At 41.8% G+C, this 144,179-nt stretch overlaps 2 protein-coding genes, 1 non-coding gene and 3 pseudogenes across 8 annotated transcripts; 2 read left to right on the forward strand and 4 right to left on the reverse strand.

Annotated features, from left to right (window-relative positions):
* Positions 1 to 384: 384 nt before the first annotated feature.
* On the forward strand, positions 385 to 491 carry LOC132212960 (U6 spliceosomal RNA). Its single transcript, XR_009447872.1, has one exon. It is a non-coding gene; the product is annotated as a U6 spliceosomal RNA (small nuclear RNA).
* Positions 492 to 9,913: 9,422 nt separating this feature from the next.
* Positions 9,914 to 63,610, reverse strand: SLC28A3 (solute carrier family 28 member 3). 6 transcript variants are annotated; one of them, XM_059657050.1, is made up of 19 exons: positions 63,405 to 63,610; positions 53,298 to 53,454; positions 38,353 to 38,448; positions 36,331 to 36,410; positions 33,008 to 33,099; positions 30,950 to 31,139; positions 29,562 to 29,706; positions 28,207 to 28,320; positions 27,244 to 27,321; positions 25,110 to 25,190; positions 23,411 to 23,491; positions 21,353 to 21,478; positions 19,672 to 19,802; positions 18,132 to 18,300; positions 17,523 to 17,720; positions 12,128 to 12,209; positions 11,310 to 11,408; positions 10,953 to 11,073; positions 9,914 to 10,099 (listed from the first exon to the last, which is right to left on the reverse strand). In XM_059657050.1, exons 4-19 carry the CDS (start codon positions 36,342 to 36,344, stop codon positions 9,973 to 9,975), a joined length of 1,848 nt encoding a protein of 615 aa, XP_059513033.1. In that variant the 5' UTR covers positions 36,345 to 36,410; positions 38,353 to 38,448; positions 53,298 to 53,454; positions 63,405 to 63,610; the 3' UTR covers positions 9,914 to 9,972. The 6 variants fall into 6 exon arrangements, 4 of the variants coding, with proteins under 4 accessions (XP_059513033.1, XP_059513030.1, XP_059513032.1 ...); XM_059657047.1 differs by lacking the exon at positions 53,298 to 53,454; XM_059657049.1 differs by lacking the exons at positions 28,207 to 28,320; positions 53,298 to 53,454.
* Positions 63,611 to 69,749: 6,139 nt separating this feature from the next.
* Positions 69,750 to 70,942, reverse strand: LOC132211693 (dual specificity protein phosphatase 5-like; annotated as a pseudogene).
* A 10,389-nt stretch (positions 70,943 to 81,331) lies between these two features.
* On the forward strand, positions 81,332 to 81,920 carry LOC132212779 (NADH dehydrogenase [ubiquinone] 1 alpha subcomplex subunit 12-like). The gene has a single exon (XM_059658764.1). The coding sequence runs from the start codon at positions 81,383 to 81,385 to the stop codon at positions 81,818 to 81,820; it is 438 nt and encodes a 145-aa protein (XP_059514747.1). The 5' UTR covers positions 81,332 to 81,382; the 3' UTR covers positions 81,821 to 81,920.
* A 12,219-nt stretch (positions 81,921 to 94,139) lies between these two features.
* Positions 94,140 to 95,185, reverse strand: LOC132212780 (pre-mRNA-splicing factor 38A-like; annotated as a pseudogene).
* A 14,776-nt stretch (positions 95,186 to 109,961) lies between these two features.
* Positions 109,962 to 112,236, reverse strand: LOC132212037 (oxysterol-binding protein-related protein 9-like; annotated as a pseudogene).
* Between the last annotated feature and the right edge of the window lie 31,943 nt (positions 112,237 to 144,179).

Raw genomic sequence — 144,179 nt, forward strand, 5'->3', positions numbered from 1 at the left:
GGTAGTTCCACTCCAGAACCGAAATCTTAGCTGCTGAAGTAGCAACCAGCTGGTTGTTTTCCATTCCTTGAAAGAGCTTTTCCAAATGTGATAGCAGGACAATGGCTCAGATAAGCAGAAGGAATCTGGTTACGGGTAAATACTCGTATTCATGCTGGGTGTTGGGATGTTTTTAATGATTCCATTTAGCTTCAACAAAGACAACACTACTAAATTGCAGGCTGGCCTTGCAGATAGATGATCAGGAAGGCCAGTCTCCTGAACTTCGTTTGCTAATTACTGTACAGCACAGTTCATGTAGGACAAGCCAAACCCTGTGCCTGGCATTACCAAGAGTTGGAAGATGAAGTGCTTCAGGCTTTGAGCTTGAAAGAAGACTCACCTGTGCTCTCTTCGGCAGCACACATACTAAAATTGGAACTATACAGAGAAGATTAGCAAGGCCCCTGTGCAAGGATGAGATGCAAATTTGTGAAATGTTCCATATTTAAAAATAAAGATGGGGAGAACCAAGATGGCGGCATAGGTTAACGCCGGAGTTTGCTGCTTTGAACAACTACTTCAAAAGTGAAACCAAAAAACGGAAGGGACATCACCCAGAACCACAGGAACGCTGGCTGAGTGGAAGTCCTACAACTAGGAGGAAAGAGAAACGCACACGGACACTCAGAGGAGGCGCAGTGCTGAAGTCAAATTCTGAGGTGCGGAGTGCGAGGAGCGGGCTGGCGGCGGAGGGCGCGGTTGGTGTTTTCAATTGGGAGGGAGTCGCAGACTCTGAGCTCCAGATCCGGGCGAGTCTTTAGGGACCCAGACTCAAACGGGAGAAGTGGGACTGTCTGGCTTCGGTCAGAGCGAGTGCAGCTTTCTCTCCAAGCTTTGCAGCGGGTGCTGGGACTCAGAGAGGCAGAGCCCCTGGGGACAGGACTGAGAGCCGCCATAACTGCTCTCTCCGGCCCACCCTGTTGATCCTGTACTACCCGCCCCGCCCAAGCCCTGCACAGAGGCATTTGCCGGATAGCCTCAGGCAAAGGCTAGATTAGCACCTCCCCAGAGGACAGAAGTTCTCTCACTGCTGACACAGCTGATTCTCATAGCCACTTGGCCTGGAGGTCAAACCCTCCCTGGAATTAGCTACAACAATCAAGATTTAACTATAAGACTGCGAACAAAGACCACTAGGGGGTGCACCAAGGAAGCATAACAAAATGCGGAGACAAAGAAACAGGACAAAATTGTCAATGGAAGATATAGAGTTCAGAACCACACTTTTAAGGTCTCTCAAGAACTGTTTAGAAGCTGCCGATAAACTTAATGAGATCTACACGAAAACTAATGAGACCCTCGATGTTATATTGGGGAACCAACTAGAAATTAAGCATACACGGACTGAAATAACGAATATTATACAGACGCCCGACAGCAGACCAGAGGAGCACAAGAATCAAGTCAATGATTTGAAATGCGAGGAAGCAAAAAACATCCAACTGGAAAAGCAAAATGAAAAAAGAATCCAAAAATGCGAGGATAGTGTAAGGAGCCTCTGGGACAGCTTCAAGCGTACCAACATCAGAATTATAGGGGTGCCAGAAGATGAGAGAGAGCAAGATATTGAAAACCTATTTGAAGAAATAATGACAGAAAACTTCCCCCACCTGGTGAAAGATATGGACTTACAGGTCCAAGAAGCGCGGAGAACCCCAAACAAAAGGAATCCAAAGAGGACCACACCAAGACACATCATAATTAAAATGCCAAGAGCAAAAGATAAAGAGAGAATCTTAAAAACAGCAAGAGAAAGAAACTCAGTTACCTACAAGGGAATACCCATACGACGGTCAGCTGATTTCTCAACAGAAACTTTGCAGGCCAGAAGGGAGTGGCAAGAAATATTCAAAGTGATGAATACCAAGAACCTACAACCAAGATTATTTTATCCAGCAAAGCTATCATTCAGAATTGAAGGTCAGATAAAGAGCTTCACAGATAAGGAAAAGCTAAAGGAGTTCATCACCACCAAACCAGGATTATATGAAATGCTGAAAGGTATCCTTTAAGAAGAGGAAGAGGAAGAAAAAGGTAAAGATACAAATTATGAACAACAAATATGCATCTATCAACAAGTGAATCTAAGAATCAAGTGAATAAATAATCTGATGAACAGAATGAACTCTTGATTATAATAGAATCAGGGACTTAGAAAGGGAATGGACTGACTATTCTTGGGGGGAAAGGGGTATGGGAGATGTGGGAAGAGACTGGACAAAAATCGTGCACCTATGGATGAGGACAGTGGGTGGGGAGTGAGGGCGGAGGGTGGGGCGGGAACTGGGAGGAGGGGAGTTATGGGGGGGAAAAAAAGAGGAACAAATGTAATAATCTGAACAATAAAGATTTAATTAAAAATAAAAATAAAAATAAAGACGACTCACCACTCCAGTTTGCTAGTTACCACTTATTGTATTGTTTATTATACAGAGAAAAATTAGCGGCGACACCAAAGTATTAACTGTGGCTGACTTATGGTAGGAATGAGATTGAAGTGGGAGGCAATTTCCAACTTCTCATTTGCATAGCCTTTGCAATTTTTATGTGTGTAATTTTGATGATATTTTTAAGAGTTTTCAACAGTTATCTAATCAACTGTCTGCTTATGTGAAGGTTAGCCATTTTGCAATCTTCACTTATTCATTGAATAAACGTTTACCAAATGTCTACTAGATGCCAGATCCTAGGTACTAGATATATATAGGAATTAGCAGTCTCGTGGTCAGACAGACATGTGCATAAACAATCAAACGAGGTGGTTACTCTGCAGTTGAAGGGATTTAGATTAGACCAGGGATACTGCCCAACTCTGCTGTTAGCCATGGGTTTGGTGGCTCTACATGTCTGGGGGCAGGGAGTAGGGTGGCTGAGGGGAGTTGAAACATTTCTGAATGATGTAGGGTTCTACAATTCTCTTATCTAATCTATTAAAAGAGAAACATGCAAATTGACTGCACCTCTGTTATGCCCCAAGCCACGCCCACCAGACATTCAGAGCGACTATATGCAAATTAACCCAACAAAGATGGCGGCTGGCAGCCATAGAGCTGGAGCAAGCAGGAGGCTTGGTTGCCCTGGTGATGGAGGAAGCCAAGCTCTGAATGGCTGGTGGGCGTGGCTTGGGGCATAGCAGAGGTGCAGTCAATTTGCATGTTTCTCTTTTATTTTATTTTTTTTATGTTTTTTTTATTAAATCTTTATTGTTCAGATTATTACATTTGTTCCTCTTTTTTTCCCCCCATAACTCCCCTCCTCCCAGTTCCCGCCCCACCCTCCGCCCTCACTCCCCACCCACTGTCCTCATCCATAGGTGCAAGATTTTTGTCCAGTCTCTTCCCGCATCTCCCACACCCCTTTCCCCCCCAAGAATAGTCAGTCCATTCCCTTTCTATGTCCCTGATTCTATTATGATCACCAGATTATTTGTTCACTAGATTCTTAGATTCACTTGTTGATAGATGCATGTTTGTTGTTCATAATTTGTATCTTTACCTTTTTCTTCCTCTTCCTCTTCTTAAAGGATACCTTTCAGCATTTCATATAATCCTGGTTTGGTGGTGATGAACTCCTTTAGCTTTTCCTTATCTGTGAAGCTCTTTATCTGACCTTCAATTCTGAATGATTGCTTTGCAGGATAAAGTAATCTTGGTTGTAGGTTCTTGGTATTCATCACTTTGAATATTTCTTGCCATTCCCTTCTGGCCTGCAAAGTTTCTATTGAGAAATCAGCTGACAGTTGTATGGGTATTCCCTTGTAGGTAACTGAGTTTCTTTCTCTTGCTGCTTTTAGGATTTTCTCTTTGTCTTTTGCTCTTGGCATTTTAATTATGATGTGTCTTGGTGTGGTCCTCTTTGGATTCCTTTTGTTTGGGGTTCTCTGTGCTTCCTGGACCTGTAAGTCTATTTCTTTCACCAGGTGGGGGAAGTTTTCTGTCATTATTTCTTCAAATAGGTTTTCAATATCTTGCTCTCTCTCATCTTCTGGCACCCCTATAATTCTGATGTTGGTATGCTTGAAGCTGTCCCAGAGGCTCCTTACACTATCTTCGTATTTTCGGATTCTTTTTTCATTTTGCTTTTCCAGTTGGGTGTTTTTTTGCTTCTTCGCATTTCAAATTTTTGACTTGATTCTTGCGCTCCTCTGGTCTGCTGTTGGGAGTCTGTATAGTATTCTTTATTTCAGTCAGTGTATGCTTAATTTCTAGTTGGTTCTTTATCATAACATCGAGGGTCTCATTAGATTTCTTGTAGATCTCATTAAGTTTATCGGCAGCTTCTAAACAGTTCTTGAGAGACCTTAAAAGTGTGGTTCTGAACTCTATATCTCCCATTGACAATTTTGTCCTGTTTCTTTGTCTCTGCATTTTTTTTATGCTTTCTTCGTGCACCCCCTAGTGGTCTTTGTGTGCAGTCTTGTTGTAGTTAAGCCTTGATTGTTGTAGTTAATACTGGGGGGATTTGACCTCCAGGCCAACTGGCTGTGAGAGTCAGCTTTGTCTGCAGTGGGAAAACTTCTGTCCTCTGGGGAGGTGCTAATCTAGCCTTTGCCTGAGGCTATCTGGCAAATGGCTCTGTGCAGGGCTTGGGCGGGGTGGGTTGCACGGGATCAAACACAGGATCAAACAGGGCGGGCTGAGCGAGCAGTTATGGCTGCTCTCAGTTCCGTCCCTAGGGGCTCTGCCTCACAGAGTCCCAGCAACTGCTGCAAACCTCAGAGAGAAAGCTGCCTTCGAGTTCCGACCGAAGCCAGACAGCCCCGCTTCTCCCGTTTGAGTCTGGGTCCTCAGAGTCTGAAACTCCCTCCCGATTGAAAACAACAACCGCCAGCCCTCTCGGTGTGTGCACTCCGCACCTGAGTATTTCACTTCAGCACTGCGCCTCCTCTGAGTCTGGGTATGATATTCTCTTTCCTCCTAGTTGTAGAATTTCCACTCAGCCAGCCTTCCTGTGGTTCTGGATGATGTCCGTTCCGTCTTTTAGGTGTACCCTTGAATTGGTTGTTCGAGGCAGCAATCTCCGGCGTTAACCTATGCCGCCATCTTTTAATAGATTAGATAAGAGAATTGTAGAACCCTACATCATTCAGAAATGTTTCAACTCCCCTCAGCCTGCCCTGCCTGGCTGTGGCCTCCGCTCAAGGCAACAAAGTTTCAATTATAGAAGAAAAATAAATCCAAGATACTTGCTTCCAGCCAGCCTCCACTGGGAGCTTGGGTGGCTGGGGGCGGTGGCCAGCCTGTAGACAGCCATCAGCCCCATCACCCAGGCTGGCCACACCCTCATGGGGTGAGGGTCCCCGCTGGGGGGCTTGACCAGCCTGCAAACAGCCATCAGCCCCTCATCCAGACTGGCCAGGCCCCCCAGTGGGGACCCCTACCCTGAAGGGGATGTGGCTAGCCTGCAAACAGCCATCAGCCCCTCACCCAGGCTGGCCAGGCACCCCAGTGCGGACCCCCACTCTGATCTGGGACACCCTTCGGGAAAAACCAGCCGGCCCCCACCCATGCACCAGGCCTCTATCCTATATAATAAAAGGGTAATATTCAAACTGACCCTAACAGCAGGGAATGACTGGTCACTATGACACACACTGACCACCAGGGGGCAGATGATCAATGCAGGAGCTGCCCCCTGGTGGTCAGTGTGCTCCCACAGGGGGAGCTCTGCTCAGCCACAAGCCAGGCTGAGGCTGCGAGTACAGCGGTGGTGGTGGGAGCCTCTCCTGCCTCCTCAGCAGCGCTAAGGATGTCCGACTGCAGCTTAGGCCTGCTCCCCGCTGGCAAGTGGACATCCCCCGAGGGCTCCTGGGCTGCCAGAGGGATGTCTGACTGCCAGCTTAGGCCCAATTCCCCAGGGGTCCCAGACTGCGAGAGGGAACAGGCTGGGCTGAAGTCCCCCCCCCCCCCCCCCCCCCCCGCCGAGTGCACAAATCTTTGTGCACTGGGCCTCTAGTTTTATGAATATTACCAGAAGCATGTTTGTACATGGAAGATGTAGGGCTGATTTTACATGTTAACATGGCTTGTAAGACATACATTTTATTCCAATCCTGGTTTCTCATGGTCAAGTAGTTGCTGTCAGTTCTAAGAGGACTAAATCTTAAGGTTGTAATTTGAATGCTTTCCTCCATTGCATGGCTACTGGCTATATCCTTCTCAACATCAGTCACTGTTTTCCCATTTTGCAAAAGATATAATGGGTAAGAGGGGCTGGCTTGGTGCAGATTTATTGTTTATTTTTTAGAGTCTTTTGAAATGAAAATGCCAAGGAAACCCACTAATGACCACAGTTGAAAATATTCACTGTACATCCAGGAGACAGTCATATTGCTTTGTGATATAAAGGCAAACAACTGTTACAAGCTTGTGCTGTCCTTAGACCCAGAAAAAGAACTGGTAAATGTACACTTTCCTTCCTGCTTGAGCTTACAACAAAAATTTTTTTTTTATAAATAAGTAACGGGTTGTAGAAAGTAGCTATTCTCAGGGCCAGGTGGTTCATTAGCACCATATGGCGTGCCTGTACCAGACATCTCTTTCTTAAATCCTGTGTTCCTGCCTGTTTAAAATGTGAATGATTGCCTCCCCTTTTCCACTCCAGGACATTCAGGGGAGTTTAATCCTTCCTGGCACACTGTGTCCTTCAGTACCTTCTTTAAAAGCATGCCTATTTGTAATTGTTCTGTAATTGGAAGTCAGCTTCACTGGACAAGTGCACGTCTTAAGCCCTTCACAGTAGCCTATCAGCCTAAATAAATCACAGAAATATAAAAACAATTAGTTGGGAGTTTTTGCAAAATGAATGCATGTTAGTAATCAGTGTGGTTGCAGAGACTTTGCCACTCAGGTCTAACTGCTTGGATATGCTGACTCTACCAATGGGGGTTAGGGAGAATCAAAGAAAATTCTCCATGGTCCATGATTCCAGTTTATTTTTGGCTGAGGCCCTAAGGCTTCTATAGGGTCAGAAAATTTGTTTATAACCATAGTTTCTGCATTGGGGAAAGAAATGCCATTTCTCCCCCCTTCTCCTTTTGCAAACCAATGGAAAAACAATTAGGAGAATAATAGGCAGTAGAGAAAACTTCCATCTTTATTGAAATTAGGAGACATTCATATCTGGACTTCTAATACTGTGTTTGAAAATGGCTTTCTGATTAGTGAAAACTATCAGTGTAAACACAGACTCAGAGATAAGGCCAGGGGCTTCAAATTTCCTGGGCCGACAAGACAGAGTGCAGAGGTTTTCAAAATATAGGGTGCCCCCAAAAGTGTATACACGGACTTTGAATAATTATAAAGCAGTGTCTATTAAAACACATTTTGTTTTCAAAATTGAGCTGTCAGGTGTTAAAGTATGTATATATTTTTGGGGACACCCTATAGATATCACAGCTTTGGCTTAAAAAAGGTCCAGGTACCTAGGCTGACAGCCACAAGTTGTCAGCTCTGAGTGACCTCAGAGAACAACTGAGCAAGCACATAGGAAACACATGGACATACCATCTTAGGACACTGGGGGGCGGGGTGAAGGATAAACTGGGGTGTGTGCAAACATCCCTTTAGCTTCTATGTCTGCTAAAGAAGAGTGAAGATGCCCTGGCTGCTTTAGCTTAATGGCTAGAGCATTGGCCTGCGGACTGGAGTGTCCTGGGTTTGATTCCAGTCAAGGACACATGCCTGGGTTGTGGGCTCGGTCCCTAGTAGGGGGTGGGCAGGAGGCAGCCAATCAATGATTCTCTCTCATCATTGATGTTTCTATCTCTCTGTTTCTCCCTTCCTCTCTGAAATCAATAAAATGTATTTAAGAAGAAAGAGTAGAGACTTTACCATGCACCAAAAACCTCCATTAAGAGGTTTCACTGGGAACATGTAGTTTGCTATCTCATTTATATAGAATTGTACACACACACACACACACACACACACACACACACACACACACACACAAACAGTGGTGGGAAGGGAAGGATAGAGCTAGAACTATACATAATGACTTATAGGAATTTGCAAGGTTATATTACCAAGTGAAAAGAAGTTGAAGGTGTTATGTAAATTGACTCATTCTATTTGTGTAGGACCAACGTTCTTATATGTTTGGAGAAAGATGAATATGGCAGTCAATTAACAATATTAGTCTCAGGGGTATGGTACTGGAAAGAGCTGGAGTCAACGGGGTGAGGAGAAAGGTGTGTGTGTATTCAGATAGTCCCAAACTTATGATTTTTAAACTTTGTAATGGTGTGAAAGCAAATTACATTCAGTAGAAACTATCCTGCAAATTTTGAATTTTGACCTTTTCCTGAGCTAGTAATATATGTTAAGATACTCTCTCTTGATGCTGGGCAGTGATAGTGACCACAGCTCCTGGTCAGTCACACAATCTCAAGGGTAAACAACTGATACTCTACAGTGTACTGTGTTGCTAGCATTTTTAGATACTGTGTTTTGTATTTTTCCATCCTATCATGTCTACAAAATAACCGTGTGTGTCTTCTAGTTCTGGCGAGAAGGGGAAGGAAATTACTCTTGAGATGAAACTCAAGATGATTGTCCAACTGTAGGCTAATGTAGGTGTTCTAAGCACATTTAAGGTAGGCTAAGCTAAGCTATGATGTTTAGGTTAGGTGTATTAAATGGATTTTTGACTTACATTTTCAACTTCTAATGAGTTCATTGGGATGTAACACCATTGTAACATCATCATTTAAAAATTATATAATTTTAAAATTGGTATTATTTTTTATAATTTGAAAAAGAAAAAATGCTTAATAAAAAACAGGGCAGTAATTGTTTTCCTTGAAATAATAATTTTATTTTATTTATTTTTAAAATATATTTTATTGATTTTTTACAGAGAGGAAAGGATAGGGATAGAGAGTTAGAAACATCAATGAGAGAGAAACATCGATCAGCTGCCTCTTGCACACCCCCTACTGGGGATGTGCCCACAACCGAGGTACATGCCCTTGACTGGAATCGAACCTGGGACCCTTGAGTCCGCAGGCTGATGCTCTATCCACTGAGCCAAACCGGTTAGGGCGAAATAATAATTTTAAAAAAGAGCTCAGAGAAGAGCTAAGAGCTACAAACATCCAAGGAATAGTAATGGTAACAGACATAATTTGAAAAGTAGTTGGTCAGTGAGAGACACTAGAAACATCAAAGAGATTCTTTAAAATAAAGCAGAATATAAAAAAAATGCAGAGTTAAAAAGGGAGAGAAAAATAATAGCCATAGCAGACAAAGGAGAACCAATATATGAATAATTGACCTCCATGATACACTAAACCAAAGGCTTTTATGAAGGCTGACACCAGAACATAAGAACAGAGGGAAAAAACATATAAATATGTTTCCATAAAATAAAGTCTATATACCAAAAGGGCACATTGAGTTCCAAAAAAATTTTGATACAAATGATTAATAACTAGAAATATCCTGGTATATTATGCTTCTGACATAAAGAGTTCTTTGGGTATTTAGCTTGCTTCTTCACCACCACCACCAACACCAGCACAAAAGAAAATCAACTATTTACACATAGATTTAAAAAAATTACTCTTGTACATTAACAAAAAGGAAAATATAAATAAATTACTTAAGGTATTTCAAAACCTTTTTTACATTCATTTTCTGTGAGTCCAGACCTTAGTGTTTGTGTTTTCTCATTCAAAATGGTCTTTACGGTATGAAGAGCACTCTTGATGGCCCGGCTGGTGTGGTTCAGTGGTTGAGCATTGACCCAGGAACCAAGAGGTCACAGTTTGATTCCCAGCCAGGACATATGCTGGGGTTCACTCCTGTTCTTCTTTCGAATTAAAGCTGATTCCATGATGGAATCTGTGGAGAATAGCTTTTTTTCTCTCTCTCCAAAGTAGAAAATTCAGCACCTGTACTTAGTGTTCTGTTGGAGAAGTAACTGAACTCAGAATGCATCAGGGATCCAACTGCAGTTCAGTGATGATGGATTCAACAATTGGCAGCAGTTCTTCAGAGAATACAGGCTGTGGTTTCCTCCTGGGATGACCTTGCCGGGACCGTTGACAACAGTGCTAGTGGAAAGTGGAATGAAACAGTTAGTTGAGCCTTAGAAAACAGAAACAGTAGATGAGCAAAAGATGATACATCAGAAAAAAGCATAGGGGAGGAAGCTGATTTCCTCCCTCACATTCTGTTTAGGGTTAGTTTAAAGGCAGAGTCCCCGGAGAATTAGTTTTGACTCTCAAATCCTATTTGGCCTCAAGGATTTTCCCTATTTCCTCCAGAATAAACAAAGGGAGAATAAAATCAATCCTTATAGAACACTTACATATTAAGAAGGGCAGATGGGTGGGGATATTGGTTTTGTAAACAGAAACTGTACAGGACGGGGGTGGCTGGCATGGGCCACTGGTGGCCCCTCATTCACTGTAGTTCATCACCACGTTGTCAGGATAACCTGTGCTGCATGACCTCCTTCAAAGGGAGGCAGTACCTAGTAATGAAACTAGGATACTAGTTAAGGGCGTGGGTTCTGTGGCAGAAAGACCCAATTTTTCTTAGGTCTTTCTGTCTTGATTGTGCATGAACTCATTTTTCTTAGGCAAGTGACATAGCCTCTCCAAGACTGATTTCATCCAATGCTTACCCAAGCAAGGGTGGCTTAACTTAAACAGTGGTTTCGAAGTTCAAGTGAACTAATTCAGACACAGGGCCTAATACACAGCTGGGGGCGTATAAAATGCTTGAGCAGCACTGTTTAATATTATGATTCCTAGCCTTAGCTGAGAAAAGTCATAGTGAAAGGGGGTTAGAATTGTCACACACATTCTTATATTTAAATAAAGTTAAGAGTTATGAAGATATAAAAATAAGTGAATGGGGTCCATAACGGATATAAAGTAGTAATAATCAAGAATACAATACCTGTTCAATAGAGTCTGGCAACAAGATACTACATAGGTTGTGTTTCTAGGTAAACTGTAGTTGAAGACTTTCTCTAAAATGTAGTGACAGTTGACATCTACAGGAGTGCCAGAGAGAATGCCTGGAAGTGGAACAGATGCCATTCAGTGTATTAACAAAGCCTCTGAACTCTCCTTCAGTTCTTAGCTTCTCCATCGTGCCCCACACATTTCACTTTACAACATGCTTACAGGCAGCTCTGCCTCTCAACTTTCTGCAGCAGCATATGCTGCATATGCAGGTTGGAAGCTCTGTCCCCCTGAAAGCTGCCATCTTATGGGCACAGGGAGACAGGACACAGAGGACAGGATGTGGTACCTGCGACACAGGCTGTCATGAAGCAGGCTGTGGTCCCTGAAATCAGAGCTCTCATTGCCCCTGAGATGATGTCATCCTTTCTGGAAGGAGCCATGGATGCTGGGAAACAGAAGCAAGAATTAGAGATTATTGTCGAGACTATTGAGTAGAATTCCAAATTCCCAGCCTTTGACAATTGTTCTGGGGTGGGGTCTCAGGTCAGCTAACTTAAAAAACAAAAAACAAAACAAAACAGAAAGCTAAGCTGGAAAATTCAAGATTCAAGAACTTAGTGATGAGCTCCACAACCAAAGTCCTCTGGTGTGTGAGGAAGAGACTAAGTTTGTCCACAAAGAAACAAGTCCTCAGTTTCATCCAGAAGGCTCCTGGTATGTTGGGAGCATGGCAAGGCAATTGCATTGCAATGATGCATTCCAAATATTTGCAATCCATTCATCATTATCATCTACTTCTATGCCCATGAGAGAAATCACAATTCAATCATAGCATTTTCCTTCTGAACTTCCACTGAACCCTTGCATCCTTCTCCAGGTGGCCATTATAAATCTCTGGGAACTGGCATGCAAAGTGAAACCTATGTGTCATCCTCAGGTGGAAAATAACCTGTCCATTGGAGCAAATTCTTGCTCAAGTTAGCTTGGGTATACACAGCAAAACTGCACTGCAGAGCAGGGATAAAATATAGACTCCACAAGATTTATTGCTTTACAGGGCTTTTTTTTTTTTTTTTCCTAACACGAATCATGTCACAGAGCAAAATGGAAAGCTGAAGCATGTTTACATCACATCTATTGTTGAATAATATTCTTTCCACTTACTGAGTGCGCCAATTGCTATTCCTAGGGAACTGATATTGGCAAAGCCACAGAGAGCATAAGTGGCAATGGTCTCCGAACGAATCTGTAAATAAGCATAAACACACAAGTGTATATAAGGTGCGACCCAGCTTATAAATATGACATCCTAACCAGGTTTCCTAGTGTGACTATGGAAACAGTATTGACAACTAAATGTGCAATGCATGGTGTCCAACACTTGTTGCTTCCTAGACACTCTTTTTCCATCTCCCCTTGAATTTTGAGGAAGGGAAAAGAGACTATGTGGATTCAGAGACTCTATAAAAGACTTGAGGTTTTCCCAGGCTGGTGTGGCTCCATTGGTTGAGCATCATCCCATGCACTGAAAGGTAGCCAGTTCGATTCCAGGTCAGGGCACATACCCAGGTTGTGGGTTTGATTCCTGGTCGGGGTGTGTATGGGAGGCGACTGATCAATGTTTCTCTCTCACATCAATATTTTCTCTCTTTAAACATCAATAAAAAAGAGATTTTAAAAAGTTGTTTAAGAAAAAAAAAATTGAGGTTGGTGGTCTTGGCCTCTACAAATTGCTACTTTCTGCTTACAATGATAGCTTCTAACATCAATATGACTAGGCCGCCTATTATAATGTGCCAGGCACAGTACTAACTACTAAAGATACAAAATGGGTCCCAGAAAATATCCACATTACATTTATTTGACAAAGGACTTATTCAGAATGTATAAAGAACTGTGATAGCTCATTAGTAAGAAGACAAGCACCCAATTAAAAAAAACAGATAGATTTCACAGAAGACATATGAATGGCCAATAAGCACATGAGAAGATGCTCATCCTTACTCACCAGGAAATGCAAATTAAAACAATGAGATATCACCGAGTCTACTCAAATGGCTAAAAAGGTGGACAATAGCAAATGTTGGCAAAGATGTGGAGCAATTGGAGCTCTTGTACATCATTGGTGGGAGCGTAAGCTGACATAGCCTGTTTGTAAAACACAAATGTACTCGGCAGTTTCTTATCAAGTTAACGTAACATTGCTGTGTCACCAGAAATCCCACTCCTAGGAATTACCCCAGGATATGTAAATATGTATGTCCACAAGAAAACTGTATATGAATACCTGTAGTAGCTTTATTCATAACAGCCCCAAGCTGGAAATAACTCAAATGTCCTTCAACAGGCAGATGGACAAACAAATTGTGGCTATCCATAGAATAGAATACTACTCTGCAATAAAAGGGAAAATAACTAATATATGCAACAACATGAATGCTAAGTGAATCCATTTATATGAAATTCTAAAATAAGCAAAAGTAATCAATAGTGAAAGAAAGGTCCTTGCTGCCCGGGACTGGGGAAGAGGGTTGTTGACTACAGTGGGACGTGGGACACTTTCTAGGTGTGATGGAAATGTTCTATATCTTGCTTGTGGTCATGGTTACACAGGGGACACATTTGTCAAAACTCATGTACACCCAAAACGGGCCTTTTGGTATGTAAACTATATTTCAGTAAAAAGAATGAGTTAAAATGAATTCTACGAGGCAAGAGGAAGCTCAGAGATACCTCAGGAGTTCCTCTCAGTATGGGCGTGGTGTGTGCTTGCTTTCCTTTCTTTGTTCCTCAGCTCTGAACATCCCATGGGAATATTAGGTGCCTGCTTAGAAGGGGGAGAGTGAACAGTCCTTCTCACAGGGCAGTGAGATGATGGAAGGTGAATTTGTAAAACCATGAACATGGCCCTCCGCCTCTATTCTGATAGTCAGGAGGTGGTGCTCTGGCCAGATAATTCTTTCTCAGACTGAGGGTCCTACTGTAGGAAGGAGGCCCAGAGATTCAGTGGACTTTGTTGTTCACCAGAGGTGTACCCCATCTGGTAAAGGCACCCCCAACAAGGAGGCAATAATTTTCTTTTCCAAAATCCTGAAAAATCTATGATTTGGTTCAAAGAACAAACAAGGCCAATGCTACATTCAAAGTGGTGGTGCCTTTTCCCCCCTTTTCACTCACTAGATTTTTAAAAATATGTATGTTTTCATTGATTTGAGAGAGAGAGAGAGAGAGAGAGAGAGAGAGAGAGAGAGAGAGAGAGACAGACAGACATCAATCAGTTGTCTCCTGCATGCACCCCAACTGCAGGATTGAGCCTGCAACTCGGGCTTGTGCTCTGACTGGGAATTGAACCAGCGACCTTTTGGTGCATGGGATGATGCTCAAACAACTGAGCAACACTGGCCAGGGCACTAACTGGAATTTTAAAAAATATATATTTATTGATTTTTTACAGAGAGGAAGGGAGAGGGATAGAGTTAGAAACATCGATGAGAGAGACACATCGATCAGCTGTCTCCTGCACACCCCCTATAGGGGATGTGCCCGCAACCAAGGTACCTGCCCTTGACTGGAATCAAACCCGGGACCCTTCAGTCCACAGGCTGATGCTCTATCCACTGAGTCAAAATGGTCAGGGCAACTGGAATTTTTAAAAGCTCACATTTAAGACTCAAGTGGTCATGGCAATTTTTGTTGATTATAAGGCCCCTCTTCTTATTCCTGGTTTCTGAGAACTCCTTTGTTGGTTGTCAATCAGTGTGCTTATAGCAGGCAGGAAAAAATATTTCAAGTATTCGAGCAGTCCAATGTTTCTGGACAAGCTCATTCTCATCCCCTGCTTTCTCTAGTGCTTTTCATTTAGTTCAGTCGTCTTAAAAAACAGGCCAGCCTATTAAGAGACCATAGGGAGGGAAATGGCATAAAGGACTGAGACTCCTCTTTCCCCTTTCTGGGGAGTTATGGGAAGGGGGTACACAGATGTGGCCATGGAGGGTTGTATAATAAGAGGAAAAGGAGGCTGGGATGATTGCATTTTGCCTTTTCCCATAAATGTGCGAGATTACATGATGGAATGGGCTGCATGTACTAGGAAATTCATAATAGATCCTACGGCTCTCCTTGCAAAGATGCCATATGTACAAGGACATTCATTGCAGCACTACCTCCAACAGCAAAAAATTGGTAATATTGTTCATCAGCAAGAGACTGGTTACAATAAATTGCAATGTGCCTGTACAATAGAATACCATGTCACAGACAATGATATGGAAAGGCATCTGAAATATGTCATTACGTGCAATGAGCAAGGCTAAGAACAGACAGCCTAATATGGTACAGGGAGAGGGGCTGGGGGCAGAGAATAGGGAGAATGACTTACTTTTCCCTCTACATCATTTTGTACCCTTTGAATTCTGTACCACAGTTTGTATCACATGTAAGCAAACATGCAAGACATTATGGTTAAGAAAGAGAACATGACTGAGAAATAAAGAGCTCATTCTGTTTATGTGGGTGCTGCATACATGTTCTGATCTCTTACACGGAGATCAGCAGTGGCCATAATTCGAAGGATTACATTGGGTTTTTGCCTCTTGCATCCAGATCTCACACTCCAGCTACAGTTACAGGGTACCTTTCCTAGTAGATTGTTGTCCCTCCCCCAAAACACACACTTCTTGGTTAGTAAACAAGAACTTGCAGGGACTCATCCCCATTTTGTTGATTGGAAATAAGATCTGGAAAATAAAAAAGTGCTTTTCCCATCACGACTCAACATTAGTAGAAGACAGTGAGCTCATATTTCCAAATGTCCTTTGTGTGCCTGCCTCTGGTTGGACCAGCCGTGGGCAAACTACGGCCCGTGGGCTGGATCCGGCCCCTTTGAAATGAATAAAACTATTGAAAAAAAAGACCGTACCCTTTTTTGTAATGATATTTACTTTGAATTTATATTAGTTCACACAAACACTCCATCCATGCTTTTGTTCCGGCCCTCCGGTCCAGTTTAAGAACCCATTGTGGCCCTCGAGTCAAAAAGTTTGCCCACCCCTGGGTTGGACTCACCCCCAACCCAAATCAGCTCTATTGTTCTTTCCTCGATCCCCTTAATAACCTGTTGGCAAACGTGCTCAGCATTGCCAGAACTGTGAGCTTGCTGTGCTCATTAACAGAACTACTTTCTCCTGGCAGCTGGCAGCTGGGGATGGAAAACATTTCATTTCATCTAGACCAGTGGTTCTCAACCTTGGCTGCACATTAGAATCACCTGGGAATCTTTTTAAAATCCTGATTTCTGGGCCTCATCCTCCGGAAATTCTATTTCTTTGTTATGGGATGAGGCCACAATATTAGTAACTAAGAAACAGAATTCTAATGTGCAGCCAAGGTTGAGAACCACTGATCTAGACTATTGTTTACTTTTGGCAGGGGAGCAACCTGGTTAGTGGTGGCATCTAAACAGTGAGGTCACTGGGCCAAGCACCACTGTGCTGCCAGTTGAAGAATGAACATTTGAGAAACAGGAGACTTACAGAGCCACTGCTCATATCAGATATGTGGGTCAAAATGCTCCCAACCATAAAATAGAAATTAGTACTCTCCTGGAGTATGCTGTTACATGTGTGTAATATGTGGGAGTAACTCTGCATGTTTGGTCTTTGGGGGGCTGGGAGAGATGATGGTATTGTTCAGAGGTGGGTTGTCTGTCTCCATTAGAACCTTGGGCAGCATGCTTTTCCTCCCCTTTCCTTTGAAAGCCTAGGACATTAATTCCAAATGGATTGTGTCAATGAGTAATGGTCAGAAATGTTCATCATTTCCCTAAGAGCTTCCTTGTGTGACAATTCTGTCCTTCTAGAAAGTAAAAGTTGGAGACTCAACTGCAAAAATGGCCTGAATAATGGCCTCTCCTGAGTTCTCTTATCCCATCCAGGGCCAAGCAGACATCAGCATCTCCTTGCAGCCTATTGACTTCGTTCTGACATAGTTATGGGATACTTGTCTCAGAGGTTCTGATCACAGACCCTGACCTTCTCTTCTCTCATCCACTTGGAGGGTGGCACCTGTGCCTAGGATGTCTAGGCACTATGTTGCGGTTTCTCAGAGTTCAGAGAATTGCTTAAGCTGGAAGGAAGGGACCTTCAAGATTATTAGACTATGAGCCCCAATAGGGGTTAGGCCTCATCACTTGTTCAGTGCTGTGGCCTCAGTACCTAAGTATGTTGTACATAGAAGGCATTCAATAAGTATTTGCTGATTAATTTCAGTCCCAGCTCCATAGTGCTCAAAAGTAAATGATCACAGTGATAAGGATTAGTTGTGTTTCTCTGTACACACACACACACACACACACACACAGTGATTAACTCAACATAACTGAAAATTATGAGGTGCTAAGTACACAATGAGTTCCATGAGACCAGGGATTTTGGTATGTTTTGTTTTCTTGATGCATCCCAAGTGCCTGCCATGCTGTCTGACACACAGAGGCACCAGTAACTATCTGATGAATGTATGTACGTGATGAAAAGGTGCACTGAACATCAAAAGATTTACTCACCGACATGTATTGCTGCACACCATTCACAAATTTGGGTCCAGCCTCTTTCCTTAAATTGATCAATTTTGAGAGATGCTCATAAGCCACAAATTCATTGAAGAATGTCTTATAACCCAAGAGTTTGGCAACCATAAAGCTGTCCTGCCAGTCCACTCCCATTATGAAGGAGAAGGGCATGAAGATGTAGGAGCATATTAGCTACAGAAACCAAAATAAGGTACTTTATTAGAATGGTGATTAGCTTCTGCCTCAGCCTCCGTACAAGATTGTTCCTGCCCCTTCTGTGTTTCCTTGAGGCATAAAAATCCCTTCACACACCCTTGCCCATCTATATCCATTAGGAATCAGGGTTGGAATTGGTCATTTGAAGCAATCTGGATTCTTGGGATGGGGTCAGGAGAGAATGACTGTATGTTGGGGCGGGGTGGGGGGGAGGAGGAGGATGTTAAGAGAGGGAAGTGAGGGTGAGAAGATGGGGGTTACACGGTAAGTGCGTACATTAGGTAAGAGTGTGCTATAGGCATTAGGGAAAACTGTTCAGAAACCTTTTCTTAGTTTTAAGAAAGCTAGGCAGAAATAAAATGGAGGAGAAACATAGTAGAATTATACCTCGAAACTTAGTTGTGGGTAGTCGAACATGTTTCCGAACCAGGACAGCGCTGAGTTCATAAAAGACAACAAGGCTATGAAGGCAATCAGATTCACAGCGATGTTTGCCACCAGGGAGATGGATGCGGAGGCTCCCTGTGTTGCGGCTTCTAGGAGATTCCTTGAATCACTTTATCAAAAAATAGTAATCCCAGAATTAACGATGAGTTTTCTGCAGATGGATATCACATGTATGGGAATGGACTAATCAAAGCTCATTTGGGTGGAGAGACCAGCTCTCAGGCCCATGTCTGAGTCAAAATACTCACCTGAATTCTATGAAATCATGGTGGCAGAGTGTAGGTGATGGGTATGTGTTATATTACTCTTTTCATATGGAGTCATTATAATATAAAATTAGGAAAAGATAAAACTTTAGGTTTTAAAAATTACCTCTAATTAAAAATAGCTATCAGAGAATATTTAGAAAATATTCATTATGTAAGAACTAACAGTTCGAGGAAGGTTTGAATATCCATAACCTCACTTAAGAAATGAAACATGACTATCACCTTTGAGTCTCACCTTCCTGTCCCCCAGGGCTCTTTCTTAGTCTCATCTTCTTCTCTCTAATCTCAGAAGTACCTGGCTCCCTTAAAATTTGCTTATCATTCTCTTTCTTTTCAATTTTTCTACTTGTCTGTATCCCTAAATAATATGCTGTGTAGGTTTACACATTTGCTAACTTAATAAGTGGAATCACACATATTTCATATATACATTCAACAACTTGCTTTTCACTCATGGTTAGGACTTTCCCTATAATACAAACAAAGGATGAATCTCAAAAACATGTTGGTTAATTCTGTGATTTCATGAAACACTCTTGAACATCCTAAATCTCTTAGTCTCTTCCACCTTTTTTTTCTTTTCCACAGAGCCAAAGAAAATGAACCAATGAGGGGCTAAGGATTATTATATCACACTGTCTCTTCCCTATCTATATACATAAAAGCCTAAGTGACCGAAAAACTGAACAACCGGTTGCTATGACACGCACTGTCCACCAAGGGGCAGATGCTTAATGCAGGTGCTGCCCCCTGGTGGTCAGTGTGCTCCCACAGCCAAGCTCCTGCAGCCAGCCAACCTCCCACGGTTCCTCCCCCTGGCCTGCCGCCCCGATGGGCCCCGATTGCCAGCCAGGCCTAGGGACCCCACCCGTGCATGAATTCGTGCACCAGGCCTCTAGTTATATAATAAACTTCTAGAAGTGATTATCCCATGGCTTCCCAATGGTCTTAAGCTCAATGAATACCATACTATATTTAAAGTGAAATATCTACATTTAACAGTCAAGGAATTGTACTGACATTCAGGTATTTAGAAAGATTTCCTCCAGTGTGAAAACAAGATTTTTTTGGGTGAAGTCTAAATAGCCACTGGGAAATTAAATTTGTTTTACTACCGTAATTCACTGTGCTCTCTGATGATCACCTTGAATTTGGACCTCCCTCCCTCTCTGGTTGTGTAGTGATGAACTAGGTGAACGTGTTCCACTTACCCAGTTTCCATTTTTATGGCATTCTTGAGGGTTATTTTAGGTGTTTCTGTCTCAGGCCAAAAGAGTTTAGCAACAGCCAGTGATGCGGGTGCTGACATAACTGAAGCTGTCAACAAATGGGTGGGTGAAACCTGTGATTTCAGGAGAAAAAAGGCCAACTTAGGTATAGCTCTTCTGTTGTGTTCAGAATAAAGGTCCCAAAAGTCTTCCAAGGGAAAAGATGGGCAGGAATTGATTCTATGTCAGAAAACAATACTTCTTTGGAGGCTTGGGAGAGCTTACTTAGCCAAATTGGCATTACCTTGAGAGTCGGAGGGAGAAGAGATGAAATTGTGTGAATTAATCACATCCTTGAGGAGAAGTACAAACAACTCAGATCATTTCAGAAGAGGATTAATCTTGCACTGTAGGAACTTTCAAAGAAGCTCCTCCACCTCTCTGTTGTCCTTTTGAATGTTCAAATAGCCCCTAAAGCCCATACTTCATTATGTCATCAATTTAGATAGGGGCTACCTGGGGGGTACAGGCATGGATGTACCCCTCTCCATCTATCTTCTGCTATCCTGAAATCCTTTGAGTCTTTACATAATATTAATTTACCCAGACTCCCTTAATCTGTCAACTATTTCTGTTTTCCTCACTGCTGGTCTACTTAAACTCTTTCCCCTTTCCTCCCTGTCACCCTAATTGTTTCTGCATTCTCGCTTATAGTTTCAGAATTCTAGAATCAGCACCTCTCTCCCTACTCCCATCTGGAGATCTGGTCAAACTGCTATTCCTAAGGTTTCCTTGCTCCTTTTCTTCTTCCCTCTTTTTATTGACTGGCTTTCCAAGGCCCAGACGTAGTCCTGGAATGAAACACATCTGTCTTGTGAGAATTCCTAATCACTGGTTCACACAGCTGGTGTATTATTCCATTTCTCCAATACGGGTTCCATCTATGTGCAGCTCTGTGCACCAGTTACCATAACATTCTCCAGCCCCATACCATAGGCCACCAGCTCTAAACTGGGCTATACATTGGAATCTGGGGAGTTTTAAAAAAATATTGATTCCTGGGTCTCATCCCAAGAGATTCAGGTTTAATTACTCTGGGTTATGGGTTTGGGCATGAGGGCTTCTAAAAGCTCCTTGGTGATTCTAATGTATGGTAAGAGGTCAGAGGTCAGACAGCATTTTCTGTAAAGGGCGATGGAGTAAACAATTTTGGCCTTGGGGGCCACAACTATTCAATGCTATAGCATGAAAGCTGCTGTACAGAAATGAATGGGAGTAGCTAGTTTCTAATAAAACTTCACTTTTATTAGAAAAAAAGGAAGTGATCTAGATTTGGCTCATGAGCCCTCGTTTGCTGACCCTTGTCTAGATTACCTCTGCTAATGTCAGAATAGTTTAATTTTTAATCTAATTTAAATTTTCAGCAAAAGTAACCTCATAATATGATTTCATTCTTTTATGGGTGGATATAATTCACATTTAGGTGACAGGGATATGAAAGTGAAACCCCCAAAAGGTCACTCCATTCAAATGCCAAAGGAATTGTGACCAACTATACAGCAAAAAGGATACTCTTTTGGTCTCCTTATCCAGCAGCAATGGGAAAAAAAGAAAAGAAAAGAAATAATAATAGCAAAGAAAGACGAGGTTGTATTTCCATAAGTCAACCCCCAAATATTCTTACCCCGAAAGAAATGTATGCGCCCAAGACACTTCCGGCAATGGTAGCGTACCCAGCGGTCATAATTGCGTGGAGTTCGGACTTGGTGACGTATGGTAAGTACGGTCGGACCAGCAGTGGGGACTCTGACTGGAAAGAAAGTGTGGACAGATTAAACATTCCCTTTGAAACTTTGGGACTTTATGACAACCTACTGACACTTCTATTCTCTAAATGCAGTATTTCTAAGAGCAGACCTCAGACCAGCTCTATCAGCAGCACGTGGGAACTTTGTAGACATGCTGAATCAGAGGCTCTGGGGGTGGGGCCAGCACCCCGTTTTAATAAGGCTTCCAGGTGCTCCGGTGCATGCTGAGTTTGAGGACCCCCACCATAAGTGTCTGGCTTATTTGGACTCCAGGGCAGTGCACTTACAGGATAGAGTCATGTGTTGTTTGCAAAGCTTGCAAGGCCAATTCACCTAAGGCCGCCACCTAGCCTAGGACTGAATTCTGCTGGCTGTGTACACTTTTCAAAGGTGGGAACATCACTGGCCAAATAACTCTACTCAGTGGCCTGGCCTTGTGATTCCCAAGCTTCTGTAACTTCCCATCTTCCAGCTTCATGCGACAGACCCTAAGTCACTTTGCTAATACCACAGGGAAATGGAAACACAAGTGTAAAAAAAAATGCCAGCAATAACAAGGACAGGGGCCCATAGGCCCTTTTCTCATTGAGAATCAGAGACACCCCTCTTCCTCTTGGGAGGAAAGGAATTGGAGAGGGTGTAGTTGTAAAGGCTTGAGTCCCATTAAGGAGAGCCGGTGCCTGCAGCGTGGGGCTCTCCATAAATAATAGCTGTACTTTTAGCATATTAAGTACCAAATTGAGCACCACAGAAGCATGTGTGCAATTTTACAATTTTCCCCTCATTATTTCTAATTGTTTGAAAAGATTGAATGTGTTGAGCTCCAATTTATGGACTAAATTGAAACTCAGTCCATGAGTCCTCTTACCCTGCAGGTAGGAGTAATCAACTCAAGATGGTGCCCTAATTAGTCCTGAGAGAGTTTATGACTATAATTATAATAATTTCAATTCCTACGGAAGGAATATGGGCCCCGCTCTAAAGACTCTGCTCCCAGCTAGCAAGCTGGGCTTACCAATAAGGCCCAGTCTGCCTGGAGCAGTTGTAAGCCTAGGATTGGGCCGTGTGCTTTCCTGGCTGACTTGATTTTTACTTCAAATCCAGTTTCCTGGGGCAGCCCTGATAGCAAGCATTCATGCTGGGTTTCTGTGGTGTGTGATGCCATTCTGCCTGGAGCTACGTATCTGAATGATGAGATGATCATTACCATTTATTATGTGTCCACCCCTCAGGAATGCTGCTGTTTTTGAGGGATATCTGTTGGCACTTTTTTTTTTCTTTCTTAAAGGGACGTCAAGCAAAGAGACACTTTGCCTGATGGGTGAGAGATAAAAATGCTTTTGTTCATCAACAGTTTTCTTCAGGCTCAGCAAAGATAGTGTTGGCCAGTTCAGAAAAGGGAGAATGAGCTCAAGTATTCATACAGCTGCCTGGTTGTTGGTTGAAAGCCTTTCTACGTCTCCTTCATTACCACAAGCACTATACTAGGGATGCCTGGGCACGTTAGCAGCTTCGAGGTACATGATGAGTTCCCTTCGAGGGGATGAGCTGCTAGCCTCAGAAGGGTGAGCCAGAGACCTCACCAGTTCAAAAACTCAGAAAAGATGTACTGAGAAGCTGTACACAAGAAGCCTGATGTTTTTGGTAAATGAGTCAGTCTTTCTTCCTGTCCATGAACATTCAAGAACCGAAATACTATATTAGTGCACCCAGACTCTTGGAATGGATTTCAACTCCTCCTCCCCTTCTTGCTCTCATTTTTTCCCCCCCTCTTTCTCTGGAATCCTGGACATTGTCAATACTGACTGTTTTCTATTTTGACACCCTTCCCCTTGCACTGAAAGGAATAACATAGTTCTTTTAAAATCCTACTTTCTGGGAAGAGTATCCATTTGAGCAGATGTTTTGTCTTATTTTATAACATTACAACTTACCTGTCCGACAAAGATATTGCCAGCAGCAACTACAGATTCAATAGGAGATGATCCCATAGTAACTAGCATTATCCATCCAACCTAAATGGGAAAAATCAATGAAGAACTATTTGTATATACACAAAATGTGAAAGTAGGGATAAGAATCTTTAAGCTGGAGCAAAATGCTGTGACCTTCAATTATGGGCACGCTGTGATGGAGCTGCGTGTGAGTATATCATATCTAGTCCAGAGCAGGCTGATCAAATCCTCCTGTATGACTCATAAGTCTGAGTCACTGTATATACTTTGAACATTATACAAATGAATTTCTGTTGAAATAGTGTAAACAGTCATGCTGGCTTTACTGTGTTCCAAGCACTGTGTTAAACTCTTTGTCCGAATAATGCATTTAATCCTCATAATAACCCTTTGAGGGAGGTCCCATAATTATACCCATTTTATTTATTTTTATTTATTTATTTGTTAATCCTCACCTAAGGATATTTTTTCCTTTATTTCCTTAGAGAGCAGAATGGACAGAGAGAGGGGGGGGGGCGGGCAGAGAGACAGAAGAAATCGATGTGAGAGAGACACACCGGTTGCTTCCTCCACGTGCCCAGACTCCAGACCTGGGGATCAAACCTCCAACCCAGGTACATGCCCTTGACTTGGAATTGAACCTGCGCCACACCAGCCAGGGCAATGCCCGTTTTATAGAAGGGGAAACCAAGGCACAGTCAGTTTAGTTGTTTTGTGAAAGATCACCCAGCTACTAAGTAGTGGCATGTAGTTGAGTTTTGGCCTTTCCTACTTAACTGAAATGAACGTAGCTTATGGTCCAGTTTTTGCACTGGTCCTTCCAACCAGAGCCTGTGGGGCCACCTCAGGACTTCCAATTGCATTTTCTCTCCTTTCTGTTCAGACACAGTAATTCTGAATGTTTAAATTGACAAGCAGATAATTATGGGCCCTGGATCTCTTGTTGAAATTCTGAATCTGCTGGTATTCATCTGGTTCATTCTCTCTCTCTCTCTCTCTCTCTCTCTCTCTCTCTCTCTCTCTCTCCCTCCCTCCCTCCCTCCCTCCCTCTCTCTCTCCCTCCCTTGATCCATTTTATTTATTTACAGAAATAAAAGGAGGGCCTGACTGTGCCAAGGCCTTGTATGTACTGCTTCACTCTCATGTGCATTCAAACTCTGTTAAAAATTTCCTACTTTTTAAAATCAAACATATGAGTGTAGGACTGACAGTTGCTGAGGCAGCAGGAAGGAGATAAACTTTTCATATTTAAAGCAAATATTGTGTGCTTACAAAACTCCCCTAGAAGCGAAAAGCAGCTATGCCTTCCTCCTTCTTGAGTTGATTCTCTAGCAGCCCCTAGACTTTTGTGACCTCCTTACATAGACCTACTCTGTGTAAGGTGCCGGGTGGGCAGCCAGGATGAAGGAACAATGCTGCTTTCCCCGGCAGGTGTCTGACCTGTTGGCGTCAAGTCTTTGACTTAAAGAAGTAATGGCTAATAGAAGTCCCTGAGATAACATTCCCTCCATGGAAACATGTGGGATTTGGGGCATTTCAATCAAATAATATGGGTGGTGGTGGATCTTGGTACAAAGAGAAAAATACTTAGAAAAACCTGGATAAAAGGCCGATAAGACTTTGTCCCTGAAATAATCCAGTTCTACACCTGTCACCCAACCCCTTCCAGTCCAGGTACCTTTCTAACGATCCACTGCATCAGTCCGAGGTAGTAGAGCATGGACATGACAGTGCTGAAGAAGATCACAATGGGCAGGATCTGGGTGGGTGGAGGTGAAAGTGATCACGGGTTAATGTTGGCCCTCCTGGTGTTAGTAGGTTTCAGATCCGGCTCCTTTCTGCCTCCCTCTGAGGCATCATAACAATACTAGGAACTCCTCTCGAACAAAACAACACTTGTATTGGGCAGCTTCCCCATGGACTGTCTCATATTCTAATTTGTTCTGGGTAAGCTTGAGTATATTTCATAGGAAAATTGACATTTTTTTCCCTCTGCTACAATGAGCTCTTCTTACTTTAGTTTCTCTGAGAAGGAATGAAGTTTGAGAGGAATTTGTAATAACTAGATCAACAAACTGAAGGTGCTACTGGGAGATATACTTGTTCTGATCTTTAGCAGGCATGGGTGCCACCACTCACCAGTGGTGGAGATTAAGTGTGAGCAACCTTAGATCCTTATTCATAGTGGCTGCACAGATCAGCTACAGCGTGGTAAGTGCTTACACACTGTGCCTCCTATAGAGTAAGCACTCATTCATTTAGCTTTGAAGGTAATAATTATTTTACTTCTAGATTTTTGAATCGCTGAAATGATTAAACTTGGGAAACTAGGTAACATCTGTGCTAACAAAATATTGTCTTTTTTCTGGATCCTATTTTCCTGATGCTCTTTGGGTGCCTTCAGTGCAGCCTGTGTGTCTACAGGGAGCAGCTTGTACCCCGCGGAGATCACGCAGAGCTGTGGTCTACGACCTCTGCACCCCTACCCCACCGGACCCCTTCAAGCCCTCTGCTCCCCAGCTAAATGGCTGGAGATAAGCCTCCACCAGAGGCACAGGATGGCTGAAGACAGTTTGTACAAGATCTAATTTAGAAAAATCTATTAATAATATATATTAAAAGACATTCTGTGCCATTCTTGAGAGCTCACTCATGTTCTTTCATTGGCTTTAATGGGAAGGCAGAGCCCTTCTGAAAGCCTCGGGGAGCTGGAGGGGCTCATCTCTCCAGCGTTCCCACAGGGATTCTGCTTCGGTGGACAGGATAGATGTTGCTGCCCCCGGACAACAAGATCTGAAGACACTCAGACAGTCTGGACAGCAAATTTCATCTTCCCTGTGGCTTTATTTTTCCCAGTTCTGAATTAAATTCATGATATGAGCACACTTCCATCTCAATTTATAAACACTTGACCTTTCCAAGATGGCTTAGTTATCTCAGCACCAAAGCATCAAATCAACGGTTTAAAAAATCAGCAGTTTGTAAAGGTTCACCATTAATAGTTGGCCTAACCGATGTTGGGGTTCTTTGGAGGTAAATTGGGAGTCACGAAGTGAGCAAACAATTTAGAAGTGTAGGAACAATAACATACCACAAAAGAATAAAGTGGAATGAAAAGCCACATGCATCTTTCCGGCTCATCAACAAGGATGTATAGGGATCCCCCCAAGGAAGGTGAGCTTCCTGGGCTTGTGGGAGCCTTGGGAGGGAACCTATTAGGCCTGGCCATGGGGCCAGCTGGGCTTTCTCTTGTAGAATAAAATCTCTCTTTTGGTTGGGAGAAGGCCCTGCCTCCAGGCCTGCATAGGCAAAGGCTGTGCTCAAGGAAAGATGGGAGAGATTTAGCATGGGGATGGTTCCGGACGATGAGGTTGATGTGGGGAACCAGCTGTTCTGGTTTGCTTGGGACTGAAAGGTTTCCCGAGCACAGAGCTGTCACCGATCCTGAACCTGGAACCAATAGTGGCCTTTTCACTGCCAGGTACCTAATGTCCTTTTCCCTGAAATCCCAGGTACTTTTACCCCATATGATTTTCATAAGTATCTCAGGCATTCTACAAGCCCACTCCCAAAAGGATTCTTTTAATATTTCCAACTTCCTCTAGATGTTCCCCTTAATGCTATGGTTACAAAGTAAAATGTTTGCAGTCCACTGACTTCAGATATCATTGTAAATGAAAAAGGGCAACAATATGCTGTACACCTACAACTTATACCTGGTTTATGGTGGGTTAGGTTCTATCGGAACGACTACACAGACTGAGAAGTTATTGAAAAGAAAGTGGCTACATAGAAAAGGAGCTTGGCTTTACCTTGAATGCAAATAAGTGGTCTGTGTATTTCTCACCAAAGACAAATGAAGCACCGGCATTTGTGAACTCCAAGAACGTCTGAGTGAAGAAAGGAAAAGAGAAGGTCATTACAACCAATGAAGTGGCGGTTACAATGCGCAGGACCTATCAGGCTCTGCAGAGGCGGGGGCCCAGCACGCTTGTTGGATTTGGTGGATAGACTTGGAAAGTTAATTTCCCAGCTTCCCCCACTTCTCCAGTGGATGGCATGGAAGTGTATTTTGTTGTTGTTAATCCTCACCTGAGGATATTTTTCCATTGATTTTTAGGGAAGTTGGAAGAGAGAGGGAAAGACAGAGAGAAACACATCGATTGGTTGCCTCCTGCACAAGCCCCGACCAGGGCCTGGGCCAAGGAGGAGCCTGCAACCAAGGTACGTGCCCTTGACCAGAATTGAACCCAGGACCCTTTGGTCCACAGGCCAGTGCTCTATCCACTGAGCCAAACCAGCTAGGGATGGAAGTGTATTTTTGAACTCTACATGCATACAGATTTCCCATCATTTCTGACATTCAATCTGACTCCAGAATGCTCAAGAATGAGTCAGGTGTGGTAAATTGTTCCAGCAAGTCACAAATGGCACATAGGTGGCACTAGTTACCACTAGATGCAAAGAAAGCCTGTTTCTTCTCTATCTGTGGAACTATTTTAAAAATGTGAAACCCGTTGGGCAGAATAAAGGGAGCAATCAGGGTAGGGTGTGATGTAGTAGATGATATGGATAAGGGACACCCATACTATTAATAAACTAGACAGATGTTAATATTCTACATAAGCCAAATTATTTGTCTAACTCATGCTACAGAATTAAAATTTGGGTCAACTAATGCAGACAAATAAACCTATTTTTGACATGTCTTGAAAATTATATCCAAATGTTAAAAAGCATTCTAAAAGCAAGGTGTTCATTTGAACCCAACTTACCTGAACTTGTTTGCCCAACCAATCAAAGGCTATATATCCAGGCTTAGTCCTTAGTATTAAGAGCCCAAGAAGAAACTGTAACCCAAGTCCCCAAATGACAGGCCTCCAGTAAACCTATGCAGAAAGATGAAGAGATATTACTCATTAGAAAATGAATACTGAACTCAGCATCAATGCCCATAGGATCACTATTTCCTTGGAAGCTTCTCTCACGAGAGCAGCCTATGACTGGCTTTCTGTGGGAGGCCAAAGTGGTCCTGAGCAGAGAATCCCTTGATAGAATCAGACCTAAACATCTCAGGATTGCATCCTCTCTTCCTAATCCTCAGTTTGAAGGCTTCCGTCCTGGGAGAGTATGTAACTATTATGTCATGCTAAATTAACTTAGTCACAAGAGTAGGCTTAGAAGGGTCATTAAAGGAGGAAGGACCTGGCCTTCCTACCATGCTGTTCATATCAGATATGTGCCATTACTTCCACTGCCTGGAAAATGGAAAGGCAGAACATGACTTCTCTGTGTGCCCCAGGTTTGTTGATCTGACAATTTGTAAGTGAATTAAGTGAAATTCCACCCTGTTGAGGGGCTCTCATTTCACTGTAAAAGGCACCAATTAACTCTAATGCAGACCCAGAGAGTACAGCGGTAATGGACAATCATCTGCTTTCATTTTTGGTGCAGAGATGAGTGGCTTGCAAAGAACTATGGGATTGGAGGCATAGAACACAGTGGAGACGTTCACCAGAACATGGCAAAGAAGTGGAATCATATTAGATGACTTTTTTTATTCCTTTGGTCAATCTTTCAGCCAGTAAAATCTTCCAGAGTTGGCCCATATGAATCATATGCAAAGCTTCAATGTCTCAGAATTCTTGCCCATTTAATGCGTTACAGGCAAGGAGGAGAATTGAATTCCATAAGAACAAAACTGTTCAAGGACAAAGTTTTGGGGTAAAACAGCCTACATTTCAAATGGAAATTTGATAAAATGCGGAATTCAATGATAGACTATTAGATTATTTGCTGGTCTGGGGAAATCTGGATAAAAATGGATGAGTTTTCTTTGTATGTGTGTTTCACAGGGGAAGGTGGGGTACATGAGTAGCGATTGGACTTGACAGGAGAGAACATCTCACTGGTTGTGTAACTGAAAAATCTCTGGAAGTGAAAAATGAGAGAGCAACTGTACAATGAAAGTTCGGGAAGAAGGGTGCCCTAGCCATTTAAAATATAAGAGTAAGGTGAGATAAATATTGAATAACAGTTCAATTTGCTCACACTCGTGAACCTGAGCAATTTACTCATGAGGGGGAAAAAGGGAAAAGAAACAAACAAAAAAGATCGCTTTTGTACTTACTTTGGTTGGGTATTTGGAAAATAGAAATAGCAGGATAATGTATATGATGAGGCCCCCGAAGGACATCAGCTGCTGCTGGCCCAGCTTGGCAGTGTCAAAGATCAGCCAGAAAATAACCCCCAGGATCAGCAAGCTCCAAATCACCCTAAGAGACCAGCACAGAGGCATGGGCGTCATGTTCTGTGCTGACTTGAAAATCTCAATCAGCTAAAACCACCAAACAAAAACAAGAGCAACACATCCTGGCACCAGAAGTAGTGCTTCTAGACATTGCACCAGATCCTTTCTGGTTGTGGCCATAAAGGCAAATAGCCAAAATATTAAGCAACATGTCTCCCTCACTCCACAAGTCTTATGGCTCTTTGCCGGTCCAAGGATCTATAAAGGGGTCAGAGAGGAGAAAGCATGTTTGGAGTGAGAAGTCTGGTGATTTCTTTGAGAGATCTCCTGGGAGTCCTCACCTCTGTTTTGGGAGATGGGTGAGGTGATACCTTTTAAGGGAGACCTTGAAATGTGTTCTCTGCAGTGGAGGGAACTTACCCAAGCCTTAGAGAGCTAGGTTTAGCCTGGGTTATGACTCTCTGGGGAATCTAGCAGGTATGACAAGTCTGACTCATGACTTGGGTGGCAGAGTCAGAAAGGGTACTGTGTTGGTATTGCACAATCCTGGTTTATTAGGCCAAGGATATGTGACATTTCCTAGTAGATCCTACATGGGCCATGCCGCAGAAAATTGGTTTTGGATCCTACCCAGTAGGGTCACTTGGAGGGAGAGGAGGTCCCATAGACAGAGACTGGGGGAAGAGCCCCGAGTGGTCACCGGCAGGACACAGGGTCCTATAGGAAAAAGTTGGCTTTAGGAATTTACAGGATTTTTCTCCCAAGGAGGCCAGAGCAGGAAGCCACCTTCCCAAGTAGAATCATCCCATATACTGGACACCATTTTTTCATTTAGTAGCACTTGAAATTAAGGTAGTTTATAGGGACATTTGAATACATCTCAAATGAGTCATTGTCGTATCTAAGCTTTGATTTACTATTTGTAAAATGAAGGCATTTTATTTATTTATTTATTTATTTATTTATTTATTTTTAAAATTGTTTTATTGCTTAAAGTATTACAAAGAGTATTACGTATGTCTCCTTTTTTCCCCCCGCCCTTGACAATCCCCTGGCCTCCCCTACCCGCCAGTGTCTTATGTCCATTGGTTATGCTTATATGCATGCATACAAGTCCTTTGGTTGGAAGGCATTTTAACAGATACCCCCTAGGTTATTTCTAGCTGCAATATCCCATAAATGAGGAAGCAATTTCAGAACAAACTTTTGAAACAGTTGGAAAAACTAACACCCCTCTCAACTGTAATAAGAGAACCAACTGCATTTACCACTTCAGCCAGAACCAATGGCTGTCCAGAAGTCTTCTGCCAGGAGATAGGAACTCATCAATTTGATGTTCATATTTGGCCATAAAGTGATCCCAGATCACAAAGAAGATGGCAACCACGGTGATCACGAAAAGAGGAAGGGCTCTGTGAAAATTCAGCACACAGGCTGCAATCACCATTGCCAGGTAGCCTGTCCAGGAAGCAAAGGCAGACAGTGAACATCATCAACACTGGCTGGAGATCAGCCTCCAGCGCTGATTTGGCTCAGCCAAGGGCAGGTTCAGTGAACAAACCACTGAACACAAGAGTGCTCCTCATATTCTTGATATGGCTATTGTCTCATCTGATGATAAGTCCCTAACAATCTCACCATGAATGCCACGAGACCAGGGTCCTAGATCTTTTTTCCTTATGTAACCTTCTGAGTTCTTAAATCTTGATGCTTGGTCATCGGGTCTCCCACTTAGTACTAACCACCTTTTTCTGGTATCCATCCAGACTCAGCAGGTGAACTTCTACCAGAGAAAATCCAGGTGTCGAGGCAACCACTGGCAAAAAGACATTGATTCACCTAGTTTGCAGCTCAGATTTTGCCTAAGCTTGAGTAGGAAAATTGCTAAGTGCCACAGAATCTCTAAAGGAAAGGGGTGGAGGTAGTAATCAAGGTGGCTGGGGTTTTTTTTTTTTTTTTTTTTTTTGAAAGGAGATTCTAGAATAAGAACAACAAGGTTTCCCATTAACGGTCAGCAAACAGTTTTGTTTGCAAGGTAAATTTGGCCTGCCACTTGTTTTTGCAGGTAGCAAGGACAGTTGTATTTGTATATTTGTATTTGTATTCTATAAATAAAGTCACCTGGGAACACAGCCATGCATGCCTGTTTGCTTCTGTACTATGAAGGCAGAGATGTGTGGTTTTGATGTATGGCCTGTAAAATACTTCCTGGCCCCGTTCAGAGGACACTTACAACCCTGCTCTTCCCTGTGCAGGCCGTGTGAGCACCAGCAAAACCACTGCCCTTGAGGGTGCAGCATTCTTGGATTAATATCTATAGACTTGGGCAGTAGAGTTCACGTTTTCTAGCTAGGGGTATTCTTTAAATGGGTGGAGCCCGAAGCAGTAGGTCTGTAAGTTGCTTGGTGTAAAAAAGAAAGAAAATTGTCTTAAAAAAAATAAATAAATGGGTGGAGCCCTCTGCTTTGGAGGGAGTGAAAACAAAAAACCTGCTCTTCTGTGTACATTGACCCTTGAACAACACAGGTTTGAACTGTGTGGGTCCACTTATCTACGGATTTTTAAAAATAAATTGTCAATGTAGTTTAAGTTCTTAATAACATTTTCTTTTCTCTAGCTTACAGTATGTAATACATATAACACACAAATATGTTAATCGACTGTTTATGTTATTGGTAAGGCCTGGGTTCCTCAGTAGGCTATTAGTACAGTTTCTGAGGAGTCAAAAGTTAGATGTGGATTTTTTGACTGTGTGGTGGAGGATGAGGAGTGTTCGTGCCCTGAACCCCTGCATTGCTCAAGGGTCAACTGTAAAAGGTAGAAAAAATGCACACAAAAATAAAAGAAAAACAAAAACAAAACAAAACATTTTTTTTTTTTTTAAAAAAGAAGAGTCAACTGTAGACAGTTACGGCTCTGCCTTCTGGCAAGAGGAGTGGGCTGCGTGGCCCTAGGCAGCTCCCAGCATTGTATCCTCGTAAAGCATCCGCTGCTTGCTTTCCCTCCTGCAAGTAGAGTCCTACCTGTGATTACCTTATTTTCCAGTTACTTGGATTTGGGTTGACCAGCTTTCAAATCCACATCACAATAACAGAGGCCACAGAGTAGGGGACATACATGAACTAAGTTATCCAGATGGGGAGCTATCTGGATAGTACCCCAGGCTGAGGCCGGCAATTCAGGGCCTTCTGGGTTTGCTTCTCTGGATGATTCATGAGGGTCCATGGGGAAGGAAGGATTCACTTCCTTTCCACAGAAAGCTCAGCATAATATTTGGGGGACCCTCAAAGAGAGACACTGATAGCCCATCTCCTTTTGTTATTTACCTGCTAATAAGATGCCCCAGATGATATACCGAATGGTGGTTCTGTGTTTTCTACGAAAATCACAAACTGCATCGTACTTCCTTGCCAGACACCTGCAACAACACGAAAGCAAAATGGCAGGCAGAAGTAAATGCCAAAAAATGAAGTGAACCCGTATGCTACAGCTAGACGAGCCTCTGTAAATAAAGCAAGTAAACAAACAAACTTGCAAAGCGTATGTCCTACAAAATGGAAATGGGAAACTCATTTTATGGTAGGCTAAACTCAGCCATGGCTTGGATCCACCTTTGCTGAAGGGATGTGCCAAGCACTGAGAGATCCCAGAGATACAGAAAACATGTTCCTGGAAAGAGAGCGGGGGAGATTGATAACTAACCAAAAGCTGAAAGTAATACGTCGGACGAGACTGTTTCTCCCTGAACCCTGAGGGCCTCCATTAGCTTTTAAGCCACCGTTATTAAATGTTGATTAAAAAAAAATCCAATCAACTCTCATCTCTCTATTTCCACAAAGTTTGAGCAATGTGGTGGTTCCCTGTCCTCGCTCACCACACCTGGTAGTGGGAAGCTGACAGACTTCACTGAGTGCTTGAAATGTAAAGCAGGATTCTGTGGATTTGAGAGCTTTAACCAGTAGGTTGTTAGGCAGCTTCCTCAGAAAGTTCTAGAATTGTTGGAGTGTCTTTGTTTCTGTTCAGGGCTTTGTTGCGGGGTGGTGGGTAGTGTGTGAGCACCGTGTGCATGTGATCACTTCTCGTGACCACCAGTGAGTGAGACTGGAGAGGCCACAGGGCTGGATCCACAACAACTGTCCTCTGCTTCTCCTGGGAAGCTGCTGGTCCCTCCACACCTGCTCTGAAACCTGGCTTCCCTGCAGGTGCCTCTTTCCTCAACGCCACAACGAACCCAGGCCTCTCCTCCCACCTGAGGGCGGGCAGAAGGAATTTACTCACACTTGTAACCATTGCCACTTCCAGGCCATTGGATAGCATTTCTAAAACAGGCACTTCTTGTCCATGTAGAAGATCCCAATTTCCAGGACCTCAAAGGACACAGCTTCCCCCTGGGACATCTCCCCCCTTGGTTGGTGCCTCTAGTCCCCTTCCTTCCAGCAGTAATTGTAGGAAGCACCTCACGTCAGGAACAATAGACTTAATTATAGAGGAATGGAAAATTTTAAAACTGTGTGACCCCGTTTGCAACAGCTGCCAGCTGTTTTACTAGCTTACCCGCAAACCCGCACATCCTGCTTCTCGGGCCCAGGGCAACCAGCCATATCCTGCCAGTTACCCCGAAATAAAGGTAGCTTTTGCAGATTAAAGATCAGCCAATTAGCTTTTGCAAAATAGCCCCCCAGAACCAGGGGATAAAAGCAACTTACAACTGATGCTCAGGGCTCTTGTCTGCTGCTGCGTCAGCTAAGGCTTGAGCCCGGATTCGAATTCGTGAATAAAGGCTGTAATTTGAACCCAATTGACTCTGTGGCTCTTTGTCTGGGAATTCACTCCATAACAGTAATGCCCACATATCCAAGCCTCAGCCCCCTTCAAGTTTCAGCTCAAGTTCTCGCTTCTTCAAAGCCTTCTTGTATATGCTCAGACAGAGGCATTCTCCTGCACTTTGCCCTACTGTCTTTTTTTATTTTGTTTCTTATGAAGCCTTGATCTGACTGACCTCCTGGAGAATAGAGTCCTATGGTGGCAGCATCTTGGACATTAGGCATTTGCTACCTTCCTGGATAAATGAAATGGGGGTGCATATTGCTTCTCTGGAGCAGTATTTCATAGCTGTGGGTGGGGACCCATTAGTGAGTTGTGAATGATAACCATCACTAAAACCAATAGGACATGTCAGAGTGGATCACCTTTAGTGATGACAGGTATTATTTCATGAGACTTCTGTCATTACGTATGTGTGTGAATGTGTGCACAGAATTAGAAACACTATTCTAGAAAATGTTGAGGTAATAGAAGTGCAGTAAAGACTAAGTTTTTACATCTAATTGAGGATAATACATTATCCTCAGTTGTGGATATAGTGTTAAAAAGTAGCAGTGGTGGAGGGCAACATTTCATAGGAAACATCCATCTACTTTAGGTTGGATTTATCAGATTTTTTTAATTGCAGGGAATGTGTGTAATCCATTAAAGCAATCTGACACTGCATAAAATAAAGTAGCTAGAAATAGATGCTTCTGCCGTTTGGTTATCTGGGCTGAGCCACTTCCAACCACCCCATGGTTGTTTCTGTCCCATTAACATTAGTGAAACCTGAGTTATCTGACCATCCTGGAGACTCTCAGCTCCCAGGGTCAGAGAGTCATGAAGTGCAAGGAAGGATGGACCTAAGCTCAGGTTTCTCAGGTGGTAAATATTTCTTGATGGGGTATGTGTGACAAGATCTTTCAATCCTAATTCTGAACAACTCCAGAGATATCCTCTGATTCATAAAAGCAAAGTTCCTCAGAGACTTAGGAATTTAAATTAACTTTAAATTGGAATTTAGAAAATTGACAAATATTTGAGTCTTATGATAGAGTACCAGATAATCTTGGACTAGGAATCAGAGGCTGAAATTGTAAGTTAGCTTTGTTCCTCTCTAGTTGACTAACCTTGAGTAAGTCACTTCTCTGAACTTCATTTCCTGGTCTCCCCCTCCTTTCCCCCCGCCCCCCCCCCCCAAAAAAGATAATACAATTTGCCTCTCCTATCTCACAGGGTGATAAAGACTTGGAATACCTTCAGGATACCTCAAAGTAATAACAAGTAGATTGGGTTTTGAGAAACCAATTGCTTATTGATTAACATTGAGAAGACGAATTAATTACTTTTTTGTGGACTGGAGCAATTAGTTGGTAATTTACACCTGTAATTAAAAGACCATCCTGGATATTCAGTTTCTAGGACATCAGCAACTTAAATTTTCCACATTGATTATTGTAGAACTCCTTTAATTTTTCTGAAAATGGTAGGAAATAGGATTGGTGGTGGTGATCATCTCTAATAATAAATGTTAAAAAATTAGGTGAGGATAAACAAAAGAGTGCCCTGGCCAGTGTGGCTCAGTTGGTTGTCCAATGCACCCAAAACGTTGCTGGTTCGATTCCCAGTCAGGGCACATGCTCTAGTTTTGGCCTTGATCCCAGGTAGGGGGTGTGCAGGAGGCAGCTGATTGATGTTTCTTTCTCACATAGATGTTTCTCTCTCCCTCTCTCTCAATATCAATAAAAACATATCCCCCCCCCCCAAAAAAAAAACCCCACAAAGGAGCAAAACCATTTGTTTAGGAGGTAGGTGTGGTTATTTCTATGGTTTAAGCTTGTACCCATTTGGATGCATCACTTGATCATCCTCCTCATCTTCTTCGTTTAGAGAATCCTGCTCAATGGTGATCTGCTCTTCACCCTAGAAATCAAACATTGGAACAGAGATGCTAGAAAGAAAATCTTAGGCATAATGGACCCTTTCTGGACTGTTGCCTACAGTCAATCCAAAGGCAGCAAACACTTCTTCCTTATGGACTATGCACCTATCCCACAACTTTCTTTGCTTCCCCTTCTCCTGTCCCACCCCTATCTATAGCCAATGTAAAATCTTTTAAAACAACTTACATCTTTCTTTCCAAATTCATTGTATAAAAGAGCCCCCTTGGCCTCAGGATGGTGCTAATGTTGTCTTGTCCATCTAGCTCTGCTGGTGGTGGTTTGGTCTGGGTGCCCCAGGATCTGGTCCTTTTTTGGGCTGGCACACGGCTCAATAAACCCTTTCTTTCAGAAAATCTTTTGGCCACAAAGATCTTTGTTTAACAGTTTTATATTCTACTAGAGGCCCAGTGCATGAAATTCATGCACTGGTAGGGTCCCTAGCGGCTGCTGGCCTGGTACTTCCTCCCTTTCCCTGGCAGGCCCCGCCCCCCTGGTCGAACTTCTGGAGGAACTCCTGGTTGAGGGGACAATTTGCATACTATGATTTTATTATGTAGGATGGGTTTGGACAAGTATTTAATAGCATGTATCAACCATCGTAAACAGTCATTTCACTGCCTTAAAAATCCTGTTCCTTAACTAATAAAAAAAAAAAAAAAGAAATTAAAAAAAAAAATCCTGTTCCTATTCATTCTCCCTCCCCTCTTGGCAACCACTGATCTTTTCACTGTCTGCATAGTTTTCCTTTCCAGAATGTCATAGAGTTGGAATCATACACTATGTAGCCATTTCAGATTGGCCTCTTACACTTTGTAATATGCACTTAATGTTCCCCCATGTCTTTTCAAGGCTTGACAACTCATTTATTTTTAGTGCTGAAGAATATTTTATTGTTTGGATGGACCACAATTCATTGAACCATTCACCCACTGAAAGACATGTTGGTTATTTCCAAGATTTGGTGATTATGAAGCTGCTATAAACATCCATATGCAGGTTTTATGTAGACAGAAGTCTTGTTTTCTCTTTTTTTGTTGAATAATATTTAGTGAAATGGACACTTTTTTATAATATAGTAAATAAAATAGACAGTAATAATATGTATAGCATGATCCCAATTAGGTAACATATGCATGTGGATGTATATAGTATTTGCCTTATTACAAGATTTTCCTTAAAATGGAAATGCTTTTGTTTAGGCCATGCACTGATTTTTTTTCTGAAATTACAGGTCACTTTTTTGTCTTCCAAATTTTGCTGCAGTAATTTTCCTCTTTTTTCACTAATTCAAACAAGTTATTCTTTTTATCATGAGAATAACTATCCCCCAAGAAATGGCTCCATAGTAGACAATTACTATAGAGGCAGAATTACTAAAAAGAACAACAAAAAAGGATGACTGACAGGGAGAATTTGCTCACTTTTAATAGCAGAAGGCTTTCTTCAAATGAGATCCTACCCAGATCCAACATATAAGAGAAACAGAAGTGGCATGGTGATGGAGCGCCTCGGACTGCTATGTAACTTAGGTGTCACGGAGGAGCCCCAGGGCTTGATGGACACAGTTTTACAACCATCTCTTAGAATCTTTCTTGTCTGCCTCCTTTACCTTAAAATTAAAATGCCTTTGTTTAAGCCCATGCTTTCTGCACAGGATGGAGCTTGAAACCTGTAGTAGTGACATGTCAGAGAAAGCCTGGGTACTCTCCCCATCAGAGAATTCTGAGGACAGGTATGTAAACAAGACCTTTATTTGGGCACGAATGTTTTCCTCATGACTTGGTTTTATACACTCTAATTACCTCTTAACTCATTCCTCTGAGTGCCAGCTGAGCACCATGCTTTCTGTCCCCATAGCTCTCAGGTGGCTGTCACACAGTGGTTACCATGGTAACAGACTCACTCACCAATCTCGGCCATACCTGTTTGGCATTTACATGTTTGCTGTTTTGCACAACTCTATTCCTTATGGAGTTGTTTCCTGATGTGTTCTGGTTTTTATTAATGTCCTCTTCATTCTAAAAACAAAGTACAATTTGCAAAAATAAAATTTCAGAGCCAAACAAATATATGTTCTTTCAATGAGTGGTGCCTAGAAAACTTTATTTTCTTTTTATTAAAATTGGGATGACATTGGTTAATAAGATTATATAGGTTCCAAGTGTATATTTCTATGATACATGATCTTCATATTGCATTGTGTGCCCACCACCCAAAGTCAAACCATCTCCCATCACCATATATTTGATAGCCTTTACCCTTTCCTACTCCCTCCATCCCCTACCCTCTGATAACCACTTCACTGTTGTCTGAGTGTATATGTTTTTGTTTGTTTTTCTTATTTGTTCATTTGTTGCTTTCAGTTTTACATCCCACATATAATGAAATCATATGGTTCTTAACTTTTTCTTTCCGACTTATTTTGCTTGGCATGATATTCTCAAGGTCCATCCATGTTGTCACAAATGGCAATATTTCATCTGTTCTTACAACTGAGTGTATTCCATTGTATATATGTACCACATCTTTATCCAATCATCTATCAAAGGACACTTGGGTTGTTTCTATGTCTTGGCCATTGTGAATAATGTTACAATGAATGTAGAGATACATACGTTTTGGTGAATAAATGTTTTCAAATTTTTGGGGTAGATACCCAGAAGAGGGGTTGCTGGGTCATCTGGTAACTCTATTCTTAATTTTTTGAGGAACCTCCATGCTGTTTTCCATAGTGGCTATACCAGTTTACATTCCCACCTCCTTTTTCTCTGCAGCCTCTGTAATACAGCACATACATAAAATCTAACTTCCAGCACATACATGACCTATGCATAAGTCTTGTTGCCAAAATGCTCTTTTGTGTTAGCTATTTATATCTTACTTTAGCATAATTCCTTGTGCTTAGCAGACACTAACAATTATTTGTTACATTAATAAGCCACAGTGATTTTAATATTGCACTAACTGGTACAGCAATGTGGTATCTCTTGGTATTTCCTATCAAATCTGATAGGTGTGCAGGGACAATATGTATAATAAAAAAAGATGACAAAATATTGCTAATTGCTGAAGCTGGCTGATGTGTACTTAGGGACTCATTTTACTATTCTTACTTTCATGGATGCTGAAATTTTCTTTAATAAAACATTAAAAATAAAATCCAACTGGAGTTGGTAGAAAAATGGGACACAGGTAACAGAAGGGGCTGGTCCTCAGGGTCCCTAATTACAAGTGTGACCCTGGGCAGGTCATATCTTTGTAAGCCTCAGTCCACCCATTTACACAACACAGCTTCGACTGGGTGTTCTCATGGTTCCTTCCAGAATCCTGACATTTTCCGGTTCCATGAGGAACTTCAGCTTCTCGATGCTGATTATTCCTGCCACCTGGTGGCAGAATCTGAAGCTTCCTTGTGAAACACAAGGGTGGAGCCTGCCTTTTCAGAGTTAAAAAAAAAAAAAAAAAAAAAGAGTAAGGGGTGTGTGTGTCTGTGTGTGTGTGGGGGGGGGGGGGGGGAGGGGGGTGTATGAGGTGGGGGTGCAGAGTGGCATGAATGATGACAAGGGTACCTCTGAATGTATTTTGTAACATGTAATGGGGTTGTTTTACCCCCAGGAGAGTGTGCATCTTAGCTTTTTAGCATTTTCAGGAAGAAAAATGCATCCTATTTGAGGATTTCCAACAGAAATAATGGGAGTGTTGTGTGGGTGTTGATTGGTGCCTGAAAAATAACCCTTAAAACACATGCTTCTCAGCTTCTTTTCAAATTGGAGTTGTGAGGCTGTAATAGGTGGCTCATAATTACTTCTGAGCCCATTGTTTTTCTCCCCCATCTATTTAGCAATTCAGATAACTAGCAGCTTAGTAGTCTCCTGGACTCCTACAGTCCTGACTGTGTTCTAAGTGCAAACCTGTCACTCCACAGAGTGAGTTACAACTCGGGGTGTGTGTGTGTATGAGCTTTTCTAAACAGTTTGCAGCACGACACTTTTAATTTCTCAAATCAACGTTCACTGCTGGAATCCTGAGGGTGATGATTCTGGATAGAGCCCCTCTGAAGCGCAGATCCTTGACCAAGGAGTACATGTGCCTGGGCTTTTCTCTTTTCCGTTGCATTCTCCATGCTGCTGGAGCAACTACAGGCCCACAGTGGGTGTTATGGGGAGTACAGATGGACAGAGACCTTTTTATTGATTTCTTCTTTGTATTCAGTTTCTAAACAATATTATAACTTCTAGCATATAGGAAATTATTAAAATTGTTCCCTCCCCCTAATCTATTTGTGATGCCCCCTTCTATAGAATTTTAGCTGAAAACACGGCCACCCAGAATAAAGGCTACATTTCCTAGAGTCCCATTTCACTAGATTCTGGCCAAGGAAATGTAAGTACAGTAAGTAGGTCCTCGGGTTACATCGGAGATCCATTCCTACGGCGCGGCGCGACATAACACGATTTTCACCTTTAAGTCGGAACCCACCTACATAAGCACCTACGCCACTCACATGGAGCACACACAGCAGTAATGAAGTGAAACAGTAAAAACAATTTAAAAGAAAGATAACAATTCCTGACCTTTACTTGTGGTGAATAAATAATAATAATAAAAAAGCACATATGTACACACGTCAAAATGACGGAACTTTTTTTTTAAATAAATAAATGGGAGATGGCCACATAACCGCGAAACGACCTTCGTCGAATCGGACGTAACCCGAGGACTGTCTGTAGAAGTGGCAGGTACTCTTTGTCCCCTTGATCTTTTCTCCTGTCCTGCTGCCTGGTGTGTGGATGGTTCCATCTGGACCAAGAATACAAGGGCCCATCCTAGTGATAGCAGAGTGGTGAGTTGGGGTGGGGAGGAACTTGGGTCCCCGAGAGCCTTGAGCAGTGCTCCCACCCCAGCTCTGTACTACCCACTTCCAGCCTTTAATCCGCAGGAAACAAACTTCTCCTTTTGTCTCTTTTGGGTTTTGCTTTTATTTGCACCTAGCCTGATATACTAGGTTAAACCCTTTAAAGGTTTTATTATTTGACCCTAAGAGGCCTGTGAGATGGGTTTCCTGGTCTGTAAAAAGTTTCCTCTTTTTACAGATCAAGAAACTAAAGCAAAAATAAGTAAATCACTTGACGTGGTTTGCACAACCAGAAATAGCTGAGATGGGATCTCAGGCCACATTGTGTCTGCAGAGTTTTGCGCCCTTGGGCCAAGGCCCTTTGGCTTTGGAGAGATGTAGACACAGTGGTATACCTACAAAGTAAATTCCCTTTTGATTAGGAAACTTGATTTGACCCTAGACCTAAAAGACAAGAGTAGAAATGAAAGAGGTGGTGAAAGATTCCAGAATTGCTCGCGGCCCCTTTTGAACAAATTTGGGCTCTGGAAGTCATTTCTCAAGCCAGAATTTTTCAAGCCCCACGGTACAGTCTGATTTTAAGTAGATTCTATCTTTAAACGATGTGAGTGGACACTCTTGCATTTGTGGACATGTCATGTCTCTGTGGTTAGTTTGACATTTTGTTTCCTTCCAAGATGTCTGCTCCACTCACTCAGTCTCTCCCACCACGGTGGCCCAGAATTCACAATGTGGCTTCCATTTCTCAGTTTTGTGACCAGGATTTTTCTATTGTGACAGGAGAGCCTCTGTTCCCCCTTCTCTATAGAAAGTGCTATGGCCTGGCGTTGCTCTGAATGTGTGAATGGCAGAGGGGATACAGCCGGGCTTAAGGACTGGGGCAAGAATGGCAACTGATACCCCAGGGAGACTTTCATCCTGACCCCTGGTGGGACACAGATCATGTAAGTTTATGGAATATGGGGACGGCCCAGTGGGCAAATGTAATGTGGACATGGAACCTGAGGAGTTGCTATGAAGATGTTCAACTGGTTTTAGCACTTGATACTTCACAGTGAATTCTACGAGGTGTTTGATAATATATCTTAGCTGGAAGGCATACCACCAGAACAGATTTAGATTGGTGGTTAAAGTTGTTTATTGTATTATGCATGTATGTGTATATGTATGTGTATATGAATGTATATATGTATCTGTCTAGCCATCATTTGCACGTCTCTGTATACCTTTAAAGCAATCTTCCTAGAAACAGTCAACATGGAACATACTGAGAAGGAGTGATGCCTTAAATATTGCCATGGATGTCAAAGTCTCAATCCCCAGATCAAAATGGGGATATGGTGTTAGTTGAACTTGGGACTGTTAAAGTCTATATATTTCACCCACTCGCCTGTTAATCTAAGAAGCCAGATCTTTACTTTGTCCCCTGTTCTCTGCTGAATATCATGTGCCCAGACATAGAAATGCTCGATACTGTTTTTGAATGAATAGAGAAGATATTCTCAGGGGCTGTTGAGCTGATTTTAGTAGCAGCTGAAACAGTGTCTCTACAATTAAGTAGAGACCAAATGGTATAGGACTGCTTTCTCTATTTCTCCACAAGGTTACCTTATGTTCTAATATTCTAAGCCTTAGGTATATAAATAAAAGTGTTAGAAATACTTCTCTAATTTCTGTTGTTTTTCGGAGCTTCTTCAAGTGATGTAACCTCTCTGTGTTCACTTCTCTGAATGTGGAATGAGACTAGACTAGAGCAACTGCCTCAAATAGTAACTTAATTCCAAAATGCCATGTAAAGGGATTGTAGGGAGTGGCTCAACATATGCCTTAAGATGACTGCTGTTTGGAATATTGATAACTTACCTATATTAATTAATGCTGCATTGCAATATAAAGCTTGGGTTCCATGGTCAGCCCTGGGTTCAAATCCAGCCTTAATATTTTGAGGCCCTGTGCCCTGTTATATGGGAATGTAGCACTCATTACTTGCCTGTGGGGCTGTGTAGCTGTTGCAGAGCCACTCATAGAGGTCATTGACTATTATGTTATATAATTTTATGGTTTAGTTTGGCACTTGCTTGCTTGCTCTGTGGCATGTACTAGTATAGTCATATTGTTCTCTATTAAGATTTGGCCTGTAAAAGTCAACATCTGTTTTGTGAATCTGATCTCTCCAAATTGTTTGAGATCATTCCTCCCCTATTTATTTATTTATTTATTTATTTATTTATTTATTTATTTTCCCCCAAAGCTATAAATGTCAAATATTTTAAGGCAATTTCTCTATAATGTTGTTCTCTAAATTGCATGGGCTGTCCCTTGAAGGATTGCACTTCCAAAGGCAATATAGAGAAATATTCCAGAAGCCTTTGATCTTTATCTATTGCTCCTGGCCTTCTTGGTTCATGTAACCTTCTGGCACAGGTCTTGGGTTTATGTAATCTTTACTGTGAGTTAATGGGCACTGGCTAGACCCTTCCTCCCTGCGATCCTTCTGTTCTTCTTGCCGGCCGGTAAGGTTTGAAGACTGGGTAGGGAGCAGCAGTGCTGTGGGCTGAAACCACCTGGTAAGCCTGGGATGCCCTGTTACACTTGCCTGGCCACAGTTCCCTGTCATCTCTGAATGCTCTGAAGGGAGCTTTGAATTGGGTGCAACATTCTCCCCTTGTGATCATGTGAGCTTGGGGCAAACAAAACCAAGTAAGAAAAAGGGAAAAGTGGCAGAGTTCTGTCCCGAAAGGAGAAAAATGAAAGATTTACAATCATCAGGTTAAAAAAATAAATGTAATCTATGAGTTCACTTCTGTTTAATCATTTATTTTGTTTTTTAGATTCCATATATAAGTGAAATCGTATGGTATTTGTCTTTCTCTGTCTGACTTAATTCACTTAGCAGAATTCCCTCTAGGTCAGCCGTGGGCAAACTACGGCCCGCGGGCCGGATCATCCGGCCCGTTTGAAATGAATAAAACTATTGAAAAAAAAGACCGTACCCTTTTATGTAATGACATTTACTTTGAATTTATATTGGTTCACACAAACACTCCATCCATGCTTTTGTCCCGGCCCTCCGGTCCAGTTTAAGAACCCATTGTGGCCCTCGAGTCAAAAAGTTTGCCCACCCCTGCTCTAGGTCCATCCATGTTGCTGCAAATGACAACTGTAATTGAAAAATTTTAAAATAAGTATAAAAAGTTTTAAGTATGCATATACTCATAGAATATGGTTTCTATGACCTTTCTTGAAAACACTGTTAGAGGAAGAACTTGAGCCAAACAAATGGTAGATGGAGAAATTATGGCAAAAGGAGTGATAATATATTTTGGATCTAATTAGTGAAGTAAAATAAAAAACATTTCCAGGGATCTCAGAACAAATTTTAAACATTCTCTGTCAGGGATAGATAGAAAGATGATCAGAACACTACTTGAAGGAGAAGGAAAGAAGGGGGAGAAGGTGAAGTACACAGGTAAAGTACCATTTCCTCATCTGTTAATTTCTGGGAAGCTGAAAGAGATTATAAATAGCTGTGTTTAAGATAAAAAGGTAAACACTACACGATATATATTCAGTTAAAATCAAGTGGCGGAAGAGAAAGAAAGAAATTATGGAAGGTGGAAAACATACCAATTTTGTATTACTCATAGTCTTAAGCTGGTTATGAAGGAACCATTCAGACAAAACAAACAAAAAAAACACACCAGTCGTCAGTAGAAACCAAACAAAAATAAAGGATATAAACCATAAAGTGAAAAGATTTTTTAAAAGCACAATATAAAATATGATGAGAGGAGCTAAGAGCAAACACATATACCTGAAAAATCAATCACTGGATGTGATTGAGTCATATAGCAAACACACCACAAGCATATACTGAAGATGATCCAAGAAGATGAAACATGCAGTGGTCGTGACCTTAAGCCACCAAAGCTGAATACAGAACGCCCCCTCCCCCCCAAACAATAAACATGTCCAAAAAGAAGCAATGGGGGGGGGGGGGATACAATCTCATGTTTTGAGATGTACAAATGGCATAGATTAACATAAAGGAAACACAGAAATATCTAGAAATGCATTTAGAAAGAGTTTTGTCTATGACAGATCAAGTGGGCAAAGGTGAAGATAAGGAAGACAAAATAATAATGAATAATAGGAATCTAATTAACATCTATTGAGCTCTATAACCCCGATAAGACTGCTAGTTGTCCCCAAATCTATTCTTCCTCCTTTCCTTTAAAAACACAACTCTGAGTTTTATGGAGCCTAAGATTTCCCAGAATAAAGATACATTTCTCAGGCTCCCTGTGACGTTGATAATGTTCTGCCAGTGTGGTTGATGCTGGGAGCAACTTCTGGGAAATGTTCTCATGCAGGATAGGTAGTGGAGCCTCTAGACCACTTTCTAGGTATTTTAAAATACACGAAATGAAATATATAGGATTCAAAGAAAACCAATTACATTGAAGTAGTTATTAAAATAAATTTGTGGTGGAATAGTGTATATGAATCTTTATCAACACATTTAAAAACAAGGAAAAAACCCAACAAGGTCCAGTGAGAAGTTTTAGTAACTACCTTAATTTCAATGCCTTGAGATAATTTTAAAATATTAAAATAATGAGGGATAATTTCAATATTTTGAGATATCTGCAACAGATATGAACTCTTTTTACTACTTGTATGTATTAACCCCATGGAGTGACAGTGCTTTTGCACCTTGAACGTTCATTTCAAACTAGGGGCTCTACCTTCTCGTGGTCTGTGGAATAGAATGGAATGTGTCCTTTCCCCCCCTCAGACTTATGTGGAAGTCCCACCCTTCCTTCACCCAAAGTATCTCTTAGTTATGAGGTAACTATAAATGGGTACATCTGGGAGAATATGGATCTTTTTTCTTATTTGTAATTGAATATCTTGGTTTCATTTATGGATCTGTTCATAAATATAAGTGGGGGGAATCAAGTAATACCCAGGAGTAAAGGCCTTAGCATCGTCTTCATGTAGATTTTTGAAATAGACAACAAGTGAGTAATGTTTAAGCATTCTGCTTAATTGTGTGTGAGGCTGATTTCCATTGACTTCATCAGAGTCCCGAGTTCCATTTAGAAGATGAAATATAAATTAACCAATGTAATTCAGGTGCCAGACCACGCTAGTGGTCGCTGCAAGAAATGTCCACTTGATGGCACCATTCTACTAAGGCTGTAAAATTCAGCTGCCATGAAGGCCAATGCTTGCCCAATTTCTGATTGCAGCAGTATGTTGGCTCTGGAAGCAGGTACCTGATTAAAAGTATTAATATTCATCCTGGTCGGTGTTGCCCAATGGTTAAAGCATTAGCCTGAGCAGGGAAGGGTCTTAGGTTTGATTTCTGGTCAAGGGCATGTACCTGGGTTGCAGGTTCGATCCCTACCCCTGGTTGGGAGGCAACCAATCGATGTGTCTCTCTCACATTAATGTTTCTCTCTCCTCCCTCTGAACCTCCCTCCCTTGCACTCTCTCTAAAAATCAATGGAAAAGATATCCTCTGGTGAGGATTAACAATTACAACAACAGAAAGCATTAATATGCTAAGTCATGGTCTCAATTTTATATACTATAAATGTTTACTTCATATATTGTCTAGGATGGTTATATCTAGTAAATAAATTCAATCCTTGTCAAAAAGCGTTCTGAGATTGCTGGCTAAGTTTGACACAAATTGAGAATCAAAAGTAAAAAACATGAGTAAAGTATCCGCAACTTGTGTCAAAAATAGATGGATTGATGGGTGGATAGAGGGTAGCATAGATGAGTAAATATGTGAGAAAGCAAATACAGCAAAATATTGATTGTAGAATGCAGGTAGTGGATATAGAGGTGCTCACTACGAAATTCATCTAACTTTTCTGTATGTTTGAAATTTTTCATAATAAAATGTTGAAACAAATATTATTGATAATTGATTATAAAATATTGAATAAAAGGGAATTTTAGTCTCTCATGAAACAAAAAGGGAGAGCAAGTCAAAAAAGGGAAATCTATTCTTTTCAGAAGAATGTGAAGTAAGGAATATTGAAGAAATGAAAAATCATCAATTTACAGATCCCAAGTAATAACTGGTTGCTAAAACCATCAAGTGAAGTGTGTGGGAAACTGGATATTCACAAAGCCTTGAAGTATCACCCCCTCAAATTGCTTATTAATTAGAAAGAGAGATGTATACTTTTATAATAGAGTGGTCTGCTCATCGCACCCTATCCCAGTCATCATCAATAGGGGAGTTAAGTTCCTCCAAATGCATGTATGTGTATTTATTTCTTTTTTACATTCAGAGTTTTTAGAGCTTGGAGCTAGCTAAAAGTCACATAAAAATAGAATTGTACACTCCAAAACATCACTGACCTTATCCTACTGGGTTGCCTTTCACTCTTATTATGCTTTTGGTATTTGTGTTGATAATTTGTGTTTGATAAGGTGTGATTCTTTAAGCCTTGTTCTAATTTCCTGCTATTGTCTTTCTTTGACTTAGTCTGATTTGTTTGAATAAAGAAAAATACTCCTGTAAGGATTTCTACTATATGTTTGAGAGGGAGAAGGCCAGAACTAAGTCTCAAGACACCCAATGAGAAGCTAATCACAAGAACAATATGCAAGTGCCTGGACTTTTTGCTCTGAGCCAGGCATAGGCACAGCACTCTGTGCTTCTCTACGTACTACCTTACTCAATCCCTCCTTCCCTTGTTTTCTAATATTTGCATCTTTATCAATTTTTTATTACCCTGAAGCCAAGAATTCATAGATAAGCATCCTTTCTCTTCCCATTAAAAACCAGTCTTCTTTCTACCCTTACTGCTTGCTATGGTCTAAATGTTTATGTTCCTTCAGAATTCATTATGTTGAAATTCTAACCCCCAAAGATGATGGTATTAGATGGTTGGGCCTTTGGGAGTTGCTTAAGTTATGAGGGTGGGACCCTCATAAATAGGATTAGTGCCCTTATAAAAGAGACCCTACAGAGACCCCTAGTCCCTTCTGTCATGTGAGGGCACAGTGAGAAGGTGCTGGCTGTGAAATAGGAAGAGGGCCCTAACAAGACTGCCACCATGGTGCCCTTGACCTTAGATTTCCAGCTTCCTGAACTGTGAGAAATATTTTGTTGTTGTTTATAAGCTACTGAGTCTATGATATTTTGTTATATCAGCCTAAATGGGCTGACACTAGGTCCATATTTTGCCTCAAATTCATTCTTCAACCCATTCTAGTATGGCTTTCACCCCTACCATGCTATGGAGATTACCCTTGTCAAAATCATCAATGGTTTCCATTTCCCTGAATCCAGTTTTCATTGTATTAAGTGTTCCTTAAAATACTTTTGTCCCTGACTTCTGTGATAACATGTTTTGCTAGTTTCCTCTTAGCACTCAGACTTCTCTTTCTCCCTTTCTTGTACCATATCAACCTTTCCATTCAACCTTCATTGTCACATACAGTTCCTTGAGGCTCTGTCCCAGGCATTCTCAGTCATTCCTTTAACAAATATTAGTATTTACTGTGCACCTACTGTGCTGGTTGTTGGCATTTCATATATGATTCCTGTTCTTAGAGAGTTTAGAAAAAAAGCTGTTGATCATAAATTATACAATTGATTATTTAAATAGTAGGGTAAGGACTATTAAAAGGTTCAAGGTACTGTTTCTACAGGTTAACTGGAGTAAACTTGTGTTTGAAAGTCCAAAGATGCAACCCATTTAGCCATAGGGAACTGGAAATACTCTTACTAGCAAAATATCTTCCTACAGTTGAGAGGAAAAGAAAGAAAGAAAGAAAAGAAACAAGTATATAATCACTTTGAATCTATTAATTCTCCTTAGTCTTATTTCCTTCTCTGATTTGTTTTTAAAGGCAAATCTCTAGTAATCTGAAGGGATCAAAATTTTGCTGTCCTCATGATTCGTTCAGGATGTGGCTTTTAGCCTCAGCATCTGTGCCGGCCTGTCACCCTTCCCCCTCCCCATCACACTCCTGGCCACACCCTTCCCCTCATTCTCCCACTTCCTCTTTAATGAGAGCCCCCTTGTCATTTCCACATACAGTAGAGTCAGTGCTTGGAACATTACAGGCTACCTCTTATTCCCACCTGTGCTTTCTAAATTTTTCCTCCTCTATTTCTTTGTTCCCATTCTCTGACCTAAAGATCTCATGGTCTACAGGGGAATGAGGAAGTGGACATGTGGGCCAACAGGAAGCCTAACATTTTGTTGGCTTTGTGTGCCTTTGTCTCTTTCCCCGCCTTGCTAGATCCAATATACCATGCAACTGGACCTTTGTTCTCCATCTCCTTTATCTGCATGGGTCGGGCCCTCACTCAAGCAATTCTTTATTTTTTTAAAAATTATATATATGTTGATTTCAGAGAGGAAGGGAGAGGGAGAGAGAGATAGGAGCATCCATGATGAGAGAGAATCACTGATCAGCTGCCTCCTGCATGCCTCACACTAGGGATCAAGCCCACAACCCGGGAATTGAATGGGGACCTCCTGGTTCATAGGTAAGCGCTCAATCACTGAGCTACTCTGGGCGGGCAACAATTCTTTATTTTAAATCTCCATGGCTGCACAAGTCAGACCTGTGCCCTCTAACCAACTTTCTCCTTGCCAATGTTCCTGAACCAATGGATTTGGGTGATGAGAAACTCATGATGCAATAATTTGAATTAGAAAAATAAAAATTCTTTAAATGCTAGCAAAGTTGTAAAGTAATAGAACTGAAAGGGCGGGACACTGACAGGGAAGTAGAACCCATCAGTGGACAACTGCACAACTGTACAGGCTGCTGTGAGGAACTTTGGTATGCTCCTGAAGATGAGCGTGTCAGGAGGGTCAGGCAATGGAGAGTGGGGAAGGAGAGCAGATATATCTGTGCTGGCCCCTTCTGGATTATGACCTACACTTCCTCATGGTGTAAAGAGCCTTGCCTCACATTAATGAATTACTTTCTGATCATGTTTCATGGAGGAGTTACAGCCCCTTATAAGCCGGCAGGCTAGTTTTATTTTTCCCCCTGAAATGTTCCTGAGTCCACACAGTATAGAAATTTAGTTTTAAACCTAAACCATATCATTGGTTTTGGATCCTTGGGACCAGGATTTTGAGGTAAATCAGACCTGACTGGCCTCTCTACTCCTGTGTGCCTGTCTTCACCAGCCTTTCTGTCTCCTTGCTCACGTCTCTCTTGCCTTCCCAGTCAGGCCTTGCCTTCTCCACACGATGCAATATGGAAAAAGTGGTTCTTGACATGGTAGCTTGGGGAGTTACTTCTGCTCTACTGGGTATTTCCTTCCACCTATCACAGAGTAGATGTTCAATGGACATTTGGAATAAATGAGGGAGAGAATGAAGACTTGTAAGGATTCATTTGGAATATCTGAGAAATATTCTCCAACCCTCAACCTAGGTGAGCTCACATTCACTCTGCATTGTACGACTTGGCCACTATTAACTGCTTTTAATCAAACAATAGTGCTCTATTTCCATCTCCTTGCATAATGCCTGGCACTAAGTCAGAGCTCAATACATATTTGTTGAATCAATAAATGTCATGGTTTATGTCAAAGAATTTTGGCTCTTGGAGGAAAAGAAGCAAACAGGGCCTTGACTTTGCAAACCCAGGAAACGAATGAATATTAAGAAGTCTCCCAGTGCATTTCCCTGCTTCCTGATTTAATCATTCCTAGTAATCATCTACCTTGTTCCTGACCACTCTGGGAGGCTCCTTATCCATGTGATTCATAGGGCTTTCTTAAGAAACCTCTATCTTTATTTACTGTCAGAGGACACACAGTGTGCATCTTCTTCCTCTCTCTCTCCCTTTTAAAGGAAGAACAGTTAGACACGCCAAGGCTGTAAGTGGCTCCCGAGTCAAACACATTAGCCCATGCCTGGAGTCCAGTTAGACACCTCCAGATCCAGATCCCGGCTTAGAGTGAAAACCATGTTGCACTCTGTCTGCCTAAACCTGCAATTTGAAGAAAGAATCCTATGCTCTGTGGCACAATAGGGACTTCCGGTTCATGCTCACAATAATCTGTTCTATATAAAATTCCAAATACTCCCACCTTTTATTTTATTTTTTTTAAATTTGACAAATAGCAGTTTGGCTAGCACCCAAGGCCCAGCTTCTCATCAACATCAGCAGTGTCTGGATAAGATGGGTCAGCGAGCACCACCACCCTCATTTTAAATTAAGGAACTGTGAAATGAAAGCTTTATTCCTGCCCTTTAAGGGCCTGACCACTAAGGCTAGGTCACCAAATTAAAAGTAAAGTAACACGTTCAGATTTGCCTGGTGTAAGTAATTTATCTTTTCTGTTTCTCTCTCTCTCTCTCTCTCTCTCTCTCTCTCTCTCTCTCTCTCTCTCTCTCTCTCTTTCACATTGGTCTTTTAAAAATTTTTCCTGGACTTTTCTATGTTGGAAGTGTGTGATTACTAAGCCAATCTTTTTACTTGTTATAGGTCTCCCCCCCCCCCCCCCCAGCCCCCAACTGTTATCACTGCTTCAGGTAAATGCCTTTATTAACGGTTGGCTCCAGGGAAATCATGGTGGGTGAGCTGTAAGTCAGATCAAAGACAGACAAGCCTTGTGGGATTTTCTAAAGGAACTGCAAGACAGGTCAAATAATGGCAGTTACCTGGGAATTTTGCCCCCTCCATAGGCTGTTAGGTTGCTAGTTTTCATTGTGATTTCAGAGTTGTTTTTCAAGACCATCCTGAGTCTGCGGAGAGTGGAATAGGACTAGGAAATTAAGACACCAGAATGCTTGCTGTTCTAATTGGAATTTAGTTTTGTTACACACACAAGACACTCTCCGGATTGCTATGAGGCTTTGATTATTTTCCAGAGTTTTAAAAAAATGATTTTGACAATTTCCCCCAGCATTCTTGTTGCTTTTATGAAAGAGAGCTTTGGAGGTCCTTACCCCACCATCCTGTTAATGTCACCAACAACCTCAGATTTAAATAGAAAAGTCAGATATGCCACAAGGGAGAATCTGTATGATCAAGTGATAAGTAGTATCAGATTTTTTTCTGTATCCTCCCAAACCAAAAAATATGTATATTACCTGAGTCATCAGTACATGTGGCTACTAAGTATTTGAAAAGTAACTAGTGCCACTGAGAACCTGAAAGTCAATTTTACTTAAATTTTAACTAATTTAAATTTTAAAATGAACATGAGAGATTCATTCATTGGAAAACATTTAAGTATGTTTGAAACTTGGGTATGAATCTACTTTTTCAACTATACATTTTATGAAACCTAAATACAGATTAAGTATTTCTGATAAAAATTTAGCATTAAAATTGGCGTGTACTGTTAAGTATAAAAACACACTGGATTTTAAAGACTTAGTATGAAACAAAGGATGTAATGAAAGCATCTCAATAACTTTACATTAATCGCAGGTTGAAATGATAATGTTTTTATTATTTCAGGTTAAATAATCTATATTGCTAAAATTAATTAAACCTGTTTCATTTTACTTTTTTTTAATTAAAAAAAATTTTTTTTTATCCTCACCCAAGGACATTTTTTCCATTGATTTTTAGAGAGAGTGGAAGGGAGAGGTAGAAACAGAGAGAAACACCAATGTTGGAGAGACACATCAATTGGATGCCTCCCACATGTCCCCTATGAGGGTCAGGAGCCTGCAACTCAGGTACATGCCCTTTACCAGAATTGAAACTGGGACCCTTCAGGCCACAGGCTGATGCTCTATCCACTGAGCCAAACTGGCTAGGGCTCATTTTACATGTTTAATGAATTTATAGAAAAATGTGAAATTACATATGTGGCTTATACATACATATTGGACAGATCTGTCCTAGTTAGTCTTCAGTTAATATCTACTTTTATCCACATTATTATGCCACATTCCAATGCCTTAATTACTAATGAGTAAGTGCCCTTCCTTCCCCCAACACACACACACACACACACACACACACACACACACACACACACACACACACCTTTTTTTGAAGGGAATCATTTCAGGAATGCTTGAATGAGGAAAAAACAAAATCATTAAGCACATCCCCTCTGAGATGTCATGGAAATGACATGGTTTATAGTCATGCAGGTTATTTTCCTTTAGAATTAAGTAGGTCTAGAGATGATCCTACAGAGCTGAGGAAAAAAACAGAGAATGCAATTTTTTCAATTTTTTAAATGTCCTTCACAAAAGCAAAGTACTGTATTGTCATGGGTTTTCTGTGTTTTAATTCACTGATAGGGGGGAAAAAGCATCTGATAGCTCCAGCCAAGCTTGTCCTGAACTATGTGAAAACCTACTTAATAACCTGAGTGTGATTACGTTGATCTCTCTGACTAGTGTGTTGGAGAAACAATACCCTTCCTCTTCACTTTGCATAATTTCTTCCAACCTCAGAACTATTATATTCAAAGATTCTGGGTTAGAAGTCCACGCCAATGTTCTTGCGCTTATATGACCTCTCAAATTTTAACCTCCATTGAACAAACTCTCCATACCTGGCTGGCACACCAGACAATTCACGGAGCAGGTCAGCCTTCCTCTGTGTGTGAGCAGGATGGAGGCACATTTCCCGTCTGGTCTTGCCTCCAGACTTTCCTAAGTGGTTTCCACCCAGCTGATTTCCTCATGAGCACAAGGCAACCTGAGCTGGGATCCTGAGGGCCATCTTCCATAAAGGTGTTCTTTCAAAAACTTGCCTGAATTTTCACCCTTGGAAATTCTGAACTTTATCTGACTTCTCTTGCTGTCCCTCTCTCTCTTCTCTGGATCCTTCCACCTCCATTGAGTTTGGAAAAATCTTTCAGTCACTCTATTCTAAAAAGTCATACCCCAAATATGAAGACTTGGCAAATGTGGTATTTTTCAAATGGGGAAACGATGGGTTTTTTAAAAAAGTGATGCTGGGTGTCCAGGTAGAAAAAACAAAAAACTTGACTCCCACTTACACTATACATAAAAATCAATTTCAGGGGACTAGAAGCCTTAATGTAGAAGCAAGGACAAGCTTTTAGAAAATATGGGAGGGCATCTTCATGATCTTGCGGGTTAGGAATTGATTTCTTTTTAAATTTTTCAATTACATTTCACATTGAATATTGTTTTATATTAGTTTCAGATATACAGCATAGTGGTTAGACATTTATATAATTTATGAGGTAATCCCAAGATAAGTCTAGTACCCACCTGGCACCATAGATGGTTATTACAATATTATTAACTATATTCCCTAGGCTGTCCTTGACATTCTGTGACTAGCTTGTAACTGCCAATGTGTACTTCTTCTTCCTTTTACCTTTCTCATCTAGCCCTCCAACAATCCCTCCCATCTGGCAACTATTAGTTTTTTCTCTCTAAGGAAAAAAATATTTTTAAAAAATCTATTGATTTTTAGAGAAAGAAAACATCAACTTGATGTTCCACTTACTTAGACATTCATTGGTTGATTTTCGTATGTGCCCTGACTGGGGATTAAACCTGCAGCCTTGGCATATTGGGAGATCAATTAGGCTATGCAGCCAGGGCCAAGGAAAAGATTTCTGAAACAGGATATTTAAACAGAAAAACACCTGATAAATGGGACTCAATGTAGTTCACTTTGTTCATCAGAATATTCCAGTGAAAGACAGCTTCAGTGATAGAAGACATTTGCAAACCATATAACTGAGAAAAGGTTTGTATTTGAAACATGTAAAGAACTCTCTTCAATCAATAAAAAAGGACAAAATCCAGTAAAGAAAATGGGCAAAAGACTTGAACCAGCATTTCATAAAAGAGGCATCTAATGGCCAATAACATACAGAAATTAAGTTTAATTATAATTTTGTTTAACAGTGATATACTACTATACATACACTTACCAGAATCACTGAAATTAAAAGCCAGATCAATACTGGTGAGGCTGTGGAGTAATAGGAACTCACACTCTGTGGATGGGAGTGTAACTTGGTAAAACCACTTAGGAAACCGGTTTGGCCTTATTGCTAAAGTTGAAAACATACTAGTATATATGCATTTCCAATAACCTAGCAATTCCACATCTTAGATATAACTCCAGAATAAACTTGTTACATAGGCATTGGGAGACATGTACAACAGTATTCATAGCTTTGCTGTTTATAAAAGCTCCCGAAAGCGCCAAATTTAACTGTCCACTAAACAGTAAAAATAAACAGTGTAATATTTATGGAGAATACAGTATATCAATGGAAGTGGATGAACTCCAGTTTACATGCAACACGGAAGCAGCCAGATCTTAGACATTTTAAGCTGGATCAAAGAAGCCAGTTATAAAATGATTCAGCTTGCTTACTTCCATATAAACATTTTGCAATGAGCAAAGCATTTTTCTTGTATATTTCTACTTGCAAAAAGTTAAAAATCAGGAAATGGTGGTGCTTGGGGATTCATAACTAGAAGTTAAAGTGTAAGCAAAGCAGGGAAGCAATGACTATAAAGCTGGGGTAGCTGTGACCCTGGGGGAGGGCGGCGGTTATGACAGAAGGCTGGCAGTTGGGGCCTCAGAGCGGAGGGATGGCAACATCCTATTTCTTAACCTGGGTGGCACTTTATAGTAAGCTGTCTATTTGGTTCTGTGTATTTCTGCATGTCAATTTCACAATGAAAAAGTTTTATTAAATAAAATCTCTCCCCACTTACAACCCCAGTCTTGTCTCCCCTGAGCCCGTCTCTCTCTCTCTCCTCTGTTCTCTCAGTCAAAGGAATGTTCCTTCTGCCCTCATTGTCTCCAGTCTCTTAACTCCCACTCATGACATAAACTGCCCCTACCCTCTCCCCCACATCACAAGGAATTGGCAAATCAAATGAACTGATCTCATTCTAGGTGCTCCTCTGTTCCCCAGGGGAGTTTTTGCTGTTGACCTGGTAGCTCTCTTTTCCCTTGGCTCCCCCGACCCTTCTGACCCTTCCATCTGACTTCTCCAGTTTTTCTGCTCATTCAACACACGTGCCTCCCAGCTTTCCCTCCAGGAGGCCCCCAGATGGATGATGCCTCCTTCTAGGCTCCAGTGCAGCTCTGCATCCATTTCCTGCTTCATCTCCTTCTTTATCCAGGCGTAGAAATCACCTGAATTTCAAACAACAGGCCTCACAACGAATTCACTCTCTTCCTCACTCCAACCCTATTTCCGGATTTCCTTTCTAATAAACTTCCAAGTTGACATCTGAAGCTAGAAATGTTGACTCACCACTCTCCTTACCCTGCCCCAGCACCAAAGGCTACATGCTTATGTTCATTCTGTATGCGAGGCTCTTACTATGGTCTTACATTTCCGTCCCCCACAAATCCATCTGTTGAGACTCTAATTCCCAGTGTGGTGTAGGAGGAGGACACTTTGGGAGGTGATGGCATTATGAGGGAAGAGCCCTCATGTATAGGAGCAGTGCGCTTATAAAAGAGGCCCCAGAGAGCTTTCTTGCATCCTTCTTCCATGTGAGGACACAACAAAAAGACGGCTGTCTCTGAGAAGGTAGGGTAACTCACCCCTCTATTCTTTTAACATTGTTTCTGTTAAGTGTTTTTGTTAAAGATGAATTGTGTTCATCCCACGGATGAGCAGCATATGTGTGTAGGAGTTGCTGGAACTTGCTTCAGGGAGGAGGCTGACTCCAGCAACTGGATGGTCTGGCTCTGGGAGACGTGCTGACTCTCAACCATAAAAACTGTAACTTCCCTTGACCAGTTTTGAGATAATCATCAGAATGGACTGTGCTAACTTACAGTAGAGAACTGGCAATCCCCTAACCACTTAGTTATTTGTTCTGCTTTCTCTCTCCCTCCTAATAAAAACCCCGTGTGCACTGAGATGTGCGGATGGTCTGTGGGACGGGAGTCTGCCCTCTTCTCAGGCTGCTGGCACTTGGATAAACCGTGTCTTTCCTTACATCAGCATCTGTCTCTTGAGTGTTGGCTATCGAAGCGGCAGCCGAACTTGAGTTCAGTGTCAGTGGGTCCTCACCAGACACAGAACCTGCTATTGCCTTAATCTTGACTTCAGAACTGTGAGAAATAAATTTCTGTTTATCAGTCACCCAGTCTGTGTGATATTTTATTACTCAGCTTGAATGGAAGAAGACAGAACTATGTTTTTTCTTTTTAACATATATGACGTATTTATGACATACATTTTAAAAACTTATATTAGCTCACTTAATTCTCTCAACAACTCTAACATAGGATATTATTATCCTTCCTTACAGAGGAGAAAACTGAAATCTTCAGAGCTAACAGCTCTTATTCCAGACTCTTATCAATTCCAGTGCTGATTCCTCTCCTGGGCATATACCTGAAAACCTCAAAATCATGTATTTGCAAAGATATATGCAAATGCCCTATGTTCATTGCAGCATTATTCATAGTGAGAGGAGATTTGACTTTGGGTAGTGAGCACATGGTGCAATATACAGATCTTGTAACATAGATCTGAAACCTATATATTCATGTTGACCAATGTCACCCCAATAAATTTAATTTAAAAAAATTCTAGTGCTGAAGGCCCTCTTATCAGCAATCGGACTTCCCTACCTGACATCAGTTTCCACTGCCTTGAACCTAGTTTAGATTATTATACTAATCTCCTAACTAGTGTCCCACTGCACACACATATACACACATCTCTTTCCGTTTCTGTTCACCTTCAACAGGGGTACTAAAGTACTCCTAAAAAATTTGATAGTATAGCCCTGGCTAGTTTGGCTCAGTGGATAGAGCATTGGCCTGTGGACTGAAGGGTCCAGGGTTTGATTCTGGTCAAGGGCACATGCCCAGGTTTCGGGCTCGATCCCCAGTAGGGGCCTTGCAGGAGGAAGCCGGTGGATGATTCTCTCTATCATTGATGTTTCTTTCTCTCTCCTTTCCTCTCTGAAATCAATAAAAATATGTATTTTTAAAAATTTGACACTATTAATTCTGATTGGTTCCTTCTCAAATGCCTTATCGCACACAGAGGCCATGTGATCTAGTGCCAGCCTGCCCTCTTGTCCCTGGCACACATGCTCTTTCAGGCCCCTGGGCCTGTGCACAGACAGTTCTTTTTGCTTTCAATGCTCTGTTCAATTGGGGACTCCCTGCCTACCCTTTAAGCCCTATCTGATATTCTCTCTCCCTCTGTGATGCTGTCACAAACTCAGTCACCCAGCTCTACCTACATTTGTTTACAAGGTATTTGGTGCCAACTTCCAGGGTTATATTTCTTTTGTTTTTGTTTTCCATCACATTATATTATAATTACAATTGCTTATTTGTTTCTGCCTGTCCTGTTCCTTGAGGGCCAGAATAGTGTATTATTCCTTCTTGAACTGGGATCTCTTTCTAGTGATGGCCATGTCTAGAGGGTAGTTAATGGTTTCTCTGAGTAAGTACCTGTCCCTGGAAATTCTTGTTGAAAAGCAAGCATGGGAAGAAATAGCCTGGTCACCATTGATTAGTGTTGGTGTGCAGTGATCTGCTAGGTTTGAGATGCCCTGCTCTGCACCCTGAAACCTGGAGATGCTCTGTTTTGATAGAAGAAGTGAGGGATAGAAAACAGGGCGGTCAGTCATTAGCACCACCACCACCACAAAAACAACACAAAGAACAGAACAGCAGGACCGCTGCTGATGTGTCCTCCTCATGGACTGAGCAGCCAGTTCTTGTGACATGGACCTTTCTCCTTAGCAGACACTTTTGTCTTGCTGCAGTGTTCACTTTGCCTCTTTATCCCATTCCATCCCTTTAATACTCTTGGACCATAATAGGCCTTTTGCTCTATGCTTTTCTTCTCATTTAGCCCTTCTGAAGGTGATAAAGATATGCCACCCCAGCTCTAGCTGGCCTGGCTCAGCGGATAGAGCATCAGCTTGTGACTGAAGGGTCCCGGGTTCGATTCTTGTCAAGGGCACATGCCCAGGGTTGCAGGCTTGGTCCCTGGTGGGGGGCATGCAGGAGGCAGCCAATCAGTGATTCTCTCATTGTTGATAGTTTTTTTTTCTCTCTCTCTCTCCTTCCTCTCTGAAATTAATAAAAAAATATATATTAAAAAAAAGATATGCCACCCCAAATATGACACTTGGGCATAAGAGTTTTTTGAGAAGATGGGAAAACCAAGATGGCGGCATAGGTAAACACCGGAGATTGCTGCTTAGCACAACCACTTCAAGAATACAGCTAAAAGATGGAACAGACACCATCCAGAACCACAGGAAGGCTGGCTGAGTGGAAATTCTACAACTAAAAGGAAAGAGAAAAGCATACCGAGACTCAGAGGAGGTGTGGTGCGGAAGTAAAGTACAGAGGTATGGAGGCACACACGGAGAGGGCTGGCGGCTGAGGACACGGTGGTCTTTTTCAATCAGTAGTGAGTCTCAAGCTCTGAGCTCCAGTTCTGGGTGAGTCTCTGGGGACCCAGACTCATATGGGAGAAACTGGACTGTCTGGCATTGGTCAGAACTCGAGGGCAGCTTTCTCTCAGAGGCACTCGCAGCAATTGATTGCCGGGGCCTCTGAGGGCAGGATTGAGAGCAGCCATACTACTCGCTCCGCCTGCCCTGTTGATCCCCTGGGACCCCGCCCTGCCCAAGCCGTGCACGGAGGCTTTTGCATATGAAAGGCCCGGCCCTTTGTAATATGAAAATTACTTAACAAACTGCAGCTGCCCCAAGGCCCCAGGGCAACTTGCATTGCTTTACAGCTGGCTTCTGCTGGGTAGCCTCAGGCAGAGGCTAGATTAGCACCTCCTTAGATCCAAGAGCCAGTGTACCCAGTGGTCAGAATGGGACCATCCAATTACAACTCAGATCTATAAGGACACACTCAGGGGGCAGACTCAGTGAGCACCAACGCCCCACTGAAGCAAGTCTTGCCCCAGAAGGGTGTCTTCAGCACAGAAGTTCTCCCACTGCAGACACAGCTGATTCTCACAGCCAATTGGCCTGGAGGTCAAATCCTCCCAGTGTTACCTACAACAATCAAGGCTTAACTACAAGACTGTGCACAAAGCCCACAAGGGGGTGCACCAAGAGTGTCTACCTCAGGTAATTGGGAGGCTGAGCCACTGGGCCCTATAGGACACTTAGCACAGAAAGCCACTCTATCGACACAGCGAAGCATAAAAAATGCCGAGACAAAGAAACAGGACACAGGTGACAGAAATAGAGGAAAGCAAACTACTGGATATAGAGTTCAAAACCACACTTTTAAGGTTTTTCAAGAATTTTCTAGAAACTGCCAGTAAACTCAATGAGACTCTCAAGAAATCTAGTGAGACCCTTGATGTTGTGATAAAGGACCAACTAGAAATTAAGCATACACTGACTGATATAAAGAATATTATACAGACTCCCAACAGCAGACCAGAGGATCGCAAGAATCCAGTCAAAGATTTGAAATACGAAGAAGCAAAAAACACCAAACCGGAAAAGCAAAATGAAAAAAGAATATGAAAATAGTGTAAGGAGCCTCTGGGACAGCTTCAAGTGTACCAACATCCGAATTATAGGGGTGCCAGAAGATGAGAGAGAGCAAGATATTGAAAACCTATTTGAAGAAATAATGACATAAAACTTCCCCCACCTGGTGAAAGAAATAGACTTACAAGTCCAGGAAGTGCAGAGAACCCCAAACAAAAGGAATCCAAAGAGGACCACACCAAGACACATCATAATTAAAATGCCAAGAGCAAAAGACAAAGAGAGAATCCTAAATGCAGCAAGAGAAAGAAACCCAGTTACCTACAAGGGAATACCCATGTACTGTCAGCTGATTTCTCAACAGAAACTTTGCAGGCCAGAAGAGAGTGGCAAGAAATATTCAAAGTGATGAATACCAAGAACTTACAACCAAGATTACTTTATCCAGCAAAGCTATCATTCAGAATTGAAGGTCAGATAAAGAGCTTCACAGATAAGAAAAAGCTAAAGGAGTTCATCACCACCAAACCAGTATTATATGAAATGCTGAAAGATTTCATATAGGAAGAAGAAAAGGGTAAGAAGAGGAAGAAGAAGAAAAAGGTAAAGATAGAAATTATGAACATCAAATACACATCTATCAACAAGTGAATCTGAAAATCAAGTGAATAAATAATCTGATGAACAGAATGAACTGGTGATTATAATAGAATCAGGGACATAGAAAAGGAATGGACTGACTATTCTTGGGGGGGAAAGGTGTGTGGGGGATGCTGGAAGAGACTGGACAATAATCGTACACCTATGGATGAGGACAGTGGGTGGGGAGTGAGGGCGGAGGGTGGGGTGGGAACTGGGTGGAGGGGCGTTATGGTGGAAAAAAGAGGAACAAATGTAATAATCTGAACAATAAAGATTTAATTAAAAAAAACAAAAAAACCCCAAATACACATCTATCAACAAGTGAATCTAAAAATCAAGTGAATAAATAATCTGATGAACAGAATAAACTGATGATTATAATAGAATCAGGGGCATAGAAAGGGAGTGGACTGACTATTCTTAGGGGGGAAAGGGGTGAGGGGGGATGCGGGAAGAGACTAGACAAAAATTGTGCACCTATGGATGAGGACGGGGGCGGTGGGCGGAGTGAGGGTGGATGGTGGGGTGGGAACTGGGTGGAGGGGAGTGATGGGGGGGGGGGGGAAAGAGGAACAACTGTAATAATCTGAACATTAAAGATTTAATTTTTTTAAAAAAAAGAGTTTTTTGAGCTAAAGGCAATTGACCAAAATCAGACATAGAAAGGGCACTTTCTCTTCCCTACCTGCCCTAAAACAGGGCATACATTTCCCTGGTACATGTGTCACCCTCTCCCAAACTAGAAAGAGGTAAACAACCCTTATCACTGGAAACAGAGATGTCATTGAGTAAGATTGCATAAACAAACCTTATCTTCCATTAGTTCCCCCTACTTACTTCCCAGTCAGTTTCCCACAATACACTGGCCCTAAAAGTCCAATCTCTCTTTCCTTTGTTTAGACACTTCATTTACCCATTCTTTGTTAAAAAGGTATATGATGCCCTGTTTCTCTATAGATGTTGCTATCTCTCTCTTTCTCTCTCTAAAAAAATAAATAAAAACATATATATATATTTAGAAAGGTATATAAGCCCCTGAGTCTTACTGCTTTCTTGAGTTTTTTATTTCTTTTCTATAAAGCCCAGTGCAGGTAAAATTAAAAATATTAATAAAATTTGTATAACCCTTTTCCTGTAAATCTATCATTTATCAGTTTAATTCACAGACCCCAGGCACTGAATCTAAGAGGGTAGAGAAAATATCTTTTTTCCTCCCCCTACACTTATAACTTATGGGATGAGCATCACTGTGACTTCTGTGTAGGCAACTGGACTGAGGCTCCCGGAAATTTTAATAACTTGTGAGTAAAAGAGTCGGGATTTATGTCACAGCCCTTTTACCTTCCTTGTTCCTCTTTTGCTAATGCCTAAAAGTTTGTTTTGCCTGTTTAGTGGCTCTGAAGTCCAAGGAACTGCAGGCTTCCATGTTGAATATTGGCTCAGGAAAGGAAGCACATTGAGGAACAGCCCTGAAAAACCCCCAGGCCAGCCCCAGTTGGAGCAGCCTGGTGTTTCCCAATGACGGGACTCCGGCAGCTCTGTGGCACCCAGCCCTGGGCCGAGCAGCATTAATCACTCAGCGAGTTTTGGCTGATGACATGAGACTGGTTTTTTAACCCGGCTGCACTGGTGTGGGCACCAGGTCACCATCTCTCAGAGACTCTGGGACCTGGTTTAAGAGAGAGAAACCCTGAGGTGTGAACTACATTCAGGATCGGAATTTCCTCTGTTCTTTCTCTCTCATCCAGCCTGTAGGTACATACTGTGTCCCTGCCTGGAGCTAGTTGGACAAAAGCAGGAGAAGAGTCTTGTTTCCAAGTGATAAGGCAAGTCATCGATCAAAACAGGTTCCGGTTAAAAGAGACTTTTCAGGTTTGTCCACCCAAGAAGGAAAAAGAATAGGTTTAAAAAGTGCCATTGAAAATCTTACTGGGTCCTAATAACTCTACTGCTTTAGTTAAGCAACTTGCCAAAGAGGCAAGGAAAGAGGATTATTTAAACTTACTTGGTCTTAAAAACAGATGAAAGTTCTGCTCACCTGGAAGGCAGTGTTTCGGTAGCTGTTGGCTTCAGAGGTGGCCACAGTCCTCAGCTCCATGCTGCTCATGGAATGGGCTGCTCTCTGAGGTCCTTTCAGATGTCTGGTTGGAGGTCCTCTGTACCTGGGCAAAGGAACACAGCCTCTGCTGATGCCAGAATGCTACCTGCTGTTGTAGAAACCAGGGCACTGCTTCAGCTTGAAAATTTCAAGAGTAACCTCCTCATTGGGGCGGGGCAGGAAAGGTGGGTGGGGTGGAGGCTTTCAACTCAGCTCCCACCCACCTCATTAATCCTTCCTATTTCCCCACGATCACCGGCCGGTTTTCACTCCAGGGAGAAAACTCACGTCCTGCACAAAACAGAAGAGCACACTCTCTTTACACCCATGAGTGAAATAGTCTGTTTCCTGTGGGCAGTGTCGGGGACTAGGAGTGGTGGGGGAGGCAGGGAACGTAAGGGCTGGCTGCAACCCAGTGACCATTGCGCTGTGCTGGGAAGATGCTCAGCACTTTATATTTGGTGGTCTTGATGATTTCCAAAGCAAGGCAAAACGGAGGTGTGGGAAGTTAACAATGTGCTCAGGATAATTTGGCTAATCAAGGCACAAATAGAAGCTAAATCCAGGTTTGGTGGATTCCAAAGCCTTTTTTCCTCCATCCCTGTCTGTAGACCAGTTGCTTTTAAAAATCCACTCCTATAGAGGCAACTATGTGTGAGATAAATGAAAGGTGACCAGTGGCTCACTTAATAAAAGGACCCTTTGCTTTATGAAATTATTAGCTGTAGGATTCTTTCAAAACAGTATATTTAAAATGAATTATTATATATCTATTAACTATGATGATTGTGTGGCCTATGTGGAAATGTAGAAAACGCTTATGAGAAGTGAAAAATAGAATTAATAAATTGAATACTACATACTGTGGACAAAAGAATAAAAGAAACTATCCAATATTACTAGTTATTTCTGAGCTGTGAATTTATGGATGGTTGTTAGTTTCTCCTATATACTTTGCTGAGTTTTTCTTTTTTAAATAAAGAACACTGTATGATTATCATCATGATATAGCCTGCATGTGCATGTGTGTACATGTGTACACACACACACAATGGTTAAGAGCTTGCTGGAACCACACTGCCTGGGTTCAAGTCCTGGCTCTACCACTTACTGCAGGAAACTACAGCTCAAGAGTTAAACCCAGTCTGCTGACATTTCTATACAACCTGGGAGTTAAGAATGCTTTTTAGCCTGGCTGGAGTTGCTCAGTTGCTTGATTATAGTACTGTACATTGAAAGGTTGCCCAACTGGTTTAATTCCTGGTCAGAGAACATAATTGGGTTGCGGGTTCACCTGCAGAAGGCAATCAATTGATATTTCTCTCTTTCTCTCTCCCTTCCTCTCTCTAAGAATGCAGTTGGATGAGAATTAAATAATAATAATAATGATAAAAAATAAAATGCATATCCTTTTTTAAAAAAAGAATGCTTTTTTAGTTTTTTAAATGGTTGAAAAAATCAAAAGGATAAATATTCATGACACATGCAAATGATATGAAATTCACATTTCAGTGCCCATAAATGAAATTTTGTTAGAATGTAAACATACTCATTCATTTATGTATTGTCTTTAATGGCTATTGCTCCACAAATGTAGGGCTGGGTAGTTGCAACAGAGACTGCATGGCTCAAGGCTAAAATATTCACTTCCTGGCCCTTTACAGAAATTCTGTGCTTACTAACCATGTGAACTTGGACAAGTCACTGTATCCTCTGGGACTCAGATTATTCATCTACAAAATAGGAATAATAGTAACCATTTTACACTATTATTGAGATGGCAAATGTGTTAATATACTTAAAAACAAGTGGACTAATTCCTGGCATATAGTAAATTTGTTGTAAGATAATACTTACCTTAAAATGCAAAGTGATCTCTACAAAGTGATTTGCATGTGTTTTAGTACATCTTTTTATTTTTTTATTGATTTCAGAGAGGAGAGAGAGAGAGAGAGAGAGAGAGAGAGAGAGAGAGAGAGAGAGAGATTTGTTGTTCTACTTATTTACACATTCATTGGTTGATTCTTGTATGTGCCCAACCTGAAGATCAAACCCTAACCTTGGTGTATGGGGATGGCACTTTAAGCAATTGAGCTACCCTGCCAAGGCTAGGTACATTTTTTTAGTTCAAGCCCGGTATACCTAAGTGTTATGCTGCATTTGCACAAGAAAGCATAGCACCCCCTGCTGAATTGGGTCAGGTCAATATCTCCCCCAAACCCCTGTTGGCACTGTGGGAAAGATGACCCCTAACTTCTTGTTTACTTTCTGTTCTGGGACCCCTATTCCAAGTCCTACCCATTTATCAACACTATCCATGCTTTCCTTATGCTTTATCTCTGTATTGATTCTTTTTGGATTCTCTGATGAATAGAGACTTGGGAATTTTTGCTGGGGTCCAACCCCAGCAGGTCCAGGGGTCCCCAAAGGTGTGGATGGAGTCCGCGAAGAAGGAATGACACGGAGACAGCATTCAGTTGATCAGCAGCCTAGCCAGGATCTCTAGCCAGGATCTCCAGCCAAGTTCTGGTGTTTATTGTCTTGTTACATCCGTATTTATACCAGTTGATTTTAATCCTGTCAATTTCTATTGCAAAGGTTAGGGCGTTTCTTATCTCCATTCCAGGGAGTAAAAATTATGTAGCTTAAGCGTGATTGTTTGTAGTTAAAGTGATTAACTACCCGCCTGGCACTTAGTTAAGGAGTTTTATCCCCTCCCTGACTTCAGGGAAAAATCCCTACCTGGGGAAACAACCTTTCTCGGAGAGGTGACCTTGGTTAAAACACACAGCGCTAAGGGGAGCAAACATATTAAGAACAGTATGCTTTATACGCCAGGTCCCTTGAAACATATGCTGTGCAGATGTCTCTTTCCTGCAGCGACTGTGTCAAGTAGCAAGGATGGACCAGCTTCCGGCAAATTTTTTTCAGTTCTGTCCCCATAATTGTGATTTTCCAAAATAAGTAGTTCCTGTGTTACCAATTACAAAACATCAGCGTGGAAGTGATCAAGAGAGACGCAGAGAAATGGAAGGTAAACAATGTGGGAAACTACACGGTAACGTTGTTGGAGCAGACCTATTGCAACCAGATAGATGAACTCAAGACTCCATCTACTTTAAGGTTATGGAGGAAACTTAGTCTCTGGAGGAAAAGGAAAATCTTCATTCTGCCACTTACGGTTATTTATAATTGCACAAACATGACTCAGATGCCTGACATTCTTGTAGATATTGTCACATGAATCTTTTAAAACACAACAACTCTCCTGGCCAAGTGGCCCAGTTGATTGGGGTGGTGTCAGGTCAGGGCGTGTGTGGGAGGCAACAGATTTCTCTCTCTCTCTCTCCCTTCCTCTCTCTCAAAATCAATAAAAATACATCTTAGGTGAGGATTTAAAAATGTAACAACTCATTGATTTTTCTGCCCCTTGGCTGTAGACAGTAAACTTGAAGAGTACAAGCCAAATGGGATGAAAGACCCTTTACTTTATGACACACCATCTTAACCAAACGGCTACCCAGAATATGGCAGAGACATTTATGTGCCTTTTGATATGATGCCTTGAGGGGGACACATCGCTTCTGTGGTATTCTTGCCCAAAAGGCACCTTCTGTGGTATTCTTGCCCAAAATACAATGTAAGTAAGATCTATAGTTTTCAAATTGTTAAGGTCATGAAAGACAAAGAAGACAAACACCATTCCAGATTGCAGGATACCAAAGATACATGACAAATAAGTGCAACACACCATCCTGGAGTGGGTCCATTGTTGTAAAGGACCATGTAGGGACAACTGACCAAATTTAAATTTTGGACACAGTAATGTCTCAACATCAAATTTCCTCATCATGATAATTGTACAATGGTTATGTCAATGAAAAGAACCTGAATCTCTGAAAGTATTAGAAAGATTTTTACTTAGGCCTTCCCAAGGACTATAGCCCAAGAGAATAACTTCAAGAAATTATAAACAGTGCCCTAACTTTGGAAAAGTAGGGGTGCTTATCTAGGCAGAGGAATAAGCAAAAAGTACATCTAGTGCTTCAGAAGTTTCAACTAGGGTGCATACATTTTAATGATTAACAGTTTTACAGCAAATGGCAGGAATGTACAGTATAGGAAAGGTAAGGTGCCCCCTGGTGTCAGGGAGTCCGGGGATAGGGTCTGAAAGTAATTAAACTGCATTGAAACTAGTTTATTTCCAGATCACAGTTTTTAGCACAGTAGATTGAATGGAATTAAATATCAATATTAATTGAGGAGTGTGGAAAAGCAAAATCTAGCCACAAAGGTCATTTTGTTAGAAAAACAAATCCCAAAGTACTTTTTATTTCAAATATACATTTAAGTTGTTTTCCCCCCTCTCAGGTGAATTTTTATCAGGATGTACCAAGATCAGGGCACTGATTTCCATACTTACTGGTCTTTTGAGTTGAAACTGTAAAAGATTGGAGTGGCGAGCACACAACAAAATATACAGATGATGTATTATAGAATTGTACACCTGAAACCTATATAATTTTATTAACCAATGTCACCCCCATAAATTCAAATTCAAAAGTTAAAAAAAGAGAAACTATAAAAGATATGACCATCCCCCTGGTTTGTGCCTTAGTAAGAAATGTTAGGGCAGCTCATTGTTCTCCTTTGGTTGTTAAGCTGAAGCATCCTTTCTTTTCTCAGTCATGTAAGAGAATGTCCTTAGTTAGACATTGGAGGATTTAGGAATGAAGAGAATATGATGTCTTCAGTTTATTCCCAAGTGGTTCAGAAAGAAAAGCAATGCCATGTAAATGTAAATGACTCTGAGAGAGAAGACAGAAAGCAAACGAGGCAGCTTGTTACTTGTGAATCTGATTAAATTATGAGAGTTTTTGTTATTCTAGCAACTTTTCTCTAAGTTTGAAATTATATCAGAATGAAAAATTACAAAAATGTTTTCTGAATTAGTCACACTTATGCAAATGTATAAATTTAGCCTCTTTGTCAGTTATGTATGTGGACAGTGAAATGGTTAATTTATATAAGATATATTTTTCTCTTACTATCTTTATTTTGCACTATAAAAAACAACAACCAATAGTAGTGCTTTTCTTCACATTTGTATGAATCTGAGAAAATTACTGCCTTTTCCTCTGGAGAAATAATCTTCAGACAAAAAAGAAGCAGTACCACATTATGAAATCTGCAAATCCCAGAAGTCAACAGCTTACAGACAACCCTGGGGGTGGGGAAGAAAACAAGTCTCACAGGAGACAGACAAGCATGGGTAAGGACTGCAAGCTGGGGAAATCGTAGTTTTCATTCCAGAATACATAGCAGGGACCTCTCTTTCCTGCCCCCACTGCCACCAGAGGTGATTGGTGGCCTACGGTCAAAAGAACTCCTTTCAAATGACACAAAAGTTGCTGGGAGGAGAGGAGCAGGGAGCAAGGTTCAATGTGAATAAGAATCATGCTGAAGTCCAAGGAAGAGCCCACAGTGAAAAGGCCACCCAGAAGGGCCAGCGGCTCCCTACTTCAACCAACTGCCTCCATTGGACCCAAGAGGGAATCTCCAAGGCCTGTAAGGCAGCGGTTCTCAACCTGTGGGTCGCGACCCCTTTGGCGGTCGAACGACCCTTTCACAGGGGTCGCCTAAGTACATCCTGCATATCAGATATTTACATTACGATTCATAACAGTAGCAACATTACAGTTATGAAGTAGGAACGAAAATAATTTTATGGTTGGGGTCACCATAACATGAGGAGCTGTATTAAAGGGTCGCAGCATTAGGAAGGTTGAGAACCACTGATTTAAGGGGTCAAATCAGAACATATCTGGTGTCCAACGAAGCCTGCCTCAGAAGTTGGTGATCAGCTTAGGCCCTGAAGCAGAGACAGACACTGAGATTACCAAAGCAAAAAGTAAATAAGGTGGAAATAGTGTTTCCTTCCAAATAAACTGGCTTTGTAATCACCCAACTTCAAGCCTAGCTAGAGCTTTCTCCCCTGTTGCTGCAGGTACGCATTGCCTTACACTAGAAGTGAAAAGGTGAACTTTGTGGTGCCGGGACTGGGCAGCTTGAATGGGCAGGAAGTCTGCAAGTACAGGAGTCAGCCTTCCATGTGCTCTCACAGGCTTGGCCTTCCTTCCTTCGGTCCCGAGACCTGCCCCCAAGGTCAGCCTGAACTTTGTCTATAAGCCTGGTGACTACTCAGTCACACTGGCATAGGATTACACGGGTATGAAATGTCCACCAGTTTAAAAAAACAAAATTGCTGTTGCTCTTGGGCCTGGGCTAGTTCCCCACCCCCGTTTTTGAGGGTGTGGCCGTGGCCATGGGGCTCTGGCTGAGCTCTGAGACTGTGGATGGGTGGGCACTGGTGCCACATGGAGGTAGGGCAGTTGTGCATGTTTAGTAGGAGCCCTGCCCACCGGGGTTCAGTGTCTGCATGTGGGCAGTGTGGAGCCTGCAGGTGGGCGTGGAAGACAGGATCTTAGATTCCTGTTGCAAGAACTGGTCCAAAAAGCCCAAACTGGGCGAAATCACATGCCTCCTCTGCTTAACGTCATTGAAGGCCTCCTTCAGGTGGAGCTGCTTGGTCTTCATGAGGTAAGCCATGCAGGTGGTGGGCACACGGGAGATCCCAGCTTCACAGTGGACCAGGACCTTGCCTATTGTTGCTTAAAAGTAGAAGCTATTGCCAGCCGCGATGATCCACTTGTAGGGTACACGGGTCAGGCAGGCCTCAGAGGTCCTCAGGGAGACACTCAGCAGGACCACGAGGAGCAGGTTGGTGAGGATCTCAAACTTGGATGTGTGGTTGGCACTTCCAAGGTTGAGGAATGGCAGGGCTCAGAAGATGGCCTGCAGCTGATGTGGAGCACCGGTTCTCACCCTGGCTAATGAGGGCTCTCTCAAGTTTCAACTTCTCTTGTGAAATGGGCTTTACATTCATGGTACACTCAGGATGTTCTGAGTAGAAGGTCTCATAACCCCCTTTGAGGAAGTAGATGTGACCAGAAAGACTCCAGGCCACCCTGTAGGCTCAATGCCCAACCTGACCAGGCTCCTCAACACCTCAGAAGCCCTATTTTATACTTTTATAAGTCTCTGAAATGGTATAATTATCCCACACATTTTCCCCAATGTAATTAAATTCAGATAGATTTCATGCAAATTTTATTATTTCAGTTTGAGTTGGGATGGATTCATTAGCAATAATAAAACAATTCTGCTATTGATGAGGTTAATGTTTCTGGTATAGTATAGAGGTTTCCTCTCACATATTCATAAAAAGATAAGATTTTTCATTACTGGCTATATGGCTCAAAATCATAGAGATGCCAAGTAATTATGAGTGATGTTAGATTTAAAGAACTTTAGGATGTACCCCAAATGTTCTAAGTTGGTCTTAAAAGTTGCTTTAAGTCTAAAAGTAAATGTTTAAATCACATCTTGAGCTCACTTATATTTTCAGCTTCACTCATCTCTACCCCGTTATTTCACATACTGGTGGAAGCTTGAGGTGGTGGCAGGGCCCTTAAACCAGATGACAGAACATCTGGAAGATGTAGTATATTTGGGAAATATTGATATTTAATTCTATTCAATAAACTGAGCTACAAACAATGTATGAGAAGAAAAAGACCATGTCCTACATATGCAATGTAACAATCACAAGTGCACAAAACTATGTAAAATTAAGGAAGAAACCCCCATTTCTGAATTTTCTGTTTACTTCATTTTGCTTCTTCATCATTTGCTTTGTTAATATTCATTAGCAGGATTCCAAACTCCATTCATTCATTCATTCATTCACTCAATTCAAATTACAATTTCTAAAAGGAAAAAAAGACCCCATGCCAAGCTTCCTCTTCTGAGATTGCAGGTACTCAGATACTGTGCACCTTTGTTCTCTGTTAGTAGAGGAACAGGGCAGAGGCCTGGCCCTTGCCTCATTGCATCCAACTCTCTTCCTTGCTTGCAAATCTTCCAGGCCCTCCTGGCTCTGTTCTGCCTCAGAGCATTTTTCACTTGAACTTGACTGGCCTCTGGACTGGTTCTTTCTCATTGCTCGGTTCCCAGACCACCTAGTCCTCTTGCCAGCCCACCTCTAGTGGAGGACTGACTGTCTCGCAAACTCTAGGATCCTGGAGGCAACACAGAGAATAGCTATACAGGATTCTCCCGATCCAAATGCACAATTTGCTTCAATACATCCACGAGATATGAACTTCTGATGTGGGTCAATATAAAGCACATATGATCACTTCTGTTTTTTTGCATTTGTATGTTTTGGTTTCTTTTCTTTTCTTTTTTTTTTTCAAGAGTTCTGAAGTTAGACTGTTTGATTCTAATCCAAACTCCCCCGCTTCGAGGTTGAGATTTTAAGTAGTGTATGCACTCCCTCAGAGCCACAGTTTCCTAGACTCTTAGGGTTCTGTGAGGACCTAATAGGAATATTTGTAAAATTGTTGGACCAAGGCCTGACACTTTTAATGCTCAATAAGTAAGCTATTGTTGTTGTAAATATCCAGTTATTCCATGAATAAATAAATATGACAGTCATAGTAGCTATATATGTCTATCTTTCCTCTCCACTCCCTTATCCATAGCTGCCGGAAGCCGACCCATCCTTGCTGCTTGACACAGTTGCTGCAGGGAAGAAACATCTGCAGAGCATGTTTCAAGGGACCTGGTGTATATGGCATACTGTTCTTAATATGTTTGCTCACCTTCTTAGAGCTATGTGTTTTAACCAAGGTCACCTCTCCGAGAAAGGTTGTTTCCCCAGGTAGGGATTTTTCCTTGAAGTTAGGGAGGGAATAAAACCCCTTAACTAAGTGCCAGGCGGGTAGTTAATCACTTTAACTACAAACAATCACGCTTAAGCTACATAATCTTTACTCCCTGGAATGGAGATAAGAAATGCCCTAACCTTTGGAATAGAAATTGATAGGATTAGAATCAACTGGTATAAATACAGATGTAATAAGACAATAAAAAACAGAACTTGGCTGGAGATCCTGGCTAGAGATCCTGGCTAGGCTGCTGATCAACTGAACGCTATCTCCGTGTCATTCCTTCTTTGTCGACTCTGTCCACACCTTTGGGGACCCCTGGACCTGCTGGGGTTGGACCCCAACACATAGCCTTCCAGCAGGGGAAACTTAAGAACCTATAAAGGTATCAGGACCCAGGTTCCAGATTCTTCCATAATTAAACCATCTACATGACCTGAGTTAGTCCCTCAAGGCCTTTGACCCTGTTTCCTCATCATGAACCTGAAAGAGAGGTGGGCAGGGTGGAGGGACCTCAAATGTGTGGCACATAGGGAAGACAGATGATACAGACCAGGGTAGGAAGGTATTATTCAGCATGACCATGTTCTAAAATCCCAGGGCACAAGGTATGTGAGATAAAATGCGGTGCCCTCCTACCCCCAACAGGAGGCAGCACACTGTTCCTATTTTTCTTAAATTTTCCAAAATAAATTCCACTCCTTCCATAACATTGGTTTACTAAATCCTTTACATTTTTTATGATCATAATTCTTATTCCAGAATAAAAGTTCCATAGCACTATCTATTTATATAAAAACCCTGAGTGTAACATCACGACCGAGGCTTGGCCAACCGGAAGGAAGTCAGTCCTGCAGGGGTTGTCTTGGCAACGGCTGTGCCCTCCCTGAGCTGTTTCCCATGAGGGCGAGTTGAGGCAGGAAACGGCCCTTGGAGCGTGGAGGCATCTACACTAATAAAAGAGAAAGATGCAAATTAACCATCACTTTGTCACTCCGCTACACCCACAAGCCGATCAGAGCGGCTATGCAAATTAACCCAACTAAGATGGTGGCGGCCATGGAGCTGGAGTGAGCAGGAGGCTTGGGTTGCCCCCCGGCGATGGAGGAAGCCAAGCTTCCCACCTGCCCTGGGCTCCACTCAAGGCTACAAAGTTTCAATTATAGAAGACAAATAAATCCCAGCCGCCCTGGCCTTGGCTCAAGGAGGGACTAGGGGCAACCAGGGGCAACCCAGGTTTCCAGCTGGACCTGGGCTCCGCTAGTGGTGGTGGTGGTGGGAACTGCTTCTGCCTCCTCAGCAGCGCTAAGGATGTCCGACTGCAGCTTAGGCCTGCTCCTTGCTGGCAAGTGGACATCCCCCGAGGGCTCCTGGGCTGCCAGAGGGATGTCTGACTGCCAGCTTTGCCCAATCCCCTGGGGAGCAGGCCTAAGCCAGCAGGTGGACATCCCCCAAGGGGTCCCAGACTGCGAGAGGGCAAAGGCCGGACTGAGGGACCCCCGCCCCAAGTGCACAAATTTTTGTGCACTGGGCCTCTAATATCCTTATAAAGTGTGCCACGCCAGCATGGCAAGGGTGAACTTGAGTCGGGGCATCTGAAAGGCTTAGGAAAGACAGACAAGAGAATGAAAGCTGGGTCTCAGTGGGACGCTGCTTCCCTGAGAGATAGCAACCACGCCCACAGCCATGTCTTTATTTTATAGCAGATGCCACGAGGCAAGGTAAGGGCATAATCAAGATGTTTACAACATTCTCCTGAGTTTTAATCCTACTCAACAACATTCACCTGAATTCTATCAAGCCTATATCATCACTCAGGCGTGTGGGGCCACGTGTTTGGACCATAGATTCAAGCTTACAACTATAGCTGTTGGCTATAATTGGGCGGGGAGGGCCCTGCCCTCCAAGCTGGGACTTGCACATGGCAATGAGAGGACTGTGCCCTGTTGTCAGTCCAAGGCTTGAACCTGTCCAAAAACACTGTAGTGGCTCCCCACAATAAAGTTTTAATACATTATATTAGAGGTTGTGGTGGTACTGTTTTACCCACAGCGTCTACAGGAATTCCTGCAAATTTACTTCTCGGTGGAAGACTCTTTCATTCCCAATATAAATGACCAATTCCATGAAATGAAACTTCAATTTCTAGACTCAATATAAACAGTGAAGTTGCTAAAACTATTAAAAAGGTCCAATTTCTCATTATTGATGAATGCATCATGGCATCCAGTCATGCTATAAATGCCATAGACAGATTACTAAGAGAAATTATGAATTTGAATGTTGTATTTGGTGGGAAAGTTCTCCTTCTTGGAGGGGATTTTTGACACTGTCTCAGTATTGTACCACATGCTATGGGATCGGCTATAGTACAAATGAGTTTAAAGTTCTGTAATGTTTGGGGATGTTTCAGAAAGTTGTCTCTTAAAACAAATATGAGATCAGAGGATTCTGCTTATAGTGAATAGTTAGTAAAACTTGGAGATGGCAAACTTGATAGCAGTTTTCATTTAGGAATGGATATTATTGAAATCCCCTGTGAAATGATTTGTAATGGACCTATTAATTGAAGCTACCTTTGGAAATAGTATATCTATAGATAATATTAAAAAAATATATAAACATGCAATTCTTTGTCCAAAAAAATGAGCATGTTCAAAAATTAAATGAAGACATTTTGGATATACTTGATGGAGATTTTCACACATATTTGAGTGATGATTCCATTGATTCAACAGTTGATGCTGAAAAGGAAAATTTTGCCATCGAATTTCTTAATAGTATTACTCCTTTGGGAATGCCATGTCATAAATTAAAATTGAAAGTGGTGCATTCATCATACTATTGAGAAATCTTAATAGTAAATGGGGTCTTTGTAATGGTACCAGATTTATTATCAAAAGATTACGACCTAACATTATCGAAGGTGAAAGTATTAACAGGATCTGCAGAGGGAGAGGTTGTTCTGATTCCAAGAATTGATTTGTCCCCATCTGAGACTGGCCTCCCATTTAAATTAATTCAATGACAGTTTCTTGTGATGCCAGCATTTGTGATGATTACTAATAAATCACAATGACAAACTCTAGACAGAGTAGGAATATTCCCACCTGAACCCGTTTTTGCACATGGTCAGTTATATGTTGCTTTGTCTCGAGTTTGAAGAGCATGTGATGTTACAGTTAAAGTTCTAAATACTTCATCACAAGGGAAATAGTCAAGCGCTCTGAAAGTGTTTTCACTCTTAATGTGGTGTACAGGGAGATATTAGAATAAGTTTAATCACTTTATCAGTCATTGTTTGCATCACTGTTGTTTTTAATATGTTTTTGTTGTTTTCATATCATGTTTTTGTTGTTTTTATATCATGCCTCTGTTGTTGTTATATCCTTTTGTTACTGTTTATTTATTAACTAGAGGCCTGGTGCATAAAAATTCATGCAATGGAGTGGGGGGTCCCTCAGCACATCCTGCCCCCTCTCACAGTCTGGGAGGCCTCAGGGGCAGGAGGTGACCTGGCGATCAGGGGAAGGTGACGCTCCCATCACACCTCTGTTGCTGCCACTGCTGGCAGAGCAAGCCTCGGCTGGCCCTGGTTACTTGAGCCTTGGGCGGCCCTGGTTACCTGCGCCTTGGGCTGGCCCTAAGCAGCTGGGGGCTGAGGGTACTGGGGAACTCCGGAGGCAGGCATGTGGGGTGGGCCTGGCCTTGCCACACCCCTGTCACCCCTGTGGGGCTGAGGGGACTGGTCGCCACCATCTTGTGGCTGTGGGTGCTGCTATATTTGAGGGTGTGGCAGTCAATCAGCATATTCCCTCTTTATTGGCTGTGGGCACCACCATCTTTGAGGGTGTGACAGGCAATTAGCATATTCCCTCCTTATTGGCTGAGGGTGCCATCATCTTTGCAATGGTGTGAGGGTCAATTAGCATATTCCCTCTTTATTAGATAGGATAAATTTATATATTATTTTCATATACATTTTGCTAATTTCCTTTCATCTCTCACACTTCTATTATAGCGAAAGGGCAAATAGCAATATTAAAATATTTCTGCTAATTAATTCCCTTTCAATATGCATGAATTTCGTGCACCGGGCTACTAGTCTCCTTATAAACAGTACAGTGTACTCATCACTACATTAATTGGTTGGCTCTCCTGCTAAACTGTAAGCTCCGGAAGGCAGAGATCTTTGTTTTGCTCATTGACATATCCTCCACCAGTGGGCAGACAGTTGACTGGTCAACCAGTTACTATGACATGCACTGACCACCAGGGGGCAGGCACTTTGACCATTAGGTTAGCTGGGGTCCGGCCCATCCGGACTGAGATGGGTCTGACACTCCCTGGAGCCCTCCCTTGGTCCCTCACCAGCCCTGATCATGCACTGATGGGGTCCCTCAGCCTGGCCTGTGCCCTCTCACAATCTGGGACCCTTCAGGGGATGTCAGAGAGCTGGTTTCATCCCTATCCCACAGCCCACTCCCCTTGGGAGGGTACCAGATGCAGGGACTGATCTCCTGATCGGGACTGATTGGGCGCGAGCCCATAGCAGGTGCAGTGGGGCCAGGATGAGTGAGAGTGGCAGGTAGGAGCTGCAGGAGGTGTTTCACTGCGGGTTTCGGCCCAATCCCTGCAGGCCACCCCGAGGGACCTCACCCATGCACAAATTTGTGAACCGGGTCTCTAGTTACAGAATAAGAGTTCCATAGCACTATCTCCTTATAAACAGTACAGTGTACTCATCACTACATTGATTGGCTGGCTCTCCCGCTAAACTGTAAGCTCTGGAAGGCAGAGATCTTTGTTTTGTTCATTGACATATCCCTAGCATGGACGACCTTCCTGTGCCTGACCCCTCGACAGTGTCTGACACATAGCAAATGTTTGCCGAAGCTGTTGAGGAGCTTGAGTGAGAGGCCTGAGGTATGTGCAATATGTGTCCCGGCACATGATAGCTTGGGGTTTTCCCCATAACTCTCCCTCTGCTGTGTTAGTCACGAGTTAGCAGGAATTCCCATCCTCAGCCCTCTCTCTCTTTACTTCTTCTAAATGTGTGTGACTACCACAAGGAGCCTATCAAGGCTGTGAATCTCAAGTCCTCAGGATTGGGGTCCCAGAAAGGATCAGGGAGTGGAGACTGCTTAGCACGGCCTTGGCAAGAGATGGGGCAGGGTGTATCCTAGGCAGAACTGCCTGGTCAAAAAGGTTGCCCCTCCCAGTGAACCATGATGCAGCACCCTGTCCAGGCCCCAAACGTTAAACACTGTGCCCTTGGCCACACAGCTAGAACCTGCTGAACCCAGCTATCTGCCTTGTAGCCTTGGGCCTTCCCCTCTGTCCCCTTGTCTGCTTTTGCCATCTCCAGCTTCCAAACAATTATTTACTGAGCGCCTGTCATGAGCCAGACCCTGTTCTAGACATCATCAGTGAACAAACATCCCTGAGCTGATCTACAAGACTTGAAAAAAGCCAAAGATCACATTACAAACTGTGCCTCGAGCTCCTGGATGGAGTTGCTGTCTTCCGAGAGGGGTGGGGGGCTCTATGAGGGGCAGTGTTGGGGGGCAGAGACAGAAGTCCAGCTCTTTAAACTTCTGTAGAAGACCTTCGTGCTTCTCCCCTGTCCACCTGAACAACCTTCCACACACCCTGGCCTCAACCTTAGAACCTGCCCTCCACACGCAGCCCTTGCACCTCAGGGTGGGCCTTGACACAGTCTGTGGTTCAGAAAAAAGATGGGTTTCAGTGTCGTGGGTTGAAACAGACAGGGGGCCGTGTGACCTGACACTGTCTATGGTATCACTACAGATCAGACTGGAAGAATAGGAATTAACTTTGACACTGTGATTGCCTCTTTAGATCAAAAGAAGGAAGGCTGGGTGGTGGCAGTGGATCCTTGAGGACAGAGTTGTTTATCTGTGTGTAGCAGTTTTAAAAAGGAAATGTTGTAAAGCAAATTGGAATGAATGGTAATTGTCAGTTCTGGCTGGTGGCAACGTGATTGTTTATGATTTGATTCTTGTGTGTGGTGAGTATATTGATTAGAACAGTGGTTCTCAACCTGTGGGTCGCGACCCCTTTGGGGCTTGAACGACCCTTTCACAGGGGTCGCCTAAGACCATCGGAAAACACATATATAATTACATATTGTTTTTGTGATTAATCACTATGCTTTAATTATGTTCAATTTGTAACAATGAAATTGGGGGTCACCAATTTCACCCTGGGCAATGACTCAGCCAACCTCCCCTTTCTTGTTACAAAGATTGAATGAGTTTCTAGAAAGCATTTATGCTGGGCACATAGTAACAAGTATTGAAGCAGTAGCGGCTGCTGTTCTTAGTACTAAGTATATGGTTACATCATTGTCAGTTAACCAACAAAAGGATTTGTGGGATTTTCTAACAGCATAGAAACCCCGCAGTTTTGAACCAAGAAGTTCTGTCAAGGCCCGGAGACTTCCTGGAGGCGGGCCTGGTGTGTGGAGTGCGCCGTGGAGACCCAGATCATGAGCGAGAAGTGGAGGGAAGCCCTGAAACCATGATTCCCAAAGCATTTGCTTGCATGCATCCCGAGTGTGGGGGTGGGGGAGGGTGGGGGGGGGGGGAGTAGGGGGAAGAAAGGTTTTGGAAAGAATTCGTAATTTACATACAGGAAGCATGAATTCCACAAAGCAAGACACAAGGCTGTTTTCATACCCTTCCAGACAATCAGACTTTTTCTTTTTTAAAAATGAGAGTTTCCTTGCTGCCCTTTATCATCCATCTTTCTATTTAACCCTCGCTACCTGGGTGTGTACTCTTACCTCATTGCAAAAGTGGATTATTTCAACACATGCATATTTTTAAGATGAGAGATTGTTTGTTCTGCTTTTGTCAGTTTATAAGTCTTTGCCTTGAGGAAATAATTTCTTATCTGTATTTGCCTCTAAGTGAAACAACTCCGCCTCCAAACATGTTTATTAACTTCTGATTTCACGGATAACATAGGAAAACAACTCAGATTTTAGTCATTAAAGGGAAAGAAAAACATTCACGAATCCACGTGGACCAAGTCATAATTCTCTGCGACGCAGATCTCTGTACCTTTTGTTTTTCTTCTTCACTCCTGGACCTCTCAGATCTCCTCACTCTTTCTTCAGAGTCCTCTCATCCCAAACCCGACTTTCATCTCTAAATAAATAGCAGTGACTGCTTATTTGTCACGGGTAGAAGCAGCTACAGTGTGCAGGGCACTCAATGCCTATCTGTGAATAACGGTCCCCGATCTAAGCGGACTGTTACTGAGAGAAGGGGCTACACTGGCTGAATCCATCACATCACCTGCAGGTTACCTTCCTGCGCCTTGTGCCTGACCCCTCTACAGACTCCCCACCCACTGAGGTCACCAGAGACCCCTCTCCTTACAAATCAAACACCCTGGGCAGTCCTGATTCTGATCCTGAATCTTGGCCCTCCTTGGCTGCAGTTACCCTGCACTTCCATCACCAAAAGGTTCAGGGCAGCCAGACAAAGCAGATGAATTTTTTAAATTTTATTTTTCAGATGAACTTATTTATTTTCCATTGTTCTTTTAGAGAGAGTGGAAGAGAGAGGGGAAAGACCAAGAAAAACATCGATGTGAGAGAAACACATTGATTGGTTGCCTCCTGAACGCACCCCGACCAGCGCCCGGGCCGGGGAGGAGCCTGCAACCAAGGTAGGTGCCCTTGACCGAAATGGAACCCGGGACCCTTAGGTCTGCAAGCTGGTGCTCTATCCACTGAGCCAAACCGGCTTGGGCAAAGCAGGTGAACATTTAAAACAATGCACATTTCACATGACCCCACATTCAACTTGTATGACTCTTTTTTATGGAAACACACAAATCCTCAGGGACAGGTACAAGGATGTTCATTGCAGTGCAATAAAAGAAAAACATTAGAATAACTTATAGGGGAAATGGTGTGTCATGTAAGAAACATCCAAACTTGTAGAGAATTTTTATAAGAGTTTATTTGGGCCAGATTGATGACATATGCCAAGGACCAAGATCTCAAATGCTCCAGAGAATAACAGGTTTGCAGTTTCTTTTATGCATTTGAAATTAAGGAGGGAAAGGAAGGAAGATTGGAGAAAGCATGGTGGGGATTGGATTACAGGAGAGTTAAGATTTTGTACTCTCTTGAGGGTTAATACTCCCTTGAAGGGGCATTAGTTTTTAAAGGCAGTACATTTAAAAGGTGTGTAACCTAGATGCACAAGAACAATGGACAGGGCTGGCTTGCAACCTTTCACTAAAGAAGTTATAGGCCTGGGGCTTGTTGGCCTTTTGAATGTCTCTTTGGAAAAATTCAAGAACTGTCTAAGTCCTTTGCCTATTTTTTTAAATCAGATATTTTTTGCGGGGAGGGCTACTGAGATATGTGAGTTCCTTATATATTTTGGACCTTAATCCCTTATCAGGTATATGGTTTACAAATATTCCTCCCATTCCTACGCTGCCTTTTCATATTTTTGGATTGTTTCTTTTGCTGTACAGATGCTCTCACATTTGATGTAGTCCCATTTGTTTATTTCCGCTTTGGTTGCTTGTGCCTTTGGTATCATATCCATAAAATCATTGCCAAGACCAATGTCTGGGAGTTTTTCCTTATGTTTTCTTCTGGGAATTTTACAATTTCATGTCTTACGTTTAAGTATTTTAATTCATCTTGAGTTATTTTTTGTGAGTAGTGTAAAATAGGAGCCCAGTTTCATTCTTTTGCATGTAAGTATCCAGTTTCCCAATGCCATTTATTGACGAGACTATCCTCTCCCCATTGAGTATTCCTGGCTCCCTTCCTTGTCAAGTATTAGCTGAATGTGTATGCATGGGCTTATTTCTGCTGAGCCCTGGGTCTTAGTCACTCTGTTATAAATACAACAGAGGTCCTGCTCTCTTGTGGTTTATATTGTTAGTGAGTAAATATACCAGTGAATTCTCTAGTACATTACTTTCATAAAAAAGGAAAATAAAAACAAAATCTCGAATTCTCCCTGACCCAATTAAGAAGTACAAATTGGCAGTTATAAAAAGTTATGGGAGGCTTCCCCCGGCCGCATTTTGAGCAGCGCACCCGGAAGGCCAGGCCTGCGGGGCAAGATGGAGTTCCCGCAGGTCCTGAGGCAAGGACTGCGGCAGGTCAGCAGCCACAACGGCCTCCGAGGCTGGCTGCGAATGCTCTTCAGGGCAAATGATGTGAGGGTTGGTACATTAGTAGGGGAAGACAAATATGGAAACAAGTACTATGAAGACAACAAGCAGTTTTTTGGCCGTCACCGATGGGTTATATATACTACTGAAATGGATGGCAGAAATACATTCCGGGATGTGGATGGAAGCATGGTGCCCCCTGAATGGCACCTTTGGCTTCACTGTATGACTGATGATCCTCCAACAACAAAACCACCTACTGCTCATAAATTCATTTGGACAAACCATAAATTCAACCTGAGTGGCACTTCAGAGCAATATGTACCTTATTCCACCACTAGAAAGAAGATTCAGGAGTGGGCCCCACCTTCAACACCTTACAAGTAAAGACAGTGAACAATTTAAGCATGTAAAATATAAGGCTTTTCATGTAATTGCACTTTTGCTGTTTACTGTTAATTAAAATTATTTGATTAAACAATGAAAACAAAAAAGTTATGGGATGTAAATTCAACATAGGAAACATAGTAAATCATAATGTAATAACTATGTGTGATTGTCAGATGGGTTTATTGGGGTGATAATGTGGTAAATTATGTCTAATTTACTAGGTTATATACCTGAAACTAGAAATAATATTGTATGTCAGTTGAAAAATAAATATAAATTTTAAAATATTCTCCCTGACCCAACACCTCCCCCTTTCTCTATTTCAACCCTATTTTTCTGCCTTTTTCAACAACTCAACTTCTCAAATATATCTATCTATATATAGATAGATATAGATATATATAGATATATAGATAGATATAGATAGATATAGATATATAGATAGATATAGATAGATATAGATATAGATATAGATAGATACACTAGAGGCACGGTGCACAAAAATTTGTGCACTTGGGGGCATCCCTCAGCCCGGCCTGTGCCCTCTCACAGTCTGGGATCTCTCGCAAGCTGGCAGTCAGACATCCCTCTGGAAGCCTGGGAGCCCTTAGGGGATGTCCACTTGCCAGCGGGGAGCAGGCCTAAGCTACAGTCGGACATCCTTAGCGCTGCTGAGGAGGCAGAAGAGGCTCCTGCCACCACCGCTGTACTGGCAGCCGTCAGCCAGGCTTGTGGCTGAGCAGAGCTCCCCCCGTGAGAGCAGGGGACAGCTCCTGCATTGAGCGCCTGCCCCCTGTTGGTCAGTGTGTGTCATAGTGACCAGTCATTCCCAGTTGTTCTGCTGTTAGGGTCGATTTGCATATTACCCTTTTATTATATAGGCTTTTTTGTCTAGTGTCACTCTGGCTCCTATGACTCCCCTTATTTTCCTCTCCATCTAATGCCAAACACATTCAGACACCCCCATTTCTCTGAAGCTGCTTCTGTCAAAAATCCTATGACTTCCATGTTGCCAAGTTCAATGGCTACTTCTCTGTATCTCTTCACTCTCTCTCAAACGTCCACTCACCTTTTTGAAACACTTTTTTTTTGTTTCTATGATTCATTACTCTCCTACCTTATTGCTCTTTCTCAATCACCTATACCCTATATAAATAATTCTCAAACTTTATACTGCATCAGAATTGTGTGTTTTGTTGACAAAGTAAAAAAGAAAAAGAAAATAAAAGATGACTGGGCCTCACTCCAGGCATTCTGAATCAGAACAGGCAGTCGGGGCACCCATGTTCCACTATGTTTTAAAGAAATGGCACAAGTAATTCTGGAACAGACTAAAGTTTGGAACCTAGCACCATCCAGAATTTTAAAATTACCTTTGCATAGATTAATTACAATAAAATTAACAAAGTATTCCTTTCACACTTTGGATGATGTAATAATCCCATTTCTAAAATATTGTGCGTAATTGAATGTTATGACAATCTCATTTCTAAAATGAGATTATTTCCATGATTTCAGTCCAGTTGTCAAGGATGCAGGAAAGCACATATTCCCAACACAAAACAAAACAAAACAAAACAAAACAAAACAAAACATACATTTCCTTGGTACCATCATATGCCAAAAAAACAAGCAGCAGCATCCCTGGATCTGGGGTCAGAAGATCCAAGTTCAAGTCCAGATGTGATTTTTTAGTTCTGGATAAACCTCAGCTTTGTCTCATCTACAATAGGAGGATTGTCATAATTCTTGTCTAGACATGATTCATTGTTCTATTGGCCTCCCTCCCTCTCTACCGTAGAACCACTTGTTTAAAAGTCCCAGAGGGACTGCTGTAAATGTATCTATTCATCAGTTTCTATCCTGGAGAAATCAGAAGCTTTATCCAAGGCACTGTTTTGATACCTATGCTTGTCTGTTATAATTACTTGAATATACTGAAAGGGGGTTTTGATGAGAGATGAGCGGCTAGATCATAGTTTTATTGCTTTGGGGGACAGACTTTTTACAAGTGTAGATAGTAAAGAAGAGGTTAAATGTAAAATTAAAAAAAATCATGAATATGAGAGAAAAGTAAGATTTAGGTTAATTTCTAAGTAAAAGGTCTGACAAATCTCAAAAAAGTCTATGCTCATCTCCTGTTCCATTTGTGTGTGTGTAAGGTGCAATCCCTGCAGAATTCTGATTGTATGTAGGGTGTGACTGGATGGAAATAGGTGCATAAAACAGAGGAACTGGGCAGATCTGGTTGGAGTACTTTTTCTTCTTCCTCTCAATTTATAAAACAAACATTTGGTAGCAAGCTGCCATCAACACAGTTCATACGATGTGCTCTGGCACCTTGATGAAGTCTCAGCTCTCTCCTCTTTATGTGATCTGACCACCACCATCTATGAAGTCAGGTATGATAATATTCCAGGCCTGTGTGGTCCATTGTGGTAGCTTTTAGCTACATGTGGTCATTTAGATTTTAAAATAAATGAATTATGTAATACTTTAAGCAATAAAAAAAAATAAATAAATAAAATAAAATAAATGAATTAAAATGAAATAAAATTAAAAATTTACTTCCTTAGGCACATTAATCACTTTTCAAGGGTCAATAAAACACACGTGACTAGTGGCTAGTGTTGTATTTGGAGATGTTTTTGTTTGTCAGGCTTGGGTGCTGTGGGTATCTAGTGAGTGGAGGCCATGGGTGCTGCTAAACATCCTACAATAGATAAGACAGACACCTCTCCCCACAAAAAGAAATTTCTGGGCCAAAATAACAATAGTGCCAAAGTTGAGAAAGCATGCTCCAGAGGTAAGATTCTGTTAGACTGATGGTTGGCATCAGGCCACCAGCACAATCTGAGATCGTGATGGGACACAGATCACTTAGGATTTAACCCAGGCCGTTATCTCTAAAACTGCAGGCTACAGACTTTATGGAATTCTTTTACGGAATACAAAACAGATGTACCGTAACTAATTAGAATGACATTGGTTGGGTAGAGTCCCTGGAATATTTAAACCAATCTGCATATCATGAATTCTATTAATTTCCTTAAATAAGAGCTCACTTTTCATAACTCTTATGCTGATTAACAAGCCAACTGATTTTACCAATGAAAATCCACTTTGTGGCACTCATTATGTTAATCAGCCAAACCTCTGGTACTGATGGCCAAGAGGAAACTGGAGTGGTTGAAGTATAGTTTTGAACTATGACAAAAACACATGAGGTTTTTAATTTTCTTTTTAAAATTTTAAAACAAATAAAAAGCAACACTTGACCTGATTTAAATATCTAAGCCACCTATTCATCCCACAATATTTATTGAGCACCAACCATATGCTATACACTGTTTTTGGGGTTAAACCAATGAACAACAAAGATTCCTATCATTCTGCCTTAGATTCTAAAAGGTACAGGTGGGAAAAAAACAACAACTAGAGGAAATATGTTAATTATATTATGCTAGAACAGCATAATATAATTATACTAATTATATTACTAATATAATTACTAATTAGTAACTTTGTTACTAATGTTGTGGCCCCATCCCATAGCAAAGAAACAGAATTTCTGGAGGATGAGGCCCAGAAATCAGGATTTTAAAAAGATTCCCAGGTGATTCTAATGTGCAGCCAAGGTTGAGAACCGCTGTGCTAGGAAGTAATTAAGTGCTAGGGAAAAAAGGAAAAAGTTGGGAAGAGTAAAGGGCATTTGGGTACCAAGGGAAGGAGGGCTCATTTCAGCATTCACTTAGCCTCATTGAGTATTCAGTGTTCAGCCTCACTGAGAACCATGCAAACAGGTATCTGGAAGAAGTGTGGTCAGAGGATTGAGAGAAATCTAGAAAAAATGCCCTATGGCAGGAATATGAAGGTGTGTCAGGAGAAGGACAGGTTTCCCAAGGTGGTGGAGCTGTGGAAAGGGGGATGAAGAGATCACAAAGGTGAAAAGGGACTGGGAAGGGTCCTATTGGACATGATACAATCTGATTTACATTTTAGAAGCATCACTGGCTGTCCATTGAGAGCAGACTAACTGAACCCATCTTTTCTGAGTAGATGTGCTTTTAGGGCTAACTTCTGCTTTTGATTAGGTTATTGAAACCTAATGAATTGTAAATACTGGCCCTGTCTTGCCTGGTTATAGGTGACGTCAGATCCTAATTTCCCCCCTAGTAGCCCCCATTTATCTTTATTTTTGCCCATGTCACCTTCTACTTTAAACTTGACATTGCTGGTAGGTTCCAGTTAGGACTCTGGTTTCCAGAAAACTTTCATTCTAATTAGTTACGGTGCATCTGTTTTGTATTAAAAATGAATTTTATGCATCTTTAAATCTTTGAAGTCAAAGATTTAAAGCTTTCTGCCAGGTTTGTTCTCTTCCACCCCTGTAGGCCTGATTAATGCCTTGGAGGATGTGCATTCTGACAGCATAATCAAGGCATACTTTTATTGTATTGTCTTAACCTCTGTCACTCAAAGAGGAAGCAAAATAGAATTGATGTGGCTGGAAGAACGAGGCGGCAGTGACTTGTTTGTTATGTCAGACTGGAGGAGGATAGGAGCATTTATTGAAAAAGTGGAAAGATGGTAAATGGTCTTGTCGAGAGGACCTGCTGAGCATCATGCACCTGGGAAGGTGGGGGAGTGACTGGCAGAGCCCTGGAGAGGCTCCTGTTTCAAATACAAAGGATACAGTGTCGGAGGGAACAGATGGCATCGGAGAAAGAATGGTCCCCCTTACTCAGCAAGGCTGGTTGCTGAGCCCTGTGGATGGATCCAGCAGCTGACGTCTCGCTCATGGAATCAGGGCTGAGTGCCTAACCATGTTCTTCATGGTCCTCTCCGGGCCTGTATTGCCTTTGCAGACAGACTTGGGAAGGCAGTGTGCCCTTCAGACACCTTGGGCTTTCCTTAACGGGCCTCCAAATTGTTGCCTTTACCTGAATTCTAAGTCACCAATTTTGTGAAATGTATTCCTCTTGAAGGCCCAAGACATAATGAATGGGTCACTTCCCCCATAGCACTCTGTAATGATAGGAACGGTTCATGTATCAAGGGCTCACTGTGCACCAGGCACTGTAGCTTACTCTCTAATATATCTATCTATCTATCTATCTATCTATCTATCTATCTATCTATCTATCTATCTATATCTATATATCTATATCTATATCTATATCTATATCTATATCTATATCTATATCTATATCTATATCTATCTATATCTATCTATCTCCCATGTTCAAAGGCTGTTAAATCGCATTGTTTACCCATGTCTTCAGAAAAAAATCACTTCTACTGCCGTGGTAAACAACCTGCTTCCCTATTTATAATGGTCTGGCCCTCTAGCAACTTCAGTGTGAAATTATAGCTAATTTGCCTACAAACGTCAGGTGGTCATAATAATCTGGCCACTCAGTGTACAGGTATGTTTCATCCATTTCCCTCATTGACAATATGAGGTAAGTATGGTTTTTATTCTGCTCTTCAGATGAGATAAGGGAGACCCAGAAAGACATACTAAAGTTTATACAGAGTCGGGCCAATTCCTCACCCCTGCATGAATAGTTCTGATCATGTTATGACTTGTATTCATTTATTTACCCAGTAGCTTACAGCCTCTTTGAGGAATGGGACAAGGCCACACTTGTCTTTAAGTTGTGTCGATAGCTCCTGGCACAGCCCCTTTATACACAGGAATTACCAACTGTTTGATGGAGTCAGTGATACTTAGAATGCCTATCATCATGTTTTGAATTCTCAAAGTTATTTATTTGGCAGAGGATAAGGATAGTTTAATAAAAATTGTAACAGAATTTAACTGAAAGAAAAATTTGCCAAGAAACTCTGAGAGTTTTCAGATTGGTTCTGAGGCTAAGACACATGGCAAGGAAAGAGAGAGACGCTCTCTTATGCCTGAGTTCTGTTCTTTTTTTAAAATTTTCTTTTTTTTAAAATTGATTAAGTTATTACATATGTGTCCTTATCCCCACTTAACCCCCTTCACCCCACTCATGCCCTCATCCCCCTATTGTCTGTGTCCATTGGTTAGGCCTATATGCTTGCATGTAAGTCCTTTGGTTGATCTCTCCCCTTTACACCCCCCTCCCCTACCTTCCCTCTGTGGTTTGACAGTCTGATCGATGCTTCTCTGTCTCTGGATCTGTTTTTGTTCATCAGTTTATGTTGTTCATTATATTCCATAAATGAGTGAGATCATGTGATATTTAACTTTCTCTGACTGGCTTATTTTACTTAGCATAATTCTCTCCAGTTGCATTCATGCTGTTGCAAATGGTAAGAACTCCTTTTTTTACCGCAGTGTAGTATTCCATTGTGTAGATGTACCACAGTTTTTTAATCCACTCATCTACTGATGGGCACTTAGGCTGTTTCCAAATTTTAGCTATGGTGAATTGTGCTGCTATGAACATAGGGGTGCATATATCCTTTCTAATTGGTGTTTCTAGTTTCTTGGGATATATTCCTAGAAGTGGGATCACAGGGTCAAATGGGAGTTCCATTTTTTGTTTTTTGAGGAAACTCCATATTGTTCTCCACAGTGGCTGCACCAGCCTGCATTCCTACCAGCAGTGCATAAGGGTTCCTTTTTCTCCACATCTGCTCCAGCACTTGAAGTTTGTTGATGATAGCCATTCTGACAGGTGTGAAATGGTACTGCATTGTCATTTTGATTTGCATCTCTCGGATGATTAGTGACTTTGAACATGTTTTAATGTTTTTTGGCCTTTCTTCTGTCTTCTTCCAAAAAGTATCTATTTAGGTCTGTTGCCCATTTTTTGATTGGATTTTTTATCTTCCTTTTGTAAAGTTGTATGAGTTCCCTGTAAATTTTAGAGATTAAACCATGATCGGTGATAACATTTGCAAATACGTTCTCCCATGCAGTGGGCTTTCTTGTTGTTTTGTTGATGGTTTCCTTTGCTGTGCAAAAGCTTTTGATTTTGATGTAGTCCCATTTGTTTATTTTCTTTTTAGTTTCCATTGCCCTAAAAGCAGTATCAGTGAAGAAATTGCTTCAGCATATGTCTGAGATTTTGCTGCCTGTGTATTCCTCTAGTATTTTTATAGTTTCCCATCTTACATTTAAGTCCTTTATCCATTTTGAGTTTATTTTTGTGTATGGTGTAAGTTGGTGATCTAGTTTCATTTTTTTGCATGTACCTGTCCAATTTTCCCAATACCATTTATTGAAGAGGCTGTCATGACTCCATTGTATATTCATGCCTCCTTTGTCAAACCTTCAAGGAAGAACTAAAACCTATCCTCCTCAGACTATTCCAAAAAAATCTAGAGAAAGGAACACTTCCAAGCACATTCTATGAAGCCAGCATCAACCTAATACCAAAACCAGATAAAGACAACACAATGAAAGAGAATTATAGGCCAATATCCCTCATGAACATAGATGCGAAAATCCTCAACAAAATTCTAGCAAATCGGATCCAGCAGTACATCAGAAAAATCATACACCATGACCAAGTAGGATTTATCCCAGGGATGCAAGGATGGCACAATATCTGCAAATCAATAAATGTGGTACATCAAATAAACAAATTGAGAGATAAGAATCACATTATCATATCAATTGACCCAGAAAAAGCATTTGACAAAATCCAACACCCTTTCTTGATAAAAACTCTCAGCAAGGTGGGAATAGAAGGATCATACCTCAACATGATAAAAGCCATATATGACAAACCCACAGCCAACATACTCAATGGGCAAAAACTAAAACCATTTCCCCTAAGAACAGGAACAAGACAGGGATGCCCACTCTCACCACTCCTGTTCAACATAGTACTGGAAGTACTAGCCATTGTGATCAGAGAAGAAGAAGAAATAAAAGGCATCCAAATTGGAAAAGAAGAAGTAAAACTGTCCTTATTTGCAGATGACATGATACTGGACATAGAAAACCCTAAAGACTCCATCAAAAAATTATTAGATTTAATAAATGAATTCAGCAATGTAGCAGGATACAAAATTAATGCCAAGAAATCTATGGCATTTCTATACACCAATAATGAACTTACAGAAAGAGAGACTAAAAAAGCAATCCCATTTACCATCGCACCAAAAAAATTAAGATACCTAGGAATAAACTTGTCTAAGGAGGTAAAAGACCTATACGTGGAAAACTACAGGACACTGAAAAAGGAGCTAGAGGAAGACATAAACAGATGGAAGAACATACCGTGTTCATGGATTGGTAGAATCAATGTCACCAAGATGTCCATACTACTCAAAGCAATCTATAGATTCAATGCACTCCCCATTAAAATACCAATGGTATATTTCACAGACCTAGAACAAACTTTCCAAAAATTCATCTGGAATAAAAAAAGACCTCGAATAGCTGCAGCAATCCTGAGAAAGAAGAACAAAGTAGGTGGGATCTCAATACCAGATATCAAGCTGTATTACAAAGGTACTGTTCTCAAAACAACCTGGTACTGGCACACGAACAGACATATAGATCAATGGAATAGAATAGAGAACCCAGAAATCAACCCAAACCACTATGCTCAATTAATATTCAACAAAGGATGCTGAGGTCTGTTCCCATAGGGCTGAGATCAAAATCCCTGTCAGTAGATGAAAATGCAGCTAATGCCGGCAAGCCACAGCAGATCCACTGTCTGGAGAGGATGTGCTTTGTTAGTCCAGCATCAGACCATGCTGGGCATTATTGGAACCCAACCTGGGAAGGGCTTTCTGATCATTGTGATCTGGACTCGGAGAAGGTTGGGCCATCTCCAGGTGACCTTTTCATGAACATTTATGAGCACTTTTAGTCGTTTTAGTAATTAGCTAATTGTAAGTTGTGGGAAACTGATTATTGTCTTCACTAGCTGATAAGCGTAGACAGAGAATCCCCCCGAAGGTTGGGTGCCTTTGAAGCCCTAGCAAAGGTCGGAGCTAGGCGCCACCTCTGTTTGTCCAGATAGTGGTAGTTGAAGCAACTTCCCCATTTATTATTATGTAAATCCTTGCTGATGGGCTAGTCTGCCTGTTGCTGGGGGGTCGCCTGCCTAAGGGCTATGCTATGGGGGTATCCCAGATCAATAAGAGCTTGGTGAGGCCTGAGCACTGGAGGAAGTCCTTCCCCTTGAGTTGGACTTGCCCGCCTGGCCCCCCAATATTCCAAAATTATCTCTTGTCTCTTCTCTTTCATTTGTGTGCGGCTCCTCTTCCAGATCCTGAACCCTGAACCACGCAGGACGTGGAGGGAAACACTTACAACAGTAAGTAGCTGTCTTAGTAATGCCGTTAAGGAGGAATAAAATGGGCAGGTTTTCTTTGCTTTGTGTTCCAAAGCTATAGGTTGTGCTTGACAACAGACAAGGTCCAGCAGATGAGGAAGCATGGATTCATCAGACCCAAGTACATATAGGAATTTATTACATGAAAAAGGTGACATCAAATCAGAGGGGACAATATGGCCGACTGAGTGCCTAGTGCTAGAAAACACCCGACTGTCTAGAAAAAGAAATGGCATCCCAGTTTCATGTTAAATACCAAAATAAATTGCAGAAGGATAAAAATATTAAATATTAAAAATGAATTCATTAAAATATCAATAGAAAATGGGGGGATATGAAAAAAATCTTAGAATGGCAAAGACTTTTTTGAGCATGAAGAAAACCATAAACAAACCCACAAAAAGCTTGATTAACCAGAAACACCAATCAGAAAGGATATATGCACCCCTATGTTCATAGCAGCACAATTCACCATAGCTAAGATCTGGAAACAGCCTAAGTGCCCATCAGTAGATGAATGGATTAGAAAGCTGTAGTACATCTACACGATGGAATACTATGCTGCTCTAAAAAGGAAGGAACTCTTACCATTTGCAACGTCATGGATGGAACTGGAGAGCATTATGCTAAGTGAAATAAGCCAGTCGATGAAGGAAAAATACCACATGATCTCACTCATTCATGGATAATAGAGACCATTATAAACTTTTGAGCAATAATAGATACAGAGGCAGAGCTGCCTCAAACAGATTGTCAAACTGCAGCGGGAAGGCCGGGGAGGGTTGGGGGGCAGGAGGTAGGGGGGTAAGAGATCAACTAAAGGACTTGTATGCATGCATATAAGCATAACCAATGGACATAAGACACTGGGGGATAGGGGAGGCTAGGGGACTGTCTAGGGCGGGGGGATAAAATGGATACATATGTAATACCCTTTGTAATACTTTAAGCAATAAATAAAAAAAAAGAAAAAAAGAAAATTTATAAAGAGGAATTAAAGGGAAAAAAAATTAAAATTTTTGCATGGAAAAATACCATAAACAAAATCAAAAGATAAAAGAGAAACTGAGGGAAATGTATTTTCATATGAAAAAGAGCTATTTAAAAATATTAAAAGGGGCTCTTACAAATAAATGCGGAAAAGCTCAACAACTCAATAGGAAGATGAGATGGTTATAGAATGAGACAGTCTAATATAAAGGCAACAATCTAAAACAGAATGCAGGATGCTGTGTGTTTTATGGGACCATTTGAAGGGGGTATTAACCCTCAAGAGAGCACACAATCTTCTTAACTCCAATCTCCCTTACCTCCCCTCCTTAATTTCAAATGCATAAAAGAAACTGCAAAACTGTCATTCTGGGAAGCATTTGAAATCTTGCTCCCTGGCATATGTCATCAGTTTGGCTCAAATAACCTCTTGTAAAAACTCTACAGTTTTGGACATATTTTATATGGACATAACTATTAAAAAAATTAAAAATAGTTTACTAGGAGTCCTAAATGTTTGTGTGTTTGAGAATTGTAGTGAAGGGAAAAAAATCTCCTTGTCCCTTTTAGGACTCTCACTCAGTCTGCAAATTAAAGGGACAATGACAGATTAACAGGAGAAATGCGTACAATTTTTATTGAATTTTCATATGTACATGGAGCCTTCATAAGAGCATGAAGACACGAGGAAGTGACCAGAGCAGGAAGCTTTAATACCTTACAGGCAAAGAATGCATACATTTGTGAAGAATTGACGAGACAAAGGGGTTTGGTTTGGGGTTGGTTCACCTAGGCCGCAGTGGTTCTCAACCTTCCTAATGCTGCGACCCTTTAATACAGTTCCTCACGTTGTGGTGACCCCCAATTTCATTGTTACAAATTGAACATAATTAAAGCATAGTGATTAATCACAAAACAATATGTAACTATATATGTGTTTTCCGATGATCTTAGGCGGCCCCTGTGAAAGGGTCGTTCTAGCCCCAAAGGGGTAGCGACCCACAGGTTGAGAACTGCTGACCTAGGTTGAGACAGTACTTCACTTCCTTAACTGGGAAGATAAGGGTTAGTTTAACAAGGTTTGTTCACAGACTCCTCTGGTGCTGGTTCTGGTCTGAGGAGAGTCTCTCTCCAGTCAAAGGAGAATTTAATTCCTGCCTTTAGACTGAAAAGGAGTTTTTTCTGTGTTTACTGTTTCTTAATTGCCTTGAGCTTAAAATAATTTTCATGTGAAAGAAGCATATTTTGGAGTGACATTCTGGTTTCCTTCAGAATCATCCGAGAAATTTAAAAAATGCATGTTTCCTGACCTCAACTCCAGAGAGAGTCCAATATATTAGGTCTAAGGAGGGACGCAGCAATGCACATTTGTAATAATTAAGTTGATTCTAACCATCCTTGGAGAAATGTTGCCTCAGAGGGTGTATAGGGAGGGGACCATTGGGAAGGTAAAATTGGGCAAGAGAGGAAGTGAGAAAATCCAGAGATATTATTTGGTGAAAGAGAGAAGTCTGGGGGGCAGGGGTTAGAGGGCATTTCCTTTCTAGTATAGTATGAGGACAGTTGGATGTTGAAGGTGAGCAGGTCTCAACTACAAATGTGAGGACAAGAGATAAAGTTTAAAGCAATGCCAGGAGGGATAACTCAGGTAGCCACAATATGAGAAAGTTGACTCAACAAAAAATAAATCCTCAACCTAGAGGCATTCACTCATTCATCTGTGTAAGGAATGTTCAAACCTGCAGAGAATTTTTGTAAGAGTTTATTTGAGTAAAAACTGATGACAATTGCCAGGAAACAAAATTCTAAATGTGTTGGGGCCCAGACCCAGCGAGTCCAGGGGTTCCCAAAGGTGTGGACGGAGTCGGCGAAGAAGGAATGACATGGAGACAGCGTTCAGTTGATCATCATAGCCAGGTTCTCTCTTTATTCTCCTGTTATATCTGTATTTATACCATTTGATTTTAATCCTATCCATTCTATTCCAAAGGTTAGGGTGTTTGTTATCTCCATTCCAAGGTCACTACTCTACTGTAAGTTTAAAAAACAAAAACACCCTAAAATATTCTTATAGCTGCTGTGGGAGTAGATCTTAGTCCTTCCACATGGAGAGATGACTTCATATTTGCAGGAGGCTCTTTGGACTAAACCTAAACTGAGTCCATTACTCATTTCCTCTCTGGCTCTTCTTGTGGCTTTTCTTAGATCTTTCAGGAGATTTTGAGTGGCTCCTGTGTCTATGACTACGGTGATGACCTGGGGACTCGAGTGGGATCTGTGCCGTCTATCTCGGGACCTCTTGGACTCTTGCTCCGATGCCTCTCTCGGCGAGGGGAAGGGCTCCTCCTTTTTGGAGACCGATTCCACTTCCTGGGAGACCGGCTCCTACTTCTCCTGTAGCGCAGTGTGGGAGAGCGACGGGGCTTGTCCAAGTCTTGGTAGCTTCTACGGTGGTGATCAGGTGATGGTACTCTCTCCAACTTCTCATCCTCTTCTTCCTCTTCTTCACTGGACTCGACATCATCCATGTCCTCTTCTAGAGCACTAACCTGAGGCTCCAATTGCTCAGCTTCCTCTAGCACATAGCGTTTTTGTAGCCAGGGCAGAATATCACAGACTCTCTCACTGTGTAGTAGTTCATCAATGAACTCATCTACGTGCATCAGTTCAAACGCTCCATTTCGGTTCTGGCTCTTAATTTTTCTATGATCATTGTACAGAGGCTCCAAGTATTTGTAGCAATCAATTGCAGTGCCTGTCAGCCTCATAAAAAGCACTCCCAACATGCGTACATACTTGAAATCTTCATTTTTTATAAACTCAGCAATGATATCCTTCTCTGGTTGAATCTGAAGCATCTTCAAGGTCAAACACAGAAAGGGAGTTGGCTTTGTGTTGCCACCATAGACACCACTGACAAACCTTAACTCCATGGCTTTATCAATAACAAGCCGTAAGTCCAAAGCACTCCTCTTTCCAGTACTTGGACTCATAGATTTCGAGTCCGAATGATCTTCTCCACCAGATACTGTGGGTTGGTGCCGTGAATGCTGTGGACATCCTTCACCGTGTGGTTCGCCATTTTAGAATGCTTTCAGTTCTATTTCCGTCCGGTCCTTTAGTGCGTCATATCCCGGTTAAAAACACACACAAAACAGATACGCAGAAAGATGGAGGAAGTCTCCTTTAAATAGCTCACGTTACCAGCTTGAAATCGGAAATGCTGCATCGTAGGGAACTTCCTGCCGAGATAGAATCAAGAATAGCCAGGTTCTCTCTCTATTCTCCTGTTACATCTGTATTTATACCATTTGATTTTAATCCTATCCATTCTATTCCAAAGGTGTTATCTCCATTCCAAGGTCACTACTCTACTGTTCTGTTAAGCTATAAGGAAGTAACTGAAGGAGATTCTCCTAAGTAACGATTATGTAGCTTAAGCGTGATTGTTCATAGTTAAGGTGGTTAACTATCCGCCTGGCACTTAGTTAAGGGGTTTTACTGATTTATTCCCTTCCTTAGTCCTGTTAATCCCTAACTCCAGGGAAAAATCCCCACCTGGGGAAACAACCTTTTTCGGGGAGGTGGTCCTGGTTAAAATACATAGCGCTAAGAGCGGGAGCAAACATATGCCATATATGCCAGGTTCCTTGAAACATACGCTGTGCAGATGTTTCTTTCCTGCAGCGACTGTGTCAAGCAGCAAGGGTGGACTGGCTTCTGGCACAAATGCTCCAGAGAAGGACAGCTTTGCAGTTTCTTGTATACATTTGAAATTAAATAGTGAACATAAGGGAGGTTACATGAAGGTGGGAGAAGGCAAGGGGTGGGGTTAGATTTATAGGATAGTTAACAAGACTATGCAGTCTCTTGGAGTTGATTATTTCAAAGGTGTATTGATATAGATGCAATGAACCGGGCTTGCTTAAGGCAAAGGTAAATTTTTTACTAAAAAAGTTATATGCCTGGGGCATGGTTATCACCATGACCTGACCATTAAGAAATTTATGTTCAAATTGTTGTGGGAATGGCACCAGGTGTCTGACCCATAGGGTCAGACCAAACCTGGGTTTAGCAACCTTTGTACTTGGATTGTGGCCAGGAAAGAATTCAGAGGAAGACCCAAAACTGTAAGAGAACATTTATTGTATAAATCACAGAGGTAGGAAAAAGTAATTCCTAGAAGAAATGGGCTTTGGAAACAAGTTATAGAGATAAAAGAAGGGCCCCTGGAGCTTGGAAGTGGGGAAGCTAATGGCAATGTGCCTGGTATAGGAAGGGTGTGCTTCCTGGAGGGAGAGCCCCCTGGGTCCTCCATCCTAAGGGTTTTAAGGGTGGAGACTTTAGGGGAGGTCCCAGGAAAAGATCTTAATAGAATAGTTAGAAATGTTCCAAGTGTGTCCATTCAGGGTTGTGGTCTCCACTGATTGATTGGCCAGCACCAGGGTAGGGGGTCATTGTTCCATGTGGCTGGTTGTGATGTCAGCAGTGGTTGGTTTTGTTGCTTAACTGGGCCTGGCACTGAAAATACAACTGAGGCCTAGATGTTATCTATAGGGAGGAAAGGTCAGGAATATGCTAGGGGAGAAAAAGTCACGTTGGTGGCAAGATCCCACCCTACAATGATTGTCCATTGCTAGGCACCTGGGGCTTTCCATCCTGGTGACCTTCTGTACCTGGCTCATTGTCCTTGCTCTGCTTCTGTCTGTCTAAACTGCCCACAGCAAGATCACTCCAAGAGGTTACTTTCTGCAGAACCCCCTTTTCATCCACACATTCATTCATTTTATGAATACTTGTTAAGCACTTACCACGTGACAGATGTTGAGCAACATGTTGGGAATGCACAGATAAGTAAAAAGAGTTGTCCCTATCCTGAAAAGGAATGGGAAAGGTGGATGTACAAAAGATATAATGTAATGACGTACTCTAAGTACTGAACAAGAGTTTAAAATGCTCTGAAAGTAATTGTTGGGGTTGGATCATGAGAGACATTTTTGCAAATGCTGTCTCCACTCCCATATAATTTTGTTTCATTCATTCAACAATCTTTATTGCATGTCTATTATGGGCCAGGTACAAGGAACAGGACAATTTCTGCTTTTGGAGAGGTTTCAATAGGGAGAGTTAGACAGTGCAATGATCAATCAATACATGAACAAGAAAAAATAGCAGGTAGTAATAAGTGCTAGGTATAAAATAGAAATAGGAAGGGAAGGCCTCTCTGAAGAGGTCACATTGCTGCTCACATCTGAATTAAGAGCCAGCCAGCAAACATGGAGGGAGTGAAGTGGGGAGGTGGAGAAGGGGATGAGGTGGGTTTGGGTAGATGAGAGGGCATGGAGAACATTCTAGGCAGAGGACACGCTGGTTGCAGACACTCTAAGGTGGGCCCGAGCTTAGCTGGTGAAAAACAAAGGCTGGAGCATGTGAGGGAGGGGAAATCAGCAATGCAGTGGAAAAGGAAATCAGCCAGATCCTAGGGGAGGGTTAAAGAGTTCTGTTTTATTCTGTGTGGTGGAAACCTACTTGAGGATTTTTAGGTGGGGAGTGGATGAGATTTGATTTACATTTCCAGATAACATTCTAGGTGCTTTTTAGAGAATGGATTGGGGTTGGAAGCAGGAAGAGCACCAGAAGCCTTTTGTAACAGCCCAAGACTAGGGACTGAGCAGTGTAGATGGCAGTAGTAGCAGCATCGAGAGGCAAGAGGATCTGGGTACTTTGTGGTGGAGAAGGTAAGACCTACTGTTGGAGCAGATGTGGGCTGTGAAGTAAAGACAAGCATCAAGGCTGACTCTGATCCCAAAAGCTCTTCTAATCAACCTCCTAACTTCTTGAATGTTTGTACCCCTCTTTTTCCCGCCCCACTCTCTCCGATCTTATTATCTCTCTCCTCGAGCCCTGTTAGAAGCTGTCAGCTAGTTTTTCTGGGCCTCTAGACTGTCCTCTCTTCTTCCATCCATCTCCACATTGCTGACTAAATGGTTTTTTTCAAACAGTGATTTTTTCTAAGCATAGCTAATCGTATCACCCCCATCCTGAAAATTATTGAGTTCCTAAATGCTTTAGACCAAAAATCAAATTCCTTAGGGATTGAGAAAGGAATTACAATGCTAAGTACTTTCCCCACACTGAACCCCCATTTAATCCCTCCTGGAATCCCATGAGGAAGTGATTATCCCTATTTAATGGGAAATAAACTGAAGCCAGGGGTGAAAGAATGTGCCCAGGTCACAGGGTCACCGAACTATTAAATGGCACATAAACCAGCGGCTTCTAAAAATGGCCATAACAGGGGCTGTTGCTGGGGAGTGGGGAGCCCCCCAGGGTGATAATATCTGAATATCCTGGGGAGTAGAGGAATTTTCTTTTTTTAAATAGACTTTATTTTTAGAGCAGTTTTAGATTCACAGCAAAATTGAGTGGAAGGTACAGTGATTTCCCATACATCCCCTGTCCCTACACATGCACAGCCTCCCCATTACCTACCCCCCAGCAGACTGGTATATTTGTTATATGTGATAAACCTCCAATAACACAGTATTATCACCCAGAGTCCACAGTTTACATTAGGGTTTATTCTTGGTGTTGTACATTCTATGGGTTTGGACAGATGTATATTGACATATAGCCATCATAAAGAGTAATTTCACTGCCCTAAAAATCTTCGTGCTCTGTGTATTCCTTCTTTCCTCCCCTCTAATGCTTGGCAACTACTGATCTTCTATCTCCATAGTTTTACCTTTTACAGAATGTCATATAGTTGGAATCATAGAGTATGCGGTCTTTTCAGATTGGTTTCTTTTACTTAGTAACATACATTCAAAATTCCTCCATGTCTTTTCATGGCTTAATAGCTCATTTCTTTTTAGTGTTGAATAATAACCCACTATCTAGATGTTCCATAGTTTACTCATCCATTCACCTACTGAAGGACATCTTGGATGCTTTCAAGTTTTGGCAATGATCATTAAAATTGCTATAAACATCTATGTGCAGGTTTTTGTATGGACATAGATTTTCTTTTCTTTTTTTTCATTTATTCTTACCTGAGGATATGTTTTATTGATGAGAGAGAGAGAGAGAGAGAGAGAGAGAGAGAGAGAGAGAGAGAGAGAGAAAGGAAGGAAAGAAAAGAGAAAGAAAAAGAGAGAGACATTGATGTGAGAGAGAAACATCAATTGGTTGCCTCCAGTATGCACCTTGGCTGGGGATCAAACCCACAATCTAGGTATGTGCCCTGACCAGGAATTGAACCCACAACATTTTGGTGTATGCAGTGGTCAGCAAACTGGCTCATGAGCCACATGCGGCTCTTTGGCCCCTTGAGTGTGGCTCTTCCATAAAATACCGACTTCTGCGCATGGGCCACGAAGTTTCAATCGCACTGTATGTGCGCGCCCTCACGTGGTATTTTGTGGAAGAGCCACACTCAAGGGGCCAAAGTGCTGCATGTGGCTGGTGAGCCGCAGTTGCCGACCACTGGTGTATGGGATGATGTTCCAACCAATTGAGCCATCTGGCCTTCGCTAGTCATAGGTTTTTAACTTTGTTAAGTCAATATCAAGGAGTGTGACTACCTGTTCATATGGTAAGAGTAGACTAAGTTTAGTTTTGTAAGAAATTGCCGGTGTGTATTCTAAAGTGGCTCTACCATTTTGCATTTACACAACAATGAATGAGAGTTCCTGTTGCTCCACATCCTCGCCAGCACTTAATGTTGTCAGTGTCTGGATTTTTGCCATTGCAATAGGTGTGTACATGATGTACTGGGTATCTCATTGTTTTAATTTGCATTTCTCAAATAACATGTGATATGGAGCATCTTTTCATGTGCTTACTTGCAATGTATATATACTCTTTGGTGAGGTGTCTGTTCAGGTTTTTGGCCTATTTATAATCAGATTGTTTGTTTTTTATTGTTGAGTTTTAAGAGGTGTTTTTTGTGTGTGTGGATATTTTGAATAATAGTCCTTTATCAGGTGAGTCTTTTGCAAGTATTATCTCCCAGTCTGTGCCCTGACTGGGGATCGAACCTGCAACCTTGGCCTATCAGAATGATGCTCTAACCAACTGAGCAACCCAGGCAAGGAATCTCGGTTTCTTTAAACTGTGTTTTCTTCTTCATAGCCAGACATGATATAGTGGGCAAAAGGAACTGTTATAAATGACTTAGAGTAACTTGGTGGTATGGTGTGGGGGGAGGGGAAGCATTCCACTGTCCTCTGATGAGCTCTCAGTCTTTGGTTGATCCTGTGTCCCTACTGTGACTTTCACAGGTGCTTCTCAGTTTTCCTTCCCTTAGGTGGGACAGGATGGTTAGAACGAGCTGGGGTTATGTGTTTCCTTTCCTTCACATGCAAGGCCAGAGGGGGCTGGAGTGGGGTATTGCCCTTTCCCTGGGTCAGTTGGGCTCTGACAGAACCCCAGCAGGTTAAGCTCGGGTGAAGCAGTTTCTCCCGAGGGCACGGCCTGTTAAGAAGAACACAGTGCTCTCTTGTAGTTATAAATGGTTCCCTTCCCTCTCTCCCTGCCAGAAGCGTGAAAGGGTGAGTGTGATGGAGCAAAAACCTGATATTCATATTGAAGCCACTCCAGCTTCCAGCATTCCTGCCCCCCACCCAGTGCTAGTTCCTTACCAGGATGAAGTAATCCCGTGTAATTATTTCCTTTGAGGTGTAAGGTCTGTGACAACCAAATCCACTAAGTGTTCCTAGTTTTTAGTGTTAAAAATACTGTTTAATTGGACCTTTCTGTAGGAAAAGTCTGGTGATTGGAACAGGGGTTTACGGCAGGATTAAGCCTTGTGGGGGTTCAAGTAGGCAGTCATGCGACAGGTCTCACCATCTCAGAGTTGGCCGGAAGTCACAGGCTGTGACCAGGCACCATGCAAGGCCGGTGTTGTAATGTACCCCGCGAATCACAGAAGGACGCCTCAAGAAGTTGAATTAAAGAGTCACATTTATTGCAATCCGGGACTATGAGGGGCCATTCCCCAAATCTCATAGTGATAAGATGGCCGCAACATCAGATTTATATAGGCAAAGGTCACAAAGGTGTTGATTACATCCCAAGGTTTGGAATGAGGAAACTGATTTGCAAAAAGCAGTTTACAAAAGCAAAAGCAGCATGTTATCTAAATTATAGTTTTGGGTCTCCGGATCACTGAATTGACAGAAACACATTATCTAGAGCCCTCGGGTCTGGAATGAAGAACCTGGTTTGCAAAAAAGCGGTTTACAGAAGCAGAAGCAGTTTCATGTTATCTAAATTACAGTTTTTGTGTCTCCAGAACACTGAGTCAACAGGGACATGTTAACTGGAGCTCTCTGACCTTGAAATAACTGTGTTGTTCTTCCCAGGTAAAGGAAAATGTGCTTCCTAAGACCAGTATGACCACAACCAATGGGATAGTCACAGTACAATCCATAGGGTATTCAGTCGAATGGGGTGGTTTCTATAATTCAGAAAATCAAAATAACTCTTCTATTGTTAAACAAAGCAAATAAGTACAGAAGCCAAACAGCAGTGTTAAAGTTAAACTATAGTTTCTACCTGAGATGACTGCTACCATACTTCACCGGTAGTCTCTTTCCTCCTGCATTCCTGGAGAACTGTGCTTTTAAGTGAAACCAGACTTCTTCAACTTGGGCATCAGTGAAAGCTTGGGCTGGGGAATTGTGCGGTGGGCTGTCCTGTGCATTGTCCCCTGCTGACAGCATCCCTGCCCCTCTCCTCTGGATGCCAGTAACGCCTCCTCTGTCCCACCTCGTGACAACAGGAATATCTCCAGACACTGCCAAGTGCCCCTGCCCAGGTCAATCACACCTGATTGAGGACCACTGCAGTAAACAGACTCAAGATTCAACAGCAGCGTATGGAATTTTGTTTTTAATTTTATTACTGGGAAAACTGCTAGCTGGAGCATCTTTTGTGCTATTTGTTGGTAATTCCACTTTTTTACTTTTATTTATTTCTCTCTTCCCTTTGTAGACAAGAGGGGCTACTTGCTAACCTGACAAGCTCAGGGCAGGCCTGCACAGCAGTCTAGCAAACTCAGAGACCTAAAGTAACCACAAGGATAGTCTGAAATCAAAACTTGAACTAAAAGCAGTTATTGTGGGTAGTCACGTCCGAGGCTGGTATTTTCCTTGACAAGGTCAATCTTTATTACCTAAGCTTATAGTCTTTTTGCATCTACAATAACATAGACAACATCAACACTAATAAAAGAGAAAAATGGTAATTGGCGTACGACGATACCCTTTTCATTGGATAATCAGGGCTATATGCAAATTAACTGCCAACTATGATTGGCAGTTAACTGCCAACTAAGATTGGCAGTTAACTGCCAACAAGATGGTGGTTAATTTGCATATGTAGGCACAATGCAGGGAGGTGAAAGGGAAAGCAGGAAGAAGCCCCCCAGCCATGATCGGAGAATCAGGTGCCTTTTCCGCCCTGGCCAGTGATAGCAGGAAGTAGGGGTGGAGCCAGCGATGGGAGCTGGGCACGGTCGAAGCTGGCAGTCCCAGGAGCTAGGGGTCCCTTACCTGGGCCTAAAGCGAAGCCCACGATCATGGGGCCACTGCAGCTGCGGGTCCCCGCTGCCCGGGCTGGACGCCTCAGCCAGAGGCGTCAGGCCTGGGCAAGGGGCTGATCCTGCGATTGGAGGGTGATGGGGGTCAACGCCTGAGGGCTCCCAGTATGTGAGAGGGGGCAGGCTGGGCTGAGGGACACTCCCCCCCCCCCCCACACACACCCAGTGCACGAATTTCGTGCACCGGGCCCCTAGTATCTACATAACATATCATTGAAATGTCAGGGTGACTTGTAACTTCCCTTTTTTTTTCCTGGACCCCTCAGGGCACAACCAAATGCCCTGGGCACCAGGACAGATACCACAAATTCCTTCATTATTATTGTTATCATGTTAATCGTTGCCTGTTAACTATCCCGTACCCACCTAAGTAAAAGAAGTATGTGTCTATCATTTTACTTTTTACCCAATCCCAGAGGTTTCCCTGCTTTGCTTTCTCCCGCCTCTCTAATCTATCACCAATGGATTTCATGTAACCCACTTACATCTCCTCTTTTGATTGAAATGTATAAAAATAGGTGGAAAAAACCACCATTCTCTGGAGCATTATCCCAATCTGTTGAGATTCTGCTTCCTGGCAAGTGTCAGCAGTTTGGCTCAAATAAACTCACAAAAATTCTTTACAGGTTTGAATGGATTTACATTAACACTTTCTAGGTTCTTTGTTTGACCTAATAATTAAATTGATACAAGACAGCTTAACAGAAGAAAGACAATTTTAATTTTAGACCATCGTTGTTCATCCTATCCTGATGATATTTTTCCATTAATTTTTAGAAATAGTGGAAGGGGTGGGGAGAGACAGCCCTTTCCCCTTCCCTCCTGGGAGCCAAACAGGTATCCATATCACCCCCAGACAGGCTTAGGCAGAGGTTAAACTTCCCCCAAACCTTTCTGGCCATTACAGGAGAAAAGATGACATTGACCCAGTGGGGGCTAGGACCTGCCCAGGGCATGCCAGCACCTTTGAGTTTTTCATGAGCCATGGGATCCCTCTTTCCCTCTGATGGAAGCAGCTGGGATCCACATGATGGGTTAGTCTCTCTGCTTGACATCAGGGGCTTCAGAAAGTATTTCCAAAATATCTCCAGAAGCAAGTTACTTGGGAAGGATGACCCAACCCACTATGGGGAAGCATGCCCCTTAGCCCTAACCTGGTCTTGGTGGGAAGGAGGGTGGGCCAGGCACAGCTGTGGAGGAAATTGCGTTATAACTGCAGCGTGTTGATGGGAAACAGAGCATTTGGGATGGGAGGGTCCCTGCTGAAAACGAATGCCGCGGGGCTGTGGCTGGTTTCTGTTTTACAGGTGATGTTGCTGATATGTGTACGCAGATTCATGTGTATTTAATGTTTCGTTGTATGAGGATAGGGGGTTTGCTTTTGGAGATTATTGCATCATAGATAATCCTCTTGTCTAAATTCCTCATTTACTACTGATGGGAACAGAGGCTTAGAGGGAGTAGATGATGCTCTGGGATTTCAAGCCGGGGAGATGCTGAGAGAGATTGAGAACCCAGAGATGCTGTGAGACATGAAGGAGGAGCCCTGAGCAAGTCACTTCAGCAACCCGGGCCTCAGTTTCCCCATCTTACAAATGTTACGCTGGGGTTTCACATCTCAGATACCAGCTCTAACATCCCACAGTCCTATATTTCTTCATTGTACATGCTTGGGCTTTTCCATTTTTCTAAAACACAATGGTTTGAGATTCCTTAAAATCAAATGCTGCCAACTAGCATTACTTCCATTTTCACATAATAAAAAATGGATAATTCTTTGATTGATTTAAAAAATGATCCGTTATATAACAAGCCAAAAAGTCAAAACGTGCAATGCAATGCACCCAATTATTTATGAAACTATCAATTAAGAAAAAAAAAACCCTAATATTTGGGTCCCTTTCTTCATGAAATAGAAATGTAAGTATTTTGTCTGATAACTTTGAGTTAGTGTTGTGGTAAAAGCCAGTGTAAAGTACGGCACATATAGTTCACCCAAATAGGTATGTAACATATATGCACATTTATATGAGTTGATAAAATATGCACAGGAAAATGCACACGATCAGTGCATGTTGGAAAGAGAGTTTCAAAGACAAGGCAGTCCTCGGGCTCTCTTATGTTTTCCCTCATGTTTTGTGGCGCTACAGATTCATTATCATACACAGCATTCTTTTGTAACTTAAATCAATTGTAAAGATCTTCAAAGGAGGTTCTGTTAGTTTCCTGGGCCACCCAGTTCAGGACTGTAACGATTTTGCCCATTGAAAGGTCTTCTTTGTGTCCATCTGCCTAAATTTCTCACGCTGCAGGGTCACCTGGACTGTTAGGGCAGCTGAGGCTCATTTGGCCCGGCTCACCGCACGGGCTGGTGCTCAGGGCTGCTGAGGACCAGGAAGGCCTTAGGACTGCAGCAGCCAGCAGCAGGCCTTGGATGCCGAGGAATCAGCCCGATTTCCAGAAAACAGTGGGAGGAAGGTCAGTACCGAGCATATAGGAATAGTGGGCGATGCTGGTGAGACGGAGGGCATGGCTGAAGACCATGTAGAGACCCCCCAACTAAGCCTTTGGTTGGATCCACAGGAGCCCAGAAGGCAACCACTGTGTGACTTTGGGAAGTCCTCTCCCTCTCTCCGATTTCTCATCTGTAAGATGACAAAGTTGGGGTAGGGCGTTTCTAAGAGTTGTTCCACGATGGGTGATCTGAGTTGATTTTGTGGGAGCTGGGATGGGCATTTGGTTAAAATCATGCCTCTTTTCTATTATCTGCTGGTTTCTCCTGCTCTATCTGTGAGAGATGGGATTTTAGCAATTGACTGTGCATGAGATATAAGGAGGTGAAGAAATCAAGGCATAGACAAGGCTCATGGTTATTTAGAGTGTCTTCAATTCACCATGGATATAGCAGTGAACGCACAGGCAAGCATGCCGGCATTGGTGCTGAAGGAGTGCGTGCGTGTGTGTGTGTGTGTGTGTGTGCTCGCGTGTGTGCTGGCATGCTTGCTTAGAGTACGTCCACAGGCTAAGCAAGAAATCCTCAGTAATACCTCTGAGGCCAAGAGTGAGATTAACGTTCCATTGCGGAGCATTTGTAACGTATGAGCTTTGTATCAGGTGCATGCACTTCCATGAATACAAATAGCATAGTTTTAAGAAGGCAAGCGCCATGCACACCTGCTGCTCCATCCTGCCCTCTGTGTTTAACCCGGTGAAAGCAGAGCTGTGATGACCGAGAGCAGCCACGTGGTGGCAGTGTTTCACTTTGATCAGCCCAAGTAACCATGGGCTTGGTTTTAATGAATTTCCCACTGTGGATTTCAGGGCCCCTCCCTCTAGGTTTAATATGGGCTTCAAGTTAAGACGCAAAATAGGATCCTGAGTAGAAAATAACGGCTGTAACAGATATCCTCTGGCTCCTCCCTGTCTTCTCTATTAGAACATCTCCCTGCTGAGAGCTCCTTAGCTGCGGCAAGGGGTCATTATTATAAAGACGGAATCAGAGAGCTTAGCGGGGACATAGGGCGGGGAAGCAAAAAGGGAGGTTGCATCAACCAGGCAAGGGTGCTGGGGAAGGTTCTGGCCCTCCTGAACCGAAGATAATGACTGGCTTTTTTTCTTCCACCTGCCAGCTGGAGCCCCCAGGGCCTTTTCTTTCTGAGGGGTCTCTCAGGCGGGCAACATCTTCCACAAAAGACTCGCAGAGGGTGTGGTTGTGAAAAATGAGGGGAAGTCGCAGGGGAGATGACCTTGGGCAGGTGACAGGACTCTTCTAGGCCAAATTCCTCTTCGGTGAAATTGGGATGCTGATCCACTTTGGAGGATCCAGGGGCCCCAGTTCAGGGCTGCCCTAGTTTCACTGGGTAAATCAATTAACCATCCAGACCCCCGGGGGCGCTGCCCCGGCTCGGTCTGCTCTGTGGGTCTGGTTGGATCCCTGGAGTTCGCATGTGTAACATGCTCCCAGGAGAACGCTTGGGGGCGCAGTCCACTGTCTGGGAATGCTTTTTTTTTGGTTCCGTCCAGTGAGAAACTGTGATTGTGGAAGTGATAACCGTGTGTGAAGCAATGCCTTGGAATCTACTCCTTTAAGCAACTGAGATCTGTCTGCATTCGTTTCCTCAAGCTGCTGTCGGGCCTTCTGGGGGCAGGAAGCGGCTTCCAGGCCTGGTGAGCCCCGTTCTTCCTCCAATCCAGGCTTTACCACCGACGAGGGTGGTGGGCCTCACCTCATAACCACAGGATCTCAGCTTTAGATTTTTACATTCTTTTTATTATGAAAAAAAGTATGTACAAAAGTAAAGAGAATAGCATTATGAGTCCTTATTCCCTAGATTTGGTAATAATTACAGTTTCGCTATAGTTGTTTCACCTACTCACACTTTTTTTTGGGTTTGTCTCCCATAAGATATTTTCAAGCAAAATCCAAGCATCTGGTCATTTCTCCCCAATACGAAGCATTTTCTTCTTAATTTCTATGCTATTATTACATGTTAATAATAAACTTCTAGGTATTATCTAATTCCTGGTCCATACTCAAATTTCTCCACTATTGTCTCAAAAATGACTTTTTACCTTTAGCTTGAGGTCTAGACTTCGATGTCTTAATCTCATATCTTCTAACACATGCACTTGCAGGGACACGTTGATGGGCTGCTTAAAATACAGTACAACTTTCTAGTCCCAGACAAACACAGAGCCCCAGTGAAGTAGAGATTCTCACAGGTTCAGAGTTGGAGGGGCCTTGGAGATCACTCAGCTCCCTCCTCCCCAGTGCTGGGGCCCTTCACAGGCCAAGGCTTGTGGTTCATTCAGTGATCCCTCAAACTCTTTTAGGGTCCCCCATGGAGAGAGTGTGGATTTGGAATAGAAGAGACTCACTGGTTATTTGACTGAGTGAATTGCTTACCTTCTCTGAGGCCAGGACACTCTAGCATTGAAAGGTAGAGTAGAAGTTTGCTTGGCAGATCTCCATTTAACCATCTTCCCAGCTTGTCCCACTCTGTCCACTCTGTGAGCTGACAGGTGTCCATGGCATACTGTTCAGGCGTGGCTGGAGATGTTCATGGAATTACCCAGGGACACATCCAGCAGTTGAGGGGCAGGCCTTCCCACAGGCTGTCATATTCTCTCTCAAACTAGTCCATGCCAGCTCTACTCGATACTATATTCACATAATCGAATCTAACATTATGTAAATTGAGGAAATATGGATGTCAAAGAAAACAGTTATTTCCATCTGCTCTGAAATGATTGAATGCAAAGTAAAGACAGAACAGGTGACTTGATAAAAAACTGATTCCCTCCCCCCAATTTTATTGAGATGTAGTTAACATATACCAGTGTGTAAGTTTAAGGTGCACACATGATGATTTGATATATGTACATATATGAAATGATTATCACAATTAGGTAGTTAATGCACCCATCAACTCATGTAGTTACGATTTTGTTTTGTGGTGAGAACTCTCTTAGCAACTTTCAAATACACAAGATAGTCTTTTAAAATTTTTTATTCTTTATTGATTAAGGTATTATATATGTCTCCTTCCCCCCCCCCCCATTGGCAACCCCCCTCAGCACATGCCCTCACCCCTCTTGTGTCTGTGTCCATTGATTATGCTTATATGCATGCATACAAGCCCTTTGGTTGATCTCTACATCTTCCTGCCTTCCCTCTGAGGTTTGACAGTCTGTTCAATGCTTCTCTGTCTCTGAATCTATTTTTGTTCATCAGTTTATGTTGCTTATTATATTCCACAAATGAGTGAGATCATGTGATATTTATCTTTCTCTGACTGGCTTATTCACTTAGCATAATGCTCTCCAGTTCCATCCATGCTATTGCGAATTGTGAATGATAAGAATTCCTTTTTATTTTTTTTTTTTACCACAGCATAGTATTCCACTGTGTAGATGTACCACAGGTTTTTAATCCACTCATCTGCTGAAGGGCATTTAGGCTGTTTACAAATCTTAGCTATGGTGAATTGTGCTGCTGTGAACATAGGAGTGCATATATCCTTTCTGATTGGTATTTCTGATTTCTTGGGATATATTCCTAGAAGTGGGATTATTGGGTCAAATGGAAGTTCCATTTTTAATTTTTTGAGGAAACTCCATACTGTTCTCCACAGTGGCTGCCCCAGTCTACATACCCACCAGCAGTGCACAAGGGTTCTTTTTTCTCCACATCCTTGCCAGCACTTGTCGTTTGTTGTTTTGTTGATGATACCATTCTGATAGGTGTGAGATGGTATCTCATTGTCATTTTGATTTGTATTTCTTGGATGATTAATGAGTTTGAGCAGGTTTTCACATGTCTCTTGGCCTTCTGTATGTCCTCTTTCAAAAAGTGACAATATGGTATTATTAACTATAGTCCCCATGCTGTGCATTGCATCCCCAGGACTTAATTATGTTACAACTGGAAATTTGTACACATTGACCAACATCTCCCCATTTCTTCCACCCCCTGGCAACTACCATTCTACTTTTTGCTTCTGTGAGGTCAACTTTTTAAAGATTTTACATATAAATGAGATCTCTTAGTATTTGTTTTTCCCTGCCCTACTTATTTCACTTAGTATAACACCCTCTAGGTATATCCATGTTGTCACAAATGGCAGGATTTCCTTTTTAATGGCTGAATAATATTCCATTGTACATATTATACACCACATTTTTTTTAAGGTTGGAAAAAATACTTTATAAAGACTTAAGAAGTATTAAGTATAATTAAATTGTAACCAGAGTTAGATACAATTCCAAAATAAAAGTTATTGTAGGTGACACCATGAAATTTCCTAATACTTGATTTTAATACATTGCCCTAATTTTCTAAAACAAGCCAGAGGAACCAATATTTATACTAGATGAAATATTTATGAAAAATCTGGCATCAGGTATAATATATATTATATATATATATAAATATATACATATATATTTATATATATATACATATATATATATATCTCCCAAGATTATATGAACTAGGAAACATGATGTATATCTCAATAGCAGTACTGGAGTACAGAGTTTGAGACTGGCATTTATAAATGCTTTTCAAAGCCTGGGGTTTGGAAAAGGAGCAGATATGATGTTTTCAAAACCTGAAGTTTTTCTCAGGACTAAAGTCAAAATTGTAACTGCCACAAAAGAGGAAAAGGAGAAGTGTTTCTCACTTTAATTGTTCATCTGCATTGGAAATCCAGTATCCCTGAGACAGGAACCACTGCACTAAGAAGGGAGTAAGTTCTCCCAAAGGAAGACTGTTGCTTAGTCACGCCCACTGCCCTGGCTATCACGTGTAAACTTTGCATTTTCCAACCTAATGCTTGGCAGCACCAAGATGTTTCAGTGATGGTTCATCGTAAACCCAACATTCTCCGTCTTCATGTCCCATTGACTTTCCTTCTCCTTCCTCTCTTGGGCTTTAGCTCTTTGTCTTTTTTTTCAGGACTACGCTTTCAGTTGCTGCATCACCATCTCTGATTTTTAAGTTGGAAGTGACATCCTTCCAAAGGCAGCGAGGTTCACACTCATTCTGATCTTCCAACTTTCTCACTTTCTTCTTGATTATAGGCAACTTCTTAGTATCTATAAAAATTGCATTTCCCCCTGTTGCATATTTTGCCTACATGACAACATTCCATTCCCCTTTAATTGAACAAAAGGACTTCTTCTCATTTGGAGAACAAAATCTCAGCAGTAATTCTGTGCTTCTTGCCAAGAAATCTTACAAAGATTTCACGTGGAAGACAGTATTTGCACAATAGCCAGTTTGGAACAATTACAATTGCATTCTCCACCTAGTTCCACCCAGGGCACTGTGAGGATAGACCTTCCATAACCACTGGGGAATGTGAAAATGTTATGGTTGTCACGGTGTAGGCATGAGACACAGCCCTGCCCTATGCTGTGGACCCCAATTGACATTCCCAGGAATTTTGATTTGGTCCAGATATGAGCACTGAATTGTATCTTCTTGTTAAAACACTCAGCAAAAAAGGCTGAAATGGGTGGAGGATGGGAAACTTGCTCAGCCACGAATGTTACACTGTTTTTGGAACCCCTGGGAATGGTCCTTCTGAAACTATCTCTGTGTTCTCTTCGGTATCATTTGGTAATGTCCATTGACACTGAAAGATCTCGCCCAAAATGGGGTTGTATGGCTTTTTGGCAACCGATCCTCTCCTTCCTGCATGAAAGGCTGCGAGGTACCATTTCACAACCTGAACCACTCAGTCTCTGGCGTCCTTTTGGTCACTAATGCTCACAAACAGGTCTGGGTGTGCAAAAAAATCTGCATACATTTCTAAAAGATCTTCTCTCAAGAATAAATGTTGGATGAACTGCCTTAGTAAGATCCATTCCAAGCCTAATGTGTGACAAGAAATGCATGATAACACCCTTGTGCTTTTCCACCTGCCCCGCCTCCTCTTCATCATCTCTTTCATCATAGGAACTGAGAAGGCCAGCATCACTTGTTCCATTGAACATGGAAGAATTAATGGATTCTGCGGGATCTAGATACTTTAGACTATTTCCTGAGCTAGCATGGGTTAAGACAGAAGCAGATCCAGAGGAATCTATTAAGCACTTTGGGGATGAGCCACTTTGATGAAATTCATCAGGGTCATAGAATTCATCTTCACCTGTAGAATAAGAGAACTCTGGACTGTACTTGGAGACAAGCTGACATAGCTTGGAGAAGTTAGACTGCTCCTAGGTGGTGAGTGCCCACTGCCTGTCCTATTTGGTGTTGGAGTCTGATGATGTCCCAAGGTAGCGAATACAGGTCCAACTGGTAGGGAAGATGGATGCTCCTCTGACTTACACAACTGACGTGATTCTGGAGGTAAGACAGTCTGAGGAGGCATTGTGTTGATCACAGGTTCCAAGGGACTAGGTTGATATATTGCCTCTACAGGATTCATAGTACTTATAATTCCATCTGCATGATTTTCCGCATTACACCCGTCTTTAGCAATCTGCAGCAACATAACGCAGGCTTTAATGGATTCTACCATGCTATTCATTGTCTGAGTGTTTCCATTTTCTTTCTCTGTTCATCATCTTTGCAGTTTTGAAGTTTGTCATTAAAAATTTTTAATTGTTCTATCAAGATCTGCAGGCAAGCCTCAGCCTTTGTGATTTTCTTATCAAAGTCTCAGACACTCAGAACAAATCCTGAATCCAGACCTCAACGATGTGTTGAAGAACTGTTTCTTCTAAGGCACGGATCCACTTCTCTCGCTCATCAGCATCACGAGCCTGGAAATGGAAGGTTTTCTGCTCAACAACTATCGTGAAGTTGCTGTCGTCCTCATCGTCTATACCAATTGCAGCTTCTCTGAGTCTCACACAGCCTTGGCGAAGGCCTCTCAACATTTTGTCCTTGGACGGGTAGTAGGAGAGCAGCCATGCGTTGTTGTCCAGCATGAACCAACGTACTGTCAGCCCTTCATCCTGTTAGTCCAGATGCTCAGCGGCCCATCCACGATGGACGTCATCTTGGGAGCCGCCAATGACAACAAAGGGCATGACGTCACTTGCCTATAAGGCCTTCATCAGGCTGGGGCGGGGCGGGGGCGGGGCTGGAAATGGGGCTGAGCTAGGGGCTGCTGCTTCAGGTGGACACACCCACTCTGGCCCCCAGCAATCATCCTCAGACATGCTTTCTTTGGTCGCCTATTGTGTGTAGAACTCCCTGCCATTGGCAACAGCGTGGAGGGACCTGGAAAGCATTATGCTGAATAAGATAAGCCAGTCAGAGAAAGCTAAGTATCACATGATCTCACTCATATGTGGAAGCTAATGAACAACAAACTGATGAACAAAAGATCTTAAAGACAAAGAAGCATCTACCAGACTCACTACATTTTTTTAATCCATTCATCCATCAATGCACATGGGTTGTTTCCATGTCTTGGTTGAGGTGAATAATGCTACAATGAACATGGGGGTGCAGATATCAATTTCATTTCCTTTGGATATATCCCCAGAAGTGGAATTACTGGATGATATGGTAAAAACTAGCTTTTGAATTAGGCGTAGAGAAGATGGTTGTAAAGACCTGGGGAAAATGATAGAAACCTGGAAAAAGTCTCCAACTCAGATGCTTCTTAAGAGAGTTTAAGTTCTCACTCTACTTCTAAGAAATGGAAACTGGTAACCTTGATACATAGAAGGATATTTTTAAAAATAAAGACCAGGTGGATCCAATAAGCAGTTTTCCCCTGAAGAAGGCCTTGGGTCAACACCACAGTTGTGGAATGGAAGGACACTCATATGTATTAAGTTAAAATTAAAATTTTAAGGCATGGTTGTATCATCCTTTATGACTCCCTACTTTAACTTAAAAAAATCAATTAACCACCCATATACAGGTGGGTAGTGTTGGATATGAGGATCCTGCATTAATAATAAAAGCTTATTTCAGAGGATGAATGTGAGGAAGAAATGAGATTACATAAATCCTCCAGTCCAGTGTTTGGCACACAGCAGGCAAGCAGCGCATACAAATTCTCATGTCATCTGCTTCCTTCCAAGGATAAGGAACCACAATTTCCTGAGTCAGCCGATTCCATTTCTTAACAGCTCTAGGTCATGAGAAATTCTTCTTAAGCCTCTTTTGCATTTCTATCTGTTAGCCCTAGTTTTATTTTTGGGGTGTACAGAATCAATGGCAATTCTATACATATTTGAAGAAAACTGTTTTGTCCCTCAGGAGCCTTTTCTTCTCTATAACCAACCCTCATTCTTTTGTTTTTAGTTGTTCTTCAGATGATATATTTTCTTTTTCTTTTTTTAATCCTCACCTGAGGATATTTTCCCATTGATTTTAGAGAGAGTGGAAGAGAGAGGGAAAGACAGAGAGAAACATCCATGTGAGAGAAACACATCGATTGGTTGCCCCCTGCATGCTCCCTGACCAGGGTTTGGGCTGGGGAGGAGCCTGCAACCGAGGTATGCGCCCTTGACTGGAATTGAATCTAGGATGTTTGGATCCACTGAATCCAATCGACAAGGATATATGGTATATTTTCAAGATTCTTCCTCATTATTTTATCCATTAGATCCAGTGACCCCCTCTGGGCCCACTCCATATGACCCATGTTAGACCCCAGATGAATGTGACATTCTATCCGTGGCACCATGGAATTACTCCCCATTTCATCTTTATTCTGAACACTCCCTTCCAATGAGCCATCTGTCACTGCACAAGTGTTTTGACAGGGTCAAATGTTGCCTTTACAGGCCTTGCGTCCAACTAAGACTTTCAAGTCTTGTCCTTAGAGACTGCTGTGAGCCAGGCCTTTTCTACCCTGAAATTGTACACTTTATTTTTTTTAGCCTGTATGTGGGAATTTGTATGAATTACATTTCATGTTGTTGGTTTCTGGCTTAGTATGTAGATATGGCAATATGATTCAGGTCATCATCATATCAGCATTTCCCCCAGCTTGGTGTTGTGGGTGGATTTGGTAAGCAGGGCTCCTAGGTCTTTCCTTAAGCTGCTGGTAAATATATTGGACAGGAAGGGGGATGGGACACAGCCATGTGACATGTTACAAGAAGTCCTTCTTTCTCCCCAATCCATTTAACATTCAAATTAACTAATGTTTACTAAGCCATACACACTAGGCATAGTTCTAAATGCTGGAGATACAGCAGTGGACAAAACAAACACATATCTTATTTTTATGAAGGTTACTAGAGGCCTGGTGCATAAAATTCATGCACTGGGGGTGGGGGGAGTACCTCATCCCAATTGTGACAGGGCGCAGGCCAGGCTGAAGGACCCCACCGGTGCACAATTGGGGCCAGGGAGGCACACCGCAGGGTTCTAGGGCGTGTCTGGCCCATCTTAGTCCAGATCGGCCGGACCCCAGCAGCAAGCTAATTTACCGGTTGGAGCATCTGCCCCCTGGTGGTCAGTGCACGCCATAGAAACTGGTCAACAGGTCGACTATCTGCCCCTGGTGGTCAGTGCACGTCATAGCTAGTGGTTGAACGGCCTTAGCATATCATTAGCATATTACACTTTGATTGGTTGAATGGCTGACCGGACGACCAGACACTTAGCATATTAGGCTTTTATTGTATAGCATATTTCAGTGAATATCATTTTGGCTAATAATTCTGCCCTCATCATATATATTTCTTTGTCCTTATTTAAGTCAGCTCACATTTATTCACTATAATAATTTATTGAGTAGTTATGTGTTTTGCTCTTCATGGAGATAATAGGTATGAACTGATGTAGAACAAACACATAGGATCAGGGGTCCCCTCTTCTTTCTGGATTATCCACTGACCTTTGGAAATATCTGCAGTCTAAAAGGAAATTTCTCCAAACTTCCATTTTTTTTTTTTTTTAGCATGTTAGGCTTTTATTATGTAGGATGGGCTTGGGAAGGACCAGGAGCTTTTTCAAAATAACCAATCAACTCCCCAAGTGCTGGGGTCCAACCCCAGCAAGTCCAGGGATCCCTAAAGGTGTGGACGGAGTCGGCGAAGAAGGAATGACATGGAGGCAGCATTCAGTTCATCAGCAGCCTAGCCAGGATCTCTAGCCAAGTTCTGGTCAGGATCTCCAGCGAAGTTCTGGTTAGGATCTCCAGCCAGGTTCTGTGTCCATGTTCTCTTGCTAGGTTCTCCAGCCAGGTTCTCCAGGTTCTCCAGCCAGGTTCTGTAGCCATGTTCCCTCGCTAGGTTCTCCAGCCAGGTTCTGTCCAGGTTCTCCAGCCAGGTTCAGTCACCAGGTTCTAGTCAGGTTCTCTTGCCATGTTCTATCCAGGTTCTGTAGCCAGGTTCTGTCTCTAGGTTCTTCAGCCATGTTCTCTCACTAGGTTCTGTGGCCAGTTTCTGTCCAGGATCTTTTGCCATGTTCTCTCCAGCGAAGTTCTTCTGTCTCTAGGTTCTGTGTCTAGGTTCTGTCCAAACTTCCATTTTCAAGCGGGGATAAAGTCTAGTGTTGGTCAATTCTCTGTAGTGGCTGTTTCTTGCCACTTGGGGCGCTGCTAAACACAGATTGTGCCCCTGCTGTTTAATGGGGTACCTACCCCATCACCCAGTACAAGAAGTTGGTGCACTTAGGAGAGAGGTGATTTTCCTCCAGTAGAGCCTCATTCAGTCCAGAGAGCACCCCAGTGGGTTGGTTCTCTGAGTCAGTTCCTAGTTCTCAATTGTTCTCTGTTAGGACCCGTGCTCCACGAATGGCTCAGACTCAGGGACCCATCTCTAGTTGCTGAAAGGATCGCTAGTTCTGGATAGGCAGGTGGAGAGATTGAGGAGACCAGGGTTGAGACGTTTCTCCTTCGCAGTTAAAAAAAAAGTATTCCATTTCCTTTTTGTGATAAAGTTACTAGTAATTAATCAAAACATTCCGAATGCTTTTTCATCTAAAGTGAAAAAAACAACAACCTCTGATTACTTTCTAAGGAAGGGGATAGGTGATAAGGTACCGCTTTTGTGGGGGTGCTGCTGGCCACTGCTCCCTGTGCTTGTCGCATAGGGATGGTGGTACTGGCAGTAAAGCAAGTACAGGTGGGGATAGGGTGGTGGGGAAGAGATTTCAAAACTTAATGTATGAATTGCCATTTCTCAGAGGCCACTGGAAATATATCAGTAAAAAAAAGCCTTCCATGATTACCCTTAAAATATACATTATCTCATTTAATTCCCAGGATAGCACTGCAAGTTGGCATCATGTTAGCCATCTGCAGAGGAGGAAATAGATTCAGAGAAGTGAAATGACAAGTCCTCTTTGTAAGAGAGGCCAGTTGGTCTTTGAAGTTGGACTGGTCCACCACGCTGTGCTCATAGACTCCCACCCTCTGTGTTGACCTGGACCTCCCTGCACCATCATTTAAACACAGAGAGGACTGCTGGAGGGAGTGCAGGCCCAACGCATTTCTTGTGGATGGAGAGCTAAAGGCAGGGCTTTTCCTTTGCAAAGAACTGCTGTTTGGATTCCTGAATAGTACATCTCATGAATCCAATGTTCATAATGAGAGTAGAAGGGTCAGACCGTGCTAGAGCTGAAAGAGACATTGGTGATCATGTAGCTTAGCGTGTTTTACAGAGTTCAACACTGAAGTTCAGGGAGCTTCAATGACAGCGAGGCAGTGAAGGAATTGGTGTCCTCACTCCCAGCTCAGAGCTGATTCTAAACTGGTTGTTGATGACTTTAACAGTGTTATTCTTAGAACAATGAAAATTATTGACATATTAAAATATGTAGGAAACAAAAGTATGCAAAATACATAGGACTTCCAGTTCTTGAAAAGACAGAATAACTGATTTATTTTTCTATCATTAACAGCTGTAAAACTGGGCAAAAGTATACGGACAACTATTCTCAGGCACTGGGCAGTGGACGTCACAGGACTGTGGTTCTCGAGAGAAGGAAAGCACACAAGATGAGGTCCCCTTTCCTGCTGACTCTTTGTCTGAGGCGTTCTTCTAACTGTAGGGAAGTGCAGCTGAAACAGAGAGTGGCAGTCTGGTGGGATGGAGAAATAAAGATAAAGGTCAGGGCTGCTAAGTCCGCTGAAACTTGCAGGATTGGGCACCATAGAGCAGGCAGCAGAAGAGAAATAGCCCCCAGATCTGTAGACATTTCTTTCCTGCAGGTTATTTGCCAAGTCTTTAGCTCCATGTGCACTAAACGAGACTTTGCAAACTCAACGAAGAACAACTTCTAGGGAACTGAGAGGTGAATGTGCATTTTAGAAGTTGCACATGTAAGGGAGCTGCGGGAATTCTGTTCCAGCCCAAGTGGAGCTTGACACTTATTTGAGGCCCCAGAAAGGCTCACCTCAGGAGGCAAGGCCATGTCCTAGGAATAAAGGACACGCCATAGGATTGAGAGCAGTGATGAAAAAGACCTGCTTTAACAAAGCCCAAACCCAAGACTCCACAGGATCAAGATGACCCGTTAGTAATTTAACTGCTCATCAGGACAATGTTACACTTCTTGGGGGATTACAACAAAATTCAGAAGCTAAAAAGGATGTTAAGCATATAATGAAAGAAGTCTAGACACGCAAAGAATAGAGTTAAATATGTAGAGCTTCCTTATCATTTGAAACCCCAAAGACTCTCACTTAGTTCTATTTTTCTATGAGGGTATTTCAGTTTGACTTAAATAATTAATGGAACATGCAACGTCTGGGCTTTAGCAATGGGATTGGATTTCTGATCTAGAGTCACAAATTGTTTGTTTTTAATTGCTCTTAATGTCTTGGCTGATGTCTGACCTGCCCATGGGTGAAAACACGTAGACCTCAGCATTTTGTGGCTCAGTTGAGGGAATTTGAAACATATCTAAAAGTTTCCCCTCATCTTTAAATAGAATGGCTATGTTGCCCTGGCTTGTGTGGCTCAGTTGGTTGGGTATAGTCCCATGCACCAGAGGTCGCTGGTTCACTTCCCGGTCAGGACACATGCCCGGGTTGTGGACTCGATCCCCAGTTGGGGGCATGCAGAGGGTAGCCGATTAATGTTTCTCTCTCTCTCTCTTCCTTCCTCTTCCTCTAAAAGAATCAACAAAACATATTTAATAAAATAAAATAGCCCTAGCTGGTTTGGCTCAGTGGATGGAGTGCAGGCCTGTGCACTGAAGGGTCCTGGGTTCGATTCTGGTCAAAGGCACATGCCTGGTTGTGGGCTCGATCCCCAGTGGGGGGTGTGCAGGAGGCAGCCAATCAATGATTCTCTCTCATCATTGATGTTTCTCTCTCCTCCTTTCCTCTGTGAAATCAATAAAAATATACTTAAAAAATTAAATTAAATAAGAAGAATGACTATGTTGGTCTGGGTTCTTTATTTTCCCCCCAGAGGTATTGGGGGGGGGTGGTTGGACAGGCAGTGGAGGTGACACAGAGCAGAGGATTTGTGTGTATTTGGGAGCGTACGCTGGATTTTACTATTTGCATCACTGATGAAACAGTAGGGAGGAACTGTAAAATCTGAGCAAAAATTGTAAAATCTCCAGAAGAAATCTCTTCCAGCTTTTATGATTCATGGTAAGAATTTATAAGCATTTTTCTGAGACAACTTCAACTTTTTTAGTGCTACCTAAGAAAGCTGATTTTTACCATGTATGAACCCCAAAGAAGCAGGAAGAAAATTTGTTTGCAGTTTTTGTTTTTAGATAATTGATCAGCTAGCATTTTTAGTAAAAACAGTCTTTAATATAGATTTTTTCCCTTTCCCTAAAAAAACAAAGTTGCTTTCTAATCAGGAAGCAAACAGAAGATTCCTGTCAGTGACCTTTTTATTCCGGTTGCTATTGAACTTGGGGAGATTTACTGTTCTTAGAATAAGTATATTTATTCCGAGAGGGAATAAAATCAACATTATTAATTATTTTAAGAGAGACAATGTTTTGAATCATGAAACCTCTAATTCATGGGTCTTAATTTTTCTCCTTATTTCTAACGGCCGATAGCTCATCCTGCCTCTGCCCTTGGAATGCTCTGTAATTAATTAATAATTTATGCCAGGCGAAGTGATATGCAGAACAGGGTTGGGCGTTCCTCCCGCATGGGGAGTGCGTTGGCTGATTAAATCCTCATGGAGGTTTCCCTGGTGGAAAAGCTTTGTACAGAAGTGGCCAGAATGAAGGTCAGAGGCTCAAAGTGGTGGACACGTGTGGGCAGCTTCTTTCTTCTTCTCCCAGCTCTCGGCATGACAAGGTCTCCAATGGATCAGATGGAATTTTGCAGACCATGCCACCCTCCTTTGGCTGTGTGGACTCTGAAACATTTTATAATCTGAATCTTTGAGAAGAAAGGCCTTTATTTGGGCATGGGAACATGAGCATGCCGTTGAGAAAGAGATTTTAAACACAGAAGCAGGACTGATTAGCTTTTCTTTTCTTCTGATTCTTGGGCCATTTCCATTTTAGTTTCAGTAAATGAGGACTTTTTTTAATGAGTTATGTGATATTTGCTGAAGGTTGTGATTTTGGCAAACACTAAATAGAGAAAACAGTTTCTCCTCCCCTGCCTTCTCCTACCCACCTTCTTATTTGGATGGTGTTCTCAAATTGTTTGCCGAAACCAGGGACATAGCTGCCTGGTTCAGATGGGCACCTGACAAGCTGGCCCAGATTTCCACAGCTGCCAGCCAGCTTTGTGTTGAGTCTTCTTCCCAGAAACGCCAGCCTCTCAGACGGAAGGGCATTGTGTGAAAAGGAGTATGCGCATCTCTAGCTGAGCCACAAGGGCATTTAGCCTAAATCCCACCCATGAGGAGAGGGCAGTCTTCTGTAAATACAAAAGTGGTTTTATTCCTTTATTAAAAGTCACAATTCTCATGAAAAATTCTATGCAATAAAACAAATAATAAAAAAGAAAGTAAAACCCCAAATCCAAACACCCATACCCCCAGATCCCACCATCTATGAGCAGGAGTCACCAAACTTTCTGCAAATGTGTAGATAGTAAATATTGTCACCTTTGGAGGCCCAGTGGTCTTTGTCACTCCAGCTGAATTCTGCTGTAGTGATAGGGAAGCAGCCATAGGCAACATGCAATGAGCACAGTTGACTGTGTTCCAATCAACAAACTGTGTAGCTTGTTAACTCTTGGTGCAGTGGTTGGCAAACTCATTAGTCAACAGAGCCAAATATCAACAGTACAACGATTGAAATTTCTTTTGAGAGCCAAATTTTTTAAACTTAAACTATATAGGTAGGTACATTGTTATTAACTTAATTAGGGTACTCCTAACACTTAGGAAGAGCCACACTCAAGGGGCCAAAGAGCTGCATTTGGCTCGGGAGCTGCAGTTTGCCGACCATGGGTCTAGAGCAGCCTTGGGCAAACTACGGCCCGTGGGCCGGATCCGGCCCGTTTGAAATGAATAAAACTAAAAAAAAAAAAAATGACCGTACCCTTTTATGTAATGATGTTTACTTTGAATTTATATTAGTTCACACAAACACTCCATCCATGCTTTTGTTCCGGCCCTCCGGTCCAGTTTAAGAACCCATTGTGGCCCTCGAGTCAAAAAGTTTGCCCACCCCTGATCTAGAGTAACTCTCATTTGCACATTATTAGTTACACATCATTTCCCAAATCTTATTTATTCCTTCTTGCAGGTGTCTTTGTGAATATTTCTATAGGGGAAAAAGGAGAGAACTAATGTTACACAAATGAAAGCACTTCTTTAAAAATGAAAGTTATATTTAAAAAAATATCAATTCAATTTAACAGAAGAAATAAATTGAAAGGAGCCTGCGGGAATTGTTGAACTCGAGACAATATTTCTTCTCCACAGGTGATAACAGTTCCTAAAACAGTTCCTCTGAAATTAAGGGGAAGAAAGATGATAAAAACACTAGAGATTCTTTTGCTTTTTAAAGTCCAGTTTTCAATTTTGGGTGGAATGGTTGACTTACTCAGACGAATGAGGAGATATGCAGTCTTCCACTTCTACCTCCTCTGAATTCTTACTACTCATTTGAATGTTTAAATGGTCAAGGCTGGTGATTTACATTCTATTCTGTAACCATAATTATCTGGGACTTTTGGTCTTTTAAGTAGATGGATTAAGGCCCACCACAAATATTTTTAATTAAAGTTTCTCCCCTTCTTTTTAAAATTTCAATTCCTTTCTTATTGAGTTGGATTTATTATGTAGGAGGGCTCACAGGAGTTTTATTTACTGATTTGCCCCTTAGCTGAATATTCAAAGGAAAAGTTGTCTAGTTGTAAAATTCCCGAGTTACACTTTCTATCAAAGGTTGTGTAATTTTAAAATCACAGCTTCTCCATTCATCTTTTGACTAATTGGAGGTGGTTAGGAATCCCACTTTCCCCTCCCTCCAGAGATATACAGGTGCTCCATTTCTTCTCTTCATTCCTGTTGGAAAACGTCCGTCTTGTATTCATGCTGGAGGATTACTTGGCTGTGTCCATCTCTCTTTGCCTAAGAACCTTGTAGACATTGCTCCTTTGCCTGTTGGCATTGGATATTGTTTTTGGGAAGCCTGAGCACAGCTTCATTTTCATCCCTTCGGGCAGCGGTTCTCAACCTGTGGGTCGCGACCCCTTTGGCGGTCGAACGACCCTTTCACAGGGGTCGCTTAAGACCATCCTGTATATCAGATATTTACATTACAATTCATAACAGTAGCAACATTACACTTATGAAGTAGCAACGAAAATAATTTTATGGTCAGGTCACAACATGAACTGTATTTAAAGGGCCAGAAGGTTGAGAACCACTGCCTTAGGGGTATTCAATTTAATGGAAGAAATAAATTGAAAGGAGCCTGCAGGAATTGTTGAACTTGAGATACATATTTCTTCTCCACAGGTGATAACAGAGCCATGACTGAGGGAATCTTTATTGTTGGAATTAATATCTTCTTGAGAACATGTCATATAATCATTTCTATCGATTTTGTGCCCTTTTGTCTTCAGGTTTAGTTGTACCTTTACGTCATGATCATTTTCTTCTATTGTTTTTTTTTTTTTTTTACTATCTTTTTAGTTCTATGTATTGAGTTCTTTATCTTGTCATGTTGTTGTTGTTCCTCTATATCTTCTCAATTGATTTTATATCTTTGCTTTCATTTCCTTCACTGAAGGAAATCAGAATATGTCACCCCAAAATATACCTCTGACATAAAGATTATTTTGAGCTGAAGGCAATTAAGAAGAAGTAAATGCAGAAAAAGCAAGGAGTAAAGGCAGGAAAGGAAGTCTCCTTTGTCTGGAGACAAACTCTCATGTGCACAGAGCTGGCACCAGAGGAGTCTGCAAACAAACCTTGCTAAACTGACCCTTATCTTCCCAGTTAAGTCCTAGGTAGACCACTCCAGCCCAGACCCTTTTGTATTGTAAATTTTTCACAAATGCACAATTTATTTGTCTGTAAGGTATAAAAGCTTTCTGCTCTGGTCACTTCCTCATGTCTTCATTCTCTTATGAAGGTTTCCATGTATATGTAAAAATTCAATAACATTTGTATGCTTTTCTCCTGTTAATCTATGTTTGTCCATTTAATTTCCAGACCCAGCCAGGGACCCTAAGAGGTCAAGAAAAACGTTCTCCTCCCCATGTTGTTGTTCTCTTCATCTCCTCACCATTTCTACTTATTATTTCTGTAATGATGTTGTATTGATCCCTATTTCGTCTTAGTTTCACAGTCTCCCTTTCATTTCATTCCATTACTTATTCATTTTGACTTTGATTTATTGCTTTATTAACTTCATGTTTTTCTTAGATTCTTCTGTAGCAAGAAGCACTCAATGGGAATTTGTCTTTTCTGCCTGGATTATATTTTCCTTCCTTCTTTTTCATTGTGTCTTTTATCTGCCATGCCTTCTCCCTTTCTTCCTTCCCTCTATCCCTCTCTTTCTTTGTATTGTTTTTTCTGCTTTAGTGTTTGCTTAGCTACAGTGCCATGTTTAGATCCAGTTTGGCATAAATGGCTCTGCCCACGTTCTAGCCAATATAAACTAGTAAACATAAATTCTCTCAACTCTCCACTTTACCTAAGACCTGTCTGTCTTTTTCTATGACTTGAAGTTCTAAATCCCTCAGACTGCTGCCTGTGCACCCTTGTTCCTTTTATGTAACCAGCACCTGTACAGTTGGAGGTGTGTGGCTGGGCGCTGCAGGAACATTCTGCTGGGCTGTGAGAAGCCCTTCTTGGAGCCTTTGGCTTGTCCTACACCAGGGCTGACTCTGCCTAGGTCTGTTCTGCTCCCAAAGGGCATGGAAGCCCTAGGCTTTAGACATCCCGAATTCAGTTGAGCTGATTTTCTGGCTTCGTTTGCAATCCTGACTTCTTGTAATGGCAGAACAGTGCTGCTCCTCTTGAGAATCTCCTCCCTGCACTCAGTATGCTTCTCTCCAAATTAGCAGGTATAAGTACACATTTGAAAATTTTGTCTACTCGTCTTCTTAGTATGATTTCTAAGAGATGAAGATGAAGTTAGAGACTATAATAGTTTTTATCCTGTGCAATAAGCAACCTCAAAAACTCAGTGGTTTTGAAAACATTTATTTTATTCTCAGGAATCTATAAGTAATCTCTAGTTTGTCTAATTAGGCCGGGTGTGCTGTGCTTGGCTGGACTCCAGGCTTCCAGCCTGTTTCGGGGATGCTTCATACCTCTACTCTGACCAAGACAGAAGGGAGCTCGTACCTGGTGGGATCACAACACTCTAAGAAACCAAAAGTTGAGTCACAAGCACATTTAAAGCCTCTATTTGCATCGTGACCTCTAACATATCATATGGATCCAAACAAATAATGTGGCCAAATCTAGCTCTAGTGGATGATCAGCAGCATCACATGGCAAACAACAAGCTGGTAAAAGTCTGTAAATGGGAGAAAGTGGAAAATTGACGATCTTTTTCCAACCATCCTCAGAGACCCCCTAAGTCTTTTGAGAATCTCCTGTTTCGTTCATTTGCTTCCAGTTTTGAAATTTAGAAAAGAAAGTTATATTACTTTTCCTTGATTTGAATTGGGGTAAAACTTTTTCTTTTTATTAAATTTTTTTAAATTTTATTTTTATTTTATATTTTATTAAGAAATAGAACAAATCTTTGATCTGGTCTCAGTCTGACATTATTACCCAGAAGTCCCCTTACCGTCTCTGTAGGGTTTTCTCAGCTTCTTTCGAAAGTAGACTCCAGATTTTAATGACAATAATTTCCTATTACAAACCCAACTTTCTCCTGCTTTAGTTCTGTGCTTCTCTCTGGGGATGCTTGGCCCACAATAAATCATTTTGGATTTGGCCTCTCCTGTTTCCTCTAGACATCTCTGTTTGACTCTAGTCTTTAAATTATACTTTACAACTGACACTAGGCATCTGCAGAGTGCACATAAATTGGATTGTATTAAGAGGGGAAACAAAGTGAGAGTATTGGCTTTCAAAAAATTTTAGTTCATAATGTGTCACCATAAAGGTGATTACAAGCGCTCTGTGCAGAGTGGGCTTGCCAACTAGTGGGTTCTATTGGGGATCAGGCCCCAAACTGGACTTTTCCACTTGGATCTGGGATTGGAGTTGTGAAGGGTCTTGTATAAAGGCCTGGGAGTATATGTTACATGTATATGAAATACATAGTATATCAAAGAATATTAAAGAAGGATATAGCATGTCTACTGAGGGTCCAGCAAATCTGGTTCAAAATCTTCACAGAACAACCCTCTCTTGTGGCCCACCATGGTGGTTCCTAATAGAACTGGATGGAGGAAGGGTCTAGACCAGTGATGGCAAACCTGTTAAGCTCTGCGTGTCAGCATTTTGAAAAATCCTAACTTAACTCTGGTGCTGTGTCACATATAGAAATTTTTTGATATTTGCAACCATAGTAAAACAAAGACTTGTATTTTTGTTATTTATTTTATATATTTAAATGCCATTTAACCAAGAAAAATCAACCAAAAAAACGAGTTTGTGTGTCATAGGTTCACCGTCACTGGTCTAGATTCTCAAAGTTTCATATTCAGATTTGACTCACCTCCCTGTTTTCAGGCCCATGATTTGTTTGGCCTTAGATCCAAGCTCTCCCAGGCATGCATTCCCCATGCATGCATTCCCCATGCATGCATTCCCCATGCATGCATTCCCCAGGCATGCATTCCCCATGCATGCATTCCCCATGCATGCATTCCCCAGGCATGCATTCCCCAGGCATGCATTCCCCAGGCATGCATTCCCCAGGCATGCATTCTCTAGGCATGCATTCCCCAGGCATGCATTTCCCAGGCATGCATTCCCCAGGCATGCATTCCCTAGGCATGCATTCTCTAGGCATGCATTCCCCAGGCATGCATTCCCCAGGCATGCATTCCCCAGGCATGCATTTCCCAGGCATGCATTCCCCAGGCATGCATTTCCCAAGCATGCATTTCTCAGGCATGCACTTCAGCTGTGTTTTGGCTTCTCCCTCTCTAGGCACTTGGTCTCATCCTTTTCAGCTACGTTAACTCCTCATTTACTTCCCACTTCCCCCAAAGGTGCTCACTTTGTAATGCTATTTGCCCTTTGACTTCATAGTTTAAAATAGTTTTCTTTAGAAAGTTCCTTAAGTCCCTTGCATTTCAGGGTCATTTCAGAAGACAGCAGTGGTAAGTGCAGGCCGCCATGTTCAGCCAGGCTATCCCTTTTATGTCCCTCCTTCTTGTGCTCCCCTTGCTTCGAATGTCTTTGATCCTCTTCTGTGTTCAATCAGATCATAACCACCCTGTACAGTCCAGTTGGAATTGCCCTCTTTCCCCTCTTTATTGAAAGGAACTTTGATTAAGTACCAACTATCTCCTACTTAATGTGTTAGGCATTGAGGTCACAAAGACAAAAAGACACACAGCTCCTGTTCTTCGGTCTAGTGTACCGTTCACTCGGGAGACTGTGCAGTGGGTAAGCATGTCTCAGACAGTTGGGTGATGGAATTAATTGAGGTAAGTGTGTGAGAGGAGAGTCTGCCCGAAAGAGTCCAAATGTCTTCCAGAAGGAGGCAGCATCTGGGTGAGCCTTAGGAAGGGGCTTTAGTCAGAGGCAATAGTCTGAGGTAACAACAGGACAGTGTGAGAGTGCATGAATACAGACTAGCTCAGTGCTATAGAATATGAAATTGTTTCCTTCCTTTGCACTCCCACTGTCATTTTAAAATTTATGACTTTACCATTTTCATGTGTTAAATCCAAATGTTGCCAAGTTCTCCGGTCTCTGTTTCTTTAACATTTAAACACAATCCTCCAAATGCAGTTTCCAAGATTTACAAATCCTGGGGGAGAAAGGACTCTGATTGTCTTGCTGACCCCCAGCATTGACCCAGTCTCTTCCTTTTCTTTGTCCCCATGCACTCTTTAAAGGATCTCTACTGAAGGCTTAGGAAATCAGCCTATAAGCCCCCCAAAGTCTTTTCTTTTTCCTCAGGGCTCTGCCAGCTGTCATGTTGCTGGGGGGTCATTCTCCTTTATATGTCACTTTATATGTCAGTTTTTCCTCCCCTGAGTTCCAAATATCCCCTAAATTTCCATCCTTTTGAGCTTCTGGGGGGAAACCACCCAAATTCCTACTAATTTATTAGACAGCCTAGATCAGTTTTCCTAGTTAAAATTAATTGTTTCCACCTGTGGGTTTTTACAGGATTGTCTTCCTCAATTAAGCAAATTTCACCCACCGCCTTTTAGCCCTGAACTTGCCGGTCTTCTCCCTCAGATATAAGCTCCCTGAGGTGGGGACCTTGACTTGTTCATGTTTATATAATAAATCATAATATTTCACTCGAAGTAATTATTCAAATAAATCACTCTACAAGCACCACCAAAAACCCCAAGTCTTTGCAAACATGAGATGGCATTGAATCTCTGCATAGTGGATTCTTCAGCCTGACACAAGCCAGTTTGATTCTTCAGCTGTTCCTAATTGAGATTCTTCTCGTCAGTGACAAAGGGCGGAGGTAAATGCACCACAAGACCTGAGACTCAGCATTCCCCAGGTCATCTTTAGGTGTCCCATGCTTTCTTTTCCTGTGGTAACCACAGTCACCATGGGAAGGGGGTGAGGATCTCCCCTCCTCACCCATCAGGAGTGGCATCAGCAATGGGCCAAGAGAGGCCACCTGCCAAGGACCTGCAGAGGGGAGCGATGTCAGGTGGGATGGTGTTGGACATTGTGGTGCTTGTGAGGCTGTGGTAAAGGGGTAAGTGGGATGGAAAGCCCTTTCCTTGGGGGATTGAAAGGTTATAGGGCTTTACCTCTGCCCTGTTTGTCTGTGATAGCTTGTTCTTACCAATGACCCGAGGATCTTTAAAAAATTTCACTTTATCTATGTATGTATGTATGTATGTATATGTTTTTATTGATTTCAGACAGAGGAAGAAAGAGGGAGGAAGAGAGAAACATCAATGGTAAGAGAGAATAGTCCATTGGCTGCCTCCTGCATGCCCCCTACTTGGTATTGAGCCCACAACCTGGGCATGTGCCCTGACCAGGAATCGAATTGTGACTTCCTGGCTCATGGGTTGTCCCTCAACCACTGAGCAACACCAGCCGGGCCATTATTTATTGATTAGTGGCACCAGGATTCAATTTGGCCAGTTTCACACAGGATCCTTTAGTCAATTGGGGTTGGCCAGTGGCAAGGTATGTGGTGGTTGGGGTGGTCTCATTAATAATATTTCTTATTGGGGAGAGAGAAATATTTCAAATTAATAACCATCCATCTATACTAGAATCATCAGGGTGATCACTCCATAAATTGCATGAATATCTATTCACTCTGTTGTACACCTGAAACTAATATAATATGTCAACTGTGATTGGAAAAAAAACCACCCACCCATCCTAATGACATGATAATGATTATTTGTAGACATGCTTATGTTGGAAATAAGCCAAGTTTTATGTTTTCTGTTCTCTTCCAATTAGCAGCCTTCAGCATTTTGAAGAAAATTACTCTCTTAGAAATATAAAAATAACTGTTTAATAAATGCTTGAATCTGAAGCATTTGAAATTTCTGGGTTATTTTCTTTCTTCCCTATAGGATACACTTTAACTTCTGACTAGGGGTTTAGATTTCATAAACTTATATGTTTTTCTCCTCCAAAAGCTAAGAAAATATGGCCTCTGCTTGCCCAGACATATGTTATGTAGATTTCAGAGATCAGGTTGGAGAAGTGCTTGACAACTTCATTCTCATGGGAAGTAGCCCCATATGTCTGACCTGGTCCTAGGCTAAAACATGAAGCAGAAGGTCGCTGGGAGTACTGAGGCAGTTCTGCTGCAAATGTGGAAGTGTGGGGTGAAGCTCCTGAGGTACTGCCTCAGCTTTGGGATCGTAAGGCCTGCCCTGGAGCTAGGCTTGGTTTTTCCCAGTGTTTGTTGGGTTGAGGAAGCTGGTTTGGAGTCTTCAGATGTGCTCAGCTTTGTAGGAAGATAACAGGTTACTGGCTGAATTCCCAAACTTTCTAAACTGAGTAACACAAGTCTTCTCAAAGTTGGTGTACAATCAAGTAATGAGGCAATTTGTTCTCATTAGAAGAATTAAAGAAAAAAATATTCACTTCTTAAAGATGGAAAAGGCAGACATTATTCAGGACTTAGCAGTGGGGATACAAGTATTACAGTGGGATTTTGCATTGGGAGAGAGAGATTGGGTTCAACTTTGAGCACAGTATGGGTAAGTTGGACTTCATAGCCAAGGAGCAATTTGGGGGTCAGTCCATGGAAAGTTACTAAGAGGAAACATCAGAGGTAAGGAGAATTATGGCTAAAGTGACCTAAGAGAACTCTTACTGAAGATAGGCCAGGCTGACCAGATATCACTTGGGAGTGTCAGGGGGTAATGAACCCAATCACATATGGGGGATGATCAGATATCAAGGGTGAGGGGTTTGGTTAAATTGACTTAGCAAGGGTTCTTGCTAAAACTAGATTTTATAAGGACATACACAGATAGGCTTAGGAGAAAGTTTCGGAGGCTGACTATAGTTGGATCAAGCAAGGAGTCTTTGTCAGAGGCCAGCTTGAAAATTATAGCAATCTCTACACAATGTAAAGTTTCCCTTTCATGGAATATTAGAATATAAAGTTTACTATGGAATAATTATAAGATTCTACTTTTAATATGTGTGACTCATGAGTCCCTTGTTTTAGATAGTTAGCAGAGAAATTAGTGTATCAGTCAGGGCTTTCCAGAGAAATAGAACTGCTATCTAGTGTGTTCTCTCTCTCTCTCTCTCTCTCTCTCTCTCTCTCTCTCTCTCTCTCTCTCATATATTTTAAGGAATTGGCTCACACAATTGTGGGCTATGGGGCTGGTAAGTGTGAAATCTGAAATCTGTAGTCCAGGCTGGCAGGCTGGTAAGTCTGGCAGGAGCTGATGCTGCAAGTCTTGAGGCAGATTTTTCTTCTCTCTGGGAAGCCTAGTTTTCCCTCTTAAGGTCTTCAACTGATTGGATGAGGCTCACCCACATTATCATGGGTAATCTACTTTATTTAGGTCAGGGGTCCTCAAACTACGGCCCACAGGCCACATGTAAATACAAATATTGTATTTGTTCCCGTTTTGTTTTTTTACTTCAAAATAAGATATGTGCAGTGTGCATAGGAATTTGTTCATAGTTTTTTTTTAAACTATAGGCCGGCCCTCCAACTGTCTGAGGGACAGTGAACTGGCCCCCTGTTTAAAAAGTTTGAGGACCCCTGATTTAGGTCAATTGATTGTAGATGTTAACCACATCTATAAAATTACTTCACTGTTATGCCTAGATTAGTGTTTGAATGAATAACTGGGTACTATAGTCCAAATTGACACATAAAACCAACCATCACAGTAAGTAAAGCTGGCGTCTTTGCAGCAAGGCAGAAGGAAATTCAAGGAAAGGATAGGTAGTTCTCAAAGTGGACTATTGTGTGTGGTGAGGATGAAGGAGGGGAAATGAGCCTCCTGACATCAGGCCCAGCATCCTGGGATTGGGGAAATAATGAAGAACACATTCCTCAGCTGGGATGTTCCTCATAAGATGTTTTCTATTGAAAAATTCCCGCATTGTTGGGACCAAGATAGGTAGTCATTTGGGCTGTGGGTGTGGTGCGGGTAGGGGTGGCCACAGCTCTGAGTTATAACATTTGAATGGTAGAAAGAACATTTGGCTGGAAAACTAAAGACAGGAAAAGCTGTCTCTTAGCCTGTAGTTTATTGATAAAGATAAAATGAATTCACTAGCATCCCTTTGAAACTTGAGGGAAGATCTTAATAAATATCCATGGAATCAAGAGCTAGACAATGAAGATTAATTATATAGAGGCCTTTATTACTAATTTAAGATGTATAAAAATGTCATTGACTACAGTGTGCTGGCTTTATCACGGTATATTAGTAAATATAAAAATATTTGTCAAAGATTCACTCAGGACCTATTCCCTCAGCCCTGTTTTTCTCCTAAGGTTACTGTTCCACAGCTGGGAATTCCCCTACCAGGAAGGTTCTTCAGGAACCCAACCATCTAGATTTGGGAGGGATGCTGCTATTGGCTCCTATACATAAAAGCAAAAGCATCAAATTCATCATTGTGTCTATGAGAGAGTATGTCTACTGAGACAGTGGGAAAGATTTATGCTTCAATTATTAATAGGTTAGCACTACCGATACATTTAACAAAACTCATTCCCCTTCAATAAAAGGCAACCATTAACTGCTTCTAAACTCAGCCTATCAACTTTGGTAGGTTAAGTAGATTCGTTCAATAGTTGCATGATGTTCTCCTGTTTAGTGACTCCCCAGCTGTGGAAACATTTGGTTTTCTTCTCTAATGAAAAGGAGAAAAAAATAGAATGTTTTCTTTCTTCATCTTCTTCTGTAAAGCTTCCTGAAAATGGCCTTTAAGTCAGAAACCATCACATAGTTGGCTGTAGATAGTTACAGAGTTTACTTCTGTAGTTCTAATGGGCATCAGATATGGGCGGGGCCCCATAAAATCTGCAAGCTGCCCTCTAAAACTGTCTCCATTTTTTAAAAAAATATATATTTTATTGATTTTTTTACAGAGAGGAAGGGAGAGGGATAGAGAGTTAGAAACATCGATGAGAGAGAAACATCGATCAGCTGCCTCCTGCACACTCCCCACTGGGGATGTGCCTGCAACCAAGGTACACGCCCTTGACTGGAATCGAACCCAGGACCCTTGAGTCCGCAGGCCGATGCTCTATCCACTGAGCCAAACTGGTTAGGGCACTGTCTCCATTTCTGTTTGGATACAAGATCCTACTGTTTCAGGAGCATTGGTGCTTTTTGTAAACTTTTATTCTGGTTAAAAATTTAAAAGGGAGCTACTTGTAATGTCTTTAGCATTAACTTAAGCTATAGTAGGCCTATAAAACAATCATTGAGATGCTATTAAAAGTATATGAATAATAAAACAGCCACAATAAGACAAGCTTTAAAGGAGCACCTTGGCCTTGGTAGCTCCCCCGAGGCAGAAGAAAGGCTTCTGGGTTTGTGGGGGGGGGGGGAGGGGATAGACCTTGGCTCTGTCCTGAGCAGTTAAATGTTGTTTGGGAACCAGGGAATCTGTACCCCCATTTTTTTTTTTAATTAGGAGAAAAGGCTATGGGACATTTTCTCAGTTGTAAATGGCAACAGAGCATAATGCAATAATATTTCTAGGAAGTAGCCTCAGGCTTCTTTGTTTATATGGGATATTTATGAAGGCACAAGTTTTATGAAGTTGTTTTATTGGTTAGAGCAAAGCAACTTTGGGGAAATTGCTAAAGTTCACTGAGTCTTAGTTCCTTCCTTTATAAAATGGAATTAGTATGATACATGTTGTGAAGGGCTTACTGAATTACCAGAGACAACATATATAAGGAACAGAGCCCATCTCTGGTAACATATCTGGTGTTTAATAATGTTAGTTCCTTTTCTCCTTCTGTTATTTTGAGACTAGAGGCCCGGTGCACAATTTGTGCATGGGAGTGGGGGTAGGGGGTGGCACCATGGGAGGTTGGCTGCTGGACCCGAGGAGGGAGCCAGCCCTTGGTCCCCCTGGGAAAGGGGCTGCATCCGCCACCACCCACTCCCAGTTCCCCCTCCGAGCCCGGGCCTGAAGGCCCCAGTGGGGTTGGGAGACGAGGGGAGAGTTGCTGGGCTGGGCGCAGAAGGAATGGACGCCAGACACTAACGTTGTCCTCGGTGCCCTGCCACCGTGCGGTTCCCTACCTCCTCCCCTCCTCCTTCCCTTGCTGCACCACCACTATGGTGGGTGGGTGGCCCCAGGGGAAGGGAGAGAATGGGAGACAAATCCTTGTGTCGAGGGCTGACTTTCAATAGATCGCAGTGAGGGAGTTGCTCTGCTACATACAAAACCCCAACCCAGAAGCAGGTCTCTATGAATGGTTTAGCACCAGGGGCCAAAGGGGGCCAGCCGGCCGGTGGTGGGGGCGGCAGGAGGTTGGCTGTGGGAGCACATTGAGCATCTGCCCCCGGTGGTCAATGTGTGTTATAGCAACTGGTGGACCGGTCATTCCAGTCGTTCGGTCGTAATGGTCGCTTAGGCTCTTATATATATAGATTATCAGTGATCTAATATAATGTCTATAATATTTACTTGGTATTACTATTTAATAGACATCTCTTTTTATATCTATGAAATTACACTGATGTTTGAGATCACAGTGAATAAATGTCCTTGAGTGGGTTTAGGAATTTCAAGAAAGTTGCTTTGATCAAGAATCTTAAGATCCTTAGAATTCCACCAAAACAATGCTTTCTTTCTTTTTAAATATATATTTTAAAATAAACTATTTTATTGAAAGATAGCATATGCTTAGAAAAATGCACAAATTTTAAATATACAACTGATTAGAATGTGAAAGTTCTGTGTAATCACCATTCAGATAAAGATCTACATCTCTTTCAGTACCCCAAAGACCCCTTCATGATCACCCCTAATCATTCACACTGTCCTCTTCCCCAAATAATAAAGATCCTGACTTCTCACAACATTAATTAGTTTTGCCTGCTTTTGAACCTTATATACATTAAAAAATATTATTTTGTGACTGGCTTCTTTCATTCCACATCCCCCTCCCCCCCAAGATTCATCTGCATTGTTGCCTATAGCAAGTGCTTCATCCGTATTTCTGCATTGTATTAATTATATGACTATACCACCATTATTTATCCACCTATTGTTGGTGGATATTTTGGTAATTTTTAGCTTTTCCTATTAAAAGCAGTGCTGTATGAACATTTTAGTATATTTCTTTTGGTGAATATATATTTACATTTCTGTTGGGATTATACCTTGGAGTGGAATTGCTGACTTAGCAGGTAGGCATACACACAATTTTACTAGACTGCTAAACAGTTTTTCAATGGTTGCACCACGTAGTCTGCCATACTTGCCCCCCCTACAAGTGATGTATGAGAGTTTCCATTGCACTATATGTATGCCATGCTTGGTACAGTCAGTCTGTTACATTTCAGCTGTCCTGATGGGTGGGGAATGGTGTCTTTGTAATTTTGATTTGGTTCCCTAATGACCAATGAGCGTGAATACCTTTTACTTTGTTTTTTGGCCATCTGGGTTTTCTCTCTTTCTTTTTCCTTCTTCTCTCTGTTCATCCCTGTCTCCTTCCTTCCTAAGTCATGGTCACCCATATTTCAGGCTTGTGCTACTGCTCTGTAAGTCTACATATTAGACTGAACTTAGGCTGTTCATTAAGATTGAAAAGAACCAAGCCAGAGAGGGCAACTCAGCACCGGAGGGAAAGCACTGGCCTGAGAGTTGGCATATCTGGGTTCTACTCTCAGATCCTCTGCCTGTCCTTGTGACCTTGCTCATAGTTGCATTCTCTCTCTCTCTCTCTCTCTCTCTCTCTCTCTCTCTCTCTCTCTCTCATTCTGGTTGGTAAAATAAAAAATAATTAAATGATTTATAAGAGCACTTTAATCCCTGGCACTTTATGATTCCCCATACTTGAGCAGAATGTCGACCATATCCTCACTGACTTGAACAGTCCGCCCTAAAGTGATCTGGAATAGTGATCATAAAAAATGGGTCTAAGAGTTGTTTTGGTGTGGTAAAGCGTGTCCTTTAATCTTATTGACAAAGGGACCTGGGTGATACAGGAGCTGGCAGGACTGAGGAACTTCTGGTTTTTAGGAAAATAGAGCAGTGTCTCGAGTGGTCCTATGAATCTGAGGCCATATGGGCTGAAGTAAAGAATTTGAGTCACTAAAGGAAGTCATAGCCCAAATCTTTATTGAAAATCATGATGTTTATTCAGGGTTCACTAAGTCTTTGAATTTCTTCTATGATTCTCTACCTGCCCCACCTCTGTATGTTCATAACAGGACTGGAGACTCAATACAATGTGGCCCCCAGAAAGTTATCCAGCAGGCGACTGAGGGATCAGTGATGGGTAGGGGAGATCACTGGGTGGTTCCACAGGCTTTCCTCTCCTTCAGGTACCCCACTGTGCTTCTTCCACCAAGAGGAACCACCAGGGACTTAAACTAGATTCAATCACTATCTGACAGAATAGAATTTACTTAGATGCGCTTCTTAACAATACATAAGCTTTGTGGTTTTTTGTTTTATTGCTTACAAATATTTGATTTTACATCAAATTTAAGATCATAGAAAAATGTTAACAACATCATTATTCATGCAATCAGTTTTGAAGATATATATATAAACATCTATAATGATTAATTTACCTAGTTTGCCATTGTAGACATTTAAATAGTTTCATTTTCCTCTATCAGAAACTATGAACATCCTTTTAGTTAATTCTGTATGTATAAGTTTAATTTTAAAAAACAGTTTATTATGGAAAATTTCTAACATACACAAATGTGGAAGGAGTAGTGTCCTAAATCCCCACGAATCCATCAATTAGCTTTAAGAATTATCAACACATGGCAGGTACCATCTCATTTATATCAGTCCAATGTCCCCTCCCCAGTGTTTGAAGCAAATTACATTTTATCCTTAGATAATTCAGGGCTTACTTCTAAAAGATAATAATTCCTTTTTTAAAAATATATTTCTGTTGATTTTTTGCAGAGAGGAAGGGAAAGGGATAGAGAGTTAGGAACATTGATGAGAGAGAAACATCAATTAACTGCCTCCTGCACACCCGCTACTGGGGATGTGCCCACAACCAAGGTACATGCCCTTGACCGGAATCGAACCTAGGACCCTTCAGTTCGTAGGCTGATGCTCTATCCACTGAGCCAAACCGGTTAGGGCAAGATAATATTTCTTTATAAAAATTGTGGTTGTCTCTCATATTTGAACCATATGTGTATTGTACAGAAAATTGGTGCAACAAACAGCACTAGCTTTCTAACTTGCTGTGTAACAACCTACTAAACCCTAGTGGGTTAAAACAACATGTATTTGTTATCTCACTATTTCCATGGACCAGGAGCGCAAGCATGGCTTAGAATTACATGGATTCTCTGAGTTATGGTTTTATCAGGCTATAATCAAGGTGTAGGCTGGGGCTGTAGTCTTACCCTATGCTCAGGGTCCTCTTTTAAACTTACTTGTTTGTTGGTGAATTCAGTTTCTGTGGTTTTGGAACCGAGGCCCTCAGCCCCCTAGAGGCTGCGCACAGCTCCCTGCCACATGGCCCTCTCACAGCATGCAACTTCTTCAAGCCAAGACGGGAGAGAAGTCTCCAGTGGCAGCGCGGGCCCAGGCCTCTTTTAATGACTTTCACTTATTAAGTCAGGCCCATCCATGACACTCTCTTTTTTTAAAACACTTACACTGAATTGTTTTAAATTTAATTTTAAATGTTAACTGCTGGGGGAAAAAAGAAAAAGACTTTTAAAATGACCAGTTTTTATTGAAATACAGGATTTAAATTTTCACTGTTGCTAAGGAGAACCGTTTCATTGATAAACATAAGCAATGAGGGCATATTAGAAATACTGAAGAGCCAGGTTTGAAAAGACAGTCACATAGGAGAAAATTCCTTCCTTCCTCCCTCCCTCCCTCCCTCCCTTCCTCCCTCCCTCCCTCTCTCCCTTCCTCCCTTTCTTTCTTTCTCTCTTCCTTTCTTTCTTTTACTTTTTTATTGAATTTATTGGGGTGATGCTGGTTAATCAAATTATATAGATTTCAGGTGTACAATTCTATAATATATCATCTGTATATTGTGTGTTTACCACCCCAAGTCAAGTCTCCTTCCATTACCATTTATCCTCCTTGTACCTACTTCTACCTTCCCCCTCCCCCCCTTTCCCTCTGGTAATCATCATACTGTTGTCTGTGTCTATGAGTTTTATTTTCTTTTTTAGGATTGTCTCTCTTTTGATTAAATAAAAATCAACTGATTTGCCACTTTAATTATATCTGCAAAATCCTTTCACTTTTGTCATATTCTATTGACTAGAAGCAAGTCATTGGTCCCACCTGTACTGAAGGAGTGGACATGAACAAAGGCATGAACAATTACTAAGAGGAATATACTACCCCGAATTCCATTTAACTGCTAATTCACAGCAGAAGTTGGCAAACTCTTTCTGTAAAGGGCCAGATAGTAAATATTTTAGGTTTTGTGGGCCAGATGGTCTTTGTCGCAACCATTCATTCATTCAACACTGCTGCTGTCACAGGAAAGCTGCCACAGACATCATGTAAATAAGTGGGAGTGATTGTTCCAATAAAGCTATTTAGAAAAACAGGTTGTGGGCCACATTTGGTTAGTAGGGCTATAGTTTGCTGACCCACGACTTAGGATATATGCCATTCTAATATATTTTTTCTTCTTGAAAAATATGCTTCCACATGCAATGTACACAAAATATGATGCTATTTCATAACCTTCTGGGTTGGGGTCATGTCTTGCGGGCACTATAAGAAATAGTGATCTAAAAATATGTTCATGTATATCTTGTAGAGAGGCCATTCTCATTATATCATTCAATAATTTCTACCATGATGCTCCATATGAGGGATTTTCTTTGGAATTTAGTGGTTATAGAGTTTTGCTTTCCCCAACTAACTGATTTTTTCTCTATTACAAAAATTATGTAACTCACCATATTTCCCTTTGCATTTTGGTTTCTAGGGAGCAAAGAGTTGAACTTATAACCCAATTATTGCAACTATAAAGACCTGGTAGATTGCATAATGTGCTTCTCTGCCCAGGCATTGATATTTTATCCTTATTTTAATTTTCTGTGTTTCTCTACACTATTGTGTAAACTTCTTTGTGGAATAACATTGAATACAAATATGATTTTCTAAGTGTGGGGATCTGTAGCAAATGAAGGGCTGGCAGCTGGGAGCCAGAGAAGAAAAATACGATTTTCTATTCCTTGGATTCAAGGGACTACTGAATTTTTACTCATAGTAACTCCAAATTAGAAACAGTCCAAATGTCCATTAAGAGGGGAGTTAACAAATTGTGGTATCATCATGTGATGGAATTTTACACATCAACAAAGAGGTCAAACTACTGATATATGCTACAACATGGAAGGACTCCCCACAGACACTGTGCTGAGTAGAAAAAGCCAGACACAAAAGTGTACACACTGTATGATTTCCCTTATACCAAGTCCAAGAACAGACACAGCGAACTGAAGGTGATGGAAGTCCGAGAGTGATTGCCGTGGGGCAGGGGTGCTTCCCTGGGAAGGGCCAGAGGAAAGCTGTGGGGGCTGGAAATGTTCTGTAGTGTGAACTGAGCTGTTGTTATAGAGTGAATGCACATGTAAAATAATCATCCAGGTGTCGATTTAGGGTTAGTACACTTTGTGCATTTTACTGTGTGTATACACCTGCCTCCAAAAGAGAGCAGCTGATAATACAGCTCCTTGCGTATTTCCCTTCTCTGCTTATGTCCAGGTGCCCCCTGGAAAAGAACTTTAAAGTGGATGATCTCAAAAGTCCATAACTTTTTTTGTGTCCCAAAGTTCACAGGTTAGCAGCAATTGTGCACCTTTATTACACCACCTCTCTTAAATGCATAGTTGAAAAAATAGGTAGAGAACTTCTCAGCTAAGCAGGTGGGTCACGGCCTAGGGCTGTGCTGTCCGTCCACTTCATGAAGTGGTGAGAGGGTGAGTAGAGGTTGGAATCCAGCCCCTGGGCCACTTGCCAGGCTTAGCAGTGTCTGCCTACAGCGGCGCTTTTTGTAATTTGCACTTCACAGCACAGGTCATAGCTGTTCTACACAAAGACCACACTTAGGACGCAATATTACTTTTCAGGACTGAGTATATTTGGTGCTCTTCAAGGTAGAAGCCAGTCTCTACCTGGGTCTTTGCAAACTCAGGAGTCTATCATAAAATAGAATAGGAAGAATCAATATCAATTCCCTCTCCTTACTTTTCATGTGTATATTCTACTTAATGATGTTAAGGATTCAACCTCTAGATGGTCTAGTAATGGCTTAATGGGGCAGAGCCATATGGAGTTTGGGGGAGAACGAATTTTTTGCTGACCTAAGAGATCTCTACTTTTAGCTGAGGCCCCTTAGAAGACTGAGCTCATCTTGACTTTTAAAGAGGTCAGGGTGGCCATCACTTAAAGGAAAGCATGTGAGCAAAAGATGGGAGGAAGCATCTAATCAAATCTATCCCAGCTGAAACACCAATGTCCCGGAAAGAAAGCAAGAATGAAAATCAAAAGCAGATTGAGATCTAAAAAGGCACTTAGCATTTTTAAGTGCTAAGATATAAATTTCCAGTTATATTATCAACCAGATAAATGGATGCCATCAAGACCTATCTATAGTTAATAATATTGTATTCCAGATTTGAAAGTTGATAAGAGAGTTGATCTTGAAATTTCTTATCACAAGGAAAAGTATTTGTAACTGTATGGGGACAGATGTTAATGAGACTTATTGTGCTTATTATTTCATAATATATACAAATATTGAATCATTATGTTGTAAATCTGAAAATAATATAATGTTATATGTTAACTTTTCCTCAGTTGAAAAAAATAAAGATCCACCTCTTGCCGAAGTATAGTGAAATATCAATACATGCTAGACTATTGCTCAACTTATACCGCCTTTTCTCATTTGATGAGATAAACTAGAATTACAGGTAGGTGTGAAGTTGTCTCCATCACAATAAAAGAGCCTGTCTGGAAATAATAGTTATGAAAAAACATCCCAAGCAATATGATTTAGTAAGCCTAATTATTGATTACTCATATGATTTTAGTATTAGATTAAGAAAAAAAAATCTTGTATCTACTTTGGATACTTCAGATATATTTGAGTAAAACTTACATTTAAACATATGCATAATTTTCTAGGCTAATTACTCATATTACTCACAAGAGATTTTGGAGGAAGTTGTCTTTGCAGTGCTATTAACTCAGTCCTTTTGGGATAATGCAGAAATAAGTCTGGTGAAAATTCAGGATATTGGGATCTCTTCCTTCTCTAAAACAGTCCAAATCCATGAATCCAGAGACTACTTGATGTTGCTCCTTGAACACACCCACGGATTTGTTGATGAACTCCTGACTTGCTCACATTCCCTTTGGTTGAAATAACAGAGACTCACTTCAAATCAATGTAAACAGAAAAAGGGATTTACTGAGGATCCTTCCTAGTCATGTAGATTTATTTTGTTGAGTTCATAAAAGAATTCCTGGGACAAGATTGCTTTGACATGTAGAGTTTAGAGGCTTTCTAAACTCTTGATTTCTACTTTAGGTCTTAACATGGAATTTAGATTTCCACAGCCCTCTCACTTGTTTTGCCCAGGAGAGGATCTCCTTGGTTAGTGTTCAGAAGACTCAGCTGGCACGGGTTCACTTGAGCCCACTTTTTTAGTGACTATAGTTGGCCAGGCACATATTGGGAACACAAATGAGTGAGAAATCCTGGCCATAAAAGGCTTGTGCAGGAGTTGAATCTATAAATACACAACTGCCCTACACTATGAGAACTACATAATGGTTCACTAAGGCTGTGGTAGTAACACAAGGGGGGAGGGTGCACTTGGCATAGGGGCTCATGAAAAGCCTCAGAGAGGATATGACACCATCTCCTCTCTTGTCCGTATCAACCCACCTGTGGTTCCAACCTGTGTCAGGCTGTAGCCCTTGGAACTCTCCCTGTGGCTTGGTGCTAAGGATGCCTCTGCTATCATTACCCAGTGGCCAGGCTGAAGGGGAGGGCTCTGCTACTCATGGATTTGCTTGGGGAAGTCCAAGGCCCAGACATCCCAGGCCCTGCCTCCTGGAACTTCAGTCTATAACACGATGAGCTGAATCGATCAGACCCAACTCACTCTTGTTCAGCTGAGTAGACAAATTAAAACAAATACAACAAAACACGACAAAAATACCTCCACTAAACTCAAAACAACAGTGTCAGGAGACTGTCATAGCTGTGAGAAAGCCTAATATGATGGTTTGGTCGAATCCCACCTGGTACAAAGGTCACAATCCAATTCCAGCCATAAGACCTTAACTTGCATTTGTGAGGCAAAACCTACAGTGAAGATTAAGAGCAGAATGGGCTCCTCAGATGATTACTATAATGAATCTGGCAAAACTCCCAGTCTTTGCATGTAGGGAGGAAAAAATGGCAGCTACAAAAATGAGCTAATGTCAAAGGCAATCTATACTCAGGTACTTTGAAGGTTTTCCTGGGCACCTCCTACCCTTATTTGAGTCTTAGTGTAGCGTATTGTATGTGCTTCAATTCATACCCATCTTGAGCCACGCCCTGTGGAGCAGGCCATCAATAAAAGGAAAGCCCACCTCATCACTGACTCCAGCTATGGACTCTAGAGCAAGTCTCTAGCTTCACTGTTTTTTGTTCCCTTTTCTTTAAAATGGGAGTAATTACTCTGAAAAATAAAGATAACAAATGTGAAGTACTGACTGTAGAGCTTGGAACACAGTAGATGTTCCAAAGCTGGTAGTTATTATTTTTATATTATCAAACAAAGGCTGACAACTGTCTAGCTTGGCACTACCCTGAGTGTAGTCCATGGATGCGTGCCAGTTGGCTAGTTGTTTGTTACCAGTGCTGATGACATAAGCACTGAAATGGCGAGTGTTTAGAAATTTTGGTAATTTGACAGAGCAATTTTATATCTGTTGAACCTAGTGATAAATTGTTGGTCTTGTGCATTTTTTAGTGTCATTTTTTGGATAATTTGTTTTTATAGTATCTATAATAATAAAAGCATAATATGCTAATTAGACCGAATGTCCTTCCAGACCTCCTTCTGGATGAAGCTAGGGCTGCAAGGGAAGCCTGGGTCCTGGGTGCCAGCAGCCAGGGGAAGGAAGGCCTACTATTGCACAAATTTTGTGCATCAGGCCTCTAGTGTCTTTATAAAACTCTGAGCTCACAGCAATTTGGATATTTAAGAATCTCATTATTCTACACAGATTGTTCGAGAAACACTGGTCTAGTTTATCCCCCACCAGCTAACTTGCTGAAACCCAGCCCCCCAAATGCCTTCTGTATCATTTAGGGAACCTACAGGGGCATCTCCTGTGTGCTCACACACACTCCTCTTGGCCACCTCATCTCATCCCTCCCCTCCGCTGTGCTGTTGTTACTTCTGGCCAGGATGTGTCTGCCATTGTGCCTTCATTTCCTTCGTTTGCTTCAGATGCTCTACTTCCTGCTCTGATCATCACCAGGGAAAAGTTCTCTTGCCCTTGGGACTCTGACTTGCTCCTTAAGCATAACTTCTCTGTTCTCTTCATGGTACAGCTTCAAGTGGTGAAGCTTTTAATCAATTCATGCAGACCCCCTCAGCCAGAGAGACTTGACTGGTTTCCTTGGCCTTGGATGAGAAGGACTTTGAATTTTACCACATTATACAGAACAACTCATTCTCTTCCCAGCTTGACCATCTGGCCATCTGGCTCTCCTCCTTTGGGGTGTATCTTTCCTCTCCATTTGGCTCATTGCTTCCTAGACTGAGAGTGAGCATCTCTCCCTGACTGCTGGGAGGAAGGACCTTGCTTCTGGACTCTAGTTAACAGTCTTGATATAACAGGAAGTTGTCCCTCCAGCCAATCATGCTGCACCTTTATGTGATGGGGAGCAATTTTTAATTCAAAATAATCTCTCACTTCATTCTTTTCAGAGGGACCTAATGTTATTTTCTCATTAAGGGACTAGAATGACTTGTAGCAACACATGTGAATTGGGTAGGGTGGTTGGGGAATTGCATAAAGACTTGCTGAACACTTTCACTCTTTCCCTAAATGGAACGAATGGATAAATAAGCAAATTTGTTGGGAGAAAAATTAAGCATCTTCGGATAATGTTGAGACTATCTAATGAGGATGCAAATTTGTTTGAGGGATGTGAAAAGATGGGATAGAATTAACAGAGAACAAACATATATCATAAGATCATGATTGATTATTGTGTAACTAAATGTGCAAAGCTATGTACCAGGAGAAAAAAAATAGAGAAATAGGCCCAGGCTAATATTTATTTTGTTGCCTGTAATAGTTTCAATGTTAATTTTTTTGGCCTTAGATTCTAAAAACCATATTCCTGAACTTCCCTCAGGGAGCTCCTAATACTGACTTCCTACTATATTCTTTATTTCTTACTCTTACCTTCATTTTCATCCAAAACAATGTTATTTTCCCAGATTCAATCTGAACAAACATGGCACAGCCTCACTGAGTCTGTGGAATTATATCAAATTAATGAAAGATTGAAGAGAAGCCCATGGATAACATCAAATTCCAATGTTTGCTAGTCAAATTACAAAGTAATTGTAAATGCACAATTTTCTTAATTTATTGATTAAATCCATCAGGGTGACTTATTCCGTTGTAGGCAGCTTCTGATTGTAAAGTGGATGCCAGAGTGCCTCAGCAGCTTTAGAGGTTTAAACTGCTTCCATAATGCAGTTTGTTCATTTTGACTAAAATGATTTAGTTCTTTGAAAACATATCAACTTTAAGTGTTAAATATTAAATGACCCTTTTTGTGTCTGTTGTTAAATTCTGTATGAGCTATTACTTTTAGTTCAACAATTTAACAAATATTGAATGGAGGGCATCGTGCCAGACCCTGGGATGGAGACTTAAGGGCAGATGTCATTTCAACTTATGGGCATGGGTGACCATGAATAATTTATTTCTCATTTTTGTTTTTGATATTTTTAATTATTATTTTCAATATGATGTTGGGGATAGAGATCCCTTCCACATAGTACAAAATTCTAATGATACAAAAGGGCAAAGATAAAAAGTAAGATAGTTTTCCTCTCCTTATCCACCAGGGACCCAGTTCACCTCCCTGGAGGCTACTCTCTCCTTCCCAATGTAACCCATGCATTTCATCATGGGCATATGTGTTTGTTCTCACCTATATACAAAAAGTATCATACCACATATGCTGGTTTTCATTCTGATTTTTAAAAAACTTGATAACATGCCTTGGAAATCTTGCCATTTCTGGATGTGTCATAATTGCATGACGTTGTCATAGTTGATTTAACCAGCCCTTATTGATGACATTTAGGTTCTTTCCAGTCTTGCACTGTTATAACCAGGGCCGCCAAGAGTTCCTTTGGGAATGCATTGTTTTGTCCTGCACTTACTTTATTTTACCTTATCTTACATAGAGAGTAATACAAAAAATACATACAGCGTGTCTAGATTCCTTAACAATTACATACATAAAGAGAACACTAGGGCAACACTTTTCACTCTTTTCGTTTTAAAATTTTCAGCTTCTCAGTTTCCCTGGAAATAAATGTTCCACCAAATCTTTTTTGTTTTGCTTTTGAACTTCTCTGAAGCTTGACTCAGGTATTTTAAAAGTCTGGAAGCCCCAGACTGGATGAGAGTGTAGACACCTAACCAACAACTTTGTAGGCCAGAGCTGCTCATCTGTGGTGAAAGACTGGTTCTTTTTAAAAATTTTATTTTATTATAATTATTTTTAAAATTTCCAATTCATCATAGATGCCATGCCACTGTGTGCCTCACA

The sequence above is a fragment of the Myotis daubentonii genome, chromosome 11 (assembly GCF_963259705.1).
Source record: "Myotis daubentonii chromosome 11, mMyoDau2.1, whole genome shotgun sequence".
In the NCBI taxonomy this organism is placed as follows: Eukaryota; Metazoa; Chordata; class Mammalia; order Chiroptera; family Vespertilionidae; genus Myotis; species Myotis daubentonii.

Bases quoted from the DNA above. Each gene is read 5' to 3' on its own strand.
- SLC28A3 (XM_059657047.1), bottom strand. From the start codon at position 63,473: ATGAGCAGCATGGAGCTGAGGACTGTGGCCACCTCTGAAGCCAACAGC. The intron at 31,140-33,007 runs GTAAATAACAAA...CTTCCTGGACAG, and splicing joins CTGGGGCATCTTATTAGCAG to GCTACCTGGCAATGGTGATT. The intron at 28,321-29,561 runs GTAAGTACAAAA...CTTTCTGCATAG, and splicing joins TTTCCAAATACCCAACCAAA to GTTTACTGGAGGCCTGTCAT.
- LOC132212779 (XM_059658764.1), top strand. From the start codon at position 81,383: ATGGAGTTCCCGCAGGTCCTGAGGCAAGGACTGCGGCAGGTCAGCAGC.